The sequence below is a fragment of the Nymphaea colorata genome, chromosome 1, assembly GCF_008831285.2.
Source record: "Nymphaea colorata isolate Beijing-Zhang1983 chromosome 1, ASM883128v2, whole genome shotgun sequence".
In the NCBI taxonomy this organism is placed as follows: domain Eukaryota; kingdom Viridiplantae; phylum Streptophyta; class Magnoliopsida; order Nymphaeales; family Nymphaeaceae; genus Nymphaea; species Nymphaea colorata.
This window is the reverse complement of record NC_045138.2, coordinates 35,503,576-35,639,755: the sequence shown is the minus strand read 5'-3', so window position 1 is coordinate 35,639,755 and position 136,180 is coordinate 35,503,576. Positions and strand designations below refer to the sequence as shown.

Below are 136,180 nucleotides of genomic sequence, written 5' to 3'. Positions count from 1 at the left end.
AGGAAAGATTTATAAACCACAAATTTCAATTAAGAAATAGATGAAAAGGCCCTAGCTAGAAATTACTAGACAGTTGCACATTAGTAACGATGAGAGCAACAAGTTACAACAGTTTTTGGCCGAATCAACCAACCAAAAATATAAAAAGGGACAACTGCTTAAGACAGGAGACATCAAAACTAATCTGCAAACAAATATAAGTAGTAATATTTCTCGCCATCAACAGTTAAATGGAGCAAACTGCTCTTAGTTTTGCTATTGTCAAATAAACAGATAGAAGCGGATCTCACACGACAAGGGAAAGCTTTTTAAAAGATGATAAACTGTCATAATGAAAAATACTTTCCAACATAGCTCAAACTGTGAAAGATACTCAGTACCATGAGCAAAAGAAGAATAACCATATATCATCAAACTACAGGAAGGGAAAACACTGCAACAGTACCTAACGCCCCAGGTATGATGAAAAGCCACCCAACGATCCCACACCAGGTTGTGTCCTAGTTGCTGCCGATTGACCTATCTGACTAGCACCCTGGTAAGGACCGAGCCCCTGAAAAGCTGCTTGCGAACCATAACTACTCATGATATTAGGGCTCGCGTTGTTAACCGATGCCTGGGCTCCGTAAAGCCCGCCCAATGCGGATCCACCGGTCGCAACCGAAGTCGGCAGTGCCGGGTTGACCCGAGGAGAGATGCCAGTTGGATTCACAGTATTCATCACCGGAGAAATCCCGAGTCCTGCAGCACTTGCGCCTGTCAGCATCGGATTCATGTTCTGACCAACCCCTTGACCCAAGGAATTTGGCAACCCCAAAAGAGAACCGCCTGTGTGAGTGAGAGCGAGGTCGTTCGGTGGCAAAGCCGTCGCAGCTCCCACCATCGGCACAACCGCCTGCGGTGTGGTTGCAGCCTTGGCGGCGCCTGGCTTGAAACCGTCAACGGCCTTCTGACAATGAAGCTGGTGTCCTTCCAGAAGCTTGTACGGCTCCTCCAGCGCCCTCCTTGCGCCATCGACAGTCTTGTAGATGAAGATTGCGAATCCCCTCGGCCTCCCGGTAACTCGATCCAGCCCCAGCGGCCCTTCCTCAAGCTCTCCAAATTTCTGGAACAGAATACGAAGCTTGTCGACGTTCACCTCCGGCGGCACATTACTCACGAAAACCTTCCGGTCGGAAGCATCGAACACAGGTTGCGAGGGCACCGGGCCGTCGGAGGCAAGCTGGCATGCGGTCATTCGCGAGCCCACCTTCTTCTGCGGCTGCTTCAGCGCCTTCTGTGCGCCGGCGCGGTGCTTGTAGATGAGGAAAGCATAGCCCTTGGATCGGCCGGTGGCCCGGTCCGTAACGAGTTTGCACTCCTCGATGGGGCCGAATTTCTTGAAGACGGAGAGAACCTGCTCGGTGGTGGCGTCCCAGCCAAGACCGTGGATGAAGATCTTCCGCTGGGAAGGGTCCGTGTCAGCAACGGAGTTGATGCGGTCGACGATCTTAGGGTTCTTCGCACATGCCTGCATCAGGATGTCCACCAGCTGGTCCTTCCCGAAGGGCTCCAGAAGCTTTCTCACCAGATCCTTTCGCTTGTTTCTTTTATTCTTCTTCCCTGAGTTCGAGGCTGCCGCATCTTGCTCCTCCTCCTCCTCTCCATCGCTTTCGTCTTCTTCCCGTCCCTCTTCTTCCTCTTTTGCACGTTCTTTTTTCTCTTTCTCTTCTTCTTCTTCCTCTGCTTCTTCTTCTTCTTCTTCTTCTTCTTCCTCCTCCTCCTCCTCCTCCTCCTCCTCCTCCTCTGCTTCTTCTTCTACTTCTACTTCTTCTTCTTCTACTTCCTCCACCTCCTCCTCCTCCTCCTCCTCTTCTTCCTCTGAGGAAGAGGACTCTTCCGGTGGAGGAGGTTCAACCTTTGGAGGAGCCTTTCGCTTCTTCGCCATCGATGCCGCTCGCCGGTACAGAACAGAAAGAACCGAGGAAAAGCAAGAGGAGGAGAAAAGTGGGGGCAGAACCTAGGGTTTTACGGCAAACGTCGGATACGGGTATTTAGCGTAACACGATCATACCACATCCGTCCTAGAACTCATACCGTAAAACTACACCCAGGTATTTGCTCAGATCTTCAAGTCTGAATAGCATATCAGCATATTGGTTCACCCAAAAGGACCGGTTTAGTGTTACTAATTGATTTGTGGTAATACTAGGGTCGCTCTAAATGACATTTTGAATCGAGTCTCCAATCTAAGCACCTCCCGTTTCATGCAATAATAAACTGCTTTCTAGGGATCATTAGCAGAGGGTTAAGAACCATTTATAAGTTTAATTTTTGTATTAACAAATTAATAATATCTTTATTCATGGCTCGACCAACGTGGAGTCGTTTAGACTGATTCATATTGGTTCGGCCTTACGGGGTCTCGACTCTCGTGACCTCGTCGTTATGTTTTCATCGCCCCTAGGAATGCATTGCCCGACACAAGCGGACGTGATGCGATGCGATGTCCATGGCACTCGTTTCCGGACAGCCCGCCCCGATGACAGCACGAACAGACCCTTTAAGACGCTTCGTAAAGACTCAATGGCCTTCAGCAACAACCCAAAATTTCACTTGAAATTGAAGACGCAAACAACATTGGTTCGGTCATATTTCTCCCACCGTCCCGACTCACTACGTGTACAATACCATGAACCACATATGATCGCTGATGAAAAGTTAAAAATCTATCACACAAACATAGTCGTCACATAAACATTAACAACAATGTATAATGGTGTAACACTTGTGTTTTTAACACAATTGATGACGCATTTAGAGATGAATTTTTGACAACCAAATAGACATCAGCACATAATATTACGACAATATTATATATGTGCGCATCGAAGACTGACTTATGAAATGCTTCATGCCTTCATCTCATGAAGCACAGCGCATGTACGCCTCGTAATTTCCCTTTTATGTTATCAGTCAGAAATTGCTTTCCGCAACATCACCTACCTAAAGTCATATCAAGCAATCTAAGCAGCTAGTATGCCATTTTTTTAACAATAAACCAATTATAACGCGGATGGTCGCCGTCTCTTCCGTTTGAGAAGCACTCTTGGAAACCCTCGTCCACTTAGTATCATTTTCAAGCAGATCTAACATCACCAGAGACTTCATTCCTTGACCAGACTCAGAACCAAAACAAGCCATCGACATCTCTCCTTTGCAAAACGATTAAGACGATCGGGACGTGTTCCAATTAATAACACATATCAACGGATATGAGCCAAACAGGATAATCAGTTAGGATGAAACACCCCAATTGGTAAATTAGATGGAAACTATTGATCGATAATTCATCACTCCCAGCAAGAAAGATAACGAGCGAGACGGGTCGAGATTACGCTGAATTACTTAAAGCAAAACAAATAAGGCCGTCCAGGCGAAACGGCGACATCATATCCAGAAAATAAAAAAAGGAAAATTAAGTGGCGCTTAACCCTTTTAATATAAAACCAACAAAGACCAGACTACCGTTCCTTGCAGGTCAACAACTCAGAGAGAGAGAGAGAGAGAGAGAGAGAGAGAGATGACCACCCAAAACCGCCAAAGTCAATTGTTATCACGTTTTGCAACAACGAAGCCACACGATTTAACGCAAGCGTCGATCAGCATGACAGCAAGCCACATAGCAGTAACACGACGATTGCCAATCGATCCAACCAAAACTGTAAGAAAGCCGCAAGAGATGGCACACATTAACGCACGAATATTAAAATGAAAGGTGACTCAAGGGTACCCTTTACATTTTCATGCAATACTTAATGCTTCCACAGGCAGCAATATAACCCCATGGATACTATTCAACACCGTCAAGGCCAATCAGAAAGAGGATTAACGGACAGGATTTAACACAAAACGCTTTAACGTGGTTTAGATGCCCACAAACAGAGATAACGGCGCTTCAAACAGCCTATGAAGGTTCGAACCTCTAACAAGCTTCATCTTCTTTCACCTGAAGCATTTAAGGATTTGGTAGTTTGACGAGAAGTGCTCAACCAGTTCCGGAAGCCTCAGTTTACAAACTTAAATCTCTCACCAAAATAATTTCGGACTCAATTCGAACTTTCAAGGAACCATAAGAATCATTCTCATACTTGTTAAGATACAGGCAGACTTGTGATGTGACAACAGATCCACGGAGACGCAAACTTCAAGGCCTGGGCAAGTGTGTCAAAATGACCTTGCAACACCCCTCCATTCCCATCACCTATCACATCCTCACACCATCACGTCATACGGAAAAAAAGTCCATCATTAGCTCCTCACCATTCTAATTCGATACTTCAAGTCAAAATTGCAGAATAACGAACCCCTCATTAATCAGATAACCTACAAACAGAAAGAGGATTTCGACAGGACAATGTCGCCCCACGCACACATAAGTAATAAGGTTATAATTTCCTCAAACTAGGTACAGTATAGACAAAAAGAATGTCAACAAGAGCTAAATAAATTCACCGGACAACCGACGGACGAACGCGGAACGACTTGCCTAATTCCCCTCTGCAGTTGAAATGAAATTGCAATGACCTATGATGAGGCCGAGGCTGACGAGGAGAAAGGCTGACGAGGAGAATAAATCCCTGGCGGCCACCAATATTGGACAGGAGTTTAACGGTTAAATGGAAAATTAATACCCCCAACACCTTACCCATTTTGACAGAGCATTCTTCTTATACGGCAGCAAGACACAAGAAAGGCAGAAAATATTAACAAAAATCCGGCGATTAAGTCGGCGAAATTTTTCAGCTAACCGTCCTTCGTGTTAAAAATCAGGGCACCAACCGACTGTTATGGTCGTTTACTTCAAAGTTGAGGCGCTTTCTAGAAAATTCTGAAAACAAAGACAGCACCACCTCCACAAACGCTCTCGACTGAAAATTGAGAATCTGACTTCCCCGGCGAAAATAATCATACTAAAAATAACCAAGAGGAGGAAAATTGGTAAATACCAATTTGATACACGTATCGGTATCACCCTTCAAATACATAACGCTATAAGTCAGAGTAGAACCGATAATACGTACGCCAAATGGACCGAATTTCTAGCCTATCTATCCTACACTGTCAAAGGTCATTTTTGTCGTTCCTTAGACAAAAGTGGCCCAGGCGTTTTGACAGTAAAGTAGATCCTTTATAGAAAATCCAGAATGGATGAGATAGAGGCATAGAGCGTTGAAAACGTCACTCGGGCTTTCTTCCTATGCAAATATAAGACAGCTTAAAACTATAAATCCAATAGAAAATATCAACAACCTACGCCAGCATTCATATGCTAAAAAATCCAATATTTATATCCAGCAAATACTAGTAGCAACAAAAACAAAGGTGGCTTAGAAGTGAGTTGCTGTCTCACCGTTTTCACATGAGAAGCAGAGTTATATAGCATACCTTTCTCCATCCAAAAAGTTCCGATGTCTTGAGCTAGCAGTCGATGAAGCTACAGGGAAGCAGACAAAGTCCAATAAAATGTTCCAAATCCCCTACCAAAGCCCCAAAGTTAAGAACCGCGCGAGAAGGAACTCACCGGCTAACCTAGTCTATAATTTGTAAAGTGAATAATAAAAGCCTCAAAAGATCGTTTTTCTTTCTATCTTTCGAAAATCCTTCGCAAAAACTGCAGTGATGCAACAACGAATCCCAACGGAAAATGCACGCTTATCACTGACGTTTAACCAAAATTCTGTAGTGTGTTGGGTGTGAGATGAAGTTCAGAAGGTTAGGTGTGAGAAAAAGCTCAGAAGGCAATAAAATAAAAGCAAAAATCCCGTCAAACAACATAGCCGGGGTGAAAAACTGCATACTTTACTCCGAACAAGGAGGATAGAACCATCAATTTGAGTACCATGACTTGTCTACCATATATTTTTATGTATCTTTGAAAACAATCCAAAATATCAACATTAGCACATTTTTTGGGCTGCTCGATATGAAATTGGCTGCAAAGACTAACTGATTTTTAAGGCATCCAAAGAATCCTCCTCAGAGCTTGAGGGACAAACCATGCTTAGAATTCATGGAAGTATATGAAAGAACCACTAATTTCATATCACCAAAATCCGTGTTCAGCATAGGGGAGATCGTTAAGAGAAAAAATAATAATTTCTTGCAGTGGCTAGTCTATTTATTCCCAATCAGCAACAAAAACTTCGGGCGACCACACATATAGAATAGAACACAAAAAATCTTGGTGGTTTGAAGTCCACATGTGCCCGACACATTAATTTTCCAGCAAAAACAATTACTCTGATAAAATGTAACCGACGCAGAAGTCTGCGAAGGGTACAGATCTGCAGAAAAACGGACAAAAAGAAACTACTACGCGTGAAAATACTCAATAGAAAAAACTGCAAAAAAGAAACAAAAAAAAGTTGTGATTTGTGAATTTTCGTAGGAGAGATGTTGACTGTTAGGTAAAATTTCAATTTAATATGGGGCTGCTTTAGAAAATGATACTGTTAAGAAACGGATTAGTTGAAAGTCTCCAAAGAAATAACCTGCAATACAGACAAGATAATCAAGCTACTTCATCAATAGCCACACACGATCAACCACATGCAGCACCGATGATGCATAGTGGTCCCTTCATATATAACTATAATAGATAACCTACCAACAACTTACTTCAAAGAGAGAGAGAAGAGGTGGCAGTGGGGAGGAGAGGAGGGGGAAGGTGCACAAGATCAGGCACCAAAGGAAGACATAAATTTTCCTGATAATTTAGCTCCACAGAAAATATCAATGTAAGGAACAGCCACATGCAAAAAAATTTGTACTCTAAATGATAACCCATAAAGCTAAAGACAGTATCGAGTGGAAAAAGCCACTTGCCTTACGAATATTAACCCTAAGATAGCAATAGTTAACAAATCTCAGATCGCAATAATAGACAACCAAAATAAATTTTAAAACGGGAGAAATGAAAGCATTAACCCAGATGTTCCAATTACAAAACCATACTGTATGGTTTTTAACTAGCACAAACAAGTTCAAAAGTTCAAACCCATAGGACTTTTATAAATAAGTAACATGACTAAATTTCAAATCTCTCATTGCACCGGTTACACTTCGCCAGAAGTAATAAAAGCAACATTTTCATGAAGAGGGCCAATATCAGAAATTTGAGGAGAATCAACTGTCCAAAATTTTAGGAACGGGTGCACCGAGGAAACATCTGCAAAAATGAATAGAGAAATATAATGCAGCAGTTTCATAAAGCAGTCTCTTTGTTTTCTAAATACAATAGAAAAAAGAAATCGCATGTTAGCACAATAAATTGTCAAATAAATATCATTTGAAAACAAGAGAACAACTGCTTTTGAAGATTAAAATCTTCAGGTCTTTGAATCATGGAAAAGGTGCAAGATAATAGCATTTTGCAGTAAAAGAAGATGAACAAATGTGCGAAAATTTGATAATATAAGTGAATTTCAAGATTGCTAGAAACTAGTATTCAAAATATTATCAAAGATTTGATTAAGAAACCTTAACCATTAAAAACCAGCAACGATTACTAACTTCTCCGTAGCTACAATAAACACCTAAAAATCCATGATAGTGAATGAAAAATGAAGAACCCAGATGCATTGGTGACAATCATTGCGTACTTCTTGGAGCCTCTGTACAGTGATAAATCAAGCCTTGACAGCAAAAGTAATGGCCTATGCACCAAAAACCATTTAGACCAAGCCATTCTATAAAAGGGTAAAAGCAATTCTACTTCTCTTTAGACAGCATTAACTACCAGTCTATCACACTGATCCATACCTATGCAAATTGCTAAATCTTTATCAATGTCCCACGTGTCATTTTTTTTTCACAAGGATGAATAATGCCTCTAACTGTAACATGATAACAGAATGTGCACCTAATCCAGATCCAACATGAGAGCGCCTAAGGATGGTGTTTCAATGTCAAACATAATGGAACAATATGAATTCTAACATAAGAAAACCTACAACTTCAACCAGTAAGGAGAATTCCGTTCTAGTGATACCTCGAGTGATTTAAGCTAACACCCTTTTAATTTCTCCAATCTGCTGTTCTGAGCAGTAAAATCATCCACGATGCCAAGAACCAGAAGAGACGCAAAACACAGTCACAGAGACATCTAGCTAGCAATATTAGCTAACTTAATCTAAAGTTGTTCAATTGAGATGTATGTAATAAAAAACATGTAGCAAGCATCACAGATGAGCCTAAAGGCCAAAGCTCCTTCGTGCATGAGGGGTGGTCAGAAAAAGGGTAGCTTGATTTAGGAAAATGACAACAATAACAACAACAAATATGGGTCTCGAGAATTGCAATTTAAGGGCCCCAAGATATCAGTGTTACACTGGCTACTGTCCCCCGACATGCCTTCAGTAAGAACAAAAAAAAGGGAAGCAGAAAATCAAGTAGAACGACTGTATCATGAGGTTAGAAAGCCTTCTGCTCGGTCACCAAGCGCACAAAAACACTTTTTAGATGTCTTTTCAAAACATTCCGAATGCAACTGACAATAGCGTTTCTTTACTGTAGTCGATGTCGCCATGGTCTTCGAAAGAAAATGAGAACGCATGCAAGGCCATATGACAAAGTAATGTGATTCAAATTAAATCGTAACTAAAAAGATGCTGCACACAAACCGACCCCCGATTAAGAATAATAATAGAAAAATGTGGAAACGTATAGTTGCTAACTTGAAGAAAACACAATGATGAAGTAACTAATTCAGCTAAAAGATATTTTCAAATTTAGTCGATTCAAAACACCTTGGATCAAAAAATTAAGCGTTCGTAGGTCCATTCTACCGCACAATGTTTCAATTCAAAATCACCGAATCGAAAACCCATCAACCTTATGTGAACAAAGCATGTCTAAAACATGTTTTTGATAACAGAAACTTAACAGGCATGTCCCTGTGCATGTAGGTGTGAACATGAATAATTAAAGATGGCGTGGTGGTTCGTGGGCGGGTAATCTCCAATCCCCTCGGCAACCAAAATACACCCACATAACATGTGCAATTGCTATATATTTGCGTGTGCAAGCATGCGAAAAGTAAAACGGAGCCAGCGCCCCAGTGCATGCGTCAAGGAAACTGTAAAAGATCACATAGATTATTCAAGAAATTTTCAGAGCGGAACAGTATCGTACCTAATGCCCCAAATACGGCGGCACACCACCCATAGGGCCTCCAGCTTGTTGTGACCTTCCACCAGAGTTTTGATACGGTAGAGCAGCCTGATTCCCGTACAGGTTAGCATTACCTCCTGGCTGATTACCAAACCCTCCCACTCCGCCATGTGGAGCACTGCTCGCCAATGGAGACGGGACAGTCTGATTGACAGCGGAAGACAGGTTCGGGTTGAGGGCCGGATTCAACGAAGCTAGAACATTCGTCAAGCCAAGACCAGCACCCTGGGTGGCCAAAAGCGCTGTCAAAGCCTGACCCAGTGCTGGATTGAGAGTCGCGGGAGCAGCAGCCGCCTGATTAAACCCCAACCCACCAGACATCAGAGGGTTACCACCAGAACCACTGCTTCCCAAATTCCCGATTCCGTGACCAAATCCTCCGCCAGCACTCTCGTTCCTGTGAAAACCTTGATGGCTCGGTGGCAGGTTGTGGTGATGCACCTTCGGCGGTTTTGGCCCGTCGATCGCCTTCTGGCAGTGCAGGATATGCCCCTCGAAGTTCTTATGCGGGTCCTCGAGCGCTTTCTTAGCGCTCTCGATCGTTTTGTAAACGAAAAGTGTGAAACCCTTAGGCTTTCCAGTCTGTTTGTCCAAGCCAAGCGGTCCCTCTACGATTTCTCCGTACTTGTTGAAAAACTGTAGCAGCTTCTGCGGATCGATATCCGCCGAGACGTTGCTAACATAGATCTTCCTTTGCGTGTACTCAGAGACCGGTGGCGTCGCCGGCACCGGCCCAGCAGAGGCGAGCTGGCAGGCAGTCATCCGGTTGCCAATCTTCTTCTGCGGTTCCTTCAGCGCCTTCCGAGCGCCGCTACGGTGCTTGAAGAGGATAAACCCATATCCTTTCGACTTGCCGGAGATCTTATCGGTGACGGCGTTGCAGTCCTCGATCTCCCCGTACTTCTTGAACGCGTTCTTCAGGGTCTCGGCGGTGGTATCCCAGCCGAGGCCATGGACGAAGATCTTCCTATGGGCGGGATCAACGTCGGCTACCACGTTTATACGGTCGAGAACGTCGGCGTACTTGAGGGCCGATTCAACGAGTAGCTCGACGAGCTGATCCTTGCCGAAGGGCTCCAGGAGCTTCTGGAGTGCCTCCTCGCCATCCTCCTCGTCGGATTCATCCTCGCCGTCCTCCTCCGCAACGCTGTCCTGGGTGCCCTGGGTGTCCGCGTCACCAGCGCCTGCGTTTTCGACCATCTCGGCATCGGCAGGGGGTGCTTCTTCAACGGGAGTTGGCTCCTCGGGCTCTGGCTCGGGCTTGGGTTCTGCCTTTCGCTTCTTGGCCATGGCGGGAGAGAGAGATGCGGCAGAGAAAGAGAGGGAGAAAAGCGAGGGACGAGAGAGCAAGAGAAATTAGGGTTACGATTTCTCTCGCGGGCGAGGGTACGGCCCTGGGGCTCGATGGCCCTTTATTTGACTAGTTTGCCCTTCAGAATCTTCTGGAACAATAACTTTTTTGTCCCGCTTTTATCGTCGAATGACATATTCGTCCTTCCTTCCATTGTGATGATTGGCAAATCTATCGGCTTTTTTTTTTTTTCGGATCATTTCAAGTTGGGCTTTTCTGTTAAAATTTTATAATAAAAAATGCTTCTTTATGTCCGACCAAATTTTGGTTGTCTTTGCATACAGAACTACAGTTCGATGATGAAGCGACCGTGATAAGCTGCCGTCTCTATGAAAGTATCAAAGGGACAACAAGCACTTATAAACTATATTTCATGGCAATCATATGGGCCATTGAATTTAAATATAAAAAAAGTTCCAATTGCATATACTACTTATACATTTTTATATGATGAAGCGGGGTAATTTGTTTATGCATCCAATTACACGTCTATTGTTGTATCATGTGCAAAATATCTTAAAATTCGATAGCACGTCGATATATAAATTGTTATTAAAAATCATTATATATACAACCATCCCTCTTGGGATAGACGTGTAGAATGATAATTACAGCATTCATATGCAATGGCAGCATTTCCAGCGGTTTTGCTGAGTTGCCGTTGTCTTGTGGAAAAAACTTGATGAGTTACTTGCGTTGGTCGATCATTCGTTAGCCCGTTAAGGGTGATGGGTTTTTGTATACGGTGCACACCACACACACATGCTATTAAATAAAATTTACGGGTGAACGATATTTGTCGACAATGAAATAGTACCACTAATGCGTGTCTTCGATCAGGTGGATTTGCTTTTCACCGACTTTACTATTATAGGGGAGCTCAACTCCTTAAATTAAGTGGTTTCATTTTTTTGTCTTTAACTAAACTCATTCATTAAAGAGTCAAACTAGTTTGAGTTGAGTTTTACCAAGTGAGTTCGAATTGAGCTCGACTCTACATACAATATGACATTAAGGGCCTATAATATATAACCAATTATAAAAAAACACAGCAAAAAACGGAAAATGCATCAAGTGCACGAGGTTTAACAATACGAGTGGAAAAACATATGTATGCAAATAAAATATGCATGGTTCAATAAACCACAAAAAAACGTCAATGATTAAAATTACAATGTTATGCAGCAGATAATTGTGGCTGGTTGAATATTTATGTATTTAATAATCTTTACGGTACAAGAAATACTTGAAGTAGGGGTTGGCATTGGTTGAATTATTTATATATATATATATATATTTAATAAAATAAAATATGTAAAAATAATTTTAAAATTTGGGGCCAACCTGATTTGGTGTGGGGCCTGGCCAACACGAGAAGTAGAACCCATGTTCCACTGCCCGACCAAAGGGACAATTTCAGATATTTACAGCAAACCATTTGTTTAAATGATACGTTTGGGTCAGACTCATCGTGTTCACCAGTTCCACATCGTATCATGTTAGGTGCTCAACAGACAATCTGTTATATTCCACAAATGACCATTTTCATGGCATGGAAAAAACAAGTAAAAAACGTGCATTTTCTCTAATGCTTGGTTATCATTTTTTAAAATTCGTATATTCTTTATTGCATCGCCATCAAAATGGTTTATTTCAATTTAGTTATTCCAAAGATTTATCGAGAAAAGGCATATCGGATGAAGTTTATTTTACAATTATTTGAAGAAAAGATAGATAAAAACGAAATATGTTTTCTCACTTCGTAAAATTTGTAGAAAAAGAAAGCGTGATTTGTATAAACTACCGGCCGACTCATCGAAGAGCATATATTTAATATATGCAAAGTGCAAGCTAGGGCCCACGCGGGATCAAGGAAAAACCCTCAGTCACGCGGGATGATGAGATCGAGAGGCCCTTGCTTTCAAGAGACTCACATTTGTCTTCCCTGTGCCCTTAGTTTTTCGGTCATCCATCAGCTGATTCCATCGTAAACCTAATCTCAGTAGGGACGTGAATATAAAAGCAGCGATTTTTTATCCGCTGCCATTCCAGCCTTCTCGTAGTCGTAGGAGGGAGAGGAGAAGAGGAGAGGAGAAGGGATCGGGTGGAAGAGTAGCGCGGCTCAAGCCGGCTGCTGGTCTGTTTCCTGCTTTTTCCGGCAATGGAGTGCGGCTCCGTTGCCGTTGCTGCGGTTTCGTGCCCTCTGAACCCGCCGGCGGAGGCTGCGAATGCGGCCGGCCTCTCAGAGGAGTTCGAGGCCTCCGTCAGGATCGACGCAAGTGGAGATAGCCGGGTGGATAGCGTTGGCCGTGCGGAGGGCGAGGGCGAGGTCGAGAGGCCGAGCGCGTGGAAAAGGCCGGCGACAAACGGGAACGTAGTTTGTGCTGTAATGGGGGCAGAGTCGTGGCCTCCGCTCGCCGCGAATCATGCAGACGCAGGGCCAGATTGTGGTAGCGGGGGAGAGGTTTGTCCTGCACCTCCGCCTCCGCCACCGCCACCGCAGCAAGAAGAGCAGTTTCAGTCTGTGGAGGTTGGCTTGATCCGTTTTTTTGACTTGTGCACGCTTTCTTCGTCCTGTTTGTTTGTTTATTTAAGAATTTCTTTACAGTTTTCATCTTCAGAAACATAATGTGTAGAGAAACGTATCTTCATCTACGTTGTTGCTTTTCGTGTTCTTTTGGTTTTGCTTCTCTGGTTAGAAAAGCAGGGTCTGTAGCGAGCAACTCATGCCCTGGATCATAAAGAACGTCTCGCGCTATGATTTTTGGAGCAGCTGTTGGAGTGTGTTAAGAATTTCATATGCAAGAAACGTACTTCCCTGCAATTAAAAAGCACACGTAATTTATCTAAAGAAAGTAGGTGGGATCGATGTTCTCGTATTTTTCAAGTGTTTGCGTTCTCCAGACTAATTGGAAGCTCCATTGTGTAACTCATCTATTTCATTGAAACAGTAAAACCCGATAGGCAACTGGTATACCTGGAGCGGACAAATTAAATAAGCTTGGTGTTTCTTTATATAGTTTTGGAAGCTACGTCACAAGGATATGTCGATGGGTTCTTTATACCTGCACTGACGAGAGCACATCAGCGCACTTTTTGGCGTTTTTAGGTGCATTTTCCATGCCATAATTATTTATAGGCGTCCTTTTCTGCCCTTCTTTCTCTTACCTGAAAGTTGGATTCGATAGGATTAAAATGCTGCAATTAAACAAAATTTCATACGGTAGGCTAGGATTTTCTGAAGGGAAACACGAACAAATAGAGATCAATCATGAAAACAAAAAAAGAAGTTTGTCAAGCACTGGCTTTTGTAGCGCTGTGCATCTTGTACGAACGACGAGATCTGCTTTGAATAGGTTATATACTATGAGTGGTTGATCTCTTTAAGTGTATATATATATCGGTGTGCGTGCTTGAGTTTGTACATGCAATCGTGTGACTGTCAAACTTGAGTTCCACAGGGCTTGGATCTATAGGATATGGAATGCCTTGAAGCACATTCCTTTACATTTTGTTTCTCTCCTTTAGGTTGAAAATTGCAATGCAGCCTTTTGCTACAATATACTCTAGCATGTTTACTAATTTTAGCCGGATCGTCATGCTTCTCTATCCTGCTTTTGTATAGTAGCTACTATGACCTGGTTCCCACTGCATGCGTGATCAAATTAGTATAATCTGAGAGAGCCACTTGAGATGAAAAATGTTACTAAGGTGTTCCATGGCTGTTCTTTTGTAATTGTTGTTTTCTTTTGGCTTGAGTTGTCAGTTTATTTAAACTTTAAAGCTGTTGCTGTCTCTTCCTCATTATTTCCAGGGATCAATTCATGAACAAAAATTGAATGGTCATGGAGATGCTACACGTTCTCATAGACAAACTCATATGCACCATAAGTCAGGTCCAAGGCGGTATTATCCTGCAAATGGCATTGCTCCAGTTTATCCTATGCATCGTTCTCCTTCATATATTCTACCATTTCCTCAAATGCCCATGTATCCTCCACATTCAGCAGCTCAAGATTACACATTCCCAGCTAACCCCAGTCAGATGTTTCCTTCAGATGCTACCTTTTGTAGACCTGGATATCGTATGCCCATGAGACCCTTCAATCCACATGCAGCAGGAATTGGTGCTGATATCCACGGTAACATTCAGAGACCAATTCGAGGTAATTCAAACTCTTGCAGGAGCAATTTTTATAACAGAAAGCTTTTATCTCAGAAGCCTATTGGCCGGTATAATCATCCATGGCATCACCAATGGCCATATATTCCCAGTAACATGCCACAGCATGCTGGTCCAACTTTTCCTGGTCAGCATCCCCGCTTTTTTGGTCCACCTCAGGCATTTATGAATACAGCTCCTGGTAAAGGCATTTTCTGTCCTTAATGTTTTATATTTTTATTGTATACCTGGAGTGATGTTTACTATTTTTTTTTATGCTAACAAAGTACTTTTCATAAAATTATTTTTTGCTTTTGTCTCCTTTCTTCTTTACCTGATCTGGTACAGTGACCATTCAATGCAGCTTCAATCTTCCATGTTGCACCACCACCTTATGAACATGCTAGCAGTGCACACCATTTTGCCCAACCGAATCTGCCTTCTCCCCAAATGCCAGTTCCTTTCTCATCACCTCCGCAATCATCTCTTTTGGCATCTGAAGTTATCTCCCAGTCGACTGATTTGCAGGAGTTGAAAACTCGGATAGTCAAACAGATAGAATACTATTTCAGGTTAATTTCTTCCCTGAAATCTCAGTCTTTATGATACTACGTTTAAGTGCTAGACCAGAACCGGTGCTTTGGGTACCTCTCTTTACGAGTGATAGTCTCTGCTGTCTGAGTTGTGAACTAATATGAATTATCTCTTCAGTGCGGAAAATTTGTGTAAAGACAGGTTTATGCGCAGTGTAATTGATGAAGAAGGGTGGATCTCTATAAAATTAATTGCTGGCTTTAGACGGGTTTGTCTCTCATTATTTTACTATTGCATGTTCCTTCTGCCCACAATAAATCCAGACTCACAACCCCATAGTATATGCATTTTTTTTGCTTACTTAAGCATCTTTGTTTAGTTAGCATCAGATAGGGCATTAACATAGACCTTTTACACGTATCAAGCACTTAGTTATTTGGAATTTATCATCTGCTTCAGGTTCTAGCCATGACAGAAGATATTGAAGTAGTCATTGATGCACTCAAGGATTCAAGTCAAGTTGAATTACGAGTGAGACATCTAAAACTTTTGATGCTTTTATTTTGATTATTTGCCTATTTGGCAGTTAAAATTGTATTTCTGAGGTGCCTTTTACTTTTCGTGTTCTCTGTTCTCTTCTGCTTGAATAATTTGGTCTTCTTGATAGGGGAATATGATGAGGAAAAGCAAAGACTGGGACAAATTTCTTGGTCCCTTGCCAGATGATGTGTTTCTGGTCTCTTCACATGCTTCACAAGGTGATGATACTATTAGAAGAGCATCCAGTGGCACGGAAAAATGTCTGGAGGCCATTGAAGAGATTGCAAAACATTATACAGCATCTGATGATTCAAATGGCATGTTTGAGATGGCTGAAGGTGTTCTAAAATGTCATCATGGGATTATTGTTCCTTCCTGCAATCATCATGGCACTTTGATAAGTTCTCAAGAAGAAGGCATCCAATTGGAGCATGCCTCTGAAATTGGTACTGCATCTGCAGGCTCTTCTGAAAATGAGGTTGAAAAAGTAATGCCAGCTGGAAAAAGGACACATATTGAAAACTTGACAAGTGAACCATTGGATTTAGGAGCAAACAATGTCATTGACGTTGTGATTTTTGATGAATCGAGTGACCGTCCAAAGGACAGCGTTCTTTCTGGTTATTCTACAAAGAAAAGCTTTGTCAATTCCTTGGGTCAACCAGAATCAGCGGGTGATGCTTTTGTAGCTGCGCCTTCAATTTCTAATGGGGACTGTGGCCCTCCCCTGCTTGATGAAGAGCTTCCATTAGAGTATACTGATAGAGTGGATCATATTTCATCTACTGGAAGGTAAGTTTGTATTTAGGAAAAGGAAAAAAGGCATCATCAAGTGTCTGCTAAAATCTGTTGAATAAATTGCTTCTTGTTTATGAAGTCCTGCCAATGGAAGTGCAATTGGGTCTCTCCCTCTCTCTCTCTCTCTCACAGAGAGAGAGAGAGACACACACAGATGCACATGTCTAAATGCCTTCAAGATTTTGCAAATCCATACTTTATATGGCAACGGGTTTTGGTAGTTTGTGATGTCGTTGTGGTCAATGCTCCATATTATACGAGTACAATGTATTTGCAACCCCTTCATGCCCAATGGGGGGCATATGAGCTAGTCTCTCTGCATGTACTTGCAGATAAGCAGAATATTTGCTTACTACAGATCCACATTGTATACTGTTTGTTATAAGTGCTCCTGTGCTTAATTACTTATGTATCATCTCCATAATATACATGTGCAAGTTTCACTGCATTACGTAACTCACACATATACCAACATCTACCTACAATTTATTATTATATTTCTGGATTTACTAGCAATCTTGTCTATATATATATATATGTATATATATATATACATTCTTGTATTTATGTGTATGTATGATTGATATCCTTCAAGGTTTGCAGATGTGATTCCATAGTTGAAGATTTGTCTTCGGTGGGAAGGTTTTGATGTGTATAGAGATTTTAAGCACCTTAAAACGCAACCACATGTTGCACAAAATCTTCATGACCAACTTTGCATGAGGCAGTTGGATCTTAAAAGTGTTTCCAATATAATTAACTGGAAAACTACCAGTATAAAGTGTGGTTCACTCAAAGCAAGCCATCGCAAGCTCTAGACATACATGTTTAATATGCACTTTTTCTTATTTTTCTGTAGGTGAGTTCTCTTTCTCTGTCTTTTTAGGCAACAGGATAAGGGGAAGGCAGGTGACAGCACACAGTCATTAAGATTTGTCAATCAAGCTTTGACATACAATTGTGTTACTATGTGTTGGTTGACACCATGCTGGCACTTCAATAAATCCAAAGTAGGTGATTCATGATGGGTATATGGCTAAACATTATTTTTTTAAAAGAGAGATAATGAGTAGATGGCCAAACATTATTTTTTCAAAGTGAGAGATACTTCTATTAAAGATACTTACTTTTATCGACCAGCAAGGACATCGTTGTAATAGATGTTGGCTGGACTAGTATACAGTGCATACTGCATATAGGTTGTGAGTTGCAACTGTATGTTGCTTGTGGCTGAAAATCACTGGAATGAGAGGAATAATGTTGAATAGTGCAGTATTTGGTACTTTATGTTGCAGTCAGGTTGGCTTGAAAAACTAGTTGTACATTTACTGATACTGTGGTTATTACAAATTGCTACACACATTTGTGATTTAACAGTTAGCACCACTGTGATGATATTTTTAAGATTCATTGTATTATCTTGTTTATATTAGTTATTTACAATTTTTTGTTGTTTCTTCCTTTAGGAATAAGGAATTCGATGATCATATGGATGTCAATGACCACGAGATACAAAAACTTGTAGTTGTGTCTCAGGTATGACCATTGAAGTTTGAACCTTCGTTTAGTCCTGCTGGAAAACATGCAAATAGTGATTTTCAATGTCAGAATTCCTTAAACCTTTATTAACATCTAATTTGCTACAATCTCATAATTTTCCATTTTGGCTACTGTCATGTGGTGTTAGTATTTATCTGACTTCGCAGAGTTTTAGAAAAGCAATAGACGGATAAATAGCAAGTTAATTGCTGCTGCTGGTAAGCCAGTTTTTGAGTGATTATTATCTGAATTGTGTTTCTGAACTACTTTATTGTTCTATTGCTTATTCATTCTGGTTATTGGAAATAGAGATCTTTGCTGATTCTGCTTTATTGACATTGTCACACACTTATAGAAACCATGGAGACACGGTAATCACTTGAGTTTTCTCACTAATTTTTCCCTAGATTCTCTACTAAATCCGACAAAGAAATTGCTTGCAGTTATCCAGCTAGTTTTCAGTCCTAGATCGATTAACAAGGGCAACCATGGTTGTGTTTTTTGAACATTTTCTTGGACAAGATCTGTATCTTTTATAGTGTCTCTGACTTTCTGCTGATTAAGGGTTTTACTAATGCCTACCATCCAGAATGTTGGTTTCTGATGTTGCAGTTAATACTGTATTGTGATCTATCTAGTTTATAGGCATGAACCACTCCCAAAATATTGCCATTTTTCTCAAATAAATGCCAAAAAATGAGTAATAGCATCTATTCCTGCGATTAACATTTAAATATCCTTCAAGATGCATCTGCTTGTTTTTTTTCCTATCTACTGTCAACTCATAGGAGGCTGAACAGATTGGAGTGGTTTATTCTGACGTTTTATCGTCTATATGGAATGCGTGCTTATGTGTGTCATAAATCTAGAATCCATCTGCTGAACTTGTTGTATGCAGGAGCGTGCTCATAGTGCTCAAAATTGCATATCTAGTGAAGATGTCAAAGATAGAGATCTGGAAGCTTGTAACGTTGTTCCTGGATTAGTGTCTTCAAGGCCTAATGCAGTTCTCAGTGGAATCAATGTCATTGAAAATAGCCATTTGAATGCTCAAAGGAGGAACAAGGATAGGTGTGATACCCATTTGCAGTATGATCAGCTCCTATTTCCTTCTAATTCTAATAGTTACGGTTCTGACTGTGGTCCACATGGTCTTTTGTGTGAAAGTTCACCAAGCAACTTAGTGGGATTTTTCTTTGGGATGACTCCACCTGAAAGCTGTGGGTGAGTGTTTTTTGTTCCAGTTAACACTGTTTTATGGTCTTTCTAGTTTATAGTTTTGAACCACTGTCACAATATTACCGTTTTTCTCAAATAAATGCCAAAAGTGGGAAAATAGCACAAAACAAATAAAACAGGAAAAGTACGATATTTGAAAAAAATACCAAAATGAAAATATCACATTATATAATATTTTTCTGCTTTCCCCCCTTTTTCAGAAAAACATGTTTTTTAATATATTTTAAAATTCTTGATGCCTTTTCAATATTTTAATAATTATTTTGAACTTTGTTGAAGTTTTTTAGAAAATTATGGAAGACTCGACTTTTCGTAATTTTCATTTATATGTATGTTAAAGTTTTGAATTTATGAAAATTTTCCATGAAAAACAATCTTCTTGATTAATATCTGAGAAAAACCTCAATGACAAAATCCCAAGAACAATATATGTGACAATAGTATGACTAGTTTTAATATTTTACTTGCTAGAAATTTTCACCTGGTTTGACATTTTCAATACAAAATGCTTCTCCTGGTGCTGATCCTGAAACTGGCGTCATTTCTGGATGCAGCCCTTCCGTTGAATCTATGAGAAAGCCCTTTGCTCTCTTTCAGCATCCAAATTCTCAACTTCTTGAAGCAAGTGGTTTCAGGCAACATAAGTAAGTTGAGTTCCAAACTGATATGCTTTGGTTCCACAAGAAGACAGTAGTAGAAGAAGGTTTCCAGATTTGTCAGTGTTATTATCTTATGCACTTGTCTGTTGTTTGGATTAGGTATTTGGAGTACTACAAGTGTTCCTTAAATGATCGTAAGAGAATGGGGATTGGTTGCAGTGAGGTCAGATTCGTTGATTATGCTTATTGTATAAAGGTTACTGTTGTGTTTAAATCCCATGCATTGTCAAAACATGGTAACAGGATGCATGTGCTATTCGCATTTATATGGTGACAAGCTGACACTTGCATTGTCAGATGCATCGCCATATCTTGGTCATGTTTATTGTTAATGGTGTTTCTACAACCAAACCCTTTTTATAGAAGATTGATACCTGACTTGGTTTTCCTTGCACACACTGTAGTTGCAGTAGGCTGTGATCCTTGCTGCTTAGTCTGCACCGTGAATTTTATGTAATACTGAATATAAAACCGTAACATCATCTTATCAACTTGTCATGCTTGACCTGGGTAAATGGTTAACTTTTAGTGGGTTCTTGAACTGTTGTCAGGCTATGTAGGTGAGCTGGATGTTTACACAACTGAGTTCGATGTTCTATTTTTTGGGCGCAAAATTTGAAAAATTTAATGCACTATTGAATAATCAAAGGAGACAGACCATAATAGGACCTCAAACTGATCTATGACACCAATGTACCTGTGTGGCATGACTAAGGATGCAGAACTTCATAGTGGGTCAGTTGAGGTAGTGAAATGAAACTTAGTGCTTAAATGGTTTGAGAGATGTACAGGTCTCAATTGACATTAAGGCAAGTGATATTTTCCAGTTACTAACCTTTTCGTGCAATTTGATTAGGCTTGATGCTAAATTCTTTGATTTGTCTTGTCAAAACAATAGTTGTGGATCTTGTTCTTTCATAAATACGGAAAGGTGCAAGTCTTGTAATAATTTGTCAGGTAATCCCACTGGTGCTAATGAGTTTTAAGGAAGTCAATTTTAAATATGAGTGTAAATGCAAAGAAATAAATAAACAAATAAATACTTAAATACACAATGAAATGAATATATATATATATATATACATATATATAACACAGATACATAGAGGATGTGAAATTTTGGGCACAGCAAGTTTTGGGTACAATGCTATGTTAAAAAAAAAATACAATAACGTTGCAATATGATTCTGGTTGTCCAATAACTGCAGTGTTGCTTGATCTCTGGGTTAAATGAAATTGTCTGTTTCTCACTTGAGCTTTTCATACTCCAGAATGAGTTGCTATTTACTTGATGTTTACTAGTCCCTGTTGGTGTTGAACATATGACTTATGAGAGATTGCATTAGCATTCTTACTATATTTTAGAATATTTTGGTGGATCAATGAAATTTCATAAAGTTGACATGTTAGTTGTAACGCAGGAAATGAACAGCCTCTACAGATTTTGGTCGTTTTTTCTGCAATATCATTTTAATCGCTCTATGTACAATGACTTCCGGAAGTTGGCACTTGAAGATTCAGCAGCTAATTATAGTTATGGATTAGAGTGCCTTTTGAAGTTTTATAGGTATTAAGTTTCTCCTTCTGTTTTCATTTGTTTTTCCCCAAAAAAAAAAGCTTAAATTCATTGCTCCACTACCTCTCATAGGAAGATTATGTGAGGCCTTCTCTCCCTTTTCCATATTCTTGCATCTTTTCCAAGTCCATATTCATCAGTGGTTAGTGCTTTCGTAGTATGATCTCAATGAAATCTGTTTCAGGTCCTTCAATAAAGCTTCTCTACTGGAAATCAGCAATCCACTTTGTCCAATATTTGAGAATTACAGTACTTTGATGTCGACTTCTCTTTCTTGAGAATTTTTTTGGTTGTCTTAATGTGACCTGTTTTACTGGTGGAATGCCCATTTTCAGTGATGGATTGGAGAAGAAGTTCAGAGGAGACTTGTACGATGATTTTGAGCAACTGACCCTTGAGTTATATAGCAAAGGGAATTTGTATGGCCTTGAACAGTATTGGTAATTTACTAACTCAGTCCTTTTAATCTAGTTGATGCATGCCTTTATTTTCTGATCACATAGGGTGTTTGCTTGGTGCTGGCCCATAATGAGGTTGGTAAGAACCGAGTCTTCAATTCTTCATAACCTATTCATGTGAACTCTGCTAGGACCCGCTTCATCTCTGAGTCAAATGTGTTGGTCGAATGACATTGTTATCTTAGTTGCTTGTTGAAATTCAAAGAATAAAACCGTTGTCCAGTAATGTTCCTGTTTGGTTTCTTGTGGTTCCTCAACCAATGGATTGGGTTTGTGCCTTAGACTTGTGTTTTTGGTCTTCTGGTTAGCATCAGTTCACAAGCGTTTGTGCCCATTGTGGCAGGTTGTACAAGTGGAAGCTGTTCACCCCTTTCTCTTCATGCTGCGTCTTTTCTTTCGGTCCTGTCTTTTCTTTCTGTTCAGGTGTTAGCCTGGCTTCATAATGAAACTGCTTGGTTATCTTTCGAAGGGTACTTGAATAACTACATTCTGAACAATTTGCAGGGCATTTCACAACTTGCAAAAGGGAAAGAGGCCCCTAAAGATGCATCCGGAGCTGGCAAAGTTGGTTAGGAGTAAAAGTTTCTCTCTGAATGAGTTCGCCGCCATGTCAAAAATTACACAAGATCGCTTTCTTTACACTAATTGTGCTGCTGATGATCATGCAAATAGCAGAGCGTCTCCAGCTTCAGTTGAAGCTGTGAATCAGTGATGGTTTGGCGGAAGGGATGACTGAGCAGCGCTCCGAGCCGAGTGTGTCATGGAGGCTTAGTCTTGATTTTTTGTATTAATTTTTTAACCAAATTTTTTGGTTTTTTTATTGCCCTCTGATAATGGTGAAGATTGAATTGGGTGGGTGGCTCTGAAATTTTTTTTGCTTTGGAGTCGGTGATTCACCTGGGCTTCATTGTACATATGAATAATTGTTGGAATGGGCAGTGAAATTTATTAATCACAGATTTGATTTTTATTTTTTCCTGAACTAATCGTATTGGGTGTACGTAACTGCTAATTGGCCTTGTTCTTTGTTTTTGGCTAGGGCGCTGTCAGGTTTTCGGTTCCCTTGGTTGGATGGGTTGACTTGAAGCATTCCAGTTGATGGAGACTTAACAAGTCTCATGGCAAGGATTTGCTATCTGTCACAAAGGCTGAAGCAATGAGAGTCCTTGTCTTGATGAAAAAGGGAGAGGTACATAGAGGATTTTATATCTAAGGACTAGAACGGAAATGGGTAAACATTCACATCTTGGGTTGGCAAGGTTTACACATCTAACCAACTTGTCGGCTTCCCATTACTTAAAAGAAGGATGACACAATCTGATAGGCTTAGAGCAGATGATGCCAAAAAGTGTGTCTCAATTAGGGTTTTGGCACCATTGAACTTTTAAGGTCATAAGCCGAACCCTAGGTGGACGAAGCATTTGTTGGCCGGTATCTCCGTCTCACAAATTAGTCTGGCGAAGATTTCAGACGCAAGCTTGCCGTCTCCAATGTAGTACTTTAGAAGGCTTTAGCTGCTGTCCTTTGTGCGAATTTCCACCTTTGGCATGAGTTTGATGGTTAATTTGCAGTCCTCGGGACTTCTGAACGCTGCAATCGAAGAAGCCATTTCAATTTTTTTTTTTTTTTTTTTCTGGCAGTCGGGTCGGGGTTCAGAAGCCATAACTAGATAAACTCTATATAAATCAACCAGAGGTGTTTTCTTGATTTCCTTCAGCTTGAAGGTTTTAGATCTAACCTTTTCATAGGTGGACCAAGCTGTTTGCATCTGAGCCACCATAGTTGTAATTAAGGTTTTCCTGGCACATTTAAAATTGTCTGGTTAGTTTGGTTTCCGGGCTTCGCATGGGCCAGGTTCAGACGTAGATAATAATTTATTTGGTCTCTTTCCCTGGGAACAATTTTTGGTTTGGGAGCCTGGAATCCTTTTCCTTCCTTTCTAATTAGAAATGGTTGATAACTTGATATGGGAGAATGGAGAGAGGTAATTGTCTACTGCTCGTTTATGAGGATGGTCGTAGAAATCTAATCTTCTTTTCATCTTCCGGCTTCATTTTCGTCTTTGTTTCGTTTTCTCATTTTCATCTCTATCTCAATTCAGTGGCGATATGTGGACGAAATTTTGCTGCCAAACAAACTTTTAAGAGGATATTAACGTAACATGACAAAATAATTTCGCTGCAAAACAAGGATGACTGTTTCTCTGCAACTTTTCTTCGCTTTATTTGTTGTGGTTCCTCCATTTTGACGGCAATCCGTGGAACTGCGTGTGAAGATTTACATTGCTTTATTGGTTATATGATACATTCCCAGCAGATTACATGGACGTGCCATCTCCTTTTCTTCTTACCCGTGGTCTTTTTTTCAGTACCTGTTTAATTTACAATGCTTATGATGCTGAAACCGTCAAGTAGGCCGCTCGGCACTGGCTTCTTGGAGTGTTGATAATCCTGCTCCAGCTCCACTGCGTTTCACCCGTTCTCCGCAATTCTCCCAACTGTTACAATAGAAGCTCAGGTTAAGAATTCCCCAAATAGGTAGAGCCAAGAAATAAAAGAGATCACAAGGATACTGTTATTTAGTTGGTCGCTGATTGTTTTCGCTGCTGAGAAAGTACATCACTCACTCTGCCATCCCTCAACTCGAAAATAGCTGCTTCATCAGAAAATGGTATCGGCCGAACTGGTGCTACCTGCAGTAATAAAAAAATTAGTTGACAGTCTGAAATCCCGCGATAGTCGCAACTGCATCGGTTTGAAATTTACCAACATGCTTTTCCTTTCTGTTTTTAGCCTACAAAAATTTCTCAGACAATGCTCAAGGCGAACAAGGCCTCTCCTGACAATCTGAAGAATCTAAGTGCATTGTTTATCAATACGAGTACAGGAGAAACGATGTGGCCTTTCTGTTGTAAACAGAACTGCCGAGATTCCGGCGTGCAGTGTGTGACTTCCACTTACTTCACTGTATCTCTGATTTTGTAATTTCCTTTCCAGGATTTTCTCCTCAAGTCCTAAGGGGAATGTGATTTTGAAGTATGTCTTCCGCTTAACAAAGTTAACTGTTTCCACCACTCAGGTACTAGGTTCCAGTTTCAAAAATGTCATCAAGGTGCCAAGATATCTTTTGCCATCATCTAGCAAGGATGTCTCAAAACGAAACCAGAGACTAGGAGAGGATGATTTTGTCTTTTATATAACTGAAAGTCTGAACCTAATCGGTGATTATAATTTTCTGGTTTATGTTAAATGCAACATGCGTGGACCTCTTCACCATGCAATAATAATACTTGCTACTGACCTTTGGATTGCACTTGCTGTCTTCATCATTGCAATCGTGCATCATATTCTGATTGCTAACCACAGTAGCCTCTGAATTTCCCACTAATACGTCGTCAGATTCTGACTCCAGATTTTCCATGGATGGGAAACCATAATTTTGCCATCTCCATGCGCTGTCTACTAAGTATCTCAGATAAACATGACCATCTGATCCAATGATAAATAACTGGTTCCCTTGAAAGCTAGGGCCTGGTGCAGCGGCAACAATGACATCCTTATGCGGTGTCCCATGTTCCATCCAGTTCCATCCATCTAATGGATTCCAACGATATTCTACAAGGCCACCGTCTTCTGAACGCATGAACAAAGAACCAGATAAAGATGAACTGGATGGCCTCAAAACCGTTCCGGGTAGTCTAGAAAGAGACAAGTGAGGTGATTGATCATGCTCGTGCCATAATTCAGTAACTTTGTTAAACTGATAAAGTCGACCATTATTTCCAACAGCGAATACAATATTAGATCTTAATCCCTCCTGATCAACTATAGAACTGACTTTGATGTTTTGGGGGTTTCGACAGTCCTTCCAGACAAATTTCCTCAACGCAACCTGTAGAAGATAAGACCATCGTTTGTTCAACAATCTTGAACAGAAACATACACCTAAAATTCAAGCCTCTGAAATGATCTATCCTTGTGCTACATGAAATTTTGACTTACTTTAAACTGAAGGAGCCTTCCATTTTTATTGATGAAAAATAATGAATCTTCGGTTGTAGGCACCTGAACTTTACCGGGCACCCCATCCCAAGGGGGGCCTGTAGATACTTTTCTTCCTCTACTCATGGAAGTGCAGTTTATCCATGCTAAGCCATTACTGTTTCTTTCTCTTATCAATAGGCTACCATGCATATCGACCAAAAATAAACTTCCATTATAGATGCCTAAAATACCTTTCATCGGAGTCGGATGTTCATGCCTGAGCCACAACCAGATGCCTTCAGTATAAAGATACTCAAAAGTTATACCGTTATCTGTGACAAGGAAGAATGACTTGTCCGGGTGCATGGATCTCATGCGGAAGATGGGCTGAATTTTTTTTGTCAAAATGTTGTTCTGGTCGGAAACATCTGGTTGGCTGTTGGTGTATTTAATTGGCATTATGTAGCTTTGGTACTCCTGATTTTTTCTTCTTCTGGTTATTTTTCCGGGGTCATCTAGTTCCTGTTCATTAACTAAATCCTTTATCCCAGTGATGCAGTTTGATGGTCCACGTCCTTCTGTGCAATATTCTGCATTCCATCCTTCAGTTTCTGGTGCATCTATTATGCTCCATTCATATCTGGATGATGTTTTCCTCCTTGCATTAGCATGATTATTTGGCCCTACACTATGTCCTCCAATTCCTGACGAATGGAGCTCTCCGACCCTGCCATCATCCAGTGGAAACAGCATCCTGCCAGGTTGAAGCTGCAGTCCTAAAATGCCCCGGGCGACCTTTGCATGTGGTGGGTGCATATGATTGATCCATGCTTCCGAGGTTGGATTATCCTGTCCCTGTCTTGCCACTGTATTTTATAAAAAAGCAAACGTGCATCTTGCTCTTTAGAAATTGAACATGACATTTTTTTCTAAAGAAAGTGATACTCAAGTTAATGTGTGTAAATCTGAAGTAGCAACTGAAGTTTCTATTTCTTCATTTGACCTTTTTATGTAGAATTTCCATGAAACCAGTTATTAACTGCCATTTTTTTGAAAAGAGATATGCGATGGATCACATACTGACGTGCTTTTACGAAGAGGACAACCTACTAAGATGATAACTTATCCCTGATAATTTGCTTTCTGTTCTCGAGCTTCCAGAGGTGTGTCCGTGTTTCACAATATACAAATGAGAACTAGCAAAACAGCTAGCAGCTGTTTTAATATCCTTTTCTTTTTCCTTCGCTTGGGTACATAAGTTAAATATTTTAGACCTCCACACCAATGAGCGATGCTATCAACTCTACCCCAAACTCTGCATGAAATATCGAAAGTGTTGCATTCCTTGAGCTAACAAGGAACCTTAGGCCTCATAGCTGAGGCATGTTTGTTATAGCTTCCTACACCTTATTGACTTTTCCTCCAGGGATTTCTTATTTCTATTTGACATTAAATCTGCATGTAGCTTCTTAGCTTTCTATAGCAACCGTTTGCAATATATTCTCTTTTAGTATGGTTTTTGAGGTTTTCCTATTCAACAGATCCAACTATCCAAGGTCTGTTTTCGCTCATTTGCTGTTCAAGAACATAGAGAAACATTTAAACTAATTGCACTCTGCTCAATCCAGTATCTGCAATAGTTTCTTTCGACCTTCATAAAATGAATTTTGCCATTTTTTTAAAATATGCCTTAATGAAGAACGTATGTTGATGAAGAAAAGCTTGGTGGGTTTCACTTTTTACTTGGAAAGTTCAAAGGCTCACCTGAATTTTTTGAGATCCGATATTCATAGATGGATCCACTTGTTGTAGTAAGGAACAACGAGAAAAATTTTGTGCTCAAGTCATTTGATGTAGCTGGTGTTATGGCACTCAATTTGTGGCCTCTAGGAAGTCCATGAATAATCCACTTCCATTTCCTCTGATGAAACCTCCTCTCTATAAGAACACCATCCTGCAATTTACCATGTCTTTAAGGTTTAGGTGGATTTGAGAAAGACCTTCAGATACGACAGAATCTTAAGATGGGATAATCGAGCAGGAAAAACAGACAGCTCTGTACACCAGTAGAGCATAAATCAGTAGCATCTCCAAGTTACGTCAAGTTTGCAATCAAACCTATTTGTATGATGGAGAAAAAAATCGCTTTCTATGAAACCAAGCCTATCAAAGCTGGGTTATAACAGTGAATTTTAGATTAATATATGCAAAAAATAGTGAAGACCCAAAAGGGCTGGATTCTTTCTCAATGAGCTCCATATTGGTTGTGAAAAACATACGTGTGAAATTTGGCAGATGTATATTCCAGCAGAATAAGAGGCATCGGGAAAAAATTTAATTATTGTCATTGTTCATGTTTGCTCTACGTTAAAATTAATCATTAACATGCAATACCATGAGAAAATTGTTTCTTTCTCTAACCAAGTAAATGATCACTGAAGTGCTGTAGGTTTAGAGGCCTAATTGTTTTGCTGCAGACTGAAACCTTAACTCTTTCAAGTGGTCCTACCTTCCTTTCTCCTACGATATCTCAGTGCAACCCAGAAACCTCCTTTGATGTCATAGGACTGTCGCTTTACTGCAATCTCATAAGAAAGTAAAACATGCTTTACTATTACAATTTTATACTCAACAAGACAGCAATACATAAGGGGCCCTAGAAAGCCATGTGACCGAACAAAAATATAGAAGGGCCACATGCTCAAACAAGAAAATGTTCTTCGGTCTGTGCTTCAGATCATAGTTCCACAAAAAGTGATGGCTAAATTATAGAGACACAACTTTGCAATAAAATTGTCAGAATGAGTTCATAATTTCTTATGTGTGTGAAGATTGAAAGTGGAAATGCTTCGTGATACTAACCAATATTTGTAGGCAATAGGCATACTGCACTCAAAATTTTGGAAATCACAATTTTCAGGTAAAATCTAAAGAGACACCATACTAGACAAAATTTGCTCACCATTAATTGATCAATTAAAATAATGTAGAGAGATGGAAGCATTATCAGATCTGTAGAGACATGTATCTGCTCAGTGTATATTACAAAAGAGACTAGGTTTACCTTCGTTAAAAGAAATATAGACAGTGAATGAACTCCAATCAGTCCATGCATAACATGGCCTCCGCATGGCAAAAGGAAGGTCTCATGACCTAACGGTTCACTCCATATGTGCTTCTTCCATGATGGCTTTGAACTCATGTCAAATTCATAAAGCTCCCCCATGTAACTGAACAAGTGAAATTGAGTGTTCAGACCATAGTTGTCCCACTGCTTGTAAACTACCATTTAGATCACATAAAGATATACAGGATCGAACATACTTGTGAATATTTGGTACATGAGGGGTACTTGAAGGTATAATGACCATGCATGAAGATACACGATTATTTACATATCAGCCAATATAAAAAGTTCCACCTCTACTGAATCATTGCAGTATACCTTACTATAAACACTATGTCCGTTCTTGTAGTTGGAATGCCAGCTATAGCTGCAATACTTCCACCAGGTGGTTGCCCGTGATATATCCACCTGTCAAAATTCAACTTGATCTTAGGTTGTTAGTTATCGCCAAGCAACCAAAGCTTGCATTACTACTGCATAACATGATCCGCATCAAATATGGACAATTTGACAGAATTCTGACAATATACATGTACTATCATAACGATGCAACACTTTCTCACCGTGAAGATTGAAGGTCTCTGATTTCCAAAAGCGAACCTCCCAAGGTAGATAGGTATAGTCTCCTGTCATACAAATATGAAAAGATGAATGTGATTTAATTGAATACTGAACGGTTCCCAGTAATGTCTGAACTTTTTTACTTTCCTCCCCCATAAACTGATACTAATCAAAATTATAAAAAGATTCTACTTCTTTCGGAATAAGATACAAGAGTTATCTTTCATTTACTTACTCGCCATTCTCTGTTACAACACCAGTTTTAATCTGCATTCCAGCGATTGGTTCAACTTCTCTTTCTGGCATGATTGATTCAAATATAGGTTTGAGTTCTCCCCATGTTGGCAGCGAATTCTCATTTAGTTGTAGCTGAAATACATGAAGCAAATTCAGAATATGCCCAAATTCAAAGCTAGGCTTCAAACTAAAGCTCAATGTACTCTGGTATGCTAAAAAACTACAGGACAACATATTATGCACTTAGATGGATGAAGTGATATTTCTCTGTTGAGATAGCTATTCCAATAGGTGTAACTAAGGGTTTCTAAATCAGCTTCACCTGCTTTTTTGGGTAAAATTCAAGGGACCAGTTTCGAGCACTTTGGAAGCGATGTCTGCCTAATCGGCATAATTGTTCTAGTAAACTACTGCAGCTGCCCCTTGGAGTTGAACCCTGAAAAGTAGCCCCTGAACAATTGCTTATTAGAGTTCAATTCTGAACCTTAAAATTTATGTGGGCATACAAAATAGTTTATTATTTACATCCTCACATTGCAGTCTAACGTTAAATCTTTACTTTAACATATGCTTCTTCAACTGTATGAACTATCTTATCACTAAAAAGCTGGTTCTTATGGACCACTTTGGGCATGTGGGGCTGGTACTTAGAGCGGAAGACTTTTGGTATAAAACTCTTCAGTTAAGCAAGTGACCGGCTTCCTGGAAAGAACTGAAAGTGCTAACTGCGATCATAAGCAGATGGATGTCCATCCTTTCAGGAGTGCATAACGGTAAATTGGGTAAGGTTTGCAGTTTTATCCAGATCTTCTCTGATATTTTCTCATCTGCATACAGAGCATTAGAGGAACCACAGTAATAGACAAGTAAATTTTTGCAAAAAGTTACGGAAGAACTCTGTTTTCCTTTCGCTTAACATGGATATGGGAAGTTCCCACATCTTCGGATATTCATAAGCTTGATCTTGGATCTGCGCCTTTGCTTGAAGCAGAGAAATAGATGGGACGAATTTAGCTAATGGACTGATGAAACGAGTGGCCTACAATCAAATTATGTTAAATATAAGGTCGATGAAATTGCTATTGGGCCAGGTACCAGAGGAACCGGCGCGACGGACACATGTTTGCTAAGAACTATCTAGCTTCGACGCCAACCTACAGGCTACAGATGATACTCCAATGAAATGATGACTCCCTCGCAAGATAAGGATGCTAACTTAGATGTTATGCTCGAAAAATTAAACCTTGTTACAGGCACTATTTCTTGGTCATTCTAGAAAACTGTTGGGGATTGGCTGGTGATTCCGCATCAACTGCAAAGTTTTGGTTTTCGTTTATAGCTCATTCCAACATCGTTGATGAAGTCTGCAGTCTTACCAAGCGCCTAACCTTTTCAATTATGAAGCTGATACTTCGATTAGGAAAGGCTGTTAGGCGGAAAGACCGCACTGGGCAGTATTCGTGCATTAGAATGAAGCTTGAAAGTTCCAGTCTCTAGTTTCAGGGGAAGAACCTCAGAGAATAGAGGCGACGACTTACCTTATGCAGGACTCCATCGTCGTCTAGAGCAAGAATGGTTTGGTTGACGATGAAAACAGAAATTGCATGTGCAGATATTGGCAAGTCATGTGGTGTTATCACCCATTGTAAACCATTCCAAAACCTTTCGTAGATTGATCCACTCTCTCCTGTCACCCAAACGGATGAGTCTGACATTTTGGTAATGGATGTCCTTCTCCTGAGCGGCAAAACAGGATCAATATTCTCCTCCGTATGCGGTCCTTCATCAATTTTAGAATTCTCGTCCTTTTTCTTGCTAGAGGCACCACCTTCCCGGCGCTGCTCAATTGACCCAGCCTTGGTACAGTTGCCATTAAGACAGTTATAGAGATCAAAAGGCAACTGAACTTCTTTCCAACTGTTTGATTGCTCTTCAAACACATAAAACTTATCGGCTTTCTGCTGGAATGCTTTTTCATGTCTCTGGATTGGTGGGATGGCACAACATGAACCACCAAGTACAGTAGCACACTTGGGCATCTGGTACATCATCAGAAAGACCCACATGAAGGCTTGCGGACAAAAGCTCATGGTTCCCGCTTTTGTCTGTTGTGACATGGGGAAGAAGCCGGGGCATATCGAAGCTATACCATTTAAACTGTTAATCGCTCCCTTCTGTATAAGCAGCTGCTTTTCTCATCAGGCGTTTGTAATTTGTGCAGGACCATCGAGAAAGAGCGAGCGAGCGAGAGAGAGAGAGAGATTCTAATCTCTGAGCGCATCAGCATAAGGGTCCCATGAAAAAGGGCGTCTTCTGCACCGCAGGGGAAATAGAAGCCACCGCGGATGGTTCTCTAGCCTCCGCTTTTCCTTTTTCAATCGGTTCTTCAATTATTCAATTTATTCTTAAAACTTCCTCCTGCCAACAGTTGGAAAAGTCCAAATTTGCTCGTCCTCTTCTGGCTTGAGTTCCGCAAGGTGAACGGATCACTGTTGTGCAACATCCAATGGTGATGTAAGGGCCGAAGCTATTGGAATAGCTGGGGTAAGCTTTACTGGGAGGTCAATTCATTAGATGGAAGAGGGTGACGCCTTCTTTTCCTCCTTGTGAGAGATGGGTCTCCATCATCTTTTGGTTAGGTTTGAAGTTGCGCCTGATATTATTATTTCATTTATACTCTTCCACTTTTTTCATGGTAGAGATGCCCCAATAACATGAAATTCTTTCCCTTAGAAAGCAGACAGGAGTTTTGGCGTTTTAGCCATCCACTCGGTTTCGAAGATAGGTAGATGGGCGATGTCCGTGGTTGGGAAAGCTACCATGATTACTATCAGAATAAGGACGAGACTGGGACCGGTGAAGCTTTTCCTGGTCAAGCTAGTGTATCGATTGTAACTTTGGAGTAAGAAGATGGAAGATTATTATGTTTTGATTCTGATTCCTCAACCAAATTGATGGGTCCTATTAGATTCCAATCCACAGACTGGTTTGGGGTCCCTTCTGTATCTATCATTTCTTTATGCGTGGCTTCTGATACGTGCACGTCATTTGTATTGATTTGCTCTTTTTCTGTTTGTTTAGCGAAATTGGAGTTCATGTTTGAAATATAGGAGGTAATTTGAATCTCCAATGCTCTGATTGGTGGTGGGACTCATTTTCTAGACAGAGAATGAAGACCCAGAGGCAGCGCCTTTCTCTCTCATGAATCTTGGAACTCAGATAAAGTCATTGTTAGCATCGCGCCATTAAAATAGCCTTGCTTATGAGGTTGGGTTTGTTACTTTGTTTCCATGGCCGCTGATCATCTCCCGGCAGTAAGAGGGCCTCAATAAGGCCTCTTTAGCATTCTTAAAAATGTATTGGCACTACAAGAAACTTTACTTGTAGATTTGTATGGAAAAAAAAAAATGGCTTGCCGTCTTCAGTTTTGCATTCATTTATTTTAACTAATTTGGTTATCTTGCTGAATTCGTCAAGAAGTGGAAAAATTTTCCTATTTTAATCTCCATTTTTTCTCATTCTAAATGAACCCACAATTCTCTTAGATTCATCTTCATGAAATGAAATTTGTCGATTGATAACATGACTGTCAGTGCCACAAAAAAACTTCGAATACTGTTCTTTGTATGATGATTTGAAGCTTGCCTTGCTTGAGTACTATCAAATATAAAAAAATCATGATTCAGTCCTGCTGGAAGCTGGATGTTGTTGGACCACTAAAATTTAAAAGGTTGCCTTCAAAAAAATATAGTCACTACTTTGGCTTAGAGACGGTTTATGGTGACTTTGACAATGATTTACGGTACTGCGACAGACTTTTAAAATTTAGCCATCCATCAAGAGTCTGGCATCCAACAACATTGACTTATATATAAATATTTATATCACACCATTAGGTCAGGGACAAAAACTAAACTATTAAAAATTGATTGTTAAAGTATGTATATTTGACCTTATAAATATAATCTTAATCATGTATTAGTGAAAATCATATATCAAGTTAGTCATTTTTTTGAGTTAAACGTTTTTTTCTGGTAAAAAAAGAAAACGGCTATTGACACCGAAATTTTTATAGTAGAAAAATAAGTGTTTCTATTAAAAACAACTTGAATTAAAACATATTTTATGTTGAATTAGTATTTACAGACATAATAAAATGTTCGTATTTTGTTTAAAATTCTTTTGACAAGATTTTAGAACACCCAAGTGGTCTGAGATATACCAATTTTCATATATATGTATATATAATTAGTTTTGACGTTGCATGTGTCGTTAAAAGTAATCATATCCTGAGCTAATAAGTAATGTCAATAACAAAAAAACTCAGTGTTGGCTGTTGCCTGTAACAGTGGTAAGTTGTCGAAGAATTGCAGATGGATAAATTTTGCCAATTGCAACAGGTCAAGAAGCGAATTTCCAAATTGCTTCAACTTGAGAAATGATTCGGAAAAAAAAAGAAAAAAGGTTCTAAATGGAGTTGACCAATTACTTAAGTTATATTAATTATTTTTCCTAGTTTGGCGCGCCATATGTTTCTTCAATTTGAGAAAAAGTCAAATGACATTAAAAAGCCCGCTAAGAGATTCACATGGCCATACACGTCGTCTACTGGTGGATTTGGAAAGCGAACGATTTAAAAACTTGGTGAACTTTTCTTCTTCTTTGCTCAACCAAGGCGCTGCTCACAGAATCTCTTCCACTCCCTACCGATTCTGCTGCGGAATCAGAGAAAATTTATTGATGTCGAGTCACGGGAGCGTGTCCCCTCTCTCTTGCTTGCTTCTGCCTCTGTTCTTGCAGTTGAGTCAGACGATGAATGCTTCTGCCTCCAAGGGTGTTGGCCCAATTGAACACAGGAAGAAAATGTCTCGAGACTTTTTTTTCTTTTTTCACTCACCCAACAGGAGAAGATGTATTGTTATTACACATTGTATTTTCAGCCCAAAAAAAGAAAGGATATCCTTTGGATAACCTAATTAATCTTTATTGCTTTAGTACAAAAAAGAGAAACCAAGTCTACAACCACTGCCAAGCTGATCCAATGAGAAGGAAAGCAGGTTAGTTACTTGAATAGGACGGGATATCTACCCCCAATTTAGTTAATGAAAAAGAAAGAGAAGCTTTTTCCATGCATCTTGTCATTTTGACCCCAAGCTCTCGTCATTCCCAAGGTTGCTGCCGCATCCTTGCAATAAATCAGTTGCCCTCCTTTGCTTAAGATTGCGTTTGATTTTCATGGATTTCAGATCCAAGGGCATTTGAAATTCATGGTAGCTACTGTCGATTTCCGCATCCATCCGGAATGTGAATCTCAAATCCATGAATTGAGGTTTGGGGGGCAGGGGGGGGGGGGTGGATGGAATGAGGGTTGGACTTCAAAACTGTGGATTTGGTATCTGTAGTAATCAAACACACCTAAAAGAAAACGGATTAATGAAGGAAAAAAAAAAATCTTAAATTGGTCCATTGCGTCTAATCATCTTTCTATCTCTCTCTTATTAATTATTTTCATAAGGCTATAAGCATGATCATATCGTCAAATATTCTTTCACACCTAGCGGTCTCATGGGGACAAGCTAGCGTACATCCAAGTATCATATTTTCTACCCGACAAGGAGAAAGTCTATGTGGTAGGTTTGTCTTGCGTTCAGTTCATGCTTGACATGCTTCTAAACTTTATTGCACCAGAAAATTGGATTCTTCCAACTCCAGAGAAATGTTGTGGCAAAGTGCATGCACATATTGCTCTTCGAAAAGTAGCTATTGTCATTCCTAGAGGTAGGTAAGAGAAGTAGAGCCATCTAAGCTGAAGAAACAAAATGACATGCACTAAAGACAACTAATTAATTAAAATTATGCTAATTAGGTGCCTCTAGGTGGAAATAAGGCGTCAAAACAATTAATATAAATCAGCTACATATATTGAGAGCTAAACTTCTTTACCATATCTAATCCACCTGCAACCTCAATTCTTTGTTTATTTTATGTATTAATGGATCGTCAACATGATAGTTACATGTTGGTAATACCTCTTCTCTTCACCAAGTGCGGCTTCCATTGCTTTAGCCTTGAGACAAAGGCGATCAAGCCTTAGGTTCTGGCTTGCTTCGATGCCACCTAAAGTACATTCTTCAACCCGTATGTTCCGTTTACCATCATTTGCAGCTTTCGACTCCTTGTGTCACGCTCGCCGCCATTTATAGCAGTGAGAGATACACATCAAAGCATGATAGACTCAGAATCTTGAGCCCCTTGAATGTGAACGGTCTTGCTGCCTGGTTGCAGTATGCCCCTTGAGGTAAACCTCCTTCAACTTGAAGCTCTTAAGTAGGAAAACGGAATGCAACTACCCGATTTAAACAAAGTTTTTGCTAAATAATACTTCAATTGCCCAAACTGAATGAGAAGAAAATTTCAATTAATTTGTGCTAAATAAAACGAAAGAGAACATACTACTTCCTTCTGATGGCACTCCGGTTCTTTAATGGCGAACGCGTTTTCCATCTGGAAGCTGCAAATAAAAGTCGAGAGAAAAAAAAGGCGCGTCGGAAGAAGGACGAACACGCCCACTTTATTCCGAAACGAGGAGGGCATTTTGGGGAACTGTGGCAAGTCTGAGCCGTAGCAAACGAGGAAAGAATTTCCGCCTTCGTAACGTACGTTCTCCTTCTGGAGAAGCGCCAACCTTCTTCTGCATTGACCCGTTGAGCGTTTCAAATTTCTACCTATTTTACCCATATCGGAGTTATCCCTTTCCTATTCTTCCTAATCGCAGTGAAAAAACTAGTTGCAAACCTTGTTAGCTCTGTGCAGCAACCAGCATGTTTCACCAAAGTAAATCGTTTTCACCACTCTTATCTATCCCGAATCTCTGGGAAGCCTCGATGTATCTTAGGCCTTCTTCATCTGTCAAAACCATTTGTGGACTCCCCACAAAAAAAATTCCGTAGTTTCAATCTCGGTCCTTTCTTTTCGCTGAAACAGAAAGGAAGCATGGCGGTTTCTGCGTTTAAGTCGACGTCCAAACGAGGGAGCTTCCTGCAAAAGGATGGTGGTGGTGATGGCGATTCAGCTAGGTCGAATCCTGACGAGCTGGGGAAGAAGACGGTCATGAGGAGGTCTCGGAGCGTTAGCGCGTTTCCTCGCGACAGGTCAATTGATCTTTCGCGGCCGAGTCCCTTAGATTTCGCAAATAAGAGGGATAATCCTCTCTTCGGCTCGACCAGTTCGAGTCCGGAGTCGCCCAAGTCGATGGACGTGGTCGGAATCAGGGGAATGGCAGATACCCTGGATAGTGGGATGGGTCGAGCGATTAGTGGGGCGTCTAGTAGTAGACCTGGTTCTAGTTCTGGGCTCGTTGGTGACGGAGAGAGACGCGGACGGTCCGTCTGCAGGAGGGAGCCTTTCCGTGCCGGTTCTGTGAAGGCGCCAAGTCGGAGCGTTTCGAGGGTAGATACAGGGAGAAGACAGCGTTCTGTTTCTCGCGGCCATTACGGAAATCCTGAGGTTGGTCTCAAGTTCCGGAAGTTTGATTGCGCTTCTTTATTTCTGTTGTTTGGAGTCAAAATTGTTCTAGAGAAGGTATAAGTAGGAGAGTGTTTGGTGAAGAAGGGTGCTCATTGGATAAGTGTTTTTCTGCTTCCTCTATGTTTCAAGTTTGAGGCTTCTGGTGTTAAGATGAAGAGTGGAAAAGCTTCTTCTCTTTATGTTTTCTTGGTTGTTGTATATCAGAATTCATGCAAATTACTGAGAAAGATGGTTTTCCTTCAAACATGACAGCGGTCTGCGCAAACATCAGATTCAGAAGAAAGTGTATCCGCAATTCCTTACAGTCATGCAGAAGAGAAGACGATTAAGGCGGTATTCGAACAAATGAAGGTGGGAAAATTGTCTGTAAAATATTGCATTCATGCCTAGGAAGTTTAGTAATTATGAAGAAAATTGGCATTTGAAAGGCTAACATAAATATGTAACCATGTTTTTTCCCTCATTTCTACTGTTACATGGCCAAGAGTCAATAGTCAATATCTTTTATGTGATTTTTATTTTCTTTTCTTTTTTTTCAGACTTTTCAGCATGATCATCCTACCGGCGATGCTGGTGCTCTTGGCATACATGAAACTGTTAGGTCTGAAGTTAGGCGTGCTGTTTTTGAAGTCAGGCAGGACCTTGAAAATGTATGTTGGCGTTACTTTTCTTTGCAGCTTTAAAGGGACTGATTTTTTGTACTTATTGCTGGTTATGTCCTCGTCAAATGATGTGATATTAGGTGCACACGATTAAGGAATGTGCATAATATCATAAAATTCGGTCGCATTTGTGAAAAGATTCTCAATTCAATGTAAATGCTATTCTACTGTTTTCGAGAGAAAATCAACTGTCACGTCTGATGTATTGAATTCTTTTTTGTCCACGAACGTGTTAGGACCACAGGATCATATTGTTATATATATTTTTTTGCTAAATTTCTGCTTCAAAACTTGATATTTGTAAGCTCTGAGTTGCCCCAGTGAATGTGGTGCGGCTGAAATAGTTTTATTCTGTAATTATTGGTTTAGAAGCTTCGAAAGCCTCTGTTGTTTGCTCTGAAAGCAGAAAATTGCACAATTGTCTCACATGTCATAATTATTTTGAGAGCTTTCTGATTCTATAACTTTCCTAAAGATGAGTCCCTTTCATTCTTCGAAACTGTATTAAGGTGTTATCTATTAAAAGACCTATGTATTGTTTAAAACAGAGTGTAGATTTTATCCTTTTTTCATGTTCCTACTTGCTTCCTTTCTTGCCTTCAAATAAAAATCGAAGCTTCATCTTTATATTCTTCTTTTCTGCTACTTCCCCATCAGTTCCATTTTTGCTGCTTTCTTGCTTTTGATTATGCATCCTGAAAGGCCTCATGTTTCTCACATTCAAGGCATATTTTGATGCACATATCTTGCTTTAGCTTTCATCATCTCCATTTGCCTCTACTTTTTGATTTGGTAACTTCATTTTGTGACCCTGCCTAAGTGAATGAACATCACACTATTAGTGCCTCTCTACTGGGGTTAATAAAAGAAACATGTTTGGCCTTGCAAGCTAAAAATTAAGGCATTGAATACCTTGTCAATATTAAGAAATGTTAAATCTTCGGCAAACATGGCTCTATGGCTAAGTATTTTCTTATCTACTGATGAACTAGCAGCCAAGCTCAGATGAATGATGATCCTTGAGCCACAAAAAGATGAAAAATACCATGTAATAGTAGTTTTATCACAGTCAAAACATATTGAAATTGTTGAAAAATATAAACCAAAGAAAATGATACACTATGAAGGGAAGAAGTTATCTGAAAGGTACGGTCCCCTAGCTTGATCATGTGGTAGGAGGCACATGGATGCCTTTTATTCAAATGCAAGCAGGTTTCCTTCTTTCTTCCATCCACATGGAATTAAAATTTTCTATGATGTAATGCTAGCATGGCTTGTTCTATTCATTAGCTAAGTAGATAACATCAATGGACCAGAAAATATATTAAGCAGGAATAAAAAGGAGATATTCAAATAGTTTGCTTGTTTAAATATTTTGTATCTAGTCTAAATAGTAGTTCATTGGGAAGAAATTGAAATTGCTTTCTTAAATCTGCCTTGCCAAAGAAAAGAAGGAAGCCGGGAGTAGATTTCTGATATTGGATTATCTATTTACATCAATAACTGACTCTTAATGGTTCAATATGATACTTTTTTTTAATGATTATGGCTGTTGAAGGTGTTTTAATGATTATGGTGCAAGAAATGAGTGCATTGGCGATAGCTAGTAACTGTGTCACTGCATATGGTTACTAGTGACTCACCGAACCTTAAGTTGTCAAGTGTACCTTCTGTCCTGCTTCAGGTAGCAACATCTGCAGGCCTCATTACGATGTTTTGTGAAATCTAGTCTGAATTGTAGATGTGGTTATTCCTTCCTTCTTTTGCGTTCTGTTTGCTCTTAATTCTTGTCAAATTTAATCTGTTCTTTGCTCCTTCGCCTCCTCAATGTGCCATAAGTTATTGTTAGAGTGGTCTGACTTTTTTTTTGGTGGGTAGAGTAACTAGTTGGTCTTTGTTCCTGTCAGGCTATATGGAGAAATCCCAATTTGTATGCTTCTGATATTGCTAATGCAGCTTCGAAACTGGTCAGCCCAGATGGAGTTGAATTAGTTTCTGATATTAGGAAGGACTATTCTGCAAAGCTTGCTGAGGTAACAAATCTTCTCTTGTTAGTTTTGTCACTGTTCACCAGGATAGTAATCATAACCAAGCATTTAAGTCCAATATAGGCTATATATAATGTTGTGTTCAGAAAAGGTTAATTCAAAATCAGCACCTTAATGATTATAACAAGAAAAACAAATACATGGAGTTGTTTGGGTTACAGAGATGTTTCAATTTTTTGGAAGTTAAGGGGCTACAAATTCTTGTGTCAGCCTGTTAGGTTATGAACCAGATGTATTAGGTGTTGTGGAGTCTAACATGGTGATTTGTTGGTTATTGTACTTGCCTGTAACTGCAATTTCAAAATTTGGTTCTCATTCCTGATTTTGGTCGACATGCTACTACCAATTATCTTCGTAAGTGCTACAATGTCATAACGGGCATTTATATTGCTGTTGATGATACCTGTAGTCCCAGGAGCGTACAAGGAATCTCAAGGCAGACCTTGCCATTGAAGAGCAGCGCAGCCAAGAGCTTAGTAGGATTCTGAAGGAAGTTCTTCCTGAGCCAAAGGCAGCAGGAAGGCAAAAGCCTCAAACTAAAAGAAAGGTAAACCGTAATCCTACTGTTCTTTCTTGTTTGTGTGGCATACATGTCTTTTGTTTGGTTTGATGGTATACTGCAATGAGCAATCCTGATTGCAGACCAGCATGGAACGCAAGAAAATGTCCAGGCGCCTCGAGGAAGATGCCTTGAACTATTTTGATGAATGTGTATCCATTTCAACATTTGACAGCTCAGATTTGTCATGCCCAGAGGAGTCAACACACAGCAGCAGTGCTGTTGTTGCTCTTACTGATGGAAGGAAACAACATCCTTGTGATGGTGCAAGTTCATCAGATGGACCCCTTTTCCTTTACGAGGTATTCTTTCTCAGAATATGTTGTGGATAGTTACAAAACATATGATAGTGTGTGTGTGTGTGTGCGCGCGCGCATGTGTGTGTATAGTCCATGCATTTATGCATGTGCCAACTGGTTTGATGGTGTGATCTTTGTTTTCTTAAAACTACTCAAATTTCCTTTGTATTTTGTTGAAAGTAGCGTCATTGTATCATTCTTCTTATAGCAGAAAAATTGTGTTTGAAAACTTTGAGTGCATAACATGATTAAGATGGATTTGAACGTCATTCGATTGAGCAGATGGAAATGCACATTCCCGAGGGCCGCGTGAAAGGTACTACTTGACAATTGTATTGAAGGGTGATATAGTATTTTTCATGTAATGACAACAGGTGTTGAACGAGCAACCTCAGAATTGGCTGAGTGACCGATGCAATGATGTGGTTGGCCTGACAACAGGACAACCAGGGAATTTTCAGTTCTCTATCGCACGTGATGCATCAGAAAAAGGGGAGAGCACCAATGTCATACGAAGTCTCATCAAGCAGTTTGGAAAAGAAACTGAAGATGAGACAGTTGCTAAATGTGTGCGGACAAGTTATGATGAGGATCACTATCATCTAGTAGAGGTTGCAGAACGTCTGCTATTTGAGAAAGTAATCTTCAGGAACAGAATAAACTCAGGAGGGCTGCTACTTTGCTCTGATAGCATCTTTTAGGACTGCTGCTGCTGCAATTTCGTTACTCTTGTAGTTCATGATGCCAAGGATTGCATTTTCTTTTATGGAAGTGCTTTTTTGATGCCTTGGGTCAGTCAAGTGACGAGGGAAGTAGTTATTTATGTGGGCACGTGCACGCGTATATGTGGATCTATGTGGGATATAAATTGTTTGGAGAAGTGTGTGGAGATAAACAGTTATGAATTGCTGACATCCACCATAGGATAGCGGATGCTTTTCTGGCCTTCCTGATTGCGTTTTCTCTCTTGGCCAAGGCAAATTGAAGCCAGTGATCCAATACATTGATGTTCAGTAAAGAATCCTTCCTGCAGGAAATGCGTTGCCCTTTCTCAGGTCATCTGCGGGGTCTACAATTTGTTTGCATTGGAAGGGTGGGGAAGCTTTTCAAACGCGAGAAAGAACGTGCCTCAAGTTTTTTGGTCAATCATGGATCATCTCTGCTTAGATCTGAAGGATGGTTGTGAATAGCGCTCGCTAACTAAATACATTTGTATTCATCTGCAATCTGCATACATGTCACAAGGATATGCTCTGGAGTGCACATTGTTGTGAATTATCTTTTTCAATTCTATTGGTAGTAAATAGTTTGATACATTGGCGTGCTTATGTACAAGTGTTGTTAAAATTGCATAGTTGCATGGAGCAAAATTTCAGAAGGAAAAGTGTGTGTGTGTATATATATATATATACATATATATATAAGCTGAAATCGTCTGGCCATTTTGAGCTGTGTCTGATCACAGCTACCCAAAAATGTATGTGAGAGGACGGAGGATTTTTCTCTCCAAATTTAAACAGAAAAATCCACAAATCCTATATATGTAATATATGTACCACATATGTGAAAATTTAGCAAAAATCTAATTTCTATGCCTTTTGTGTTGTCAAAACATAATGTCTTCTCAAAGTAAATAATTGAGTTTGATGAAAATTGTATGAAACAAGTGATGTTCGACAGGTACTTGTAGGTTAGGTTATGCGTAAGGGTCAAGACAAATGTGGTACAGGTTTTTTTAAGTTAAAAAGTACTGATTCCTACAGGGAAAGGATATATTGCTTATTCCTTTTTGCTTGATCTTGTCAAAAAGAGGCGGGTTTTCCTTTTAACGTCAAGGATATTTCAGTCATTTCGGCATATTCTTGTGTTAGGGCCAAAGATATATATATATATATATACAGACATACTAGTATCCACAGAGAATCCACTAGACCCTTGACCTGCAAGTCTGAATGGAAATGTCCTGTTAAACTCTAGGTTGTCAAAAAACTGTAAAGGGTCGAGTTGAAAAATTCTAAATCAAGCCTTGGCTACTTTGTTGTATAAACTTTTCAAACGGTATCGTCTCCGAGTTGTTGGAGTTAATCTTCATCCATAAAAAGGAAAAAACTGAAATTTAAAGTCGTCATTCACGGGAATGGCAGTGCACGTGAAGTGTATCAAGAAATGAAAGAAGAAAGAAGCTTATTTTTCATATTAGAACGGAAAAAGGTGGACCATGAACTGAAAACTCGGCCATGAATATCATCACATTCATGGTTTCCCACCAAACAAAGTCCGAATGCAGACAGATACCTTCCATCATTCTCCAACAAAATTCTTTGCATCATTAATAACTTTAGGGTGCCGAACTTTTGGAGTGAGAGCGAGTTGTGGACCGGGCTGGGCCTCTTAGGTCAGACTGCTCATCAACTTGCGTCCGTACAACTAGGTGGCAGTTGGTTGGTTGTACCCATAGATCTGGGTACAATTAAAAAGTATAAAACCTTGTAGCGTTTGTTTGATTACTTCTTATTCACGACATGATGTAGCATGTTTTTGTTGACGTGGTGAAAGATTCATAGTAAAATTCATGGTTTATTAGACCTAAGGGTTATTTGGCAGTGACAACATTAGCAAACTGTTCATTTAATCTGCTTAAATCTCAACTCAAAAAATTAAGGCAAATTTATGTAACACTGCGTGAAATAGTTTGTTTTCTGCTCCGAGAGATTCGAGGAAAAGTCTGATTTGAGACCATAAAGGGGGAAGGTATGGTGCTTTTGAATTCATGAATCCCAAACCTTGAGAATTTTAAACGAGAGAGGATCACATGCTCCCTTATTTTTTTTTTCTTTTCTTGATATTTTCCTTTGACAGTTATTTCTCTACGTCCTCCAAACGAAAAATCTTTTCTGATTGAATAAATTCTGAAAAAACTGGCTGACTGGAAAATTCCTATCTCCGGAAAATTTCTTACCGAAAGTCTCTCGGCATGGCAACACAAGCCCTTTCTCTTAAAACAAAGAGCATTGCAATGTTTCTTCGTTATTTTTCTTTTCCCAATTGAAACTTTTGCTTCAAGAATAAACACAGCCTCTTGTACACGCACTAGTTTGTGTGGCAACAATATATACCTTTCTTGGGCATGTGATCAATCTCTGTCACAAAGACAAAAACAAGAGTGTAGATGGCGAAACAAAAGCATTTACAGAAATAAAGCCCATGTCCTAAATGGAATGGACAGAAACAACAAAAGTCGAAAGTCTGACATTAAGATGAATATAGATCACAGTGGAATCATTCATTTCATATCTTTCAATTAGAAGGAACTCTGAATCCTCGATCGCTTGAAATATATATATAGTATCTTAATCATGTGGATCGGACACGCCCTTCATTCTATTCTTTTCTCGTCCTGCCTTTAGTGCTTATACATACCCTGAAGAGCCGAGCCGTGCCCCACCTTAATTCACTTGCCCATGTGCCTTGCTATCCATTCTTTCTCACCCACCTTTTCTCATCTTTCTTCCCAACTTTTTCTTTCTCCTCCTCTCACTATCATTTGAAAGAAAAAAGAAGAAGAGGAGTTCATATTTTGGGTAGCTAAGATTTATTATATATATATATATATATATATGTATGCATAGAAACTAGAACCTGAGAGCTCAAACAACTGTCTTCTTTTTTTTAATGCGTATAACTGAGCATCCAATATGAGGGAAATAAACTAATTGTCATAACGGTCACAACAAATGGATATATTTGAACTTTTTTGGAATTAGGATCTTGATCTTTCTTTGGGCTGGTCTCAGTTATTTTATGATGTTGAATCTGATTGATAGTTTGATTTCCTTCAGTTGCACATCCAGAGTTTTGGGTTGGCAATTGACATATTATTTTTTCACTGAAAGTCCGTTGACCTTAGTCTTAATCTGGTTCCCGTTGTGTTGCCTGGCAACATTTGTTGTTTATTGAAAGAAAAAGGATTTCATATAAAATCCGTCTCCCTGTGATGTCTTCCCGGGTATGAATTGGATTGAAAATTTATGCAATTACGTCTTTGTAGACAGCATGGTAGTTGTTGACCTTTAATAGTTACGACAGTCGACATGATCCGGTCTGCCGTCATCTTTCTATGTCTATGCCACTTTAAGAATCACTTTCTCATATCGGTGATTACCAACTTATTAACTAAAACCAAAAGTTTAGAAGATGCTGACCCTACGTCCTATTAAAGGTTCAGTATTTATTTAGATAAATTTATATATGCATAGACTACAAACAGAGCTGAGGTAAAAAAAAAAAAAACTGATAAAAGGTATCGGTGCCATTAGAAATTGTAAAAACACCATATTCTTGTTACATGAAACATGATGTCATTATGAATGTCGTTCTTCAATTAAACAACCAAACGCTGATTATAGTTTCGCAATGTTTTTTGAAAACAAAGGTGTTGTTAAAATAATGGCATGCAAGTGTTTAATTTCACTCATAAGAAATATTAATTTTCAATTCACTTGCTTAAGATTGAATGTGTAAATTAACGTCAACAAAGCAAAAACTTATACGCTCATATACATATATGTGAAAAAAACAGAGAGAGAGAGAGAGAAAGCGTGCGCGACGGAGAGAGAGAGAGTGCATGCATCAAGAGGAACTGAACTCTCACGGGGAGCATGGCTTTCTTCTCACCAAGTGTCAGTAAAAGGTGCCGTTTTCCCTTCCAATTTAAACCAAGATGCTTCCAAAACGCCACCCAACCCCTCTCTCTCTCTCTTTCTCTCTCTAGGGGAGCTGGACTCCCATTGGGAGCATGGCGTTCTTCTCACCAAGTGTTCGTTGCATTAAAAAAGTTGCTCTTCTCCCTTCCTATTTAAACTAGGGTGCGTCCAAACCGCCACCCAGGCCTCCTCTCTCTCTCTCTCTCTCTCTCTCTTCCCCTCTCTCTCTGGTGGAACAAGTAGGTGAACCAGCGGAAGAAAAAAGTACCCAGAAAAAGAAAACCAGATCATAGAAGGAAGCTCGGAAGCGGAGGCTGTGGCCTGCATGGTCAAGACTGTTGCATCCATCTCCCACATTAAGCAGGCTTTAGAAGAACGCTCCTTTTGTTTCGTTATTGGCAAAGTGATATATGATCAGGTCACCAAATCAAGGCCCTTAGACTAAGACCACCAAAGAAGATGAAGCGATCAAACTCAAGCACTTCACCAACCTCCATTAATGGAGGTGATCAGAACCATCCTCAGCAGGCTGCAGGGCACACCACCAGAATCAAGCGTGCGAAAAGGACTCATGATGCCACTAGTCCTGAAGAAGGCAGAGGTCCTTCATGCAATAGCACAGGAAGAAGGAGTTCTATCTATAGAGGAGTAACAAGGTATAGGCTGTAGAATCATCTTCGGCAGCATGCACATTGGATCTCTCTGTCTCTCTCGCGGGTGTCGAAACATTTAACTGCATGTGTTTTCCATCCTTCTTTAGGCATAGATGGACAGGAAGGTATGAAGCTCATCTGTGGGACAAGAATGCTTGGAATCTTAAGCAGAACAAGAAGGGGAAACAAGGTAGGACTCCTACAAGGAGAAGTTTTCCCTTATTTTCTTCTCAGAATTTCGTTTTCGTTTTACGCCATTGCTGCTTCCTTTTCACTGACCTTTTCTTCTTCCTTTTTGAATGTTCCATGGTCATTTTTGGCGATCAGTTTACCTGGGTAAGTGGCATGCATGCTTTTGCCTTCAAAGCTACCTTTTTCGGTCAAATTGATCGTTTGCTTTTATGAGTTTTAAATAGCAAAGTGGTTCGAGGAAATTTATCCAAATTGTTTTTTCAATTTGAAAAAGCTTGGAAAATAGGACGTGTTCTACTTCTTTTCCTTGAGAAATGCTGATTTTCTGTAAACCACACGGGGAGCGGTTGCTTTTGACAGTATTAAAAAGTTTACATCAGATTTTTCATATTTTTGCAACTTTTTCACTCTTAAACGCAGTGCCCATGTATTTTTCCAAAGTTCTAATTATGTCTCAAATCGGCCAAGATATTGTCCTCCTAAGACTTGGTAGTCAGGGTAATTTAAAAACATAACTTGCGAAAATCATGCTAAGACCTTTTTCAGAAGGTGAAGTGCTGACCCAGTATATTGCTCAGTTACTGGACACAAGATTTGTACTTGGGAGAAATAAAAATCCCAAGTTCTTTTTCAAATGAAAATGTGTTTTTCAATAATATGAAGAAATAAAATAGTTTTTTCAACCAAAAAAAGTTTGGGCGTGTGTGTGTTTGTGCATGCATGCACATTGGCTTCAAGTACTGATGTGGTTGAAGAATGAGGATGCATGGGGAAATGTACAGGAGCATTCGATGATGAACAGGCTGCTGCTCGAACATACGACTTGGCCGCGCTTAAATACTGGGGAGTCGGCACCACCTTGAATTTTCCTGTAAGCAGATTCTTGGGCCGTTGTTGATGACATAAGTTCGTTGGATCTGATCTGTTTGTTGTTCGTCTTAAACAACGACATAACCTCGTAGATGTGCATTTTTACCGAAGAAATTAAATGAAAATTTGAATAGAAAATGAACTGAACTGTATTGCAGCTAAATGAATACGCAGAGGAGTCAAAGGAGATGCAGAGCATGACGAAGGAAGAGTACTTGGCCTCCCTGAGGAGGAGGAGCAGTGGCTTCTCCAGGGGGGTCTCAAGATACCGCGGCGTAGCCAGGTGAATGGTGAAACCCTCTCCGACTATATAACCAAACGAACAGAAAATGCAACATTAATTAATATTTGTGTTCCACTCAATCTTCAAATAGTTTTCTCATCTCATCTCTAACTTCACCTGCCTATTTATCATCTAGGCATCATCACAATGGACGCTGGGAAGCAAGAATTGGGCGTGTTTCCAGCCACAAATATATTTATTTGGGCACCTTTAGTATGCTCTCTCTCTCTCTCTCTCTCTCTCTCTCTCTCTCTGTATATATATATATATATATATATCCGGAACCTTGAAATGGATTGGGTGCCACCACCGTCGGCGGCACAGTGATTAAAGCAAGTTCTATCAGAATTAATGGCGGAGAGGGACACGAGCAGACGAGGGAGAGGTTCGCAAATGGATGGGGACATTAGGCTAGAGCCGGACTAACAATTGGCAAAATCTTCAAATCAAATTCGAACCACTTGCAGCCGCGAGAGTTGGCCGTCGCAGTTATGGAGCTTTGTCTCAATGAAATACCGCGGAGAGCGACAAGGAAAACGCAGAAAGCGGCCGAAGGATGGTAGTTGCAGTTATTGAGCAGTTAGCCGAAATTATAGAGCTTGTCTTGAAAAGGACGTATTCTTTTTACGGTAACAGATGGGCTTGAAAAGAATCAACAACGGAAGTTAGACCGTTCATTTTTTTTTTTTTTTTAAAAAAAGCGTTTGGTTCCTTTGTCCACCCAGAAACTGCTACTGAGATGCATCCCCGCCCCTTTCTTGGAGAACGATTTTTATGGGACTGATAGGCTGGCAGAAACTTCTTGAACATAATGTGAATCCCACGGAACTGGGTCTCCTCATTTTGCATGAAACAGATGGGCCCTTTGGAGAGAAGTCGGAAGCAGACTCTTTCCTTTGCACTAAAAAAGTTTCCTTTCTGCGTCTTTTTGTCACTAGACAGGCACTTCAAGTATTCATTAAAGGCTTTCTTCAAGCTCTAAGCTTTGAGCCAGTTCTCTAGGCAAGTGCACACCAAGTTCTTATGACCAAGCAAAAGGTCCCTTTAAATGATTCCAGATATAGCGTTGTTTTTCTCTTTTGGAGTAAAGGGAAAAATTTCTTACCTAGGCAGGCAGATTAGATAAGAAAAGAGAAGGTAAACCTTTCATGGATTCTACCAACTATAAGCAACCCTGGCTTGTCTCAGAAAAATTGATGTCTATCGTAACTTTTCGTTCACCCTGTTTTTCCCAAACTAGGTTTGGTTCTCCAGAAAGCTTTTTTTCCTTTTCAGATGTGTCATAACTTAAACTGCTGGCTCAGGGGACTCATCCAGGAAGCTCATATCACAAACTTTGTACAGTCTGACTGATCCATAAGACTGCTTGTCGACTGATTATGCATGTCAATTACGTATATCTTTCCATTTATGTAGGTACTGAAGAAGAAGCTGCCGCTGCTTACGATGTTGCTGCTATCAAATACAGAGGACCAAATGCGGTAACCAACTTCGATATAAGTAATTACAGAGGACATTTGCCTTCAGAATTTGGTGCTACCCATGAATTTTCCCCACCATTGCCCGTTCAACAGGAGGCCACTACGTCCAAATGTTCCCACCGAGAATGCCCTTCCAGCAGTACTGTGAACTCTGCCCTTGATGATGCTCAGTTTGAGATAATGGAGAAAATGAATGAGAGAACGGAAGTTTTAGAAATTCATCATCTGTTTAGTGACACCGATATTCCAGAGAACCTGGACTTCTTATTCGAGAAAACGGATATCAGGGACAGAACTGGAGATAAAGACAGTGGTGTAAATTTCGAGGACATTTTCCAGAGCCCGAGTGGTGCGTGTGACAGTGAGTTCCTCCTTGGTACTGATAAGGATGTGGAGTATGCATTGGTGGATCCCATGGCTGCTCCTAGTTCTGTCCTCATTCCTTGTCCCATCAGCATCTGCTCTTAGAATTGGACTGCAACCGGTAGCAATTTTCATTTATGTTCTTTTTGTACTTGACAAATTTCGTCAAATCTCGTTGCGTTGAACTTGATATCATAAATGGGGATTGGTTGTTGGTCGTCAGTTTTATTGTGTTAATCTGTTGAATGGACGAATACAGTGGTATGGTCGATGCATTCAGTTCCTGTAAATCAAGCCATATATTTTTGAGCGATTGATCAAGGCATAATGAGGAAGAAAACTGTCGGAGCCAATTTGTTTTACTTTTTTATTGCACTAATATCACAATATCATGATTCATGACACTTTTAAAATGTTTTCTGAAAAACCACCTTGGTCATTATTGCCCTGAGATACCTTCGCATCAAGAAATTTACTCCACCAGACTGGTTTATCGTAGGCCCTCTGCCCATTCTATACGAAGGTCCATACTTTTCGTGTTCAAGTTACCGTTCTTTGTAAATGGCTTCGTTTTGTTTCCTTTCTGACCACTTTATTAAACAAGTAACTCTTAACGTTATTCCAGTGGCACTCAGATGGCGGACAACATATGAGTGGACCCGGACATTAATTTCTCTGCACATGGTTCAGGACCAAGATGGGTAGTGCCCACCCTACACCTAGACACCAGCTGGGGGCTTGTGCAGCCCTCCTCCAACCTAAACCGTCGAACGGATAGGCAGTTCAAAAATACAAATAACAGGTGGTTCATGCTGGACATTCCAACAGTGTGGTGCTATGGATTGCGATTAACCACAAGGACCAAGATTTGTTGGAAGACTTGCTGTCCCGGTCAGACCTTTTTCGGGTGAGCGAGTTTAACAACCCACGTTTAAAAAAAGAGGCCCAAAGCCTTCTCACCTCTGCCGACATCAATGATGGCAGCAGTTAGCTATGATGAGACCTTGTCCTTGAAATGTGAACAAAGGCAGCCAAGTGTTGGAAGAAGAAAAAGAGTAGCCTTGAAGTACTTGTTGTTCATAACTCAAATCTCTTCTAGAATAGATGGAGACTTCCTCTTAGCTCTTGGTTCCCACACTGACTGCCAGGTACATCGGCAGAAGGTGTTTATATACCCATTTTCGACAAGCAAATCCAGCACGATGAACGCATCAGGCTAACTTTGGAAGTAAAGCTATAATCACGAAAGATCAGGGAGATGAACTTAGTTGGAAAATATTATGCAAAAGGGGCATCTTTTAGTTGAACTAGACTTATTCCAGAATTTTTTTGTATTTAATGAACATAAGAAAAGAATACATTTGCATAACATTACAGGTAACGAACTCTAATCTCATAGATCATGTCTGGCTATCGACGTAAGAGATTGTATGCAGGCAGATCCCTTACGCTGTAAACGTCATCTAGAGAAAGCTCACGTTCTAACTGCGTCCTTGTTGATTTTAGCACCTCCTAGAAAAGTTAAAAAACAAGTCCAGGTTATTCAGGAAAAGGAAAAGGAGATAAATTCATGACGAAGGAACGAGGACCATTAATTTTACATTGAACTCCATATATGAAGCACGTTTAGCAAGCCATTGGGCATCCAGCATCATAAACGCTACACAAAAGAGGTTGTCAAATGCCATCTCATCTTCTGCAAGTAGGCGTGCAAAGTTGGCCGCCACTATAGAAGTCGGTGGTCCTACAAGAAATTTTACGACACAATGTAACTAAAGAAAATTAAGATTTAAATTTCAAACCAACATCTCAAATAATACATCTCCAAATCAAAAGCATGATATTTCCTTGGCAGGAAGAATTTCCTTTGCTGTCCAAAACTGGCTCAAGAGGTCAAAAGTTTCACAAAACGTTTTTCTCCATGTTAGCAACGAAATATCAGTAGCCAGCCGACTTTTATCAATATTACATAACCTAACGTTTCATGTTTTAGGTCCAACAACCACCGATTTTTGTTAACTTACCTGAATTTACTTCATTCCCTAGGTCAATCAAATACTTGGGTATTTTCACTCACTCTGAAGTGAAATCCATGAGAAAAAAGACGGCGATGTCTAAACTCGTTGCATTGCTGCACTTATTCATCTCTTCAATTCAGCAGGACTAGAAGCTAAATCATACTAATAACTTATAGAAATAAACAATGACTTATCTTTTCAAGGAGAAAAAAGCTTCATAGTAAACAACTAATTCATAGGGGCGCTCATGGTTCTTTCCAAGAAAGCTTAATTACTTGCTGGCTGTCTGTTGTTAGGCTTTGATTGACTCAAAGAGAAGAAAAGCAGCCATTTGACAGAAAGCTGACACTTAGATCAACACAAACTAGGTGGGCAAGGGGTAATGAATAGCCAGTTGTTTGAGAGATGAATGCATGGAAGAAGTAGATGAGCAGGGACTTGATGGGTGTCAGGAGGACAGGTGGATGTTGATTGATCATGGAAAAGGATAAATAAATGGGTAAACTGAACACAATTAGAAAAGAAAAATGCTGAAGCTAACACTGGCATTTTATCAAGTCAAACCACTGGTTGATTTTATCAAAGGGAACAGGCTGACGCACGTGTTTGTGATTACTTCCAAAATTTAAGGTGTTGATGTACTATTGCCAGGGTCAGTGTTGTATGCAATATGGTCAAAAGTTGAACGACATAAAACAACGTCATCTATAACTCTTATCACACGATTACAAGTTATCAGTTCAAGGCAACAACATGGTCATATAAATGGTAAACCAAGGAAACAAAGTAACTTTTGAAATAAAAAACTAGAACATAAAATAAGCCTAAGTTGGAAAAGTTATTAGTTCATGGCAAGACCATAATACTTACAAATGCAAAGGAAAAAAAATCTTTGAAATAAAAAAACTAGAAAGTAAAATAAACCTAAGTTGGAATGACATTAGCAACTTAGATGCAGTTTTAACTATGCTCATCAAACATAGTTAGAAAACCCAGAGGATTGACTTGGAAATCACATTAGTCAACCAGAAGTGCCAAGGGACTGTGGGTCACGAGTCTACTGACCAAGTGCAGCCAAATCATAGAGGACTCAGTTTCGGATTGGCTAAATTGGTTCACAATCACCCAATTCGGGAGTGTTTCATTCAGCACCCATTCTAACTGTTATCCACTGTCACTAAGAAATAAACTATAATAGTTTGCTAAAAATAAATAAATCTTATCTGTGTCGTTTATTAGTTATCATTTGTAGTTGCATTTGTAAACTATAGTTGTTTGAGTGTATTTGCTAAATGGTCACTTATTATTTCAACTTTTTCACCATTTTGCAGCAAAAGCACACTATAAAAATTTACGACCCAACCCAGATAAATTGCTGTTGCTGGTCAACTTGCTGATTCCTGATCCATTAAGCAGCCAGTTTTAGTCCCATTCACAGGTTTACCATGTCATCAAGCATCATGTGACTTGTGGATGTCAGAAGTCTGTCTTGAGCTCTTGCAGTTGCAGTGATTTAGGAAAAGGAGATGAAAAACTGTGTAAAATAGCATACATTTCATAGGGACATCTGCAGCAGAACATACCCTATGAATATATTTTGTTCATACAGAATAACTTGGGAATTTTTCTGGGTCTCCTAAATTATAAATTGCAAGTTGCAGGCCATTGATCCAACTCTATACAGGATAGCAATATTTTACTTTTTCATTGCTCATTCCAAGTCTATTCTGGTCATAAACAGCAGCAGAGATCAGTTGCTGTAAGCTCCTGAAGGAACAGTTTACAACAAACAATTTACCAAATGAAAACCATGCAACAAATAGCCAATAAGCATCATTAGATCATCAATAGATACTATACCTGACTGCAGGTCCAACATTTGCACCAACATAAAAGATACATTTACCCCTGCCACAGCAAATGGATACTCCCAGTCAGACCTTCTTCCTTCTTTTTTATGCAACAGATTCTGGAACGAGTCCTTGAAACAGGAAAAATAAAGCATGAGCTTCCTTATCAGCTTATATACACATCATATTTTCCTGTTACCTGTTGGTCATACCATTATTGCAGATGAAAAATCTGAAATCAGAAACCTTCAAAAGATTGCCAAACATACCGGATACTTCTGTGCAAAGAAAATCAAGTTCTCCAGTGATATATAGCCTCCACCCCTAGAAATGTCAACAAAATTATAAATTGAACTCACTAACAAGAGGTACTTAAAGGTCATTTGCTTTTACTTCATAACTATTATACCTGAAGTCAGTTGATGGATCAGAGCCTTGCCAACCCATCTCTTTCCACACTTCTGATTTAAGTGATGGAAGTTCTCTGCTGGGGTAAGCCAGCCTCCAAAGCTGCTTGAGGGCATCCTAGTAAAAAGGCACGTATTTCATCAGGCATATATTAGGAAAAGAAAAACCAGAACGAGTTTGATGGGAACTTATATTTTGAAGGGTTTAAATGTAAAATCCAGTAAACAAGCATATTTTTGAAATTAAGGAGACACTTGGTACGCCAGAAAGGAAAAAGAAGAAAAAAATTGTAGGGAGTTGTTCCTTGCATTATAAGGAAATCTTACGTTCTGAAATTCACAAATAAAACACATCTGGAAATTTTGAGCACTCCCATTAGAATTTTCAAGGAAAAGGAAAAAAAGAAAGAACCAACTAGCAATTTCCAATCTAAACTATAAAAGAAGAAGGGAAGCCAAACAAATTGATAAAATAAAGGCAGGAAAAGACAGCCGGAACAGACAAACACATCCCCATATTAAACAGAAGCAAAGTTAGCTAACCAGGTGACGTGATAGAGTAAATGAACACTTGCAGGTTAAGCCATACTTGGTGATCTAGACGAGAACCATCAAAAGGAACTCCCATCCTCTGCTGCAATAATCTCAGCCTCTCTTCCTGCAAGATTGTGGAACAAAAGATGCAATAATCTCAATTTCACAGAAAAAGACCATATATATGCATGAGAACTAAAAAATTTAATAGAAACCATGAGAATAAATGCAGAAACCTGGAACAAGAGCTTTAGAGGGATCATTCTTCCTATATTAAATGATAATAACCAAATGACAAAAAGGAAAGTGGAACACATAAATACAAAAATTAGGTGAGCAAGATTTATGGTTTGCAAGTAAACAGATTGCTCATAAATGAACGTATAGTAGTGAAATGCTAACAGATAATTTATTCTAAAGCCTTACAATGCACACTTAAGATGAAAAAGAATTAAGACCTAGGGCATGTTAACTGGTTAGCATTACAGTTACAGCAGGGATGAAAAAACTCATATTCGTATAGACTACTATCATTTCAAAGGTAGAAAACTTCCAACTTAAGTGCTGAATTAAGTATAGTGCATACATGTAGAAGCATTACTTTTTTTTTGCAGATATGTGTTTCTATCTTACAGAAGATGAAGCAGTGGTGATCACCTGCAAAGGACTCACAAAAACTGGACGGTTTTTCTTCTCACTTCCAAAGCTATTGATAAGGGGAAGAGGTAGGAGCCGCCCAATGATAGTTCCAGAGCCTATAACAATATTTGCTGCAAATAAGAGGTTGTCCATCAGCAATTACAACCGACCGCAATTTAGAATAAACAGATACACCTATTTTACAAGCAGAACTAATGGCAGCGCATCCATAACAACTTTGAGAAGGAGGAATGACTAGCAGACCCTCATTTAAGCTCAGTTTACTTAAACGAGATTTCTATATTTGCGTTTGCACAAGCGTCGGTATACGTTGTTGAGTCACCGGTAATCGGACAGAAACATTCTTCTTTTCCGTTCATTTTCGCAAAGTTAACCCCCAGAGGCAGAAGAATTTCAAGTACCACTCTGCCAATAACAAATTATCAAATGAATAAATCATTACCCAAAAACTGAGCCCAGTGGGTTATCAACTGTGAGAATAGGTGCGCCCAATGCAGTTTTTCCTTTCTTTTCTTCTCATCCAAAGTATCCTCGTCGCTTTCGTAATCATCTTTCTGAAAGTGAGAAACCACGCCAAAAACCAGGTTTCCTCAATTTGGGCCCAATGCAGCCAATTGAACAAAGACATCAAGTTGTTCAGAAGCAATTATTACAAGGCTAGCGACTTCGCGTGCACTCCCAAGCAACGGCTCACTTAGGAAGTCTAGTGCATCTGCCTCAACATGTTCGCGTTTCTTTCCATCGACATCACCATGGTGCAGTCGCCTCCTTAAAGTTCCTGGAGTCATGGCACAGGACCAGCAGGGGCACTCAATCACTTCTGAACTGCAATATCCGCTCACCGGTTGCACCTGAAAAAGGAGAAAGCAAGCCATTCTTTCTCATGAGAACATAGGAATTCCATGTGTAACCATTGGCAAATTCCACAATAACCACAGAACAACTTATAAATCTCTTCAGATAAATTAGAAGGTCCTCTCATTATTTTCATGAAAGGCCCCTTCAGTTTCCGTCCAAAACCTAGATCCCACCCCGGTTCAATCTCCACTACAGCTCATATAACGATCAGCATTGAACTTCATTCACTGCCCAATTCCCACGATCCAACTCCAACTATTCCCGGAAAAAACTAACCAAATTCTGAGGGGCGTTCCGACTTCTGATGGTGAACTTTTACCCAAAAAGCCGACACGAACATAAGCAAAAAGACAATCAAAAGAAGGAAAAAAAATACTAAAACCAAATCGAACAATTGCAGATAAAATCTTACTAATGTATTGGATGTATCACTTGCACCCAAGACTCCGAAATCAAAAACCAATTTCACTCACAAATGCTTGAGCAAGATTTCTTCCACGCAAGTGAACCTTCCCAAGATCACCAAGGGAAGAAGATGAACGAAACAGCGGAGAGGCATATGCAGGCCTGACCGAAGACCTTTGATCGCTTCTACCTAAAGTGGAGATAAAAATTTCTTTGACTCGTGAATTTTCCCGGGAAAACACGTTATTGGAGAGTTTCCCCCTTCCTTCTTCCTTCTTTTGGTACTTGACTTCGCTGGCAAGGGATGTCGGCGTAGGACGGCGAGAATCGGCAACGCACCATCCTTCGCAAACCAAGACTTCGAATCTGGTAGTGTTCCCGTAAGGCCCGGTCGGTTCGGCTCAAATACATGTTTAGGCCGACATTTTACTTAAAAACAAACCGTTTTTGTGATGTAGTTAGCTTTTCATGAGAACTGTATTGTACATACTTAAAAGTAAACTTTTATTGGCTTCAAAAGGTAGTGTAAAATTTTTTTCCATATTATCTTCCATCTATTATTACTCTTCCTCCTCCTTTTTAGCTAAAACATTTTGTTTTCTAGTTTAACGGAATTAATTTTATGGACTATCTATACGGTTCTTATTTAAAAAATAAAAATAAAAATACGGGTTAAAACCATGAATTCGTTAAACTGAGTTGAGTCCCCCTGGGGTCGTCTCAGTCGATCGGTGGCGAGCTGTGCCTTCCTTCTTTATCTTGGGCTACTCCTCCTGTTTTTGTTTTATTGGGCTGCGGAAATTTAACATGTTTTAACACCTATATTATAAATAATAAATATTATAAAAGTAAAAGCAAGGGCAATCTTGATCAGAACCAGCTTTCTTACTAAGGTCTTTTGGACATTTATAATAATAATAGCTTGTAAATAACTTTACAAAATAAGGATAGCTACCCTTTCTCTCTCTCTCCTCCCCTTCTTCACTGATGAGAACTTAAAACGTAAATTAATTAATTATAAGTTTTAATGAATTTACCCAAAAAACCAAACATTTTAATTTATATAAAATATATCTTGAAAGTCTTAATAAAAGATCAGCTTGTTTTAATGAGGAAATAAGAAACAGACCGTTTAAAAGCAATTTAACATGAGAGAGTAGTGCTCTGGTCGAAATATTTGATTTGGGGTCCTCACTTTGATCTCTGTCTACATTCTCTCCCTCCTGAAGCTTATGATGATATTGTTTGTCCTATTTAAACATTTGATTGGGGTCCTTTCTCTCTCTAACTCTTTGTGTTAGCCCAATTCGTTGGTGCCTGTAGATTTAAGACATATTTTTCTTTGCCTATTGTCTGTCACATATGCAACAGACTAGGTTCAATGTGTCGCATTTTAAACAATTTATGAATCGTTCTCACATGTGGTAAAAAGTGTTAATTAGATTATATAAGACCTCTAAATGGCATATGAGAATAGGGCTCAAGTAAAGGAGTCGACAATTTATGGTTTACTAGTGATCCTTGCTTTAGCGTACAGTTTTCTGTTGCATTTTTACTTTCCTAGTGATCTTATAGATCATAATAAAAAATTTAGATATCTAATATTTGTTAGTTTAAGAAGCATCGATGTCTGAATTTATACATAGATATTCTGTTATTGTGACTGTTTTTTTTTAAACTGTAACTTGAAGTTTTATACAATTGAAAGTACGCATGTTGGCAACTTCTTTCTGTTGTTTTTAATGAATGATTGGTCAGCAAACATAGTGAAGAACAAGTTTAAATTGCAAGTTGCTCACAATTTTTTTTGGGTAATATTAGTAATTCTGCAATAAGAGCTTTTAAGTTTTTGTCATATTTTTTGTGGATATTTATATTTCATAATTTTGATCATGAAGCTTATGCTTTTACACCTTGGGGCCTATGGCTCGCCTCGTGATAAGAGGTCATCGCATTTAACAATATTGGTCAGGGTGCGGTAGAAAAAATTACAACACCTTGGTAATCAGATATTTATTCAGAGAGGGCATGAATTTTACAACTTTAAATCTAAATTTGATTACGAAATGGATGTGAAACCCCATTGCATTTCAAGCTTGAGGGAATGCAATTATCCGGTTTTAAGAGCTAGTCGTACTTAAAATTTGATCTCAGAAAATATAAATCCTGAGTTCGGTTGAAGCCCTTTGGGACCTCGATGTTCAATGCTTTTACATTAAAATTCGATCAGATAGCACCGATCTGTATGATCGATTGGAGAACCAACCGGACTTGACAGTCAGGAGAACGATCCGTTGCTCGAACGCTTTTGAAAATAATACACGAAGCTCCAGCAGGAAATCTAATCTTAAGATTATGAATCGAAAAGAGCGAGGCGGAATTTTAAGGGAAGAACGCGAGCTCTCTTGTAACTGTGAGTATTAATTTTTGCCGATTGGGCGAAGCTCAGACAGATTTTGGTTAGGGTTTTAAGAAGACGGAGAACCCTGCGTCCAGAATACCACCTTCTCTAGTTTAACCCATTTCCAATTCGGCCGCCTTGGGCACTCCTTTCTTGAGCTACAATTGACAATTCTGCTGCCATCTTCGTTAAATTTCGTTATTCTCTTTTCTACAGTCCACTTTTGGGATCTTCTTGATCTGTCACTGCCTCCTGATCTTCAACAGGCTTCGGGTCAAACTATCCTTTCGTCTTCCATCTTGAGCAAAGCATATTGATTTGCCATTTCTCCGGTCGCCCCATATTTCTGAAATGCGAGATGCCGTTGCCGCCAATAGTGAAATCCGAACTTTCGAGCTTCCGAAGGATCTCTCTCTCGAACCCTTCTGGCTTCAATCAATGCCGTCTCATTTCCAGCCTCAAGGTCGTGTGGCGCAAGGACACCCATATAGACGAGGCCATTGAGAAAGATAAGAGATGGCGCCTCTGCTCCAGAGTCGTCAAGGAGGTGCTCAACGAACCTGGCCAGGTAATCCCCATAAAGTACTTGGAGAAGAGAAGAGAAAGGTTGCGGCTCACCGTTAAAGTGAAAACCTTCCTCAACCGCTACCCTGGGCTATTCGAGATCTACCCAGATCGAATAAAGCCTAAATCTGAGCTCGTCCCCTTTCTCAGAGTTGGCCCCCGTCTTCGTCAGTTTATCGACGACGAGAAAAGGATCAGAGCGGAGAACGAACCGCTCGTTGTCGCGAAATTGAGCAAATTATTAATGATGTCGAAGCACAAAGTGGTCAGTGCCGATAAGCTGGTTCATGTCAAGAGGGAATTCGGATTCCCGGACGATTTCTTGTGCAGTTTGATCCCCAAGTACCCTGAGTTGTTCAGATTGGTAGGTTGTCCGGGCGAAGGGAAATCGTTTCTGGAGCTGGTTTCTTGGAGGCCGGAGTTTGCCAAGTCTGTGATCGAATTAAGGGCGGAGGAGGAATCCCGGCTTACGGGCATTCGAATGAGGCCGGCTTTCAATGTACATCTCCCTCCAGGGTTCTTTCTTAAGAAGGAGATGCGAGAATGGGTGAGGGATTGGATGGAGCTTCCTTATATATCCCCTTATTCTGATGCTACCCATTTGGATCAAGCTTCACCAGAGATGGAGAAGAGGACGGTTGGTGTGTTCCATGAACTTCTTTCTCTTTCACTGCTGCGAAGGGTTCCGGTTCCAATCTTGGGGAAATTCTGTGAAGAGTACAGATTTTCCAATGCCTTTCCTAATATCTTTACTAGGCACTCGGGAATTTTCTACATGTCGCTCAAGGAAGGTATCAAGACTGCTGTGCTGAGGGAAGCATATAAGAACAGTGAATTGATCGACAAGGATCCTTTGCACGAGATAAAGGATAAGTTTATGGAAATGCTGGACGAAGGGCATCGCGAATCGTTGGAAACAGAAAGACTAAGACGAGAATCAGTCCAACGGGAAATGGAACAGGCAGCCAATAGTAATGCAGGTGGCCAGGATTGGGAGGAGGGATCTGCAGAGGATGGTTTCCAAGAATGCCAATGAAGTGATTCTATGTCCACGACTATGAAGTTGGCTATAATATGGTTGTATAAGCAGTATGTCCAAAATGAAAATGGGCACTTCCATGTGCTATAACAGGAATCCATTGGACAGTCTCGGATGTAAAGCCATTAGCTTTGGTTGTATGTGCCCCTTCTTCTTCTTCTTCTCTCCACCACCAAAAGCAAAAGAGTAATGCGGCTGTATAGAAGGACAATGGCTATAAGGTTAGTGATTTGATACAAGTATATATCTCACAGTTCTAGTAATTTTTTCGTGATTCAGCATCCAGGTCTGCTACTGCTGCTGACATCTACCTGTTCTCGCTGTTCTCGGTTCTTGCCTATAGATATCTTATATATTCTAGATGATTTTACCTATTGATTAGAAGTTCATAAATTTCTTCTAATATTCTTCTGTTAGTTATGATTTTTTGTATTGATATCTTCTAGCCCTGGTAAATCTGTTATCTTGATTTGGAAGCTTGCAGTGTCGTTCTCGGTGTCGGTGTTGCTGGTTGCTTTGCTGTGGGCTCTGTTAGTGGCATCGCACGAGATTGGATTTTGGATGGTCTATGTGAAATGTAGTGAGGATATGAGAGATTGATCACTTGACTTGGAAGCATGCAGGTCCTTAATGTTCACATTGCCACTGGCGAGTCAAGGCTGTTTATTAGTATAGACCTGCGAGTGGCGCAGCAGTGAGTAAGGGGCTAAGTTTATATTGATGCTAGTTATTTGAAGATTGCCTGTCTTGGAACCTGCTATTTGTAGAAAACCTTCAATGAAAGCAGTAAGATGGCTAACTGTTCTTGAGTGCTTCTGGTACTTGTGACTTGTGAGATGAAAACTTAAATCACAGTTTGATGCTTGCCCTCTGCAAGTAACAAACGGCCGTATGATTGATGGTGTCTTCACGAGTGTCATGGCCACCAATTTTGGAAGACATATCTGGCAATGATACATTTAGACTAGAGGATCCAACATCCATTTTGATAGAAAAATATAGTTGATTGTTCTTAAAACCTTGAAAAGTCACTTTAAGTTCGAAACTACAACGCTTATTGACAAATCTGCTTCTTTATCCCTTTCCCTCCAACCAAACAGGGTGAGAGTGGAAACGTCTTGAAAGAGAACGGCTTGCCTCACCCATCTCAGATGACTAGTAACAATGTATGAAATAATATGTCAAGTTATTGAGATTAGTCGTGAAACAAGATTAGTTGTGATGTTTCTTAACCCATTCCGAGGATCTCCTGTAGCACTATGCGACCGCTCAAATTTTCGAAGGAATCGTGTAAGAGTTTAATTTTGAAGTGTTCTCCTCAAGAATGTTCCTTGATATGAACAACAAAATTTTGTGTTCAAAATTTCGGAACGAATGTTCTCTCCTGCTGTCTTTTTGTTGAGTGAGACACTTTTCTTGACGACAGAAGAAAAAAAATTCCGTCTTTAATAAGAAGGCTTGAATGGTATCTCTTGTCATTTCAAATCTGCTTTCGTGTTGCTTCTTACTCCTCGGCGCTTAGGTAAGCTCCCCAACATCCCTCCAGAAAGTTTCCCGGCACACATCCCTAAGGAAGCTATGATCCTGCATTGGGTGCCTGTTGGTCTGTTGTGGATGATTTAACACATGTTTTTGGTAGGCAAGGGAAAGAGCATCTCACCGTAACAGGGCAATGGTAAACGTGCATCTATTCAGATGTGTTGGAATGGTGGAGGAAATGGCCCCGACTGACCTTCTGTCTCCACCATTGCTAGAGAAGGTCGTTGCACCAACTGCTTCCCCAACATCCATGGCGGCCCTTTGAGTCTGCAGGAATGTGGCAAATCGGAAGAAAAAAAGCGTAATGATTTCTCATGTCATCCTGAAAATGCTGCATATTAGGCTCTTTGAATAATTTAGAAAAATGTGCATATTAGGCTGCAGTAGCATAACGAGCCCCCACTAATCCAGCAAGGCATCCATCGTTCCAAAACTCGAAAGAGAGATATGGAAGACGAATCCAGACTCGTACCTGGCTCATCGCATCCGCCTAGTAACCCTCAGAACGAAGAGTTTCTCTCTCTTCTCGATCCCTTTGAACCTCATTCCTGCCCCCACACTCCTGCATTTTCGTTCCCTGGATCTGAAGTGCCCATTTTCATTTCCATTCTCATCCTAATTCTGTATTATTTTCACCTCTAGTTCTTGCAAGCAAAGGTAAGATGCATCCATTTTAGCGGGACATATTTTTCTCTACATGTCATCTGATTACTCTGTGGACACTTGACAGGGATCTTCACACGATCTTAGTCGCCTTAGAGATCATTGCACGATCGGAAATGAGAACAGCTCGGCCTTACGAGGAGGAGCTTCCTTAGCTCTATCATCTATGACTCGGGTCAACACATACACAGGTGTTTGTAGCAGAGCATGTGAAGCACCGGAATGAACACACCATGGGGCAGGGCAATCTGGGGATCTCTTTGTCAATTGGGAAAAAGAAGACGTCTTTCTTGGGGAGAATTTTTACATGTAACAAAGGGCAGAACACCTGATAAAAGAGTTTTAAACTGGCCGAAGCGTGGGCAGCGGGAGTATTTCCCGGAGAAAGAAATGTCCGCGTGCCAAGAAAACCTTTCACCGCAATCAAGAATTCCAACCTCCCTTCTCTTCTTCCTTGCAGTCTCCTTCCTCGACGTGTACCCCGTCGCCAGCGGTTCGGCGGTCACCGGCCTCTTCATCATCGGGGACTCGTCCGTGAATTGCGGGGATAACGTCTTCCTCTTGCCGTTCCTACAGACCAACGCCACCTCCTCCCTTTGTGCGAATGCTGACACGCCGCTCGTCCCGGATATCCTCTGTAAGTAGTCGTCGTCTTCTTTTCTGTGGATCGATTTTCATCATATGGTCGAATTAGAAAAGCGAACAGAGTCTTTATAAAGATTGAACTGTACGTGCCGTGAGATCATCATTGCGAATATCCTATCCGGCCATCACCGAGAAAACCTGTCTTGTTTGAAAGAATAATTTTCCGCATAATGGATTTCTCTTGTCCCATTTCCCTGCGCCGCCCCTTGAAGCAAGGATTCAGAGGGTCGCCGCTCCGGCCATTCCGGTTGAAATTACCACAATAGCAGGGGCGAAACCAAAAGAAAATTTTCGTGGAACACTAACTATACCAATAACTACACGGTTAACACATTTTTGACAAATTTTCAATTAATAACCCTGATCTCGTAGGGCTATTTTTATTATATTGGACACAAGTTAATCATAATTTCAATTTTAACAAACGTAGGTTCCGTGGGCATATATGCCCCACGGAGACTGCACCTCCGCCTCGCGTCTTAAGTACATCACCATGCCCTGTTTATGTATTTTTTTTTGTTTGTAATGCAGCCGAGAAGCTCGGGTTGCCACGTGTACCGCCTTTTTACGGCATGAACAGGACAACCGAGGGCGTCATCAGCGGCCTGAACTTCGGGTCGTTGACGGCGGGGCTGCTGTACTCTGAGAGGTTTAGTCTCCAGGGAGTGAACACGCAGCTGCGCCAGGCGTTGGAGGCGATGCAGCTGCTGCAGATAAGCTACGGGCAGGATCGCGCAAGGGAGCTGGCCTCGCGGTCGCTCTTCTACATCTCCGCCGGCGCCAACGACTACCTCCGCCTCTTTCTGCCCAACGTCTCTGGCGTGCAGCGAAAATTCGCAAGCACGGCCTTCGCCCGCTTTCTCGTCCGTCAGATGTCCCGCGTCATCAAGGTAATCTCTCTCTCACGTATGAAATTCGGAGCGATGTAGGCTCAGGCCCGGGTTCTAGCAGAGCAGCAATTCTGATACTCAACTCTTCTAACAAGCACGAAAAATGGACGCCATTGTTGTAGGATCTGTATGGCGCAGATGTAAGGAAGATTATATGTGCGGGGATCCCGCCACTTGGTTGCACCCCGAGGCTTCTGTGGGAGCGCTACAATTCTTCGGGTGGTATCAGCAGCAGCCTCATGGAAGGAGCCTGTGTTGACGACGTGAACAAACAGGTCCTCGAGTTCAACGTGCTGCTTTCATCAGAGATCGCCAAGTTGCAGGACGAGCTGCCTGGATCGAAGATTCTTTTCTGCGATGTCTACCAAGGCATCATGAACATCATTCGCGAGCCCCGAAGGTTCGGTAGGTGACTGCATTTGCTTACCAGAACACCGTCACGAACTTAAATATAAGGAGCACCGGATCGTGACTTCGTTCACGTTCCGGACCTTGGTTTTGATAGTCCAAGCACTGTCGATGCCAAACTTTCTGCCGCGTTTCTCAATGCTCATCATCATCGCTGTTTGTGTTTCAGGATTCTCGAACGTCAAAAACGCGTGCTGTGGGGTGGGGCCGTATGGAGGCAGGCTGGGGTGCAGGAGAGATGGGACGGTGTGCAGCGACCGCGAAACACGAGTTTGGTGGGACTTATACAACCCAACTGCAGCAACAAACTCGCTCCTCGCGGAGTGGATGTGGGCCGACGGACCCCTGAGCATCTGTGCCCCTGTCAGCATCCACCACTTGACATTCACGTAAGCATCTCGGCCAATTCATGTGGACACTTGGAAGTGTAAGGAACTCCGTGTGTGGGTGTGTGTGTGCGGGCGCAGGGGAGCGGCGTTCTAATGGAGCAACTTAAAAAGCGTGATGGAACAGAACCAGCAAATATTTTGTGCTTCTGAATTCCAGAACAAGTCATGTTGATCCTGTAACTTTCATTTGTAAAAGCAATGACCGAGTAAAAATAGCTCATATCAGGTGAAATATATTGGTCACAATTGTGGGAGAGACAATTACAGGTGTGGGCAGATTAAACCAGCACAACCAAGTATTACCCCGAGTATGGTTCCTCGGAAACAAACATATTTCCACAAAAGAATGGAATGGAAACCAAAATATTTCCACAAAATATGAAATATATACTAAATCGGGTGCTGTGGAGACGGTCAGAAAATGAAGGTGGCTAGTGTGCCTCTGTTGATGAAACCCAAGAACAGGACGAGAAGAGGAGGATTCAAGAGGTCGAGTCACTTGGAGAACAACTTGGCTCTGTCAAGGCTGCAAGAGGAAGTGGTGGCGTCGATGCAGCTGCACACTTGGTCTTCGTCCAGAGGAAACGTTGCTGGGAGGGGGTGATCGGGGATCACGCCAACCTTAAAAAAAAGGAGAAACCATTACATCTTACTAGGAACCCAAAATAGAGGGCTTTTAGTGAATAGCGGCAACGAACCTTGTCAATATCAATATGAGAAGGGGTCTCGTAACGAGCAACAGTAACAGCCAACCCAGATCCATCAGATAGTTCGAAGACTGATTGGATTTTTCTGTAAAGCATACATACTCAGTAACCAAACTTAGCAAATTGATCAGGGCTCAGCATTTCAAGGAGCTGGATCCTGAGGTCTAACTCTCATGTGTCAAGTATGGACTAAAGGACTTTTCAGTTGGTTGATGCATTAAGGGTAGGCTATTAACATATATGAAAGAGAGGAACATACCCCTTCCCAAACGTCGGTTCTCCGTACAATACTGCACGGTTGTTGTCCTTTAGGGCTCCAGCAAGTATCTCACTCGCACTTGCAGTTCCTCTGTTCACCTGAACAAGCGAAGACAGTAAGAGAAAAATTTCTTTGCACATGTGCATACACACACATTCGTTATATGAGTTTGGAAATGCTTTACCAACACCGCTAAGGGCTCTGATGTTGCTATCGCATTGTTTGCATCAGCTTCGTACATGTCCCTCACACCTCGGCTATCACAGATATAGACAATGACACCTTTTTGCATCCTAAAAGAAAACGACACAACAAAAAACCTTTTAGAAGCACGTTATAAAGAAAACAGCGAAGTAGGGCAAAATGTCAGGAAAGAGAAGAATGTATCGAAAGAAGGCTTTTGCAGGCATAAATGTCTCAAGGAGACGTGATATTATTTTGGAGTCTGAAAGCATGCAACATGTGCAACAAGTGTATGGATAAGCATAACTTTCTTTCTTGTGGGAGGCTTCTCCGATTTGTTTCTAGCTAACGCGCAATTTACAAACTCATCCTTCCTAATTGTCACTGATGAATTTATCTCTAACATTTGCACATGAACCATCATTTTCACTTCTCAGCTAACCGTGATTCCATTGGCAGCAAAATAGGTTTATCTTGTCTGAAAATTGCCAGTATTAAATCCCAGCTAAGTTACTCCCTTCGGACTTTCAAAGGAAATCTCTACCATTTATTGTAAAAAAGACAGATTGTGTCGCCAAATCTAACCACGTCTACAAAAGAACGACTAGGTGTAACACAGGGATGAATATGTTGGAACAGGTACAGATAACATCGGGAAGGAAGACTCTTGTCCCTTTTCTTTTTCCTTTTTTCTGGCATATGGGGGTAGGGGTGTGATCGTTCTGCTGAGTGGGGTTGTTGGAACTGGAAGGGCAAAGGAAATGGGCTTTAGCATACACCGGCATATTTATGAAAGCTAAACCATGAAAAAAGTCGGTACACAAGTGTACTTTTTAAGTGGCGTACCAGATCTTTGCAACCTCAATTCCTTCAGGGAATAGACCACCACTGCATGAAATTTGAACATGACGTAAGACCAGAACTTACACAGAGACAAACAACTGCACTTAATATATTTCCATTCACCTATTATTTCGAAGGTCAAGGACAAAGGCATCTACGTTATTTTTTCTCAAACTTTCAATAGCGTCCTTCACAGCTCCTGCAAGCCAAACATCCAACTCAATGAACAAACAAAGAAAATAAGAAAATTTTATTTCAAACTTCTCAAAAAAATAAATAATCCCATGCACTTGCAGATTCATGCATTTAACATTTTATAAACAGGAGAAAAATGCACCACTCACTCAATCAGAACTGGCAGCTGCCAACCTACTTGCTTACCGGAGGCATTTTGGTTAAATGATGTAAGCTTGATATATCCAATTTTCTTGCGCTCCTTTCCCAAACTTGAAACTTCACACATCCTTGACGTTACTGGGCTAAACTTAACCTTCTCTCGCCTTCAGAACAGAAAAAGTACGTGATTGTTGTTCAGAGCACAAACCAATATAGTGTTAGCACGAAGCACGAAATATAGAAAATGATGGTAGTGGGACTTACTTAAGTGATATATTCTTTTCTTCAGATGGACTACTACGAATTGTTAATTCCACTAGACTTCCCTCTGGCCCTCTAAACATTTAAGACATCAGTCAGGAAAAGAGGAAACCCAAATGGGTTGGAAAAAACATGTGCTAATAATGATCAAAATTGCCCCTGGTATTATAGCATTGAACAGCAAAGAGTTAAATTTTTTGTCTTGCATGTCAAAAGAATTTTCAGTAGCTCTTTACATGCATTGCTTTGGCCAGATGTAACCCATAGAAATTTCATAACTACCATCATTCAGAGGTTCAAATATGCATAATTTCTGTAGTTTCCGTCTTCAGTCTTCATAGAAAGAGTCGTCCAGGAAACATTAAGCAACACTTATAAGCAAACAAGAAGTATATCAACAAGTTTGAAGTATCATCATCAATCATCATCACATAACCCAACAAACAGGACGAAATCACAAACGTCCAAGGAAATTTGACACGAATGTATTCCTCATCAATTGATCGGAGAACAGATTAGAAGAATTTCCCTTTATACTGAAGGGATACTAATTGTTAAAAGACATACAAGATGTTAAAGATGAACTCCTTGCTGTAACTGCAAGTTTGCAGTGTGAATCCAGCTATGAGAACCAAATGTGTATAGTTAATTGAAAACTTACTGAAGGTGATCAGCCGCATCATATAATCCCATGCTGGTGGTGCTTTTATTATCAATTGCTAGAATAATATCTCCAGGCAGAATACCTGCTCTATTTGCAGGTCCACCAGGTGTAGCTGAGATAACCACAAGTCCAGTAGATGGTTCCTTTGTTTCTTTAGGGTAGCCAATGGACAAACCCACGCCTGTAAGAGCTCCTTGAGTGCCAGACTGCCTTCAAGGTAAACAAGTCAGTCAGTCCTGTAGAAAAAAGTTGACACGCTATTGCATGACAAAGTGGTTGCATGAAAAATAGGATAACCTTGAGTACATTCTTGTGAAAAAGTTAATGCACAAACAAAAAATTACTGGACATAAACAGGGAGAAGGAATAGGCTCATACCCGCAAGCTCTTGAACTTTTCAGGTTCTAGGAATCGAGTGAAGGGATCATCCAATTCTCTAATCATCTTCTTTATTGCAGTATCTGCAAGGAACTCATTCTTCAGTCATGTGCATTAGAAGAACTGATACTCATTAATGACGTAAGTAAATAGACTAAACCAGTTAGGGAATTCACAAGATGAATTATTTGTTTCATCTGGGAGACTAAATTGACAGTCAATTAAGCAAAGGTTAGTGACATTACTCCTCAATTGCCAGACAGAAAGATGGAGTAAACTCGCTTGGAGGATTGTTACTCATCTGACAGCCATGACCTCACCCACACTAGACATTAGCTTTTATTCCTAATATTGTAGAAAAGAAAAGAGAGAAAAAGAGAAGAAGAAGATACAACTAAGAGGACGCAACAAGCATAAACTATAGTTTCAATTGCTTGACATTATGCATCAACAGGTAGACAGATGAATCACCCCAATCCCATCCTACCAACATAAAAAGTGTATTTGTACATATGGAAATGTGTACATGTCTCTTCTCGTGTATTCATTGGCTCTTCTCGAAGTGCTTTTTCACGGTACCGAAACCATCCAGTTCCATTGAAAGTTTTGTCATAATAGGCACGATCAATAGTCCTCCATGCCTCCAAAAACAACAGATTCTCCTCAGTCACTGCGTCTGTATTAAATTACAAAAATCACGTAAAAGATCAAACTAGATTATACATATCACACATGGCTCAAGAGTCAAGACAAATTAAAAAGCAATACACATTTGAGAGCTTCTGTTTATATGGTGCTCAAACAACTGAAGGGAATTTGGCATATGATTATAGAAGTAGAAAGTTCTGCAAACAAAAGATATATAGATGAAAAGGAATACTTCCCATGGATATGTCGGAGTCAGACACAACCATGAGAAGTGTTATCAAAGTTGCAATCCAACACATCAGCAGTCAAAATCAAATCCAAAGAAAGGGGAACGCACATGATGGATTGTTACTGACAGCAACCGAAACAGATAAAATAATGAGCACTCCAACAAATGACCGAACCATAAGGTAGTGCATGTGGTATCTGAAATTCTTCCATCTCTTTAGTTCTGGGAAACCAGCCACACGCTCTTGGAACTTCAAAATGTGATGGTAAAATGAGGGTTTGCAGTACATCAACAAAGTCCTTTGTATCTTCTTCAAATACTGAAACATTGAACTGTTTACTAAAGACTTCTTAGTATACATAATCAGCTCTGCAGTTTTCCATCTAGAAGCCCTGTCACTACTTAGACACAGAAAATGGCTCCACTCATGACAGGTTTTCCTGATCCTCATCGACTGAAATGCCTACATTGGGAGAAAAAAAAAAGTGAGGCACTAGTAGAGAAACTAGTTGTTTTCAGGAAAGTACAGAAACATCTCATGATCCAAATTGAATTATAACTGCAGGAAAAGCTAAAACGCGCAATATTTCTGATTGGTCACAAAATGATTAGCTTTATACATAGTTCAATGAAACAAATTAAGGTAATAAGGCATTACCATGCATTTGGCAGGCAGAGAAAAATTATTGAAAGAACTAAACTGTGTTCTGTCGAACATAAATAGCATCCACCTAAAGTTGGAAATGGTACAAATTCTTTCTCATCGAAAAAGAATTTATGAGGGATGAATGTCAAAAATGAGACCACCTATTCATGAACGAGAAACACATGGATTCTCGTACAAAAACTTTTTAACACCTTAACAACAATACAACCAGCTGTTCACTAAGCACTTGTGGCATCCCTCTCCTGATTAGATAAAAGAAACAAAGACTTTCTACCATAGGTGTTTCAATCATGGAAAAGAGAAAAAAAAATTCCATGGAGAAGGTAAGGACCACCAAAGTTACTGACTTTTTGTTAGCATACTTAACCACCAAAATGCTCCCAACCTGGGGTCGGAGTTCTTCCTTATCCATTTACATCTTATATAAAGTGACTTGCCGGTTCCACAATATTACTTGATCATAAATTTTCTGCCTCCTGCAAAGGCCAAAGCGGGGCATACCTCCTGGGGTTGGGGAGGGCCTCTAGGGTCTTTCGCTACTTCCACAAGGACTTAGGACTGGTGTGTCCCTATTCCTCTTCAAAACGTTTTATACTGCGCATTAGTAAATCGGTCCTTCAAAGGTCTACTTAATCAGTGCCATCATCTCATTGAACCATATCCTCAGTAGTATGTGATGCATTATATGTAAAGGGCAGAATGGGCGACATGTATTGCTGACACAGAATCATGAGAACTGGAATTTTCAACATCCTATGAATTAAATTAAAATCATCTTTTCTTTGGTTTGACAAGTAGGTGGATAAATATTTCCACACGCTTCGAGCCTTGGTTCTTCCTTATGTCCAATACCAAAATAACAGAACGTCATCTCCAAATTCAATTCCCATTTTTTCAGACCGAAAATTCAGAAAGCCACACTAACACATCAAATGTCCTTAGTGGTTCGCAGTCTTTTTATGTCAAAGTCAGGTTCAGAAAGCAAAGCAAAGTACCAATCATCCCCCAACACAATAAAACGAGAACGATCTGCTGGCAAATTGTAACGTCCGCACAAACGCCTTTTGTGGGTCTTAGTTACCAACTCTAGGACAGAACGTCAACAGAGTGATAAAATAAGAGGCATGCAATTATGTATGAGAACCAGAGGGCCAGACCTGCGTTTTCTTCAGAGAAAGCGGTCGATGAAGACACGCACATGGATGATAAGAGGGCGCATCAATTAAAGACCACACGGACAAGGAGTGCACAGTGGCCATCTCTCTTTGGGTTCAATTAGCAATGCACTTCCACCGTATAAATATAAGGACATAATCCACGCTACCCAGGTGCCGGAAATAAGCGTTTCTACTAAAGTTGCATCTCAAGAAAGCAGGTGTCGGGATGCCGAAAGAGACTCGTTGGTGTTAGAAACTACTCATCCCTTAGGAAAATGGTTGTCAGTTTTCCCCCAAAACGTTCAAGCGTAAAGTGGCCACAGCGCCTGTGCTGGAGGAGGATCGCTCATACTGGTGGCACTGTCGGCGACGACTCTGTCGACGGCGTCGTTCGTGGCTGCGGGTGCAGGGGAGAGAACCGCTCAACGCAAGGGAGCGAGGAAAATCAGCATCAAACACGACACTAGAAAAGAAAAACCATGGTTTTTAAGGTGCTCGGATCTGAGATCGGAAACGGGATACGGATGACGGTAAAGATGAGGACATCTCCAGGATAGGGAAGACTTGGCTGTGATTTGAAACGATTATGAATCTAACAAGTTCTCAGAGTAAAACTCATTACCGACCCAAGCATTAATTAAGATTGTAGAATTGTAAGATTAAATTGAGCAAATAAAAACTCAAGGTTCATCTTCCAATTTTTTTCTTTTCTAATAACAAAAAACACAGATACGGGTCGTTGCATAATGATAAAAAAACACCAAGCCAGGTGGATCTCTGAGACGGTACCAAACACTGGATGATGTTAATTTATCAATATGAGAAAGGTTTTCGCCGATGACTAGTGGATATGACGTGAGGCGGATGTGTGGCCCTTCAAGAATCGTCCTATTCGAAGTCGATTGGGTCTTCATTTTTTTCTAAGAGTGGGTTTGTAAAAAGTATTGAACCTTAACTTGCAACTGAACACCTTGTCTTCCCATTCGTATGCATTTCGTACATTGTCACAAGAAGACCATAAACACTGAAAAGGGAAAAGAAAAAGAAAAAGAAAGGTCTCCTTTCATTTGCAAGTCACACATTTGAAAAATTTAAGACGTACTTCTCATGGATCTAATAGGAGATAAACTAGGCTTAATTGATGGGTACATGTTTAACTTAATCTTTTTATTTTGCCAGGAGTTCTACCGCCATAGTGTCTCATGCTGCATCCATCCTTTATTCTCATTATTTCGAAAACAATTTATTCACTAGAGCCAAAACTTTTAGCATTTTAATGTTTGACAAAAAGGACAGAATAAGTTGGTTGATTCACTTGAGAGAATTAAGTCGTCATTTCTGAGCCAACCACAAAGTTGGAGTACAACACACATTACACCGAATGAACGCTCGATTTAGTACAAAATTCAGGGACGGAGCCATATGTGGGCACTGTGGGGCTTACGGTTCCACAAAAATATTCTTATTCATATATTAGTTAGCTTCATCTATTTGACTTTGTTATATTTTAGTGCCCTTTAATCATTAAATTAATGGGGCCCCTCGATGATTTTACCATATATTTGAGCGATCTAAGAATTTTTGAATCAGTTCTCCTTAGCCAAATTTTTTTTGGTCCACCATCAAAACTGATAGTTTACTGACTGCAAGCACATTGCGTAGCTTGATAAAAGGATCCTGTAGTTGGGGAACAAGAGATGTAATCTGATCTCCGTTTTATTCTTACGTCCCATGAAATTTCTCGTCGACCATTTCAGTACTGCAAGCATTTATAGAGTGCACAAGCCCTCTCTGCTCTGCAGAATGTTGCCTCAAGAAGAGGTGGCTTTTACCATTTGAGAGTATGGAAGCTACTTGCATTGGATGATCGAACACCTCGCATGAGTGTCGATCCTAGGGAATTGGGGGGAGGGTCGATCTGAAGGCTTTACATTGAAAAGTTTAGTTTTGTATGTAAGATTGTAAAAAATCTTAAGGGACTTATAAAGAGATTAATAAGTGAATGGCGTTAATTTTTAGTAGTTTAGAGTTGGAATCAAATTCGTTGCGGAACGAGTTGAGATCCACCAAACAAAAAGCTCAAACTTTGTGTAGTAGTAGGCCGAGTTGTTACAATCGTATTAGAGTTAGGTCTACACTTAAATCTATTGTCTCACATGTGGGAACGCATGTCCCCTAAGAGGTTTAGATTGTAACGTTTCTTTTTAAAAAGTTCAATCTTGAATTTAAAATTGTAAAGAATATTGAAGAACTTATAAGTAGGTTGATTAAGTGGCTGGTTGTTCCCGTTTATGATTTTTAATGTTGAAACTGATACTAGGAAAGGGTGGGTTGACATCTGCCAAACCGGAGGGCCAAGACCGTCATGAATTTTCGTGTTCAATATAGTTAATGATTAAAGTACTTTACATGAAAATAAAAAAAAAACATTAAAAAAAACTATAAAAGATTTTTTTTAATTACAAAAATATCCCATGCTCCTTTACACGCAACTTTGTCTTTGTAGGATCTCCTCCCGCTGACGTAAGGAAAAACAAACAACATCCTTTACGGCATTTTACTATACAAAGTGCACGCATGAATCGTCGCACCCTCAAAAGAAAAACAAAGTCCGGGGTTTGCCCCTTGTTCCATTATCGTTGAACAGTGATGTATCTATCAGCCATAAATACGAGTGGTTCTTATGCCAATTCACAGTAAAAAGTGAAAGCATAGATTCTGCACATCCAAACATAAAACAAAACTGTCTCTCAATCGTTTCGTGGAGTATCACAAAAATCTTGTACGGCATATTTGTTCACACGTTCCTTAGACTTTAAAACCTGCACAAGACAGAAGTAGAAGTAGCACCAAATCAAGGATGCAAAAACAATAAGAATATATGTATTAAGAGCGCATTTGATGAGGACATTGTGTACTTAGGACTCAATTTTTTCATGAAACAGATGTTTTCATGGACAATATTTTGTTGTTTGAAAAAAAAAAAAAATGTCCTTATGAATGTTAATTGCATATTTAACAAACAAATACTAATTATTCTCATTGCGAAAGAAAATTAACCGAAAGCCAATAGATCGATGTCAGTTTGGATGGAAACATATGCGTCCTACCGTTACGAAAAAGTAAAGGCATCATACCTGCTCGTCCCAGTCAGTTCTCCTTGTAAAATAAACTAGTACAACTGTTTGGCAGGCAACGCCAATAACCATTCCTACCCATACTCCCTGCAAAACAGTAATAACCGGTGCGAAATGAAGAATCAAACTGAAAACAAAGACAGATAGAATTGACATTAAGAGACATACATAGAGAAAATCCCAGTGACTGTTAGCAACTCAACACTGGATGGGGATATTGAACCTTGAACCTGTTTTTCTTTCTAAAGATGTTGATTTAAAAATGGTTCTGACTCGGATTGTGTACAATTGGTAATTGTATATATATCAGATATATTTAGTCAAATTTGGGAGCTGATCAGACATGCGATTGGTACCCAGACTCGGGCTTCTTTGCATCCAAATCCAAAGAGTAGTCGAGATGGAGAAGTGTAGGCATACTCACTTCAACTTGGAGGCCTACAACGTATCCCAATACTAGTCCCAAGGGAACGCCCACCACATAGTAACACGCGATGTTGACGTACCCCACCGCGGCTTGCCATCCACCGCCGACAGCGACACCTACAGCCAACTCACGAGTTATGACATGCAAACAGTATCTACTACGTTTTGGTGAACAAATGAACAAACACGTTCAAAAAGCAAAGATTTTATTCTTTGCAAGATCCAACAGTCGGTCCTTTCTTTTTTCAGAGAACAAAACAATGTTATTGAACTTTTTGATCGAGTTGTATTATGTGTACTGTAGAGTTGGCGATGGAAGAGACATGAGACCTGAGAGAACGGGCTGTACACTGTTGAGCAAGATGGTGATGGCAAGCAGAGGAGACAGGAGATAAACGGCGTCCACGACCTCCTGGTCATCCGTGAAGACGTACGCGACAGATCCGCGGAATACCATGAACAACACAAAAAGTAAAATGCCTAGGACGGCTGAAGTTGCAACGACGACCAGGATTGAGAACTTCGCGGCGCTGGCGCTTCCTCCTCCGAGTTCATTCGACACCCTCACACTGCAATACGTTCATTAATTACGTTCAGCAATCATCACACACACCTACTCTCTCTCTCTCTCTCTCTTCCCCTATGTGATGTTACCGAGGCGTTCCATGTTTAATGCATGCCTTTGCTCCTGCACTTGCTGAAAAACTCTGCAGTACCGACTCAAGGTTACGTTTTTATATTAAAGGACGATTTTAAATTTCACTGTTTATTTCTTTACAATTTTCGAAAACCGAATGGCACTCTTCATCTGCCACATAAACAAAAAATAATAGTCACACACAGAGCAAGTGGTCCAAAAGCTCTGCACCACCTCTCAGAACTGTCTACATGTGGATGGTGCTGAGAAAATAAATGCGTTGATGGTGGTCGGTAAGAACTCAAGGCGACGAGTATTCTGCTATTAAATGTTGGGCCGACAGGAAGCAGTAGATAAGCTTATAAAGAGGGTAGAGAAATTGAAACGAACTGACGAAAGGGTAGATCTGTAAGTTTAGTGCAGGAGTGGAGATTTGTATGGTAAAAAATTTTGGAAAGCAGATTTCTGAAGCCTAACGATTTTCGTGCAATTGTACAATTGGAAAACTATATAAAAATATGTAAAGTCCATTCGGCCGAACAGTATGTGGAATCGTTCGGCTTTGAAATCAAGCATTTCAAGCGCCAGTCCTACTGTTAAATCTCATCATTTGAGAGCCTAATATTTATTTATTTCCCAGCGTTATTTTCTAAAGAGAAAAAGGACACTTATATTATCGTTTATCTGATGATGGCAATTCTCTCTCCCCCTCTCTCATAACGGCTATGCTATGTAAGCATGGGGAAACGGGGAGACGAACAAACGGAAGAAAAACGGTGCATGCGCTCGCACACACAAATTTACTGTACCTGGCTGCAGCAAAGAATCCAAGAGAAATCATCATTGCCCACCCACTTATATTGAGGCTGCACAATACATGAGAAAAGTATTTGAGGTAATGGAACTATATAATTAACAGGCGAGGCTGCGAAGGTTAAGATTACCGAACCAGATAGCCAGAGCATCAAGGGCAATTGTAGCATTCTTCAAATTTCCAGTCAGTAGGATGAGAACTGAATTATACCACAACTCCAAACTGCACTTTCAGGCCAATTTCAATCAATTCGACCAAGTAATCTCCAGAACATTTAATGTCTCTAGCTCATATGGGTAAAAAGAAATTCATATCAAGAACTTCTACTACTTAAACATTTTAAATACGTTCTTCTTTCTCAGTATTACTTTGTCATTTTACATTTTCATTTTTCCAAAAAGAGTACAGGAATTTATGATAGATTTGATGCTAAAACCAGGGTTACCTAAATCGGTCGGTTTCGGCTCATGGGAGGGGTGCATAACTACATAAGCTGATGGAAGCAGAAGAAGGGAGAGAGAGAGAGAGGGGCCTCACCAGAGCATTACACCGGAAGAGGCCGATAGCTTAATCACAGGCCACAGATCAAAAAATGCAGTTGTGGAGAAACCAGACCAAGTCATCGGGCAGCCACCGCAGAGAACAAACAGAAGCTGCCCAATATCTGGAATCCAGTAGGCGAGGTTCATGGAAATCAGGACGCCTTCCACTCCCATCCCCAGCTTGTATGCAAGAAGCCATGAGAGAGACACATGAAGCAATAAGCTGACACCTGCCAAGTAGCCAATGATCTTGTTCTTTCTTTGTGCCTGCAGATACATTTGCAGAGAAAAGGAGAAGACAAAGGAATACAAGACAGGAATGAACCACAAGGACATGGAGGCAGCGGTCTCTGATACGCTCTCGGTTTGTCCGAGCAGTACAAGGATGGGTTTGGCGAAGATGAAGAGAGGGAGAAGGCAGGTGGCGGTGCAGAGAAGCACGATCCATGATCGTTGGAGATGGATGCCCAGCATGGCGTACTGTCCTGCTCCAAACGCCTGACCACACAAAGTTTCCAACGCACTGGCCATGCCCAGCTGCAGATCACAGCATTATGAGCCTTACTTACGGGACTAATATTGCCAAGACGTGTAGGTAAGGATACTCTCGATCGTGAGAGGAATCGTGTGAAAACCTTAATATTACCAAGACTACATTTCATTTTCAGGCAGGAGATTCAAGAGAAACTTCAAAATGACTTTGCGGAACTACAATATTACTATATTAGTTTCCGGGACTCCATTTACTTACCAGGACTCCATTGCCGAAGCGACACAGGAGAGTCAACACCAGCGCATATGCGGCAAGCTCAGTCTGGCCGAAATGGCCGATGTAAGCTTGGCTGATAACTGCGACACCATACGTTGAGAACCTTGTGAAGATGGCTGGACCTGCTACCACCCACAGCTTTTTGGACTCTTCCCACACCTTCTTGGTCAAGCGAGGGTGTTGCTTCTCTGTGTCATCATCGTCGGCAGGGCAGCTGATTGAAGAAGAAGAAGCCTTGTCTCTAAGCTGCTTCCCATTATTTCGAAATGTAAGCACGTACAGAACCTTGGATGCAAGGGAAGACCAAAGTAGCAAAAAGCACAAGACCGTGGGTTGATGATAAATTAATATTTCTTTTCTTTCTTTTGCCCTTGTGCCTTTTGAGCTAACTTAAATAATACCCATTCGGTTCGGCCTCCTTCAACTAAGAAGCTTTTATCTGACTCAAATTAAATTTCATAGCGTTAGCTGTGGCACAGGGCAATAATACCTGCTGGTCAAACGGATAAATGATGGAGGCAAAGAATTTTTGTGCCTACCAGTCGTCCACCGATTTTGATTTGGCAATGGCAATGGCATTACCCGAGAGTGTTAGTTGGTGTCTGCCTCCTGTAATACGAATAAAGTAGCTGTTAATCGAGGTTCCTGTGAAAAACGAAAATCGTTTTAACTAAAATTAAAGAAAGAAAGGAAGAAATGGTGCGTCCGTCACTAGTTCATTTCAAACATCTTCGGCTAGGAATGTTGTCCCCCCACGTCCCTTTATATCGAAGGAGGGATAGACCAACCATGGATCTGGACCTATCTGAACAAGACTTGGATAGCTTTAGATCCAAATACACACTATTTGATTTTGGATACAAATAAATTTCAAAAAAGAAGTAATCAACGTTCCAAAATACATCAAGCAGGAGATTTCATGCGTGCATGTACAGGAACGTATAATCTTGATAAAATGAAAAATCAAAAGTTTTTTGGGAGGACGAGAAGAAATTGTAAAAATGTTAAAAGTCTAAAAAGTACACCTTATTATCGAAAATACCCAAACCTACCCCCTTGTTTGTTTTCTTTTTTTTTTATCACTAAAACCTTCCGAAGGCTATAATGCTTAGTTATTGCTAGTCAATTAGAGGCGTAAAAAGTTCGAAAAGGAAACATCAAGAAACGAAACGAAGGAGTAGCAACGACGCGGTTTGTATGACTTTTTTTTTATTATTATTATTCTGAGTCAAGGGGACAGGTATCATGCAATGCAAGGAGGGATCATATCTGTTTGTGATGTTTCCACAAATCTCATATCTGTTTGTTCATATATATATAGTATTTTCAAATGATAAGATGAACACCATGTGCATATTCACTTTCTGGTTATCTCCTACACAAGGATTTGAACGAGACCAATTAGGCCAAAAGTTACTGAAGGCAGCAGTGGTTCTCCTAATTGACTGGCAAGTATTTGCAGTTTTTAAGCAAAAACCAATCAATTGTCCTGCAATTGCGAACACGTGCAACATTCTTCACTATCCTATAAAGCAAGTAAAAGCACGAAACAGCAGCCAAATTTTTCATCATGAAATTTAAAGTGCAGAAAAAGAAGGCAGAGCACATCTACATCACATAGGAAGCATGGGGGAGCGTAAGTTGCTTTAACTCTTAGGCCTTAAGATCCTGAGAGCGGCTTTAACGAACTAGAACATGATTTTGTGCACCGCAGGATAAGGAACCTCAAAGCCACAAAGAAGCAGCCAACAAGATTCTAAATGAACCAACTAAAATAAAAGATGCAGAAAGCATAGAGGATACATACAAGTGAGAAGAGATGGAGAAGTACCATAATCTGTCGCTTCTCAAGGGAGATTGGTGGTCTTAAAAATATACAATGGAACGGAAAGCAATAAAGAATTGGGGCGAGAGAGAGATGGTGAAACGAGGGTTCAATTGCAGGCAGGGGGAAGAAGAGTCCTTAGTCCGTTCAGCTGAATCAGTTACGACTTAAGAATATTGGAAAAAAATATTACTTTATTTATTTACAAATAAAAATATAAATTATAATGGAGAATTACACAAACTTTCAATATTTAAAAAAAAAAAAAAAACCTGACATGATGAATAGTGTACGCGACGTGTGCCAACCTTGTATCTATCAATGAATCGAATGGATTGGCCATATATAATTTAGGACGTTCGATTCAAATTGAACGATTCATTCGGATTAACTCAACTCGATCCTTCCAATATCTAATTGAAACCGTTTAAGCAGCTCCAGTCGTGTTCATCTCACTAAACATTCATGGAAAAAAATAAGAAGAAAAGAAAGTGAGAAGTCAGGTGTGAGATGCGAGTGTAAGTAAAGATGTTAGAAAGTTTTGGCTGAGTGGCACTAATTTAAAAATCGAGGAGTAATAGCCAATGAACGATGAGGGGTGCCACTACATGAATAAGCAAATGGATAAATAGATCCCATGGGCAATTAATTTATACAAGGCCATACATAGCACTTGGGAAAACATCGTTTTGGACTTAATTTTTGCCAAATTTGGCTTCTAGTTCGCCATTATTGATGTTTCTTTATTTAAAGAACATGATCTAATTAGGTGAGGGGGTTTTGGGCAGCACGGCAATCGCATGTCTCGGCGGTCGGCGGGCGAGACAGGTAGTATTTGCTCACACGTTCCACAGCCATAGAGACCTGCACAAGATGCAAAGTCGCGTCAGCGGCAACTTCTTCTGCTTAATTAATTTTCAGATCCATCTGCCCTCTTGCTTTGTTCTTGAGAGGGAGAGGGAGAATATTGAAATCATAAATTTCGAAGTCAGGTGAATCCCCTGAGTCGACCGATATTTCAACTGAATCGACAAGGTCTAATTTCTGTAACCCTGGTTTTCTCCGGATGCCAGAGGAGACAGCTCAATTACTGAACGCTATACTCGATGCCGGTGCACGCCTGCAATTTCGTGTAGCCATGAAAGGTAGGAATGCCGGAAATGCTTGGAATTAAATTTCAAGGCCTTCATGAATCCCCAAAATAAATGGAAACTCTAACTTCAAAAGGAATTCCATTGAAGACCGACTTTTGTTAGACACCGAATTCGCCTTAATTTTTTCTTCTGCAAATGTCATTTTTTTCTTTCTTCTTAGTAAACGGGAAGGGGACCCTACTCCCCAGCAGCGTTGCATTGGACTGCACCTTAATTGGCTGAAGACCTACTATTAACATTGTTTTTGGCCATAAAGTAAAACATTATTCGTTTTTATTCTATTTTTTGGCGTCAAATTGGTGATCGAAATACTGCTGATTGATGTAAGGCTGTTTACCTGTTTGTCCCAATCGGTTCTCCACGTTAAGTAGACTAATACAAATGTTTGAAGAGCAGTGCCGAAAATCATTCCAATCCACACTCCCTGCGAGACAAACAAACATGTACTATGCAAATATAAGTGAGGATGATTTTGTTTTCCTTGCAAGTATAAGCTTCTATTAGTTATGAGTATTGATTCAGGTCAGACGCCCGAATTAAAGAGTTCCAGAACTTGAGTTGGATTCGCTAAAAACGAGCAGACAATAAGCTAAGCTACACAATGCTTACTTCAACTTGAAGCCCCCAAACGTACCCCAGCACAGCTCCCAAGGGAAGACCAATGAGGTAGTAACAAGCAAGATTCACGTAGCCCACCAAGCTTTGCCAACCTGCACCAGTAGCAACACCTGTGCGCGTGCAGCTAATTTTAGATGCATCAGTAGTTGACACATACAAATAATTGAACAGCAATTAAGTTTCCAACGCATGGGTTGCATTAAGAATGAAATTATATTGTTTCAAATTAATTAAGGACATTGTTGCTTGTGGTTTATCAGAGGATTCTCTCTATGATCTCCCAGAGGTACTCAATCACTCTGCTGTGGCATATATTTGCAAGCTACCTGTAGCAAAACATTTAAACAATTGCTACATGGCAGCACTTTTCACAAGCTTTCGAGCAGTATCTTTAAATAAGATCGTGGAGCATACGTTCGGCTTCTAAGAGGGAAAAGCACCTGAGAGCACTGGTTGAACACTGTTGAGTAAGATGGAGAGAGCCAACCAAGAAGAGAGGCGTGAAACCGCTTCCACCACCTTTCCGTCGTCCGTGAACACATAGGCAACACGTCCTCCAACTGCCATGAAGATCAGGAACAGTAGGAAGCCAATGGCAAATGAAGTCCCCACCACGACCAGGATAGAGAACTTCACTGCACTTGCACTTCCTCTTCCCAACTCGTTAGAGACCCTCACACTGCAATTTCATATATGAATATGTCATGAATATTTTTTCTCCAGCACTCTCTAACTTATGAAATGCCCACATGCATGCGTACATTAAATTTACACAAGGAATAGCATTTTGCATAGATAGGCAACATAAATTAAGCGCTTGACAGCATAAAAGCTGGACCCAAGATCCGCTAGCTTGGGCCATGAACATGGCAAAGAAGAGGTCTTAAACATTGGTCAATTTGGCATTTCGCATTAAAAATAGATCAAGGCATTACACTGTGAACAACTAAAATATCATCTACCCGCATGTTTAATATGAGTGCTACAAATAAATCGCGCTCTATAAAGTGAGTGCTACAAACAAATTGCCCTCTACGAACGATGTCGCTCTGTCTGTTTCTTTGAGATTTCCATACCTTCCTATTACTTCCCTTTGCTGCATCAAATAAATCCTCATTGGGTTCACAATTCACGCAGGGTTACAACTTGACGACCCAATACTGAGAAATTGACTTTTCAATCTCTGTATTAATTATATATATATATATATACACAGAGAGAAAGAGAGAGAGAGAGAGAGAGAGAGAGAGGAAGCATTTAGTTAATTAACTTCAAAATTTTCAGATCTTAATGTTATACATTAAGAATTAGCAAAGCGACAAAGTTGCCGTACCTGGCTGCAGCAAGGAATCCCAGGGATATCATCATCTCCTACCCGTTTATGTTGAGGCTGTGAACAAACCGACGAGGATTATACTGAAACGACGTTGTTGTGAGGTACGTACTGTCTTAGACAAATTATGGTTCAAACAACCCAAGTTTAAGAACTAATTAGATACGATGACGTACCAGATAGAAAGAGCATCAGTGGCAATCTTAGAGTCTCTCATGTTTCCCGTCAGTAAGACAAGTGCCGAATTGTACCAGAGCTCCAAACTGTTCACACAACCAGCGTGGCGATCGAGATCGTCACAAAATTGACTATCTATGCTGTAAGCATCAACCAATTAATGGGGTTCAGATAAAGCGTTGAACACATGGCATGAGGCTTCTTCGCCCTCTACCCCGAGGTTCGTCAGTTTTATGACGTGCTAGACATTTTTCTGATCAGTCGTCGAACCAGGAGGATGAATTCATCGTTGATGCATTAACTATAGCTATTTCTCTCACCACCCTAAAGTTGGAAGGCCCCAGTAGGGAGGGGAGAGGAGGCCTGAGAAGCCATATATATATATATATATGCATTTAATTTTGTCAACCATGTGTCGGGGTTCGAGTTATTGTATCAAAATGTACCAAGCTAGCATACCCAGTTTCCTGTAGTAAATGGCCTCATGAATGCTACCAGTACTCTTAACCAGAACCCTTCTCCATGAACTCCAAATCCAGATCTTTTCAGAATTGGTGTACACAGTAACACGGGGATAAATTAATTAAACATAACAGTGAGCAATCTTGTGAACTAAGTTTACACTGATGGATTACTGAAAAGTGAGGTGAAGGACCTTACCAGATCATTACACCTGACGAAGCGGAGAGCTTAACCACTGGCCAAAGGTTGGCGAATGAACGAGTGGAGAAGCCTGTCCATGTTCTCGGGCAGCCACCACAGAAAACAAAGAGAAACTGTCCAACGTTTGGTATCCAATAGGCAAGGTTCATGGAGAACATGACCCCATGAACCCCCCAACCCGGCTTTGATGAAATAAGCCATGAAAGGGATACGTGAAGCAATATGGAGAGAGCTGCCAAGTAGCTAATAATCAAGTTCTTGCTCTGTGACTGAAGATACATCTGGAGCGTGTAGGAGAAGAGGAAAGCGTATAGGACGGGAATGAACCAGAGAGATATGGAGGCAGAGGCTTGTGCTATCTCCTCCGCCTGACCAACCAGCGCTAGGATGGTCGGTGCAAAGATGAAAAGAGGGAGTAGCAAGGTGGCGGTGCAGAGGAGCACGATCCATGACTGCTGAAGATAGATGCCCAGCATGTGGTGCCGTCCTGCCCCATATGCCTGCCCGCAGAGCGTCTCCAATGCACTCGACATCCCCAACTTCATGCAACCATTAACCAAACAATGTTATCAGAAAATGCTTAAAATCTACGAACACACACATCCCTTTTTATCTTTTTTATTTGTATTTATCATAGTTATGCTCATGACTTTGATGTTTCAGAACATGAAAATTTTAATGCTTATAGTTTTAGTCGGGTTGTCAGATTGAATTTTATAAGCTACCAATTTTGAGAAATTTCTTTTGATCATTGAATTGTGTCAACCGTCGCGGAATCCCATTTTCAGATCTAAATAAATCAATTGCTTTGGGCTGCATGTCCGGCTGAGCTGAGATGGTCAATGATTAAAGCGCTAATTAACAAAAGCCTATTGATTCCCATTTTGTCGGACGTCTCCAAACCGACAATAAAAATCTATTGATTACTTCGTCTTTATTAAGAGTCGAATGGAACTTATTTTTTCTTTAAAAAGAAAATTGTTATCCGATGGCAAAAGTTCCCTCCATACCGATACCAAGGGCGTTTGGTGGCCTTGAGTTTCATATCCAAGATGATCTAGATCCAAACTGCTGTAAAGCCCAGTTTCCATATCCACGGTTAAAGGAAAACCATGGATTTACGGTCCAATTATACACAGCAGTCGTAGCGGATGACCCTGTTTGTACTAGTGTAACGGGGAGGGGCGAATAAACACATCCATGGAATTTGAGATGAGTCCACTTTGGATTTGAGACCCGATTGCGGCGACAAGGGGTAACTTCCCCTAATCTGCGGTCCGCCCTTTATATTAATATTAATAGAAAAGAAGTGGCCGCGGGTCGAAGAAAAGACATGTTGGTGATATCATCCTTTTGCCATCTTACCCTATGGTTAGAACCAAGCCATTTGATCAGATGCACATGTGAATTATCATGTTTCTTTGAGGCCATGATCTGATTTGAATTGGTTCACCATTTAGACATCCAAGTAAAAGGTTCATTCCCTTCGATATTATTAAGAGCCAAAAATATGGTGCTTAACTACTTATTTTGAAATTAAAAGAAAAAAAAATAAAGTAGTTTGAGATGCCTCATATAAGTGTAATAAATAAATCCAGACGCCTCAAAAAAGACCTGATAATTAACCATATCCAACCGATCAAGTGCGTGCCTTGAAGCCAACCGCTCAAATCTGTGGTTGATAGATTCCGATTCGAGGTGATTTGAGATCCAAGAAGATTCACATCCATCAAAAACTCATAGTAGCTCACGATTTCAAGCAAGTTGAAATGCATTCGTGGATTCGTCATGGTTGATTTCCTTGTAAGTCTATCTAGCTTTTTAAGTCATATTTTCTAGCAAATCAATGACATGGCGTCATGTCTTGAAATGTTAGAGCGGCCTGCCTTTCACATATACGTAAATGAATGTATAGGTCAGACTGCGATCGTCTGAAATTTTAGATACAGAAACCAACTGAACGGAGAGCTCCGAATCTGTACAGTATGAGACTGCAAACTAACTCAAAGGTAAGAATTACCAGGACTCCACTGCTGAAGCGGGCAAGAACTGTAAAGATCAGTGCGAAGGCGGCGAGGTCTGTTGTGCCGCCGATGTGGCCGACGTAAGCTTGGCCGATGACGGGGATACCGAACGTTGTAAACCTTGTGAAGATGGCAGGTGCAGCAACCACCCACAGCTTCTTGGACTCCTCCCACACCCTTTGGCGCAGAGGACCTCCCTCCTCCTCACAGCCTGAGGTACTAATTAGAAGCCGTGTTCCAAGATCGTTCTCCATTCCTTCGCCCCTGGGAGGGAGGTGTGCAGTGAGACGCTGGAGGGAGATCTCCGGAGGAGGAGGATTAACCCTGCCTAATCCAGGCTGGCTGTAATGAATTGGATCATCCTGGAGGTTGGTGTATCATATATAAGCCTACGTACGGTTCATTTACTATTTGAATGGGACACAGTAATGGGTTAATTACCCTGAACTGATACCTATGGAGTGAAGTTTGAATGACTGAGGTTTGGAGGTGGTCCAGAGTTCCATACTCTTTGGTAGGAGTCGATTCAACATCCTCTCAGCTGCGCAGAAACAAACAGAAAACGATCGATCGCAGCAATAAAACTAAAGATGGAAGAGCATCTCGCGTTTACACGGGACGATACCTTTCCATGCATCTTTACGCTGCAGAGGCCCATCAATTAAAATTCTGACCCCATGAATGTGGTCGGCAAGATCCACCAAATTGTCTGGAGGTCATTCCTTTTATTCAACAGTGAAAACTTGTTCCGGACACCTTTTTCCAAGTCAAGTCCACGTAAAAGAAGGGAAACACGTTCATCTCTCACACACGAAAGCGTCGGCCATGTCCATCTGACGGTTGATCAGATATGACTTCTGCGTTCGGTCCAACTGGTCGTGACCGTCCAGCAGCAAATGGATTGGACCTTTAAGCTAAAGCTTATTTCTGTCACTGCGTTCTTATACACAGTAAACGTGGTAGTCTCATCGAGGTCCAAATCCAATCGTATCTCTTTTTGCAGGACCTTTTGTTTGCATCTTTGCATTTTTTGGTTTTTGCGGCAGACATAGACCGTCATTGTCGGAAATAATTCTGGCCTGCTCTTACCTGTGTACACCTCGAAAATGCTACGTTTCACTGACATCCATAGATCTGATATTTAAGATCTTAGGTTCCTGTGAATTTCAGATCCACGGTCAAACAGTTTTCTATAAAGGTTGGGTCCTTGAGTGGGTTAGCGAAAAAAAAAATGATGGGGTTTGGTAAGTAGTCAACTTTCGTTTAGAATCTTGAAAACATTAACCATGTACGGCAGAAAAAAAAAAAAAAAAGACACCAATATATAAATCTAAAACAGTACCTTAGAACAGTACCTTGTTGCACCAAAAGCATTAAAAAGATGTCAAAGTGAGAGCTCCGACCTGGACCCCACCCACTCACCAAAAAAATGACTGCAGCAGGGCCTGCATATCTCCAGTACTTTTTTAAAAAAGAAAAAAAAGAATAAGCCTCAGCTACAGTTGCAAATATGAGCATGCTTACGTCATTGTTCTGTGTCACCCCATTTCAAACTTTTTTGAACTCGACAACTATAAACCCACATAGGTCCCATACCTTATCGGCAAGATGTCAGCTGATGCGCTCAACGCTCAATATGGAGCGACATTAACGTTGCCTCATCTCATGAATTCCCTCGAATAATCAATAAAAAAAATTAGGGCAACCTTTCTCAAGTATGAACCTCGGATACAGTTTAAAAGTAGACCAGAAGTGGAACACCTTTGTGCCATTTATTACCAATCAACTCTGTTACGCACACAAAGGACCAATTTACCATATCAACAAAAGAAAGAATCAAGGGAAAAAACAACAACAATATATACAATCGTCTGCAACAACGCACAGGACCTTTCCCGCTACATCAGCTAAGCAGCGAGTGTAACCCAATGCAGGGATGGATAATCAATAGGCAATCTCATGGTTAGTCGATCACTTCTGCGTTAAAACGGAAGAAATGCCACTTCAGCTGAAAGTACGGCATCTATCATTGTGATGATGACGGCGATGAGTTTGCAGCATCAGAAAACATGCCCAATTCTTAACGGGATCCAAATTCCTTGTTCCAACGTTCAAGTTCTTCCCACTTGTGCTTCACCGTGCTCGGTCTAATGACAGCCATGGCTTGCTGAAAATCTTCATATCTCAGAGGCCGCACCTGTAGAAAATTATGAAACAAGTGTCACAAAATGCACAGAAGGCAGGACGAAGGGGCCAGAAGACCGTCACAAATTGCAAATTCAATCTTAGTTTAGCATAAACGTTGCAACCTGCATATTGAACAGGATGGTTAATTCTGAAGGATGAGTAAGAACATGCTAAAATTTCACTGTTGTCTCGAGAGAATTACATTTATGGCACTCAACAACCCAGAAACAAACAATCAGGCCTCAAGAACCTCAATCATGCTAACAAAGAGAAGACATTGAAATGAGCAGTTGACGATACTTCCTGGCAGCATGGATTTGGCAATTTAAATGACTAAGGTATGACAACATGAAAATACAATTGACCATCTTGTTAACTGTTTGCAAAACACCAGCACAAGTACTACTGTGGAACATGTTATCGAGAAAAACCAAGCATGTCAGCAACAACTGCAGAAGCATTCGGAATGTCTTCGCTTGGGACGGATTCCACAACTGTAATGATGACCATGTGAAAGTGCATAATTGACCTCATCATAAGAAGAACCAGAAAGCACTCCAGGAGATGGAAAAAACATCAGCAAAAACTTAGCTGGAAATTTTATACAAAACCTCATACAGTACATGAAAGAAGACATACTTTTCCTTGAAGATTTCTGGGTGAGAGAATATTTCCAACTCCAGAAATGGGAGTCAAAGCCCCCACTTTTCCCCTTGTCCCTATGGTACAAGGCTGCGTTGGGGCCTTCAGTGTCAACTTGGTACTGTGCTCCACCTCATATGGGCCATGGGCACAGTGCCCACAAGAATCAAGCTGGTGAAATGGGAATTACATGACCCCAGCCTGACCAGCTACTTTACGCCCCATGAGGTCATCCGCTCAAAGATTTCAAAACAAAAAGGGCACAACTAAAAATAGATGGACATCCACCATGGATCAGATTTAACAAATAACATGATTTATATGAGGATGCAGTGCAACAAAAGTTATGTAACTTATGTTGCAAAAGACATTAAAACAATGAAAGAGTTTCTCTGTGCAATTATGGCAAAGAAAGAGCACCAAATCGCCTACCTGATTTGCCTTAATATGGAGAATCTGTGGACCAAGTTCTCTGATTGGCATCAGCGCAGCTTCTTCACATAAAGCTTGCAAATCACTACCAGAATATCCTGCATGTTTTGAAGACCAATATTCTAAAAAATAAACAGAAATAAGAGCCACAGACACAATGTTTGCAAAAATGGCATACCTGCGGTTTCTCTCACAAGTCTTTCAATTTCATGATCTATCACCAAAGACATACCACAAACAAAACTAACTCAAATTAGTTTCATATTAAAATAATAATGTTTTCAATAGTGCATAATTTCAGTTCTTTTGCTTTTTTGTTTCTTTGATGCCATCCCACAGTTTTTATGTTCATACAAGTACAATTATTTTAACAGAAGCTATAAAAGACCATCTTGTACACAATCTAGATGCGAAACAAAAACTATGACATGTAACCCAGAAACAGAGATACTTACCAGGTAAAGAGAAAGCTTGACCTTTTAGCTGATGCTTCAGAAGAAGCCTTCTTACTCTTTCATCAGGCAAGGGAACATATATTCTCTTCACCTGGCCACAGTATGCAATAAGGTCATGATCTAATGTTGATCCAAAATTCATCATACATATTACTATGTGAAACAAATGATATCATCTGTCCCCTGAAGTGTTCTTTTTCTGGTTTCTCAATATGTACAACTGCAATATGACAAGAAATAAACATATCTGAGATATTCATAGTATATCAAACTTTAATGACAGCCATCCTTAGAACATGAATATTTTTCTCTGCAATATGCATATAAAAGTGAAATCCAGACAATGACATGCACAGAATCTCTCTCTGAACGAAGGCCTTCGGGTAATGATTAAACTCACTCTAAATGCATGGGTCGGTGACTCAGTATTCATAAACAAAGATGGAATGTTTCTCTAAGACCAGCAGTAGAGATTTCCCTGCCACAGTAAACATACAGGTAGAAAACCCCATCTATTTTAAGGAAAAGGAAGACAAAGTAACAGATAGTACATACTTGACCATTCACCACTGCACAACTGTAACTACCTAAAGACACCAATGCAGGCAATGTAGTAATAGCCAGCTCTTACCAATCTCCTAAGAACAGCATCATCCAATTCCTGAGGCTTATTAGTTGCACCTGAGCAACAATACAAGTATTCAACAATTAACCAAAGTGATGAATTAGGTTACGGAATATGACAGCCAACAATTGAATCACACAAAAAAGTAAGTATAAAGTTACATCTAAAAATAGCTATCAATTTTTTAAAACAATAGACCAAATTCTGAGCATTGTTCTTGTGAAAATCAGAATAATACATCTAGACCAAAAAAATTTCCCTGCAAATCCAAGTTATTTCACTATTTTATCAGTTTCAACAACATAACAACTTGTAATCTATTTCAATTTTTTTCACATATAAAAAATAGGACGTATCTGTGAACTATGGAAGCATAAGCTCCAGATGGTCAGAATCTAACCATTTGTTCCTGTTAGTTATGCATAATGGCAATGATGCTAATCTCTGAACTTTTGAACTAATGATTGCAATTAAGCAAAAAGCAAGAGAGCATTACAGCCTTGAATTCATATCACAAAGAGTTAAATTAGATATCTTGCCTATCACAATCACCAGATCATTCGAGTTAGATGCCACACCATCAATTTGAACTAAGAATTCTGATTTCAGCCTTCTGCTTGCCTCATTTTCATTTGCCTCCCTTGCAGACATAATACTATCAATCTGCAAGATTAGCATACAATCAAAATATAAGTTAGAGCCACAGTATAAGAGAACTTTGATAGGTAAGAAGGTCAAATGAATTCAATGGTGTTTGTTTGAGAGATATTAAAGTATTGATGCCTGTAAATTGGTCCCTGTATAACACCTGTTTTGTGATGATAGAATAGGGGAAGCAGATTTGAAAAAAATAGCACATTAGTTTAATAGCTCAATTGTTTCAGAGGAAAGAAAATTGCTTCAACATTTAAACAAAATGATGCTAGTACAGTATGTCAAACTACCTCATCAATAAAAATAACTGATGGTTGTCTAGCAACGGCAACAGAGAAAAGAGTCTTCATAAGTTTCTCAGCCTCTCCCACCTGTTCCATCACCGTGTATCCAGTAAAATATTTTTTACATAATAAATAACACTCTATAGTCTATACATCAACATTGAGTAAGTTTTTACCCATTTTGAAGTCAAGGAAGATGCTGAAATATTGAAAAATGTTGCCTCTGATTCCGAAGCAACAGCTTTTGCAAGCATAGTCTTTCCATTGCCAGGTGGACCAAAAAGAAGCAATCCTGCATGTGGAAAGGGCATATTAAGAACAATCCAGAACAGACAAGTTTGCAAATACACATACACACACACACACACACACACACACATGTATATATATATATATATATATATCACTAGTACCTCTAGCTGGTCTTCGAAGGCCAGTGAATAAATCTCTCCTCTTTGTTGGAAGGATAACCATTTCTAGCAATGCTTGTTTTGCTTGATCAAGACCGGCTGCACAGAAATAGACAAACGAGATGTAACCGGCGTATGAAATAGTTTGTCATAGCAGTCAACTTTATGGTTCACTTACCAACATCATCCCATTTAACGGCAGGACTTCGGTCAATTATTGCACTGTTTATCATTTCAACAAGTTTGGCATCATAGCTACTTATCTGCTCTTGATTAGATAGCGATCTCCCTATAGGAATCATTTTTGAGCTTCTCGTGGTATTAACTGCTTTTGGAGGAGCAACACTTGATGCAGCATAAACTGGTTTTTCCAATCCTGTGCTCTTAGGGATAGATTTCATCCGTGGGGATGTATAACCAGAGGCATTCTGTAGTAGAAAGGTTGGAACAACTAAATCTTCTAGGCCATGCAAGACAAAATTAATAGAAGACCATCGTGACTTGATTTGTCATTCCATTTCTTGTTTTTTTGGTCATTTCCATGTTCATTGGCAAACAAAATTTACAATGCTTAAATCATTCCAAATCACATAAGTTATCAAATGGAAAAGAAAATAGTTTATGTTGTAAATAAACCAGATTTGGTTCATTCATATGCGCACATGGCAATCCTGTCAATGAGAATCATATTTCACACCTTCAGAATCTCAGATGTAGAAATTACATTGTTTCACATTTGAATTCATCTATAAACAAGAAAGTGCAGGAAGATATGGGCAAATTTTCTGTAGAACAGCAGGAAACAAAATACATGAGGAAATAGTGTACATGACCATAGACCACCAATAAATTTTAAGTGTAAAGAAAAGAAATTTGCTGCATACCTTATCCATCAATGTGTTGCCATGAACTACAGCCCATCGTTTGGAAGCCAGAGGAAGAAAAAGGAAAAAAGGAAGAAAGAGATCAGAGTGACCAGATAATTAGAACAAAAAATAATGAAATCACCCAGAATATGAATATGTATGTTATCTTCCAATGCAATGTGCAATGAAGAAATGAAGAAACAAAACAATGATATAATCATTAAATATTCCTCCAATACCTGAACGTCGTCTAAGAACTTGTAGCCTATCTAAAACTTGCCCTTCCCACTTCAATATCTTTTGATAATACGAGTTCACTTTCTCCTGTTCACTTCATCAAAACCCCATCAATGGACTCAGTGACATGACATGCTACAGACGAAATACTATGTTGCTTCTCAAAATATCTCAAGCTATTTTCAAATTACTTTATCCACCAAGAACATATTTATTCACAATTTTAAGTTACAGAGCAAGAAGTAATGCAAAGATAAAAAGGCTAATCAGGTCAAAACTAGAACACATATAAAGTAGCAATTTTACCTATATAATATAAGCAATAACAAGACTATCAAAATACACTAAATAGCAAATGTTCAAGTTGTACTTGTTAGGCAGACAAGCACACAAACATGGACACATACGGCTCCACATACACATACATATATATGAGTATATTCATTCGTATACATACATGTGTGTGTATAAATTTTCTTTCTATAACACTTTCCAATACAAAATTGTGTACTTAATTAAAGCTTAGTAATGCCATACATCTTAATTTTCTATTAACAGAAAAAGGTTCCTCCTTGTAGGTCATGTGTCTCACATTCTAATAGGGGGTATGCTTTCCCCGGCAAGGAAGGTCGTACAATTTTCTAGAATTGTTTCGATACTGCGGCTCAGAATTCCCATGAAGGTGGATTTATCTATAAATTGACTTTCTATGAAGTGATTTGATTGATTCTGGAATATTGACATAGCTACTCCGGCGTTTTGAGTATTCGCATGTTTGCAATTTAATTCCCAAACAAATTCCTGAAAATATTTATGTTTAGAATAGCATATGTTCTGAATTGAATGTCGGTAATAGAATTGAGACTTTGAGAACTGGAAGGCCTAATTTGTAACATTGCTATCACACCTAAACACTGGCCATGCACGCCCAGTTCATTGTTATATACCTAAAAGAAAACACCAAACCTTCGACATGTTTTTAGAGTACGCACTAACATTCTTCAAAATAATCCCTCTCTCCAAACAAAATTGATCAGCAAAACAATTCTATTACCGACTTTCTATGAAGTGATTTGATTGATTCTGGAATACTGACATAGCTACTCCGGCGTTTTGAGTATTCGCATGTTTGCAATTTAATTCCCAAACAAATTCCTGAAAATATTTATGTTTAGAATAGCATATGTTCTGAATTGAATGTCGGTAATAGAATTGAGACTTTGAGAACTGGAAGGCCTAATTTGTAACATTGCTATCACACCTAAACACTGGCCATGCACGCCCAGTTCATTGTTATATACCTAAAAGAAAACACCAAACCTTCGACATGTTTTTAGAGTACGCACTAACATTCTTCAAAATAATCCCTCTCTCCAAACAAAATTGATCAGCAAAACTAAACCAGCAATTCAGATTTCTTAATCGTTTTGGAACAAGAAAAGAAAACATAAACAACCTAAATATAACAAATAACATCTGAATCACCCAAAAGAAAATATATATATGTGTGGGGAAAGCCAAAATGTTCATTGTCTTCGTGGTTTTGTCTTAGAACGATCAGAATCTAGTCGCATAAAGTAATCTTCCATCACAAACGCGGCAAGAAGATGAATTCAGTGGACCTGGCGTCTCACTTCCGCGAACCTAGACACAAAACCAGAAAGTCAGCTTACCTGGAGGAGACGAAGGAGGAAGCCCGCGCAGACTTGGCTTCGGACAGGATCGATCGGGCGTTGTTATAGTGAACGACCGCGTCGTCGGCCAAACCCCATTCCTCGGCGCGGACGGCCTTGTCTATCTCCTCCTTCGCCAGGTCGAAGTATCCCTTGAGCTTGTTCGCGACCCGTTCATTGGGGACGGCTGGCAGAACGCCTTCCATCTTCTGATCAAGCGGCGGCGGTTGCTCCTGCCGCTCCACCGAAGCTGCCGGATTTGGTCGACCAGAAAAGTAAGAAGTCAGGGAGTCGACGAGGCCCCGGAGATGAAAGCTCATCCTGGAGACCAAAAGGGAACAGAACGGGCTGAAAGAATCCGCATATGTGTCTTCCCTCGCTGAAGGGCACGCTTCTTCTTCTTCTTCTTCTTTCTTCTCGCAGACGAAAGGCAACGGGAAGAGAGCGAGTTAAACGGAGTTCACTTGCATCCGTTTTTTCCTCTTTTATCACTACAGAGGGAAATCTGTTGGCTGAATCGGCCGACTCGAATCGAGTCAGTGGAAAACAGATTCGATTCGGTTGCCAATTCAAAAGTACCAAGCGTCAGCAACTATTTATTTAAAATTATTTTGTGATTTCTTCTAAATTAAATTAGCGACCGTTTAAATTTTTATTTTTCAACAATTATTTTCTCAATACCGTAAAGCGATTCAAGCTCATTCAGCTGAGTTGGTGAACAAGCCGCCGCCGGTTCGGTTCCAGAATCAACTTTTTCTACACCTGGTGAGGCGAAAATGAAGTAACTAAACCGTATGCAAGACATTTTTAATATAAACTTATTGTATAGTTGCCTTGGAACTTCCGAGGTCTCCGGTCGATTTGTTCGTCCCGACCAGGAAGAGAGCAGGACTTCGGTTGGGGTCGGGTCGGAGACGGCCTAAGGGCCAAAACTACTCGTAGCTACGATCGCCTGGTGGCCCATCTGGTCCGACCTTTTTCCCTGCTCCCACGACTTGGCGTCCTCTCCCTCCCTCTCTCGGGTCCTTTCCGTCACACCCTTTTCTCTTGTGTTGCTCTGCTTATCGGAGGTTAGTTTCTTCCTCTCTTCTCCGATTATGCGCATGGGTTTCGTAATAGAAGCTATGTTTGCTGTGTTTGAGAAGAGAGATTTCTGGGTCTTTTAAATCGTTTTCTCTTTGATTCTCTGTTGGCCCGCTGATTGGTTGTGATTTTCTTTCTATGTTTTGGTTTGGTTTGGATAATTTTGCGTGTTTTATGTGACAGTTTACCTGGATTACTGATTTGGAGGAGTAAGCAGTAATAAGTAGGACCATCTGACGAGGTTCGGGTGGGAATGGAGGTGGATGGGAAGGAGATAATCTCAACGTCCACTCAGCTGATTGATTTGCTTCGTCGATTCCTTGGCGTCCAGCAGCGCAGGGCTGCTGCATATGAAAGACTGCGGAGGTATTCGAAGCACAACCAATTTCTGAATTATTCATAGTTATCGTGGGCGTTTGGAAGCGTCTCCTTAATCGGAAAGAAAACAAAATGCGCATGATTGAGAATTGCATCTCGAGTATATCAGAGTTTGTTTTTTAAGGAGAAGCGAATGCATGGAAAGACACCCTTCGGAAGTCGCCTCTTGTTGAGTGAGAACACGACGTTTCATTTTTTCAGCTTCAAGTTGGTATTTCGTAGAGTAATTTCCTAATGCAGTCATCCTGCGTTGTTGTTTACTGATGGTTACATATGCACACGATATGGACTAAGTTGATATTGGCTCATGGTTTAGAATCTCTGATGTTGTATTCTCGTGCGTCTGCATCCTAACTCAAAAGAATGGCCCTGAATAATTCATTTGGGTATTCTTCATATTAGCTCTGCTTGCTGCTGCGCCAGTACGACTAATAGCTTTGATGTTTTGACAGCCAAACCACCAAAATTAAGAAAGTAAGGTCAAGTGATGTAAAAATGCAAGTTGGTACGCCATGGCTTAAGAGAGTTCAGGATTCGCAACCTTTCTCCTTGGTTTTTGTATTTTTATGCACTTGTAATAAACAAAACTTCTGCGGAGTTCGTTAAAGGGTCTCCACCTATCAAGAAGGTTACTGGTTTCGCCACTGCAGAATGCATTTTATGGTTTTGGTTGTCTTATTTATTAGCTCCTACTGTGCATTAGGATATACTTATGTGCTGCAAACAGTATATTCATAACAAGCAAACAATCAATTCCTCTTATTGCTAGATATGATACAGGAGCAATGCGTTTAGTTAATGAGACTTTCCAGCTCAAGCAACAATACCATTATTGGCATCAGTACTTTGTAAACATGAGAATATCTCCTGATAAGTTTTGCCTGTGAGAAAATAAAAGAAAAGGATCAAGCATGCAAGGGTTTAAGGTATTCAGATACCAGAAGCCCACCCAAAGAGAAAAAAAGAAAAACAGAAGATATGCTTTTTGACAATTGAAAACTGAAGTAGTGAAGTATGATGATGTTGCCATGTTTATAGACTGCTGACTGTTTGAATTTTGAAGCGATTCTGTTGCTACGAGAGTTGTTTTTTACCCTCTGGCCACTGTCATAATATCATGATCTGTCGAAGTACTGCTGAATCGCTGATGCTCATGGCTATTACATCCAGAACTTAATTGGCAACTATGTTCGGAACCTTGACAGGGGCTTTGCAGAATATATGGTGACAGGAGGTGATGCAATCTATCAACAGCTTTGCAGTGAGATCACACTGGAGTTTAACGATTGTTCCAAACAAGTGGGTGATTATATTTCTGTCAAAATATTTAATTTGTCTGAAATCTCCATCCTCCTAATGCCTGCAAGGCCTTGTAATGATTTTTTTTTTAAGGTATATTAGGAGCTTGGTATTCACCGTGCAGGTTTCAACTCCTCAACCAATTGCTCATCAGTATCTTGCACTTAATTTTCATATAATCAATAGGGACACACACTACATTTTATTTCTCACTCTGTATGTAACTATGTATGCATATCCACGAACAATGCTTCTGCTTATGCATTCCTGTAAAGATACTGCTGTGTGAAAATAAAAAGCTACGTTTTGAAGGCTCGTATCATCCTTCTTGATGACAATATTTAATTGCCCCAATTGATTTTCTTTTATATTCTGGATAATTGGGTGGGCATGTTGGTGGCAGGCGGATGGCAAGAATAAGATTTTTTTTGTTTTTTTTGGTATCATTCTTCATACTATGTCGTGCAGCCATTTTTGTTCACGTATACTGAGAAATAATTTGACATCCACATCTTCAGGTCCTTGAAATGGAATCCGTGCTCTCAAATCCTGTGTTCCACCGAAATGATCTTGCTGACCTGCTGAAATCAGTTCAGGCACATGAAAAACAGAAGTTGCACCTGGTATGCACCTCACAATGGAGTGGCCTTTTAGCTGTTTGAATATCTCAGTGGGATTACTAACTCAAATTTGTGGATATAGTATGGTTTATGAAATGCTATTATATTCCCTGCATTTCATAGCGGGTTAAATTTTTGGTACCAGGCTTCTGTGCTTTGTTTCCTAATTTCAGATGCCAATCGAACTTGTTTCGTTTTTGGATCTATAAACTGCTTTTGCTTCAGATTCACTTCCAAAAATATTGGTGTCTTCTTTCTGCCCTAAAATAAGTTAACAGAAATTTTGTTCAAGGAAGAATTAATTAGTAAAGTATTTTTTTTACTGGCATAAGCAGTATGATGTGTTCTTGAAGCATTTTACTGAGCATAATTCTCTAGTTTTTATCGTAGGTTTGATGCCTTTATAAGATCCATGCCTTTAATCATTTTTTGAGTGTCTGGATGTGCAATGCTTTTTTTCTCTCTGTAGACACTGTTTGCTGTTTCTTGAAGATTCACTTTCGTGAACTTCCACTTTGTGATCAATTTCTTGTATTCCATCCAAAGACAGCAAGAATACAAGTGCTGAAGAAAGCTGGCAGGCCATCGGAGCGGCTCATAAGCCATGAAAAGTGCACGTTCACCAAGCCTACCGAGCATCAGTGCATACATGTATGCGAGATCACAGAAGCCACTGGAACGGAAGATGCTGAGGCAGACGCCGAGTATGACAATTCTTTGAATGAAGCCATAAGGGGAGTGCAGGATGCGGTAACGTGTATCAATGAACATTTGGAGGAAGTCAGATATGAAATTGACGCGCTAGAGGCCGTGTGATTACTCTTCTGTCTCCAGCATGTAAAGCGACTGTCAGTGAATGTCGGTTAATAAGAATTGCATGGTACATATTCCTAAGATTTCAGTCCACCGTGCATTTTAACCTCTTTGGGAGCTGGTGAGATGCCTGATCCTCGTCCCGGAGATGGTCGCCAATGGACTTCCCAGACCAGGAGTAGATTTTAGTCAGGCTAGTCACCTGACCCAGTCTCGGATATTACAACGGGTGCATTCATTGTAAGAAAAAATGAGAACTTTTCTTTTTTCAGCTTTTTTTTTTTTAGGGCGACATGGGTGTTACGGGGAGGCTCCTTTCGCGCCTCCCTATAACACATAACCTGTTCCATATTTCTTTTGCCTCTAATTTTAAACTTAATGGCTTCTGCAGTCTTCTTTAGTAAGAGCTATAGTTAAAAGGAAACCATGGAATGAGAGCTTTAAATAAACTTAGTTGTAGAAAAGCGTAGAGTAGCGATTCAGACTTTTTATTTGAGGTGTGGCTTTTATTAAAAACATCACAAAAGGTGGTCTCTCTTTAAGCATATGAAAATAGAAGCTAGAAGTGGAATTTTCACTATGAGAAAAATATTTCTCAAGAAAGTGAGAAACTACGATAAGAAGGATGAAGAGTCTAGTAACAGGAATAAACAGTACGTGCTTTTGTTTTGGAACTCTTGAGAGCCGCCTGCGGAAGTCTAACCTTGGACCTCCATTTGACGTTGAAGATAGAAACCTGCGACTGATTAAGGGGAATCGACCAAGTGAAACTTCATTCCTTTTTTGAATCTAATCACGCATCTTTACGTCTATGAACCAGGACGTTAGAGTAGCCACCTTTCGGTACTTTATATCTATGAAATCAATCCTATATGCGTTGTCTTAAATGGTGATGGGACGCGGCAGATAAAATGACTGCCAGCAGATCGCGTTTCACCGGGTTCTTAGCCACCTGAATCTCCTGCCTTTGCCAACCTTCTTCTGGATCGAGCAAACGAGGACGGTGGCAGGTCCCCGGGGAATGGCACTACTCTAGGTTACTGGTACTGTATCGTCTACAAGAGATCCCCACATTGAACTGTAACAAGAATAGAAACATCAATAAGTAGCTATATACATAAGAAGGCGACCATCTTATTTGTCGGCGTGGCGAACTAGTTTGCTAATTTAAGACTGCCACAAGTGCTTGTTTTATTCTTAGTTTGTTTATATCTCAAATAAGTCTTTAACTGGGCTCTTTAATTAATACTTTTTGCCGATTCAATAAGGATTCAACCGAATGATCAAGCGACTCTTTCACCAAATCGACACCTTTGCAAATTTGACGAACCGATTGTTAAAGCACTCTTCATAGCTTATTCCATGTTATACTTTTTTTTTACATGTGAAAACTACAATTTTTATAGCACCTCTCGAGTCTTGATGGAAATGACGGACCTGAGGACATACTATATGTTCGAAAATGACAAAAACACAAACTCAATGGTACAACAGTTTCTAAGTAAATTGCTCAGCTGTAAAATTGGTTTGTGTCAAAGACAATATTTGCTTTCGACTGCTTTTTTGACGTTATTAACTTTCTAGCAAATTGTCAGTCGCATAGGCACTATATAAGAAACCAAGTATTATTTGCGAAAGTCCTGCACCATATTATTTAATCAATTTGAGAAAAACTCGGCGGTATCAGCTCTGGTGCACAGTCGGCGTTAGCCATTCCTTCTGTGTTCGGACCGTGGAACCATTACCGCTGTGTCCAAACCTTTCCCTACGTGTCTGATTCGTATCTGAACCGCAGAACTCCTGACCTTCGTGTCCGAACCGCGGCACCGTAACTAACCGCGAGACCTTTCTCTTCGTGTCTGAACCGTGTCCAAACCGGGGAACCCGAACTGCCTTCTCTATCCTCTATAAGACGGCCAAGATGATGAGAGCCAAAATCTTCGCGCCCTTTTGCAAAATCTACCGCGCTAGGGTTTTAGCTTCTCCAGGAAGAAGAGGAAATGCATTATCTTCTCTGAAATCCTTCCGTTAAGAAAAGGAAGCGGAGGAGGAAGAAGGAGTTATATCAGGTTTGAGTTATCTTCACTTATCGACGCTTCCATGGCATTCTCTGCGAGCTTTCGCTTCACCTCCGCCTCGATCGTTCGATTCCGGCGTTGCAACCTCTGCGCTCATTACCCGTCCATTCTGCTTTCTGGCTGCGATCCTGGCTCCAAGGTTCGCTTTTTGTCATCGGTCCGGCCGCGGCGGGCTACACGGTTTATCCGAGCGCGGCGAAGGGATACCGACGGAGCGCCCGCAGTGAAGGAGGAGGCCGGTGAAGGGAAGGAGCAGAGGGACGAGGGTGCTGGGGGAGGGAACGGAAGCTTGGCTATTAAGGATAGGAGAGTCGTCACGACGGAGCTTCATAAAGAGGCGACGGAATCGTATCTTGCTTACGCGATGTCGGTTCTGGTTGGACGGGCTTTGCCGGACGTGCGCGATGGTTTGAAGCCGGTTCATCGGCGGATACTGTTAAGTCCTCATTCTTTGGCTCTTGCGGTCTATCCGCTTTTGTTTGCTTGTAGCATGGATGGGCGGTCTGTTTTCTTAGCTGTTCATATCCGATACGACCGTCTTTGCTTAGCGCGTGTTACAGTTCAACGACGTTTGCAAGTTTGTTACTTATTGTACTTCCTTTCTTATGCTGATTTATTTACATTACGACTTCCGATCATCAGTTTCCGATAGGATATGTCTAGAATTTTGATTCTACGTAGTGCACATGCTCATCAGGCCTGGTTGGTTTATTGAATATGAACTCATTTGATAATCTTATTGGTATCTTCCATGCTTTCTCAAGTTTAACGTAGTGGCCTAACGGTGCGATTTGCTCTAGTGGGTTTGACTTGTACTGGTCAATTAAGATTTACATTTATTTTCCGTTGCCAATCTTTCTGCTTGCCAGTTGAGGAAGTTTATTATATGCTTCACGAGTCCATATATGAAATTATATATTGCTTGAGTACAAAATATTTGTCATTTTGCTGATTGATTTCATAGTATTTTGTTTCAGATTTGCTATGCATGAACTTGGCCTTTCATCTCGAAGGCCATTCAAGAAATGTGCCAGGGTTGTGGGAGAGGTAAAATTGTCATGCATCCTTTAATTCTTTGGGTGCATGAAGTTGTGGAGTTGTTTCTTGGGTGTGGATTCACGGTCATAATGTTTGGAAATGAACTGCCTTACTGTAACTCTGTATTCATGTACTTCTTGAATTTTACATGAATTTCGTTTTACTGCTGACAGTCTTGCCACAGGTACTGGGAAAATATCATCCACATGGTGATACAGCTGTCTATGATTCGCTAGTCAGGATGGCACAGGTAATATAGATAATGAGGTTCTTACATTATTGGAATGTTGCTTATTAATTAATTGTTACTTAACTTCTGCTTTTCAACTTTTTAGTGTACAATGGTTGCAGTGAACCTAAGTAAATTGCATTGCATCAGTGATTAGTTGATGAGATTGTAACAAATATGGGGGCCTCCACTGTATAAGTCTGCAAGATATTCCTCTTGCATGTCTGCAAGCCTTCCATCTTATGGATTTTTATTTGACTGTTGCCTCTAAGTTCTCCATGTAATCTTTACAAAGCACAACTTTGCTCATCCCACAGTTGTTGTGCTGGATTTTTTGTTTGACTGTTTCTAAGATCTCCATGTCATCTTTACAAAGCACAACTTTGGTCATCCCACAGTTGTTGCACTGTTAATCATCCACAAGTTGCTCATATATCTATGTTGCCATTGGTAGTAGATGGATCATGTTCAACATTTCTTATTCACTTGTGAATCACTTTCAATTATCATGAACCACATATAAACAAGTCAAATTGTACCCACAAGCTTTATTTTTGGGTTTGTCTATGTAAAGATTTTATAATATTTGGGGTTTGTATTTGTCTTTGGGTATGTGATTCTTTTTTGTTGTTTTCCATTGTAAAAGATTCTTAAGTTTGTCTTAGAAATTTTTAAAATCTTATCTAGTCTTGAACTAAGCTTTTTGGACCCTTGCCACCTAGGCAGTGATTATCTTCTTTCGCTAATTAGCTGCATTTCCATGTCTGCAGCAGTACAAATATGTATACTGATACGTGTGTGTGTAACATATAGAGCTTGCTTGCCCTAAGATATTGAAGGTTTAGGTGATCTAGCCATACATATTTAAATTGGAAAAGACATATCTGGTGTCCTCAGGCGAGGTTAATTTGAAGGGCAGGTTCTCAGGGGAATTTCATCTGTTCCTTTGCTTCATGTTGGAACTTGTATCTCACTTGAGGCATTTTTTCTCAGTTCTTTTTATAACCCAAAGATGTCCTTTTGTCAAGGCAACTGTGTGCCGACAAATGAATAGCCTATTTGGTCTGTATGTAGACGCAAGTGCCTTTTTTCTATATTGATAAATTGTGCTAAGCTAGTAGACTAACCAATTAATGTGATTGCCTAAGGCAGCTGGGTTTGTCAGGAACAACTATTATATTTTTTGGCAGTTTTTTTTCCAATTATGCCAGGATGTTTTAGAACTATGGAATGTTCAGTTGAGCTGATAATCCTTGTGTAAAAGATCAGCGGGCCCGTGTATTAATAGTTTGGATGAAATTGATTGATTTAGTTGCTTGTCTGATAGGCACATGATGAACTAACCATTATACTTATCTTCTTTTTATTTGAAAAATGGTTTACAAATCCTTTCGCTGCCTGAAAATTGTAAATGCATTTTTTCTTCAATGTTGTCACAATAGTAACAACATTTAAATGTTCAGGATTTTTCAATGCGCTCGCCACTTGTTCAAGGCCATGGAAATTTTGGTTCAATTGATGCAGATCCTCCTGCTGCAATGCGATATACAGAGTGCAGATTGGAGGTATGATTCATTGCTAATGATACATGGACGTTTTAAATGGTTTATTTTTGACAATATTTCTATGCTATGTTGAGTTCTGCTGTAACATGTTGTTTTACTTCCAGTTTCCTGTTGGGTGTTTAGGCCAATATTCAGTTATTTGAGAATATCAAATTGTAATCATTTGATTTACCCATCAACTGAAAGTTTAGCAGTCTCCTGAAGTTTTCATAAATTGGAAAGTTTTATGTCGTATTTGTGAGGTTTTCACTTTTCAGTAAAAGAGAGAGAAAGTGAAAACATTGATCTAGAATCCTTGGGAAATGGGAAGTAGAAAAAGTGCATTAACGTTGACAGAAATTGCAAAGACGATAGCTGTTGGCAACAAGGGAAATGGCAGCAAGAGAGGACATGAAAAGCGACAAGCCTCTTCTGTATAATCCTTCATATGTCAGACCTGAATGTTAGAAGAATGTTCCTTGGTGTCACTCCTGGTCAAGAATCAGGGGTTTGCTAACAGCTCTTGATAAATCCATTTCCTGTACACAAGTTCTAGTCCAGCAACTTTAGACTTCAAATGCCAGGTATTTTGTGGTCCATGCTGGCATTTATGGTTCCAAGAGTTATTGGTGGTTGAATTGATGTAGATTGGCAAGAGTTGATTATTTTTCTTACCTGTATATTTCCATGGTGTCAAGGATTCATTTCTTTCTTAGTCGAGTCCCGAATTCATTTGAGCATGAGATACATCATGTGGATATCTTTCTTAACTTGCATCTTTTGTAGGATTTTATTCACATAATGGCGATCAGTGCACCACTGAGATTTAAGAACTGAATGCTTGCTGTGTTTATTTAATTTTTCTTAATTCCCAATTTCCTCTAAAAATGTCTTATAGCGCTTTTAGGTAATGACAGACAGGCAATGCTTGGATGATTATTTATTTTTGAATTGTTAAAAGTTTTCATTGGATCCAGTTTTCTTCTCACCTTATGGAAAGGTTCCCCACCATCTGGTATGTGTTGAGAAATGTCTTATGGGATGATTATTGGCTTGAAATTGCAGGCACTTACTGAAGTCGTGCTTTTATCTGATCTTGAAGAAAACACAGTGAGTTGAATTAACAGATGATCTATGTCATGTTTTTTGTTTGTCTATATGACAGTTTCTGTTTGCTTGCTTGTATGCAGACGTTCTCTTTTAGGTCTTGCTTCCTTGCATATGAACTTTGATTTTCTCTCTCTTTTTTGGAAGATGAGATGAACTTTTGTTCGTACTTGCAATTTACTTGCAATTGTAAACATATCCATGCATATGTATATGATTGTACTCTTAGATTGTTATTTAGTATGTGACTACAAATCTCTCAATTCTGTTCTGTATCACATTGTAGCTAGGTCCTTGGGTAAATATTTGTGTGTCAATGCATGAACTTGTTAAAGGACCTTGTCTCTTTTGACGACTCACTTTAGAGTTTAGAGAAGACAGCTCTTCCTTAATTTGCAAGCATTTTCTTTAGTATCATGCGGAACGCCTGTTGCATATGCTGAACAGAAATTTTGCCCATCTGGCGAGGTTAAGTATTATTTTCTTTGACCAACATCTGTAGGTAACTGCATTCTTTCCTAGTGGCTAATGTGATGGTGCATACACATGGAATTAGCTAGTCAAATCTGCTGTCTTCTTTTAGATGCAGTCTATAATTTTTGGTCCAATACTTATTTTTGAATCCAATGAAGAATGAATCCTCTTGGTATTTATTTATGGGAAAAGAAAAAGAAGGAAACAGCTTGAGGTTCATGACATGAGGCTTTTTTTGTAATCTATTCTGCCTATGGGCTGTGGTTTGAAAGTAACATTATGTCTGGATGTTGAGAAAAGAGAGGCCAGTAAAGAGTAGAAATGAAAGGGAAAAAGGGATGGATTGATGATGAAGTAAAGGGAAAAAGCTATTTCAAGTGGTTATTTGTATAAGAAGGAAAGTAAAAAGAAAAGAAATTGTCAAATAACATGTTTGTTCAGCTATATAAATGAAAGGAAAGAGTTTAAGTGTGTTTGCATGGGCTCTTAACCAATGTTGTAAAAAGCGTATCGTAAGCCGTATCAGTCAGGCCAATAGATACATTGTATCATAATGTATCGTATGTGTACGTAAATTTATTTTTTTAATTAAAAAATAAGAAATAGAAAAAATAGAGAAAAATCAGAAAAATAAAGAAAAATAAAATGTTTTTTTAATGGAAAAACATGTTATACATAATGGCAGGCTTATTATAGGTATGAAGTTACTTCACAAACATTAAAGTGGTCATAATATCATATAGCAACACAACATGAACTAAGACATCAAGAAACATAATTTATAAGATGATCTACATAATAACTCATAAGTAAGTCAGAAGATCCATAACACGTCAAAAACCAAGTTTTATGTACACTATACATCACATCACAAGACAAAATTGTTCAATGCTAATGCGAATAACAAATGAAAACAACTTCATTGATAATCTTTGTCATCTCATTCTCATTTTCATCTTTCGTAGAAAATATAAACCCTCTTTATCTAAAGTTCAATGGTAACAAGGTTCTTAAATGTGGAAAGAAGTTTGTTTGCTAATTGCAACAAAAAAGTGATTGCTTGGAAGGAGCAAACCATAACCGCAATGACTAATTTTTTTGTTGTATTGAGATTTTATTTGCATACTTTTTGACTTTTTCTTGTATCTGTAACCGCTCTATGGCAGGTAGACTTTGTCCCCAATTTTGATGCATCTCAACAAGAGCCATCTCTTTTGCCTGCTCGTGTTCCATCTCTTTTGTTGAATGGTTCATCTGGTATTGCGGTAATGTCAACCACCATATTCTGAAGTGGATGGTTATTTTTCCTTTTTTTTAGCTAAATTTCCATGCTCATCATCTCATTCTTATCTCTTACTTTTGTTTGGTCAGGTTGGAATGGCAACTAACATACCTCCACACAATCTTGGGGAACTTGTAGATGCTCTTTCTGTATTGATTCATAATCCTGAAGCCACGGTTAGGCCTTTTTCATCTCTTTTAGTCCCTTTTCTGGTGATTTCAAAATTATACAACTTTTTTTCCACTAGAAATGCATAGAAGTTCTTGTGATCTTGTCTTTGAGTGCTTCCTGTTGTCTTCTGCAATTTTAGAGTGGGCTGCCAGCTTGGTTGTCAAACCACCTACTAGTCAATGGTTTGGTGACAAGCCTCGGATCTAAAAGTCTCAGGCACTAGTTGGGTTACTACTGCATCAATTCTCTCTGGCCTCATGACCTGAAAGTCATCAAGCCCGCACCAACTAGTCTCTGGCCTGAAAGTCGACAAGGACACCATTTAGGTAACTAGTGCATCAACTAGGTTGTCTAGTCGCTGACCAGCTGTTAGCATGCAGATTACCTTAAGTTAGTTTTGTTGTTTTACCCTTTTTCTAGAGTAACAGTAGAAATTAAAAAATTGTTATGAGAGTCAGATATGCCATATGTTTCCTTATTGTTTGGATTCAGATTTGGACTCTCTTTCTCTCTCTGTTCCTTAAACTGTATGTGCGTTAGTGTGTATATGCACATGGTCCTTTGATATGTATCTGCTCAGTGCACAGTCACACATAAATATGTAGTATAATGGCATTAGACACTTAAATTTCAAATTGTCATCCCACAAACTTGTGTGCAATGGGATGAACTATGTGGATTACTTGACCCATAGTGATGTTTTATATCTTTTACTATTATCACTTTCAAATATTCTGTTTTTAGAGTTGATGGTTTGAATATTAGTCAAATGACTTGGGAAGTTGGGATAATGCAGATGACTATTCTTTTTAGGGCGTTGACCAATCTGCTTTTGACTACTGAATTTTAACAACTTAGGCTGTGAATTAATGTCATGCACTGGGTAGTAGTTTTTGTTCAACCCTTTTTTTGTCTAACTAATCTTTATATTTGGTAGGTTATTTGATGAATTTCTTGTTTTCAAAGAAATTTTGCTGTGACATGTCATTGTGTTTTAGCCTTCTAGGCATTATTGGTTTGTGGTTTTTGTTAGTAGTTGGTCTGAGCCAACTTGTTAGGCGTCTGTTAAGCTTAGTAATTTGCTTTAGTCTGAGCTTTCATCTGTTTTAGTGTGTGGTTAATGGACCCAGTACTTTGGGTCGGGGAAGGAATTAGAAAGCCTAACCCAACCCACTTAATGCTTGTATATAACTGAGCAGGGGATTACAACCCTAATGTTAATGAAATTTTAGCTGTTACGAAGTGGAGGCTGGGCTTTCACCAAGAGTTGGTGTGCGTGAGTGCTCTTTAGCCTGAAGTCCTAGTCCTCACATTTTCTTTCATACTTATCACCAGCAATGAGCTTGTCGTATACCTTCATTGATATGAAAATTTTGTTACTGTCAGGCACTCATTTAGGAAATCATCACTATGTTCTTGTTCTATGACTTACAAAATGCTTGTTTCTTGGTTTTGTTGAATAAGCTTCAAGAGTTGCTTGAGTATATGCCAGGGCCTGACTTTCCAACTGGAGGGCAAATAATGGGAAATGCTGGGTATGTAACTAACGTTTTTGTCATTGTGTCCATTTGGCAGTTGCCACAATAGAAGCATATGAATCCTCAGTGTAAGCATAATCCCATGTTAACTGCTTACTGTTTGTTCCCGCTGTAGGATACTGCAAGCATATAGGACTGGACGTGGTAGTGTCATACTTAGAGGGAAAGCAGACATAGAATTGATTGAAGAAAAGGCTAAGCGGAGTGCAATTATTATTACAGAGGTAACCTTTTGGAGTTTCACAATATCAGAGGATTAGTTATGCGTCAGCTGTGGCCAGCTGAATCTTTTGTTCTTTGTTGCACTACTGGCAGGATATCCCAGATTTTGATACATTTCTTTTAACAATCTTGCAGTTTGCATGATGGCATGTTTGTAGTTTTATTTGCTTATGCATTTTTTTCCTCGGAATTATTGCAGATTCCATATCAAACCAATAAAGCTTCTCTAATTGAGAAAATTGCTGAGCTTGTGGAAAGTAAGGTATTGCTTTGCTAGACTGAAGAATTTTCATTTGATCCAATATGGTCATGGTCTGTTTGTGAACAATGTTGTTGGTTGGAGATATTGGTAATTTCATTAAATGACAGTCAAGTTATATGTGTTTTGCTCTAGTTGCCAAAGTACAAGTTTTTTACTTGTTTTAGTATGGCATAAAACCAATTTAATAAGCCTTTGTCGCTGGATGAAGTTGAGATTGGTGACTATCATTTACCTCTGAATCACGTTGGCCCCTTTTCAGTTCATTTCTTTTCAAGTTTTGCGAATCACAATATAGCGAGTCATTTTCATTTAATTTGACCTTTGCACTTCTTACGCACACATGTGCATGGATATGTGTCTGTGTCTTTGTGTTTATTGATTATTTTCAAACCCTTAACTTGTCTGCAAAAGCTCTTTAGGCTCAAGCGTAGCTTTCAGTACTGATTAGGAGTCTAGGAGCTTTGGTAAGACTGCTAAGTGAAGGGCTTCCAGTTTTTATCTTTTATTGTTACAAAACTAAAATAATGGTCTATCGATTGGATTTAATCATTTGGATTTCTTTGGATTGATTTCTATTGATTTTTTGAAGTCTTGTGACTATGTGAGCTATTATTTTTAGGAACTGGCCAAGCGATTTAAAGGTCTTCTCTCTAGGAACCAACTTGTGATGTTCACAACTTGCATATGTGCATGCATATGTGCGCAACCATGTGCTATGATTTCCAAATCCATTGTTTATCTAAGGGTTGCTCAAATAGTGTGCAGTAGGAACGTCATTGCTTATTAGATCTTTTACCTCATGGGTCTTTAAAATCTACTTGTCAAAATACAAATAATTCAGAGCGTGAAGGCTGGAGTGAAGGGCAGTTCTGGTTTTCATCAATTCTATTGTGCTAAAGGAAAGCAAAAGGCAATCTTGATTAAGAGGAGAGGAGAATTTTGAGTACCTTTTCATTCTAGAGCACACGCTAGACACATAAAATATATCATATAAAAAGGATAAAAAACTCACTATGCATTTCTGGAGAAGTCAATGCAAGGAGTTCATCACCAAATAACCGAGGGTCTCTTAGGCTGTCTGCATTTGCAGTCGGCAAAGGCGGTTGAGAAAATATTCTCAATGATGTAATCTAAAATAGATATAAAGCACCTTCAGCCCTTCTTATGTTGTAGTTACAAGTACGCAATACCAATGTTATCTGTATTGTATGATACACACGTGTATCATACGATACGTACCATTTTTGCCAATTTTCATGAAAATCACTAAGGATTCATTGATTTGGAAGGGCCTACTAGTAAGTGAAGAAGCTTTCTCGTAGTGGAAACAATGGGAAGCTTGGAGAAAGAGGGTTTTTTGGTTTCTAACACCAAGAAGGTAAAAATTATTCATTTTCACTTTTGAATCGTTGATTTCTTACATTTAATCATAGGTTTTTATTTGTTTTATGAAGATATAATGTCGGACCCTGCATGGCAGTGATGTACAAGGGTGAATCCCAAAGATAGGTTAAAAGTTACATGTAATTTTTTGTAAGCAAATCATATCAAGAGGATCTCTTGCTTTAAACACCATATAGCTGGTACACACAACGATGTGGCTTAATGCACTGGCTCCCAAGAGAACCCATTGCCACCCTATGTCAAGCACCAATGTTTGGAGTTTATTATTGCCGTGAAAGCAATAGGATTGAAAAGGAAATGCATGATGCAGATGTAGGATCTAGGGACCCACATGAAGAGGAAGGAAGCGAAGGTGAAGATGTTAAGCTCGAAGAAGAAGATGTTGGTGTTAGTTTGGGAATAGACAAAGTGGAAGACATCATGCAATAGAGGTAGTTCTTCAGTTGCAACCAGAAAAAGAAGAAGTGCAAGTACAATTTCACAAGGATGTGGTAGGAGTCATGGTCGTACTATTGGAACTGGTGGTTGTAGAGTACCTACTATGAGGTTGAGTATTGGATTCGGTTCGATCAAGAAATTTCCCCCCACTTATATTGCTGTAAGTGTTCGGCCTGAGATTCGTACAACCATGTGTTCAAAGGATATTATTGCCACAACAGATGATACCATAGGGAGGTGGTTCTATTACACATCCATTCCCTTTAATGCAACAAACTATTTATTTTCATCTTATAGCAGATGTGATCGCTTCTGTAGGCCGAGGGTATAAAATGCCCTCTTATCATAAATTGCGAGGTAAAATTCTTAATAATGCAGTTAGAGATGTTAAGGCATATTGTGATTAACTAAAATTAAGCTAGAATGACACATGCTGTAGTTTAATGGCAGACAAGTGAACGGACTTCAAGAACAAAACATTGGTAAACTTTCTTGCATATTGCCCCTTCGCTACAATGTTCTTAAGATCTATTGATTTGTCTGATACTCTTAAGATTGCTTATGTTTTGTGTGAGATTTTTTATAAAGTTATACAAAAATTTGGGCTTGAGAATGTCATACAATTTATCACTGATAATGCAACAAATTATGAAGTTGCAGATGAAATGTTACCAGCACGATACATGACATTTTATTGGAGCCCATGTGCTGCTCATTGTTTAAATCTAATGCTTCAGGATCTTGGCGAAAGAGATCATATGAAGTGGACAGTTAAAAAATGCCAAGAAATCACGAAGTTTATTTATAATATATCTTGAACTTGATGAGAAAATTCATGGGGCTGAATTTATTCGACCTGCACAAACACTGCCACAAATATTTTGATTGTGCAAGGTATAGTCAAACAAAAAAATCTTTCCAGGCAGATGTTTCAAGTGGTGATTGGGCTGCACATCCACATGCCTATAAAAAAAAGGCCACAACAATTGTGATACCATATTCAACAATGAATTTTGGGAATCATGTGAGAACTTATTGAAGGTTTGTGTACCTCTAGTGAAAGTCCTCAGATTGGTTGACAATGAAGATAGACCTTCTATTGGATATTTATACGAGGCTATGAACAAAGCAAAAGAGGCTATTAGAGATAATTTGAAGGGAAAAAAGAAGTTGTACATGCCTATATGGAAGATTATAGATGAAAGGTGGTCTGGACAACTTTATCGCCCACTTCATGCCGCAGCATAGTACCTAAATCCTGCTATTAAATATCTTCCCACTTTTAGGACAAAGCGGTCGAGTATGACATGTTGGATTGATTGTATTGAGATATTGTAATGTAAGTGATTATAGAAAATAAGAAGCTGTCCATGTGTCGATCAACAAATATGATACTTGTTATGGTAACATGGGGGGAGACACAACAATTTGATGCAAGACATCCTTGCGTCTGGTATTAGAAAAAGGGACTTTATCTTATCTACTTTTTGATTGTCATTTTATTTGTTGTTTCTATTTTCTACCTTCTCATATATTTACTATTTCGTATTTACTTTCCATCTATTATTAGATTTGTGGTGGAGCAGGTTTGGGCTTGGCTACCCAGAATTAAAGAAGCTTGCAATTTGAATCTTCAGCCAAACATGTAGTGCAACTGGATGTGAAAGAAATTGGAGTGTATTTCAGCACATCCATAGTAAGAAGAGAAATAGGCTGGAACATAAAAGGTGGAATGACCTTCTTTTCGTTCGTTATAATATGAAGTTGAGACAAAGAAATTATTAAATGCATTTGTTATGCTTTTGAACATTGAAGGAGCAACAAAGCTTTTTGAAGAAGGAGAGGCTGGATAGCAATGGAATGTTGGTGACATTCCAACAAAAGGGATAGAAGCAATCAATGAAGAAAATGAAGATGATGATGCAAATGACGAGGATTATTGATTTATCGTTGAATCATGAAAGATGATAACTATATGTTTTGAACTTATGACTTGTGGTGTAATTTAAGTCCTAAGAGACTAAGACTCCAAGTCCTAAAATTCTATAAAAGTTTCAAGTTTAAAATTGTGATGGATGCTTATTATGTTAATTTAAATCTCTGATTTCTTATTTTGAATGTGTTGTTGATATACATGAATGTCTCTTGTCTTATGATTTTTTTTTTATATTGAGTACAATTTTCTTTTATTTTTTCTGATTTTTGTTTATTTTCTGGATTTTTTGACGTTTAAATGATTTTTCTCTAATTTTGCGATACACTATGCTACTTTGGCGATATGTTACAATATGGCATATAAGTCGCTCCGACCGAACACGTTACGCTACACCTTTTACAACATTGAGCAATACATTATGGTGTGTTTGCAACTTTGCATTAGTTGTGTATAGGTTGCGTCGCAGGTGCAGCTGTTGATAATTGATGCTTATATTCTTATTCTCTAATTTAAATAGATATATTTCATTTGTACCCACATGAATGCATGAACGTGGGTGAACGTGCACCATTTTTCAAAGGACTTGGGTGCAGGGATATATATATATATATATATATATATATATATATATATATTCCTGCACAAATGTTTCTGAGAAATGGTGCACCTTCAGCCACATTAATGTGATGTAGCTCAAGAGTAAAATTATCAACTTTGGTCTTCTAAGTAATGGCTTGTAATACTTGCTTTGTCCATTATTTTAATTTGCAAATTTTGCTTACTGGAAGCATCTACATGGCTTGACTTGTTCTCTCTCATTGTGTTGTCAATCTTCGTACCATTTTATTTGGGTTAATGATGGTATTTTCATGGCAGTTAAAACTATGAACTGTATTTTCAGGTGAGAATGCTTTCTTGATTTGTGTTGCATAGCCATCATGGTCGTACTTAGCACTTGTTTGTGTGGTGCAGATGTTAGAGGGTATAAGTGATATAAGGGATGAGAGTGATCGGTCTGGTATGAGAATAGTGATTGAGGTACTGAGAAAGCTGCACTTTTTATTCATTTAAAAGCAATACGGATGGCCAAACTTCGATGGTCTTCGGTCTTCCACTTTTTACTCTTTTACCCTTCTGCCATTTGAAAGAGTTTCCTTCTATGGCAGGTGAAAAGAAGCTCGGATCCATCTGTTGTCTTAAACAATTTGTACAGGCTTACTTCCCTGCAATCTAGTTTCAGCTGCAACATGGTAGGGTGAGTTTCTCATTATGTAATTGACATGATTGTTGTTTGCTTCGTCTCTCATGTAAGTGAATAAATGGGCTCCATTGAGATCCTGTGACGTTAGATTAGGCAATGTAGATTGACTATAAAACTAATGGGAAAATCATGTGCCTTTTTCTGATACATTTTTTAGTTTCAACTTTCAAGTCAACAGTCTTGCTTTATTTTTTGGGCTTACTTGTGAATGAACATCTCCTTATTCTGTAATGAAAAAGTTTCATCTTTTCTTAATCTTTTCAGCATTCTTGATGGACAACCGAAACTGATGGGTCTCAAAGAGTTGCTTCAGGTGATGTTTATTTCCTTGTGGCTTGTGGATTGCTGCCATTCATGCAATGGCATAACTGATTTAGAGCTCTCTAATACAAACACACACAGAGTTGGACTGTATTGCTTTATGATTAGCTGAGCATGGATACATCTTGTGTAATCAATATTTGCATCTTATTTGTCATTTTTGGTCATCTTAATATGATGGAGTATTGTTAGTGTGATAGTTCCTTTTTTTTTTTTTTTGTGGCTACTGTAGCATATTGTACCTCCTTGAATCTTCACTGACTGCTTACATAATTTTGTCCCTTCATCAAACCTTGGCTTGCACGTTTTGATATACCATCTAGGTCACTTTCCTTGGTTTGTCCTTGTGAAAATTGTGCTTGATTTTGATTTTATATGACAGAATGCAACCTTGCAGGAGTCAATATTCATGGCCTCCTTTGTTTATTGATTCTTATGTTGCTACAAGCATGAAGCATGTTAGATATGGTTTTTTTAAAGACATTATAATGGTCCTTTAGAGTTGAAAGATGTAGAGTTCATGATTATGGTAGAAAATGAGATTTTTGCAACTGTGCAAGTAAAGTCAAAGTTCAAACTGCGGTACATTAACTAATATGATTCCAAGATTATGGTGAAAAATGAGATTTGCAACTTTGCAAGTAAAGGTTTGAACTAAGGAAGATTAACAAATACGATCGCAACATACTTATAATGAATAAGTAGGTCTGTTTATGAGCCACGTTCGAGCCAAGCTGGGCCAGCTCGAACTCAGGTTGGGTGCCTTAAGGCTTAAGCCACCACTCCAGTTCGGCTCAAGCTCGAGGTAGCTAGCTCAAGCTGATGAAGCTTGAACTCGGCTCGGTTAAGCTCAAGTTACGCTTTGGTTAGAGCTTAGCTGAGATGTTTTATTTAAAAAAAAAAAAATCAATATGAATAGCACAAAGGAAATTTGAACACAGAACCTCATGCTTGCTACCCGCATGCAAGCCCATCGGAACTACCCGTCTTTTGTGATAATATAGTGAAACGTTCTATACATATTCTCTTTTTGCTAGCTGAACCAAGTTTAAGGAAGTTGAGGCTGCGTAGCTTGAGATTGACTCATTTACTTGATCAAGTTCATTTTTTAACTCGAAGTCAACTCTTTTAATAAATGTGTAGTACTCGAGTCGAGCCCAAGTTGGCTTGACTCATTCAACATCCCTAACTGTAAGCAGTTGGGATTTGATTGACCAAACTGGCAGACCAGACCTTTTTGACCTATCTCATCTGTCTTTTTTTTTACCCACAGTTTTGTGGATCAGGTCTAAGATTCATGCCTATTTAAAGAACAGATTGACTCTTCCCATGTACATGCTGTGGATTCATTCCTGATCGGACTCAACTGGTATTGGGTTCCAAACTTTGTAATGGAGCCAGCTATCATGCATTTTGCTGTGTCTAGAATATTTTTGGTCTTTAAGAGGCATATGCTGTACAAGTTTGTGATGATTATGCGGAATGATTTCTGAGTACTGTTTTTACCTTTTTTCAGGCTTTTTTAGATTTTAGATGTTCTGTTGTTGAAAGACGTGCCAAGTTTAGGCTTGCTCAAGCTCAAGAACGAGAGCATGTCATAGAGGTACTATATAAGAACTCCATTTGGTTCCATGTTCACCATACTGGATGTTAAATAGCTTGCTTCTTTAGGGTATTATTGTAGGTATTGAAAATTTAGATGCTGTCATCCGTACAATTAAAGAAACCCAGAACAACAAGGTGGCTTCGACTGCATTGCAAAATGGTAATGCACAATAACTTTGTCAGATTTTTACAGAATGTGTGGTGGTTGTTGGAGCATCATTTGTCACATGTTCATTTATTTATGTAGTTTGCTTTATACATGACACGATTTGGTGTGTTCGTATGTGTCAGTGTAATCTAGTTAAAGTGCAGTCCTAAAGAAGTTGCAGAAATGTTTGCTGATGCTTGTGAAACTTGCATTGTTCTGTCCCGCAAGAGTTTGCAAATGCATAAGATAGCTGTTTTTTTAAGAACCCATAATCTGTGAACTTCCAACAGAAGAAAAGACTTGTGGGAAATCACTTATTTTTTCAATAGCTTGTTAATATTGCTCCTTTGTTGAAGGAAATCATGTGATATCTTAGATATTTTTTTTAATGTCATGTGGCTTTTCCTGATTTAGTTGTGAAAATTTATGAAGATCCAGTGCATTCTTTGTTTTTTTCAGATTTTAATTTAACTCAAAAGCAGGCTGAAGCTCTACTGGACATAACCTTGCGGAGGCTCTCCCTTTTTGAGGTCTGGATATAGTACTTACATGCTTTTACTTCCATATTTTGATGAATCATTTTGATTGACAATATGGACAATTTTTGCAGAGGGAGAAGCTTGTAGATGAAAGAAAATCTTTAAAGGAGCAAATTCGTAAATTAACTGAACTTCTTTCTAGCAGAAAAAGTATACTACAGGTCCGCCATGCCAAATATTTCCTTGTTCTTGTTTATTCATGGTTAAATATGTGCTAATATTTATTTGTATATTTGCTTAGTTAGTAATCAGAAGGAAGGATGTTTGTTCATATTCTACTTGGCTCTTGGTATTGCATGATGTGCTAAATGAAATCAGCTTGCACTTATATGATGTACAAAATTGATGTTTGATTCTTGCTTAGGCAAGATATATCCTGCACCTCTTGGATCATCTAATTAATTGGGATACCCTTTGCTGATTTTGGTTGTTGCTTTTAGATCATGGTCACTACTTTCTCTCTGTTTCAAGTCTTCTGCTGAATCGCTGATGTTTAATTGTGTCATTCAAGTACTGAATTCTTGTAAATACTGGTTTCCTAGTCCGTGTTCAGGAATTGATATGTCTTTAAACTTTTAGTTGGTAGAACAAGAAGCCATTGAAGTGAAGAACAAATTTAAAACTCCAAGGCGCTCAGTGTTGGAGGATGCAGAAGGTAGTCAATTAGAAGAAATAGATGTTATCCCTAACGAAGAGATTATATTGGTATGGTTTTAATATTCCAGTTTAAGGACTTGTCAATTTATCTTCCATGCTGCATTTTAAGTGTTTTTTTTTTTGCTGATTCAACTATTTTAATAATAATGGGTTGCTTGTTTAACTTATTTTCGTCCTTTCAGGCTCTCAGTGAGAAAGGATATGTCAAAAGGATGAAACCTAGCACATTTAATCTGCAAAATCGTGGAACAATTGGAAAATCTGTTGGGAAAATGCGGGTTAATGACCTGATGTCTGACTTCCTTGTCTGCCACACACACGATCATGTTCTTTATTTCAGGTAGTAAGCATGCTTTATGCTTGAAAATTATAATATCATGCCTAAAAGTTGTGCATGGCTGGCTTTTTTCTGAAAAATATAAACTTTTTAGTTCTGAAAATTAGGGAAACCAACCAGTGGCCTTTTTTCTTTGCCTTGTACTTTTCTGTTTTCTCAAAACTTGGGAGACCGAAGGGACTCGCCATGAAAGTTAATCGAACTTATGTTATTTTTTCGCTTGGTGGAACTTTGCAATGGCACATTGTGAAAATCCGGTGTTCCTTTTGGGGTTAATTTCACGTGAACTAAAAATATGATTTTGGTTGTTTTTTTCCGTTATTTATGAGACAGACATCTAGTCTGCTTTCAAACAGTTAAACCCTTGTCTGAAACTGGCACGTCTGAATCTTTTCATATGAAGCTGCAGGTGTGGTTGATGTGAAAAGATGACTTTTGTAAAAAGCTAGGCATCATAAATGTACTATGTATGGTGAGGGACGTCAATTTAGGATTCGCTTTCTGCATTAAATTATCAAACCTTGCGTGTGCTGTTGATGAAAGCAAATGATAATATAGAGTTTATTGGGTGAAGTTCTTAATAATGGTCGATCAAGTGGTATGTTTTAGCTGCAGTAATGTGTCAAAAAACTTAAAAATAAATTCCGTTTTGACATTATCAAAAGGTTTCAATATTTCAAATTGCTCATCATAACTTCTATTATTAGCCAAAGGCACCTGGTTCTATGGTTAGTTCACAAATGGGCATGCCCTTTTCCTCTACCAAGTTCATGTCTCACCTTAGAAGAAAAAAAATCAAAATTCTCCATCTTACTCATTCCAACGTCGTGCATAAGGGGAAGAAAACATAAATTAATGACATTAGTTGGTGCTTGAAATAAGTAAAGGAAGGCATACTAATGAAACTAGAATTGAGTAAACGTTTTTTTTTTTTGAAAAAACATTAAAAATGCAAAAAATAAGAACATAAAAAAAAATGCCGTTTTGTTTTGAAAAAAAATGCCAAAACGAAAAAAGAGAAAAAGATTTTTTTTTGCGGTTTTTTCTCGTTTTTTTCATCTTTCGCATTTTTTCTAATGCTAGACTGTTTCCATTTTCTAATTTTTATTTGTTGTCTACCTACTTATTTTTTTATGTTATCTTATTATTTTCTCATTTATTTTTTCCCTAATTCATAAGATTTTTTAAGTTTTTAAAAATTTACTGTACTTTTTCTGTTTTTTCCAACTCTCCGTATTATACCTGAGAAAAACCTCACCGTTCAAAACCCAAAAAAGATGTTTGTGGGCTTCCTGAAAATCAGACTTGATTAGCTAGGTTGTTTTGTTACCTATTTGTTTATCACCCCACATTTTACCTGGTTTATGTGAACATATCCAATCAGTATGTAACAAGTGGCTTCATTGTATTGGGTTCAGGATTATTAATTGGTCTTATGTTCTCAATCTTGCTGATTTACTAAGTGGGCCAAGCTTCTATGCCTAATGGACCATGTGCAAGTGCGCATCTGCATTGCATGTATAATTATTGGCCTGCTAATGTTTTTTTCCATTATTATGGATATGTATTTTTCGCCTTGAGCAGAATCGTGTGTTAAGAACTTAAGATGACTTGCATGCAAGTTCATACGTATGTCTGTTGGTTTATTTATTTACTTACACAATGGTTTGGATGTCAGTAAAAATTAATATAAGGCCACTCTGATTGCAAGCTGTAGTTTGCTAATACAACAAAATGCAGTTTTTTTTCTTCAAACTGTAAAACCATCCAGACTTATAGTAATTAATCAAATCAAATGTCAAGAAATGGTCATACTTCTAGGAATTAATCGTGGCATTCAGCTACTTGATGGTGAACAATCTGATCTTTATGTCCAGACAGTTACGGAGACTGCAATTTTGTTTCTAATCACAGCATAAATGTCGCAATCAGCATATATTGACATCTGTCCAATGTTGTAGGAGTTGTCAAGTAGAAGCAAATCTTGGTTGAACGTAAAACATATATTTGGTCATTTTAACTTAATTTTCTTCAGGCACACATAGAAAAGATAGTCTATATCATGCTATCCTACTGTATTTACATGATGGTTGGAATGGAATTACATAGAAAAGGTTGTCTATATCATCCTATTTGTACAGATTTCTGTAATGGCGATGTGCAAAATCCACTCATCTGGGAATTGCAAGAAAGATCTTTATTTTATAATGTTAATAATATGCTGTGTACTGTAGAGAAAGCAGGTACACGGGTAATGTGGAGTTTGATCATCTAATGCGGTCTAAGATTTTCATCAAGTTGTAAACTGATCCCATTTTATATGTCTGAAATGCTGTTATATTTGGTGTTATTTTTACCATTTTCTTGCAAATCTGTTGTATAACTTGCTCTTTTACGTGAAAATCTGTTGCATAACTTGATTTTGATACTGTAATTGAAGGACTTCCTGAACTAAGTTACCTAAACCATTTTGGGATGAGTTGTGTGGATAAGGTAGATGTACTTATAATGTTGCACAAGGATCTCTTTCTGTTTCTTGTATAATTTGGATGTCACTCTTAGCCTGATGGCTCCAGACAAATGCTCAAATGGAACTTCCACAAGATCAAGCTACATGTGTTTCTTTTGAGTTTTGGACTTCAAGCTTTCTATTTTTCAATTCATTTTTTCTTTTGAATGCTATAAGATAACTGTGTATGGTTGATAGTCTTAAAATTCCTTTTTCACTTGTTCCTTTTCCAATTGACAATGAAATGTGTTAAATTGTCTTTGCAGTGATAGGGGAATAGTTTACTCTTCTCGTGCATACCGGATACCTGAATGTTCTCGAACAGCTGCTGGCACACCATTGGTCCAGGTACCGAGTATAGTCTTCTAATTTCATTTACTAGTCAGCTGTATCAGTTTCATTACAGTGTGTCTTCGTTTATGATGCACATGACAGATACTATCTTTATCTGAAGGAGAAAGAATAACCTCAATAATTCCAGTGAGCGAGTTTGCTGAAGATCAATATCTTGTTATGTTGACAGCAAATGGATTTATCAAGAAAACATCTTTGAACTTCTACTCAGCAATTAGATCAACGGGGATAATTGCAATTCAGCTTGTGAGTCCTGTCATCTTTTCCTCATTGCTTGTATTATTTTCATAAAAATTTCTTAATTCCCATTCCCAAACTTTTGGTATGCTTTGCATTAACAGGTCCCTGGTGATGAATTAAAGTGGGTGCGTTGCTGCACAAATGACGACATTGTTGCAATGGCTTCCCAGAGTGGGATGGTCCTTCTAAGTTCTTGTAATAGTGTAAGTAAGATTTTGTAATGTGGTATGATAATTGATTGTCTAGCATCTTGAATCGTAGCATTGTAATTTTTGGTTTCAAAATTCAATATTTTCTAGATTCTTTGAAATGAATAATGTCACTAACAATTGTAGTAATTTTATGCAGTGAAAAACATTAACTTCCCTTGGAATCCCTTCTTTGTTAAATGACAGTGCCATATTTCTTTGCTTCTAACTGATTTTGTGGTTATGAGTCCTCCCCTCTTTTTTTTTTTTGGGGGTGGGGGGGGGGGGGGGGGGGGCTTTCCAAAGGGTCTGGAAACTGTGTTTTTGAAAGTACAGGAACTTTTATTCTGTGGAGAATTTGACAAGTTCCCTCTTTTGCATTCCTTTTTGTTCAGCTTCGGGCACTTTCAAGAAACACACGTGGTGTGGTTTCAATGAAACTTAAGGACTCGGACCGCATGGCATGTATGGACATTATTCCAGCATCAATGCAGAAAGACTTGCAGAGAGAGTAAGAATACCGTAAATCAGCATTCAGCTGCTAAAGTTGTGTTTCGTGTTCTACTTTTAGTTTCTTGATGTCATTGTTTGGATTTATGGTCATGTTTGGTTGATGTTTTCTAGCTGGTTGTTTTGAGTTTTTGTTTGTGGGAAGCTTAAGCAGCATTTGCCTGTTTTTCATGGACATGAGAGTTCCTTTTGAGTTTTTTGCTTAATTGACAAATATCACATTTTGGAAGAACCAGTCAGATCAGAGTTTTTCAAGTTTGTAGTTATCTCATTAACTGGCGGTCCTTATTCTTCTGTACCATGGTCTTTCTTTCTTTATTGTTTTATTTGGTTTCGTAATAGAGTTAATCACATTATTTCCTGAACTTTTCACTGCAGGCATAAAGATGCAGGTCCATGGCTGCTCTTCATATCAGAAGGTGGTTATGGGAAGCGTGTATCACTAAGACAATTCCGACTGTCACCTCTAAGGAGAGTTGGCTTGGTTGGTTATAAGGTAAGTCCGATGTCTCTTTCCTTGTCATAACCTCCTTGAAGCTGCAACTTAGGTAGCATTGTGCTTCATCCATCAGTATTCATAGTTTGTAATAGTCAGTTAATACGTGTACTTGACTTCTGCATCTTCGATGTAATTTCTTTTTTTATGTCCCATGGATGCAGCTGGAGGGTACAAAAGGTGTCCATTGTCAGCTTTCACACGTAGAATTTAGTATAATGTAGTTTGAAAGCAATAAATACGATGTGTTTGATGTGCGCAAGCCGCAAGGCTATGTTAATTTGCCCATAAATAGGTTAGTCTGGTTGATAAGGGAAGTCTCATACTAGCCATTTTTCGTGCATTTCTGGAGCAGTCATAGTGTTGCGGCTAGGAGATGGTTATCTATGGCTATGCTGTTGATTAAATTTTTGATGTACGTGGGTCTAAGTTGCTAATGAAATGCTGATTTACCCTTCATCTTTGTTTTGGTTTTTTTGTTTGACAGCTTAACCCAGATGACCATATTGCTGCTGTCTTTGTCGTTGGGTTTTCATTATCTGGTACTCTGTTTTCTTTCTTGATTATGGCTTTACATGTCTTACCTTATGTTTTATTTTATTGCTAAGGGTGTGTATAACTTATATCAGTGGTTACTTTGTGCTAGATGATGGTGAAAGTGATGAACAAGTTGTTTTAGTAAGTCAAAGTGGAACAGTCAATAGAATCAAGGTTAGAGATGTTTCAATCCAGTCACGTTTTGCAAGGTAAGATTGATGAAGTCATCTTGTTCTTCTCATTTACAATTGATAATTATTTCCCAAGTGCCTATCTAGCTGGTTTTATTATACCAAAGCAAACTTTGTCTTCATCTTTAACGATGTAGCAGTTGCAACTTTTTGTAGACTTAAGCTGACCAAATGGCAATGCGTGAAACGAAGTGAACATGATGTTGCATTGTGTGCCTTTTTTAGTTGATTTGCCAAACCGGGTGGATGAATTATTATGTCATACTGTGATCAAGGAACTCACAAATGTTCATATATTTAAAACAGTCCTCATTCGAGCATCCTCAAGGTTTCATATTGCATTCTAAGACTTCATTCCAGAAACTAGTAGTTCTTTCCATGCTGGGTGGTTATTTGTTGGTCAAACTGAACAGACATCTCATGAATTTGGTGCCTTGAAATATTGCATGAACATCCATGCTCTTCATGTGGTATCACATTCTGCTGGCCTTGAGTGCAAACTAGCAATCTTTTATATATATATGGAATCAGTTTCTGTTTTTTTATCAAACCAATATGGCATTTGGGCTAGTACCCATCAGTGTCTTTCAGCCCGTAGTGGCCATCTAAAATGATTTTCTATATTAAAATTCAGAAAAAAAACATTTAATAGCTGCTTCTGTGTATCAGTCAATACAAAACCAATTTTGCAGATAGGGCCCCTATATTGACTGATAGTGGAAGGGGGCAGTTTTGCACTCCTTGTCAATTTTGATTTATTGGCAATATGCAACTTATTGGCTGATGCGATGTGTTAGCAATACTTCCGAGTGTTTGTCTGGATTTGAGTAGGGTCCTATACCATAATTTTTTCTTTGTGAAAATAATTCGGAATTTCTTTCATTTCATGCTTCTGCAACAAATAAAAGCAGGATTTGAGTGCTCAATGTTTGTTTGTGGTGTTCCAGGGGTGTTATTCTTATGAGACTGGAGCTTGCGGGGAAGATTCAATCTGCGTCACTGATATCTGCAACAGATCATGATGCTGAGTTCAAAGAATGATATCTACTGTGGAAGTGTCCCATTGGGTAGTTTACAGGTTAGAAGACCAAAGTGGTAAGCCTTCTGTACGTGCAGGTTCATTCTGAATCACAAGCTTGAAAAATATTTTTTCTTTTTTCCTTTTTGCAATAATCTGCAAGCTGCATCAGTTGAACCTCCTCTGATGGTTTATTTTCCCTATATATTTATACAGGGATTAAGCATAGGTGCAGGCTGCTGGATAACATCTACAGTTATGTAACTACATAGGACAACCATGGTTTGAAATGCAGCGATTTGTGCAGCTCTGCCTCGAGGCTTTTGAGTGATGAATGGTAGTTATACGTTGGTGTGGAAGGTGAGGATCATGGAGCTGTTATGATCCATGGACAGGATCGACTTCTATGAAGGACTGATGATAGGGATTTAAAGACAATGCCATAGTGGGCCCATCAAGTTATTGGGCTCTGGCACATGCTGGTTCCTGTTGCACTCGGAGTATGTCTGCAATGAACATGGCGTAATGGCATTTCGGTGCATTCATCGGTATGCATCCTCAGAAGTTAACGAATGAGCTCAGTTGGCATTGCATGATTTGCATTGTTGTGCTGTATACAGATGAAGACTTCGAGGGGTTTTTGTTGGGTCCTATTCTTTTGCCCCTTTCAGAAGTTCGATTCAATTTCAAGTTTTTATATTTCAAATTGAGGCTATATTTTCTTGACTGCAGCTAATGCCCTATAAGGTGAGATCCTAATTTTCCAAAAATATTGTGCTTATACTCCAAACAAATTGGTCTTGCTGAATTGAAGCGGATGATGGAACACTCGTGTCGCTTTTGTTTCAAGCCATGTTAAGCCTGAATTGGCTTACTCGAGTTGAAAATACGGGGAAATTGTTTTGTTTCATCTTATTTGAACGAGCGTTTCAAAGCGTCATTTACAGGGGTTCCGTTTGACCAGTTTGTGTGGAGTAGTGGAAACAATGAGTAGTCAGATCAGAGGCAGAAAGGGAGCTTTTGTTATCTTTGAACATCTACCTGTCAAACTGCAAGTACAGCGATGATTTTGAGTAGAAGATTCTTTCAAATTAAGGTCATAAGGAAGGCACGTCCGTAAACATGTGTAAATCTGAACGGCGGGCATCCAGAAAGGTCGACTTCCCTGGATAAACCAGTTTACATCTGCACTTCAGAAAAAAAAATCCCCTACATCGGTTCTGGGGAAACAAAAGAAATTGCCACAGCTTGACACCACTGACTGGGGAACCGATTCCTGATTCGAGCTTCTTTCATGTACGGCAACTACGATGGCCAGAACATGCTGCCCACCTTCGACCTCTAGCTGGGAGATGAACAATGGGACACGGTGATGCTGGACAATGCAAGTCACAGTCTGTGGACTGGGATTATAGCAACAGCACAATCGTCAAGCATAAGTGTGTCTTGTAAAACCTGCCGAAGCCAACCTTCATCTCCGGTTTGGAGCAACGTCCTGTTGGTGATACCTACAATAATGTCCACTGTTCCTTTGGGCGTAAAACTTACAGGAGGATTAATGCTTGGTTCAAGGAGGCCATCCAGGTTCGGTGTTTTCCGATGATGTTTTCTTCTGTTCGGGAGTATGTGTGGAGAGAGTGTTGCAGCATAACAACATGATTGTGTTCGTGCAGATTGAAGAAGACATGTCTCATGATGTTACATGCACGCCATATTACAACGGCTACGCATCTCACGTTACCACCACTATTAGAATAGAGTATATTGGCATGTTCTTGGTATCATCCATGGTCCTGCAAACTGTTGAATACTTGAGGACTACTATAAATATCCGTTGGACCCCGGCAGCAAAAGGCGATGAGTACCTATTCCTCATATATTTTGCAGGGATAGTGCTACACCGAGATTACTACATGCCCAGGAATTTTTCCTCCTATCCCTCCGCCAAGTTTCTTATATATATACAGCCTGTTGCCATTCCTACATTTTCCAAAATTACTTCTTTCAAAATTCCGCTCTCTTTGCAAATAAATTTTGACATTGAGATAATATAACAATTTTCAGGAAACAGATCTGATCATGAATTTTACATAGACAGGATTGTCATCAACCTGTCGTGTAATATTATTTTGAATTTTTGTCTATAATTCTCAGCCATAGAGACGGGTTTTATATATATGTCAAGCAAATGTATTAATAGGAAAAGGTCATGATTACTTCAACGCATGCGTTCGATTCCATAAGCACCATAAAATTCGATGGTTTTATTTGCTTATTAGCTCATTTTAAACTTGTTTTCAACAAATTCAGTTGTATAGACGAGTGTGAAATCTCCTTTATGTTTACTTTGCAGGGATAGTGGGTTAAGAGTGCTCAGGAGCCTCAATGAGTAGGGAAAGGTCGTGCATGGGCGAACTAGCTAGGTTTGTGATGATAAAAGATGAGTGGGAGCGTCCAATCCGACCGAATGGAATGCCTCAACTCCGCCGGCAAAAACACCACCGATTGTCCTGTTGCTTTAGGGAGGCACGTAATCAATTAGGCAAGGTGAGCGGTCAAAAGCAAAGCGCATCACATTGACCTTTTTGCGCACTAAAGTAATATCCCACCACGCCACTCCAAGAAATTGATCGCGTCCGCACCCACATCATGAACAAGGAAACTCTATTTGGGGGCGTCGACCCATACCCCTCCACGTCCTTTCCCTTTCTCCCTCCAACAGCCAGCTACAACTTCATATCTCTTCCGGTTTTGCTACCGTGACCCTCCGCCAAGTTTCTTGCCCGTATATATGTGGCCTGTTGCCATCCCTGCATTTTCCAATGGGTGCAGACCCGTACAGTTGATACGAGCTTGGGCGTTGCAAATCACCGTTCAACTCAAGCCAGGCTTTCGGCAATCGCTAGCCGGCCCCACTTCCAAACCTCTCCGCGTCTTGTGCGTGCGGCGAGATCCCTCGCGCGTGCAAGGACTCCCCAGTCCCTCACCACACCCCGCCTCAGTCGATTGAACGGTTCCTCTGGACGCGGTGAGTATTAAAGCGCGGGAGGACCGGCCGTTCCCTCACCACCCATTGCCCCTCGCACGCAGCAGCGGCTCCTCACGTCCGTCCATCCTTGTGTCTTTCCGACCGATCCCTCACGATCCGACTCGCCGGCATCCCCGAGTTTGCCGGGTAAGGCACCCGATCTCCCTATCTTGGGTTCTCTTTTCTCCTGCTCGTCTCCATTCCCTTCCACACCCGAAGAGGTCGGCCAATTTTAGTATCTAAAAAGTCTCCTGACTCGTGAGCAATGCGGATCTCGATGGATCTGTCATAGTTTCTCCATTTCCCGGAATTTGTCTACGTAACTACCGTCATCGAGGAAGATGAGGGACGGAATCAGTTTTTGCATGATTTTTCTGTCTACATTCTGCGACGTTGAAGAGATCTGACGATTTTTGTGATCGATCTGCGTTTTTCTTTGTTGTAGCTGCCAAGAAAATGGGGCTCACGTTCACGAAGCTCTTCAGCCGCCTCTTTGCGAAGAAGGAAATGAGGATTCTGATGGTCGGTCTCGACGCTGCCGGTAAAACCACGATCTTGTATAAGCTGAAGCTCGGAGAGATTGTCACCACGATCCCGACTATTGGTGAGCCATTCTTGCTTGTTATCTTCTCGTTCCTTTCTTCCTTTTCTTGCGCTTTACGTTTTTTAGAGCTTCTTCGAGCCAACAGCTTGTTCTATGCGTGTCTAAACTTATCAAATTCAGATCGTCCACCAGAAACTTTTTAGTCGAGTCTTTTCTAGGAAATTAGAGTTGCTTTATGGATCTACCATCCCCCCTTTTTTTGCCTTCTGCTAAAAAGAAAATTGTATCTAAACATATCGGGAACTCTTATCAGGTTAACGGTGATCCCTACATTCACGATCTAATTAGACTGTCTTGTATGTCTCCTAACCAACTCTTGGATTTTCCAAATTAATGACAATTTTATTGAAAGATTCTATATTTCATCGATCTGTCATATTCTAACATTTGAATGATACTGCTTGTTGATCGAGTGAATTAAGCTGTAGGAGAACTTCTATTGTATTCGTGATTTTTATGCTACTCGTTGGTAATTGCAGTTCAGAACATGTAGGAGTCTTGCTGTTTGCGGTCTTTCTTTAGTTGCTTAGTTTTAGATTTATGGTCTCATAGATCTTGCCTGCTGTTTTTCCTTTCATAGTTCGTCTATCTGCTTTTCTGAAATGCAATTTTTCATGTTTCCCTAGAAAAAAGTGGTCCATAATTAACCGCCGTTTGAGTAATTGACTTTCTTCTTTTAAGTTCGTTTTTTTTTCCTAGGATTAAGTGGGGTGCTGAGTGCCTGCATCCGTCATGTATTATAGTAGAAATTAAACTACTTGCAGTTCTTATTGGACATTGTCCATTCTTGCTTACGTGAGAACTATTTTCCTCTTTTCTGTATTTATGTTTAGTTCTCTCATGAAGCCACTACTTACTATCCATTGAATTTTGTTTGCAGGTTTCAATGTAGAGACCGTTGAATACAAAAACATTAGCTTCACTGTTTGGGATGTGGGTGGCCAGGACAAGGTTTGCAATAACTCTACATAAGGACCGTGTCTATGTTATTGTTATTCTGTAACTGAAGGGCCATCTGTTTACCGTGGGTCTTAGATCACTGAGGATCTTGGGTCGAAGGATTTGAGATCAGAACCCCTCTCCCTTCCTGTCTGAAGTTTTGACCGCATATTGAGGATCTTAAATTCTCATTTCACAAAGTGGTCCGTTTGGTTACTTTGTGCTCCCACATAAAGGGGAGATCATCTGAGGATCGAGGCTATCAACTGTGCCCTTGTGGTTCTGGTATTTCTTGCGATTAGCATACTGACTGATGTATCCTGTGACTGGTGGCCTTTTTCTAATTTTGTCAATACAATAAAACTGAGCGAAGGTCTTCGTTCCTTGGGTCATGAGAGTGATACAAGATTTATGCCTGGAGATGGAATTGTTGAAGAAGCAAATTTCTTCTTTCAAATTTCTGAAAAAGTAGAACAAGGATTGAATATGACCTTTTTGGGGTAGTGGAAGTCTGACAAATTCAACGCTGTTTGCTTTTTCATTTTTTAAATTCTTGTTCCAGGCCAAAGCAGGAAATTATGTTATATTTATATATAATAGCCCAGGGATGCATTTCTTAGTCTCTTTTCTGCTTATAAGGATGGAGTTGCCAAATTTTTATATTCTATTTCATTCCATGTTCAAGCCACTGAGGAATTGTTACGTTAACTTTACCTTGTTAACTATGCTATTTGAGGTTTCTAATTCAATAAAGAAGCTTGAACTATGTAGACTTCTCTGTTAGACACCATCATGTGTGCTGCATTTTTCTGCTAGTATGTTGGGCAGCCAGATCTAAGTGGACTGTATAGTGTTTTGGAGTATCTGGTTGGAAGCTCACCTTCTTAATATTTTACTGATGTGTTTGTATGATATTTTCCACTGCAACAGATTAGACCTCTGTGGAGGCACTATTTCCAGAATACGCAGGGCCTTATTTTTGTTGTGGACAGCAATGATAGAGACCGTGTTGTTGAAGCTCGCGATGAGCTTCACAGGATGCTAAACGAGGTAATTCTTCCTTGAAATCTATTTGACTTGATGATTGTGTTTCGAAAATGTTTTCTGTTTATAATGCTTTATACATCTAGAGTGACTAATTTACGTTGGGAAAAATCCAATTTCCTGTGTGTCTGATAACCCTGAAAACGGTTCAGGATGCAGTGCGAAATTCCACTCATTCTACATCCTGAAATCAAACAGGATACAATTATTTCCATATTGTAAAGGCAAAAAAAAAAAAAAAAACAAAGGAACAGAAGTTTTCCTTAGAAGGGACTAAATAGCTGGTCCTTTTCTTAGTTTTCTTTGTTCCTCTGCCTGCGCCAGGATGTTCCTATTTTTCACAAGAGCTCAGTTAGCTTACCCTTGTTGCAGGATGAATTACGTGATGCTGTTTTACTTGTGTTCGCAAATAAGCAAGATCTTCCAAACGCCATGAATGCTGCTGAGATAACTGATAAGCTTGGGTTGCATTCCCTTCGTCAGCGTCACTGGTATGAAAATCTGACCTTTCTTTTGAGATGATCCCTGACTTCGTTTTATACCATCAGTAGAAGCAATGGATGCACAGATTTCAGCATTTATTAGATGTCACTAACGTGAAGAAACTCGCCAGTAATCTATGTCAAGAAAAGGAAACTCACAAAGGAAATTTGAGGTGAAATTTCGTAAAAAATTGGTGAAAGAACACTGATAAATACAAATGTTTTACGTGTACGAGTCATCCGTGCGAAGCTGGTTGGTGTGAGGCCCTGGATAAATAGATAAAAATTGAGTTACTTTTATTTTCAGGTATATTCAGAGCACGTGTGCTACTTCTGGAGAGGGCCTGTACGAAGGGCTGGATTGGCTGTCCAACAACATTGCCAGCAAGGTACACAATTTAAAACAATATTTTGACTGACTGGTCATATTTCAAGAAAAGTATTTTCTTTCATTGTACTTCAATGTAATTAAGGTGGTTTTGTGGCACTTAATGTTGCCTCATTTGTCGGAGACAGGCTGCGTGTGTTGTCAAAATTGGAAATTGAATCATATTGCCGTGTCGGTGAATTGGAATCAGTAGTTCTGCTGAATTCAACAAAATTTATTATTTTATATAAAAAATAAGGGAAAACATAAAAATAATTAAAATAATTGTCATGTTGTTCCGTTGTATGGACCAATGAATTTATAACCGATTTGCCACTAATTGTTCAAGTTGAGCAATTCAGGCAGATTTTGACGATATTGGTCTGTGCACCCAGACCTACAAGTGATCGGGTTTAATCACGTTGTGACTGTTCATCCATCCAGACGAGCTATAATGTGCTGTCTGTTCGTGTCAGAATGTTATGTACCAGTCTGATTGAAGCTGTATTTAAAACAAATTAATCATTGTCATATTTTATGTGAGTGGGTCACAAGGGCATTGCTCATCTGATAAGGATGTCGTGTGCGTCATTTCGCTGATTGTTTGGTATGGGCAAGAGCAAACCCATCAGACCATTTTGGATTTCTGTTGTACGTCCATATGGTGGGTTTTAACTAATCAGAGCCCTCCCAGTATCTGTCTAGTGTCTACGATGGGAGGGGTGTTCTGCGAACCGAAGGGCTGCCACCATTAGCTCCTAGTATTGTCTTTTGCTTTTGTTCTTCAGATACCGTAGAGATGTGAATTGTCAGCTCTTTTGATGGTAGACCTAAAGCACTTTTAACATGCTTTCGTAGTACGTAGATTGGGATTTGATTAAAATTAATATTTAACAAAGCGCCTTTGTGACATGTTTTCCTAGTACGTACATTGGGATTCGATCAAAATTAATATTTAACGGTTTGAACTGTTGCAACTCATAGTATCTTATTATACCTTGACAAAGTTTATGCTTCAGGAGCTGGTGTCTCGGTTTTTGGATATGAATAATATCTGACTGATTTTTTTATTTTATTTTTTCAGGTATAACAGGAAGCATTATAGATGACAGCCTTCAGACGATTTTTTCTGGCATCCGTAGCATATCATTTCATGTTCCCCTTTCCATTCTGTTATTTGCTGGTTTTGTTCAGAAAGAAACTCAATTATATTAATGAAATTGATCTGTGTGGATTGTATGATTTCTCTTGATCTATTTGCGGGAATTCCTTCAGTTGCTGTCGGTAATATTATATAGGCTATAACCTGTTCCTCAAATATGTTGTCCCACATCACAAGTCCACTGTACTGGTGATGTCGTTTGTTTGAAATGTTGCTGTCTAGCTACTGGCTGATGGTCAGAGGCTGTTGCTACCGGCGTGAGAAGCAAGGAAGGCAGCCAACCCAGTTGCTCTCCCTACTTGGTGCGATTTGGTTGGTCTTCTCCCAGGACTATCTTAGTCCCGATGGAAATCGTCAAGCGAAATGTTGTTTGTCCACTGGGTAGATGGCACCCAACCGTGTGTCGCCGTGGCACCCAACCGTGTGGCTGTGCCATCCAGGGGCAGGGCTATCCTTCCATGCTCTTTTGGTTGCCATTTCTCAAGAGCATCAACGTCTCGCAAATTTGTGGCGCCTGCTTTTCTACAAAAAGCCTTCCCGCAATGGTGACTTGATGCCGCCTTGACGATTTTTATATCGTTATAGCCAGTTCACCAAATTATATGGGTTGAACGAGAATCCTGGGCTCCTAATGACAAGCAACAAAGTCGCCTCGATTTTTCCCTTCCCTCTTTTACTGTCTACTTTCTTGATGGCTTTTCTCACCGGATGTTTTTGCTGACTGTTAATTAAAATTAATTGTGGTAATAACAATATCTATATTAAAAGCACGTGGCCCAGCCAGTATTCGGTAGTCCCCCCAACTCTCTGGCCCTCTCACTTTATCTTCGTAGGCATCCTTCTCCGCACCACCAACTGCTCCGGTTTCTGTTCGGTTTTCAAAGGACGGCCTTCACTCTTTAGCTTCCAAATCGTCGTTTATGCACAACCGCAGCAGTAACATCTGTCACTTGAACGCCACAAGCTTTCAATCACAAGTACACAGTTTCTGAATGTTTTATAGAAAGCAAGTTAAAGAATACAAGAGAGGGAAAGGAACTCTACGCTGCTATAGCATTCGCAAAGAAAGGTACGACCTCCAGTGCCCTTTCTTAAGTGGGCCATGGGATGGAGGCATTGCCTGCTGGCAGGATGGTGATTCATTCTTCATTTTCTCACCTCTCTCACCCTGAAGTTGCTTCCTATTTCATCTTTACAGTCCTCGGTTATGACTATCATTAGAAACTTTGTGAAACAAAATGTCACGTTTTTATGTAATATAAATAAGACAGCCAAACAATTCAGGCTGTTGATTTCAAAACCTTGCATATTTTAGACGACTGAAAAAGTATTATGTATACCTCAACGACTAAGGTTCTAAATATAGTGAGGTCATCCATAATTTTGTGAAGAGCATCCAAAAGTCAAAAAGTACGGTTTACAAGGGGCAAGCGTCAGACAGGCGATATAAAATAGATCGGTCCCAGTGATTTCAATTATAACAAAAGCATTTCAAACAAGAAATTCATTTAAAAAACAACGCTTGGATGCTTTCTGCGTACCATTAATCTCTGTCTCTCTCTTTCTCAACAGGAAGCAATTGGGACATGCATCAGTATATATATATATATTCAGTATTACAATGCTCATCGTGCAGCACTAGGTCGAGGAAGCAAAGTCCACAGAAGGGAGAAGATGAAAGTTGAATCATAAACCAGAAACAAATCAATTCACATCTTCACCTTAAGTTACCAATAACTTGTTTGCTCTAAGAAGAAAATGTCAGGACTACAAAATTGAGTAGCAGAACACAAGCCAAAGCATACTAGCCAGACGTAGGTTCTGCAGCATCACCAGCATCGTCCCTCTCGTCTTGATCGGTGCTTTGAGCCTCACCTGACGACCTGATTTCTTCAGCAGGCTTTGCAGGGCCTGGACCAGCAGAAACTTTCACCATGGATGGCCGCAACAGTGTGTCACCCAACTTAAATCCTTTGCGGAATTCGTCAATGATGATTCCTTCTTCAAATTCTGATGAGTCTTCACGCATGATGGCCTCATGCAGCTGTCAACAAAGTCACGTCAGAAATACAATGACTTACGAAGACACCACCAATAGGTATACTGTACACAAATGCACTCAGGCAGCTTGCTGCATGGATGATCAGATCACCCCATCTCATCAGTCTAAGCACATGCCAATCTCAGTGGCTTAGCTACAGAAAGTTTGTTATTGGACCACAACTATGAACTAGCAAAAGGATTGCTGGGTCCACAGTCAGACAATGAAAGTACAACCAGATGAAAATACAGCCAGACATTTCTAAAAAAGACACCAAGGAGCAACAGGAAAAAAAAACAGATGCCCAGATAAAGCAACCTTGTATGATCAAATAGTTTCGAAACTTACCAATGGATCGAAAGGAGTCCCCACTGTCTCTACAACTGCAACGCCCAAGGATCCCAGGACCTCCACAAACTGCTTATAGATGTTCTGGTAGCTGTTATTTATTTTGTCTTCACCTTCTGTTGTAACTTTAATTTGAGCCCTCGCTCTCTCAAAATTATCCAATACAGGCAGAAGTTTCTCAATCACTTCTCCTTGCACATTTGACACAAATGAGAGCCTCTCCCTCTCTGTTCTTTTCCTGAAGTTATCAAAATCAGCACTGATCCTAAGAACCCTATCCCTCTCTGTTGACAATTCCACAGAAAGTGCAGCTATTTTTGTCGCAAGGGAAGCCTTTTCATCCTCAATCGATTGAAGAAAAGCCTCTACTTCAGTAATTTTAGATTGATCACCATTTGCTAGTGCTTCTCTGTATAACTGGAGAGCCATCTTCACCTTCGAAGCTGAGGTTTCTTCTTCTACATCAACAGAACCACTGTCCTCTGCCACAGTCTCTCTTGGTGCCCCATCTTCTGTTTCCTGCAAACTTCCTCAAACACTTCAAAAAAGTGCAGAAAGGTATGAAATAGAAGTAGAAATATTGCAGAAGCCCAAAAGGGTACAGTGTGAACAGAAGTTCCAAGAGGCATTTTTTTTGGGGGAGGGGGGGGGGTGGGGGAAGATCAATGAAAAATGAAGCATCACTTCAACAATGAAGTAGCAAACATGACCATGACAAGGTTGGCAGCCTAATTTGTGGCGTGATAGTGGGACATCTGCTAGTTGAAGAGAATGACATAATACCATGTGAAAGCCATCCTGACAGAGGACACCCCCATAGACATAGAATAAACAACTACATATCACTAGACAGACTTAACTTCCCAAAAAATGTTTAAAAGTGAGGTTATAAATTAGACAACAAAAAGATCCACAACCCTTTCTGCAGCAGGTGATTTCTCTTCTTTTCATTTGTAGTCGAATAAATACTTTTAACCTGTCCCCAATCACCCATACATGTCAGCAGTTCTATATGTTACTGATGTCGTTCACCAGCACACTACCAAAGAAAACTTTACTAAATGACCAAAGTTTGCAGGAAAAAGTTGAAATGTCATCATAGAAGTTAAGAGAGATGGTTAGATTGGGGGTCCCCGTATGGTTGAAACCCAAAGTAGGCATTCATTTGGTCGTGTCAACTGTATTCCTATTCCTTGTTTATCATTGGTCTGCGAAATGGGTTTTACTTGATTAAATACAGAAGATATGAGATAACATCCACTGAAATGGGATATTGCTATATTATTGAACACCCAGAGCATCTTGACTTGAATTTTCAACGTCTGCCTTGATCTTTGGCCACTAACCATGAATCATCGCACTGGTCTGGCATGCAAAAGGCTTTTCCGACAGTCGTTCTACAAGCTTCTCGTTATCCCAATGCAATACACGGTTACTTAATTAGGTATCTAGTCGACTGCTAAACCATACTACTCAGGAATCTGCATTGGATCTGGCATGCATCTCTCCTCAAACCAATATGAAATTTAAATCTAATATCTAAGATGTTTGTTTTAGCTGGATTGTTACTTACTAGCGAGAAAATGGTCATGACTAGAACCTAATATTCTATGGTTCCACTTGCCTCATCAGCACTTCTCATCCTGAGATTGTGAAACACCTAAACCAACAACCTATCATCCTTCCATTTTGTGCAATCCGGAAGTTGTGGCACAAATTTTCAATGTTGATCGCCTTGTGGAGCCCAATTTAGCACATTTGTAAACGAATCTAGAGGGCTAATTTTAATACTAACTACCGAGTACCGATATTTACAGAAAATGGAAGTACTCTGCTCATAGTCAACCCCCACATCCACCTCCAGATTAAATAAGCTGCATCATACCGCAAAGAGAATACATCTTCACAGAACTGATACCAATTGGTTCTAAATGTGAATCGTATACTGAACCTTCAATAGCATGTGTGAGAAAGACATGCTAGGGTTTGTCCATCCCTCACGACAAAACGAGAATCGCTAATTCCTGGCTAAATCATTTAGTTGCACCGGCATCTAACACTGACACAACGGAGCAACAGAATTACGACGTCCATGTTTTTAACAAATAATACTTGAAATTATATCTTTACCATACAGAAAACATCGAGCCGCCACCAAGGCATGTTCATGTAACCAAGATTTGTATTTACAAACCGAAAATCCAGTCTTCATTTTGGCTTTGTCAAGAAAATGGAGCCGTTTGTGAAGTAAAACAATCTACCCACTTGTTAAATCCTTCGCCCTTATAGATTACTCACCATAAGCACATTCGCGCGCAAAAGCATAAGTATGGTACTCATCCATCTTGCTCCAACAAAGAGGGAAACATGAAAGGACAAATAAACCAGCATGAATGAAAAACTACCCGTAACGCAACTCCCTAGTCCCTACATAAATCTACGGCACTCAAATGGTTCCCAGCATTAGCGACCGGACATCAAGCGAAACGACTAATTTGCACAGAAAAAATAAAGAAAATGCCGACTATTCTCTCTCTCTCTCTCTCTCAAAAACAAAACGAGTTGGGGTTTACCAGAACTTCGGTTCCGTCGACATTTTCCGTTTCTGTGGTCTCACCTTGAGCAGCAAACGGGCAGAAGAAGGAAGCTCGATGCCTTGCGTTGCCGACAGCGAACGAATTGAACGATGGGGAGACATAAGGCAAAGACAAATAAACCGGCTTTACGTGTTTCTGCCTCAGAGGAACGACTAAGCGCCTCGCTGCTGGCTCGGCGGTTCCGTTGGTATGCCGAGGGAGAAGCACCGGCACGTAGCCAGAAATCGCGGCCATGGGAGGGGAGGAGGCGTTTGGTTCGGGCGGAGGTCGAAGGATAGCCCGCACACACCACAGAGGATATAAGGAGCAAAGCAAAAGCGGATTGGAAGCTTCTTGAACAAAAACGGGCCTTCTTCTTAGTGCACGACCCCGTAGGCCTCAGCCTCACTCCCTGACCCTGTGGGCAGAGCTGCCAATGGGCTGGAGCCAGATGAACTTTACGTGATCCAGGCTCGGGTCCAGTTAAGACGCACAAGAATCGGTCACCGACTCACCATAGAGGGTTTGCCAATTTGATGTTAAATACATACATTGTGCAAGCGTTAGGATTAACTTGATCGATCCTTACGGCAAAATCACCAGGGTGTTGGATGAAGGGAGTGCTAAGCCATAAGCAGGGGCAGAAACATAAGGGTCGGATTGACTTTGTACCTGCCATCTTCATTGTGCACTAGAATGAACATTCATTCATGTGCCTTGTACGCCACCAAAAGAATCATAACTGATTGCATTAATTGACACTGAAGAATAGGAGAGGATCGTTTTCTTGTTTCATATTGCTCCAAGGAAGCTGGTGTGGTAGGTTGGTTTTAGCTATGAGGGAAGCACTTAAGTAGTCATGGATTGAAATTCATGGTCAAATGCCTTTTTTTTTTTTTTTTTGCAAGCCTAGGTGTGAGCGGTTTTCGGATGAGTGGGAGGAGAATTCTACCACCCAA

The 136,180-nt window shown here is 39.7% G+C and overlaps 17 protein-coding genes across 44 annotated transcripts in view; 8 read left to right on the top strand and 9 right to left on the bottom strand.

The window, feature by feature from the left end:
- Positions 1–2,027, bottom strand: part of LOC116253692 (UBP1-associated protein 2A-like) — a 6,014-nt gene extending 3,987 nt beyond the window's left edge. For 8 of the 13 annotated variants that reach the window (XM_031628686.2, XM_031628633.2, XM_031628661.2 and 5 more), the window contains exon 1: positions 446–2,027. In XM_031628686.2, coding sequence (XP_031484546.1) covers positions 446–1,927 — 1,482 coding nt within the window. In that variant the 5' untranslated portion in view covers positions 1,928–2,027. The remainder of the gene's footprint in view (positions 1–445) is intronic. The other 5 variants (XM_050078314.1, XM_050078317.1, XM_050078321.1 and 2 more) reach the window with 5 other exon arrangements.
- A 1,695-nt stretch (positions 2,028–3,722) lies between these two features.
- Positions 3,723–10,603, bottom strand: LOC116253718 (UBP1-associated protein 2A-like). Of its 2 annotated transcripts, none has more exons than XM_031628703.2 (2): positions 9,175–10,603; positions 3,723–4,243 (listed from the first exon to the last, which is right to left on the bottom strand). In XM_031628703.2, the coding sequence occupies exon 1, from the start codon at positions 10,501–10,503 to the stop codon at positions 9,175–9,177; it is 1,329 nt and encodes a 442-aa protein (XP_031484563.1). In that variant the 5' UTR covers positions 10,504–10,603; the 3' UTR covers positions 3,723–4,243. The 2 variants fall into 2 exon arrangements, with proteins under 2 accessions (XP_031484563.1, XP_031484557.1); XM_031628697.2 differs by lacking the exon at positions 3,723–4,243 and adding an exon at positions 6,936–7,210.
- Positions 10,604–12,480: 1,877 nt separating this feature from the next.
- LOC116257368 (la-related protein 1A-like) lies at positions 12,481–23,051 on the top strand. Of its 4 annotated transcripts, XM_031634034.2 has the most exons (14): positions 12,484–13,094; positions 14,379–14,928; positions 15,091–15,298; positions 15,438–15,528; positions 15,720–15,791; positions 15,928–16,592; positions 18,065–18,134; positions 19,036–19,208; positions 19,305–19,361; positions 19,931–20,020; positions 20,135–20,198; positions 21,457–21,602; positions 21,947–22,051; positions 22,574–23,051. In XM_031634034.2, the coding sequence occupies exons 1-14, from the start codon at positions 12,726–12,728 to the stop codon at positions 22,779–22,781; spliced, it is 2,868 nt and encodes a 955-aa protein (XP_031489894.1). In that variant the 5' UTR covers positions 12,484–12,725; the 3' UTR covers positions 22,782–23,051. The 4 variants fall into 4 exon arrangements, 3 of the variants coding, with proteins under 3 accessions (XP_031489894.1, XP_031489884.1, XP_049934424.1); XR_004173381.2 differs by having other exon boundaries at positions 12,481–13,094; positions 19,036–19,361; positions 21,796–22,051; positions 22,574–22,617; XM_031634024.2 differs by having other exon boundaries at positions 19,036–19,361.
- Positions 23,052–24,267: 1,216 nt separating this feature from the next.
- LOC116265791 (uncharacterized) lies at positions 24,268–32,480 on the bottom strand. 2 transcript variants are annotated; one of them, XM_031646726.2, is made up of 10 exons: positions 31,516–32,480; positions 29,976–30,109; positions 29,743–29,805; positions 29,498–29,587; positions 29,117–29,282; positions 27,817–28,006; positions 26,071–26,918; positions 25,370–25,960; positions 24,642–24,761; positions 24,268–24,566 (listed from the first exon to the last, which is right to left on the bottom strand). In XM_031646726.2, the coding sequence occupies exons 1-9, from the start codon at positions 32,092–32,094 to the stop codon at positions 24,648–24,650; spliced, it is 2,775 nt and encodes a 924-aa protein (XP_031502586.1). In that variant the 5' UTR covers positions 32,095–32,480; the 3' UTR covers positions 24,268–24,566; positions 24,642–24,647. The 2 variants fall into 2 exon arrangements, with proteins under 2 accessions (XP_031502586.1, XP_031502576.1); XM_031646716.2 differs by having other exon boundaries at positions 24,696–24,761; positions 31,516–32,478.
- Positions 32,481–36,594: 4,114 nt separating this feature from the next.
- On the top strand, positions 36,595–42,422 carry LOC116246459 (uncharacterized). Its single transcript, XM_031618350.2, has 7 exons — positions 36,595–37,483; positions 37,757–37,855; positions 38,044–38,154; positions 40,074–40,199; positions 40,624–40,761; positions 40,857–41,075; positions 41,447–42,422. Exons 1-7 carry the CDS (start codon positions 36,971–36,973, stop codon positions 41,771–41,773), a joined length of 1,533 nt encoding a protein of 510 aa, XP_031474210.1. The 5' UTR covers positions 36,595–36,970; the 3' UTR covers positions 41,774–42,422.
- Positions 42,423–45,889: 3,467 nt separating this feature from the next.
- Positions 45,890–49,852, top strand: LOC116246460 (AP2-like ethylene-responsive transcription factor At1g16060). Of its 2 annotated transcripts, XM_031618351.2 has the most exons (7): positions 45,890–46,431; positions 46,536–46,618; positions 46,756–46,764; positions 47,403–47,491; positions 47,649–47,773; positions 47,910–47,986; positions 49,190–49,852. In XM_031618351.2, the coding sequence occupies exons 1-7, from the start codon at positions 46,235–46,237 to the stop codon at positions 49,720–49,722; spliced, it is 1,113 nt and encodes a 370-aa protein (XP_031474211.1). In that variant the 5' UTR covers positions 45,890–46,234; the 3' UTR covers positions 49,723–49,852. The 2 variants fall into 2 exon arrangements, with proteins under 2 accessions (XP_031474211.1, XP_049932995.1); XM_050077038.1 differs by lacking the exon at positions 46,756–46,764 and having other exon boundaries at positions 45,899–46,431.
- A 1,061-nt stretch (positions 49,853–50,913) lies between these two features.
- On the bottom strand, positions 50,914–56,727 carry LOC116246461 (uncharacterized). 2 transcript variants are annotated; one of them, XM_031618352.2, is made up of 10 exons: positions 56,357–56,727; positions 55,740–55,937; positions 55,529–55,640; positions 55,084–55,196; positions 54,482–54,550; positions 53,895–54,010; positions 53,755–53,809; positions 53,496–53,616; positions 51,219–51,361; positions 50,914–51,129 (listed from the first exon to the last, which is right to left on the bottom strand). In XM_031618352.2, the coding sequence occupies exons 2-10, from the start codon at positions 55,872–55,874 to the stop codon at positions 51,028–51,030; spliced, it is 966 nt and encodes a 321-aa protein (XP_031474212.1). In that variant the 5' UTR covers positions 55,875–55,937; positions 56,357–56,727; the 3' UTR covers positions 50,914–51,027. The 2 variants fall into 2 exon arrangements, with proteins under 2 accessions (XP_031474212.1, XP_031474213.1); XM_031618353.2 differs by having other exon boundaries at positions 56,418–56,727.
- A 1,851-nt stretch (positions 56,728–58,578) lies between these two features.
- On the top strand, positions 58,579–61,174 carry LOC116250449 (protein WHAT'S THIS FACTOR 1 homolog, chloroplastic). Its single transcript, XM_031624074.2, has 2 exons — positions 58,579–60,574; positions 60,831–61,174. Exon 1 carries the CDS (start codon positions 59,109–59,111, stop codon positions 60,348–60,350), a length of 1,242 nt encoding a protein of 413 aa, XP_031479934.1. The 5' UTR covers positions 58,579–59,108; the 3' UTR covers positions 60,351–60,574; positions 60,831–61,174.
- On the top strand, positions 60,564–65,107 carry LOC116246443 (uncharacterized). The gene is made up of 8 exons (XM_031618321.2): positions 60,564–60,574; positions 60,800–60,917; positions 61,993–62,112; positions 62,623–62,746; positions 63,016–63,192; positions 63,531–64,090; positions 64,213–64,490; positions 64,668–65,107. Exons 1-8 carry the CDS (start codon positions 60,564–60,566, stop codon positions 64,927–64,929), a joined length of 1,650 nt encoding a protein of 549 aa, XP_031474181.1. The 3' UTR covers positions 64,930–65,107.
- LOC116250440 (carboxyl-terminal-processing peptidase 2, chloroplastic-like) lies at positions 65,087–71,823 on the bottom strand. Of its 2 annotated transcripts, none has more exons than XM_031624060.2 (13): positions 71,220–71,823; positions 69,504–69,858; positions 69,006–69,194; positions 68,519–68,601; positions 68,138–68,346; positions 67,480–67,551; positions 67,261–67,379; positions 67,003–67,078; positions 66,883–66,924; positions 66,038–66,146; positions 65,854–65,951; positions 65,586–65,679; positions 65,087–65,508 (listed from the first exon to the last, which is right to left on the bottom strand). In XM_031624060.2, exons 1-13 carry the CDS (start codon positions 71,319–71,321, stop codon positions 65,383–65,385), a joined length of 1,674 nt encoding a protein of 557 aa, XP_031479920.1. In that variant the 5' UTR covers positions 71,322–71,823; the 3' UTR covers positions 65,087–65,382. The 2 variants fall into 2 exon arrangements, with proteins under 2 accessions (XP_031479920.1, XP_031479923.1); XM_031624063.2 differs by having other exon boundaries at positions 69,045–69,194; positions 71,220–71,821.
- A 1,832-nt stretch (positions 71,824–73,655) lies between these two features.
- On the bottom strand, positions 73,656–77,914 carry LOC116267145 (protein DETOXIFICATION 21-like). Of its 3 annotated transcripts, XM_031648733.2 has the most exons (9): positions 77,527–77,664; positions 77,101–77,312; positions 76,771–77,005; positions 76,369–76,455; positions 76,229–76,285; positions 75,113–75,351; positions 74,781–74,899; positions 74,357–74,443; positions 73,656–74,041 (listed from the first exon to the last, which is right to left on the bottom strand). In XM_031648733.2, the coding sequence occupies exons 1-9, from the start codon at positions 77,535–77,537 to the stop codon at positions 73,970–73,972; spliced, it is 1,119 nt and encodes a 372-aa protein (XP_031504593.1). In that variant the 5' UTR covers positions 77,538–77,664; the 3' UTR covers positions 73,656–73,969. The 3 variants fall into 3 exon arrangements, with proteins under 3 accessions (XP_031504593.1, XP_031504602.1, XP_049932735.1); XM_031648742.2 differs by having other exon boundaries at positions 76,771–77,312; positions 77,527–77,914; XM_050076778.1 differs by lacking the exon at positions 77,527–77,664 and having other exon boundaries at positions 77,101–77,515.
- Positions 77,915–79,978: 2,064 nt separating this feature from the next.
- LOC116251637 (protein DETOXIFICATION 21-like) lies at positions 79,979–85,700 on the bottom strand. 4 transcript variants are annotated; one of them, XR_007572835.1, is made up of 6 exons: positions 85,335–85,700; positions 83,312–83,853; positions 81,582–81,820; positions 81,158–81,251; positions 80,861–80,947; positions 79,979–80,233 (listed from the first exon to the last, which is right to left on the bottom strand). XR_007572835.1 is itself a non-coding variant. In XM_031626017.2 (6 exons), the coding sequence occupies exons 1-6, from the start codon at positions 85,590–85,592 to the stop codon at positions 80,135–80,137; spliced, it is 1,344 nt and encodes a 447-aa protein (XP_031481877.1). In that variant the 5' UTR covers positions 85,593–85,700; the 3' UTR covers positions 79,979–80,134. The 4 variants fall into 4 exon arrangements, 2 of the variants coding, with proteins under 2 accessions (XP_031481877.1, XP_049932824.1); XM_031626017.2 differs by having other exon boundaries at positions 81,133–81,251; XM_050076867.1 differs by lacking the exon at positions 79,979–80,233 and having other exon boundaries at positions 80,859–80,947; positions 81,158–81,265.
- Positions 85,701–87,080: 1,380 nt separating this feature from the next.
- Positions 87,081–94,280, bottom strand: LOC116251630 (uncharacterized). Its single transcript, XM_031626005.2, has 13 exons — positions 93,804–94,280; positions 92,133–92,224; positions 91,912–91,937; positions 91,206–91,455; positions 91,031–91,126; positions 90,794–90,909; positions 90,624–90,704; positions 90,219–90,342; positions 89,686–89,735; positions 89,055–89,145; positions 88,778–88,813; positions 88,600–88,697; positions 87,081–87,535 (listed from the first exon to the last, which is right to left on the bottom strand). The coding sequence occupies exons 1-13, from the start codon at positions 94,121–94,123 to the stop codon at positions 87,419–87,421; spliced, it is 1,497 nt and encodes a 498-aa protein (XP_031481865.1). The 5' UTR covers positions 94,124–94,280; the 3' UTR covers positions 87,081–87,418.
- Positions 94,281–94,627: 347 nt separating this feature from the next.
- Positions 94,628–98,400, top strand: LOC116251644 (uncharacterized). The gene is made up of 5 exons (XM_031626028.2): positions 94,628–94,873; positions 95,070–95,252; positions 96,470–96,563; positions 97,082–97,186; positions 97,730–98,400. Exons 2-5 carry the CDS (start codon positions 95,140–95,142, stop codon positions 97,997–97,999), a joined length of 582 nt encoding a protein of 193 aa, XP_031481888.1. The 5' UTR covers positions 94,628–94,873; positions 95,070–95,139; the 3' UTR covers positions 98,000–98,400.
- Positions 98,401–99,916: 1,516 nt separating this feature from the next.
- On the top strand, positions 99,917–123,413 carry LOC116255054 (DNA gyrase subunit A, chloroplastic/mitochondrial). 3 transcript variants are annotated; one of them, XM_031630800.2, is made up of 28 exons: positions 99,917–100,509; positions 101,052–101,121; positions 101,297–101,362; positions 102,805–102,906; positions 103,951–103,995; positions 105,633–105,731; positions 105,838–105,924; positions 107,384–107,454; positions 107,573–107,681; positions 107,879–107,941; positions 112,692–112,757; positions 112,886–112,974; positions 113,245–113,293; positions 114,818–114,904; positions 114,973–115,066; positions 115,514–115,584; positions 115,665–115,754; positions 116,173–116,298; positions 116,433–116,590; positions 119,363–119,444; positions 119,532–119,696; positions 119,792–119,893; positions 120,274–120,389; positions 120,767–120,884; positions 121,372–121,426; positions 121,531–121,630; positions 122,560–122,690; positions 122,847–123,413. In XM_031630800.2, exons 1-27 carry the CDS (start codon positions 100,097–100,099, stop codon positions 122,651–122,653), a joined length of 2,787 nt encoding a protein of 928 aa, XP_031486660.1. In that variant the 5' UTR covers positions 99,917–100,096; the 3' UTR covers positions 122,654–122,690; positions 122,847–123,413. The 3 variants fall into 3 exon arrangements, 1 of the variants encoding a protein (XP_031486660.1); XR_004172807.2 differs by having other exon boundaries at positions 99,918–100,509; positions 122,560–122,707; XR_004172813.2 differs by having other exon boundaries at positions 100,370–100,509; positions 101,286–101,362; positions 122,560–122,707.
- Positions 123,414–125,490: 2,077 nt separating this feature from the next.
- On the top strand, positions 125,491–130,333 carry LOC116255080 (ADP-ribosylation factor 1-like). The gene is made up of 7 exons (XM_031630828.2): positions 125,491–125,805; positions 126,104–126,262; positions 127,143–127,213; positions 128,132–128,251; positions 128,618–128,736; positions 129,035–129,116; positions 130,179–130,333. The coding sequence occupies exons 2-7, from the start codon at positions 126,115–126,117 to the stop codon at positions 130,182–130,184; spliced, it is 546 nt and encodes a 181-aa protein (XP_031486688.1). The 5' UTR covers positions 125,491–125,805; positions 126,104–126,114; the 3' UTR covers positions 130,185–130,333.
- A 1,604-nt stretch (positions 130,334–131,937) lies between these two features.
- Positions 131,938–135,575, bottom strand: LOC116255071 (uncharacterized). Its single transcript, XM_031630817.2, has 3 exons — positions 135,219–135,575; positions 132,646–133,164; positions 131,938–132,300 (listed from the first exon to the last, which is right to left on the bottom strand). The coding sequence occupies exons 1-3, from the start codon at positions 135,474–135,476 to the stop codon at positions 132,061–132,063; spliced, it is 1,017 nt and encodes a 338-aa protein (XP_031486677.1). The 5' UTR covers positions 135,477–135,575; the 3' UTR covers positions 131,938–132,060.
- Positions 135,576–136,180: the final 605 nt, after the last annotated feature.

Excerpts from the sequence above, each read along its gene's own strand:
- LOC116253718 (XM_031628703.2), bottom strand. The coding sequence starts at position 10,503 with ATGGCCAAGAAGCGAAAGGCAGAACCCAAGCCCGAGCCAGAGCCCGAG.
- LOC116257368 (XM_031634024.2), top strand. The coding sequence starts at position 12,726 with ATGGAGTGCGGCTCCGTTGCCGTTGCTGCGGTTTCGTGCCCTCTGAAC. Across the intron at positions 15,792-15,927 it reads CAAGTCAAGTTGAATTACGA|GGGAATATGATGAGGAAAAG; the intron begins GTGAGACATCTA and ends TCTTCTTGATAG. Across the intron at positions 20,021-20,134 it reads AGTGGTTTCAGGCAACATAA|GTATTTGGAGTACTACAAGT; the intron begins GTAAGTTGAGTT and ends TGTTTGGATTAG.
- LOC116265791 (XM_031646716.2), bottom strand. The coding sequence starts at position 32,094 with ATGTCACAACAGACAAAAGCGGGAACCATGAGCTTTTGTCCGCAAGCC. Across the intron at positions 29,588-29,742 it reads AGAGACCTTCAATCTTCACG|GTGGATATATCACGGGCAAC; the intron begins GTGAGAAAGTGT and ends GAATTTTGACAG. Across the intron at positions 28,007-29,116 it reads CTATATTTCTTTTAACGAAG|GATGGTGTTCTTATAGAGAG; the intron begins GTAAACCTAGTC and ends GGTAAATTGCAG.
- LOC116246459 (XM_031618350.2), top strand. The coding sequence starts at position 36,971 with ATGGCGGTTTCTGCGTTTAAGTCGACGTCCAAACGAGGGAGCTTCCTG. Across the intron at positions 37,856-38,043 it reads CGGTATTCGAACAAATGAAG|ACTTTTCAGCATGATCATCC; the intron begins GTGGGAAAATTG and ends CTTTTTTTTCAG. Across the intron at positions 38,155-40,073 it reads TCAGGCAGGACCTTGAAAAT|GCTATATGGAGAAATCCCAA; the intron begins GTATGTTGGCGT and ends TGTTCCTGTCAG.
- LOC116246460 (XM_031618351.2), top strand. The coding sequence starts at position 46,235 with ATGAAGCGATCAAACTCAAGCACTTCACCAACCTCCATTAATGGAGGT. Across the intron at positions 47,774-47,909 it reads AGATACCGCGGCGTAGCCAG|GCATCATCACAATGGACGCT; the intron begins GTGAATGGTGAA and ends TTTATCATCTAG. Across the intron at positions 47,987-49,189 it reads TATTTATTTGGGCACCTTTA|GTACTGAAGAAGAAGCTGCC; the intron begins GTATGCTCTCTC and ends CCATTTATGTAG.
- LOC116246461 (XM_031618352.2), bottom strand. The coding sequence starts at position 55,874 with ATGACTCCAGGAACTTTAAGGAGGCGACTGCACCATGGTGATGTCGAT. Across the intron at positions 55,641-55,739 it reads CACGCGAAGTCGCTAGCCTT|AAAGATGATTACGAAAGCGA; the intron begins GTAATAATTGCT and ends TCTCACTTTCAG. Across the intron at positions 53,810-53,894 it reads GATCCATCAACTGACTTCAG|GGGTGGAGGCTATATATCAC; the intron begins GTATAATAGTTA and ends TGACATTTCTAG.
- LOC116250449 (XM_031624074.2), top strand. The coding sequence starts at position 59,109 with ATGCCGTTGCCGCCAATAGTGAAATCCGAACTTTCGAGCTTCCGAAGG.
- LOC116246443 (XM_031618321.2), top strand. Across the intron at positions 62,747-63,015 it reads TCGGGTCAACACATACACAG|TCTCCTTCCTCGACGTGTAC; the intron begins GTGTTTGTAGCA and ends TCTTCCTTGCAG. Across the intron at positions 63,193-63,530 it reads GCTCGTCCCGGATATCCTCT|ACATTTTTGACAAATTTTCA; the intron begins GTAAGTAGTCGT and ends TACACGGTTAAC.
- LOC116250440 (XM_031624060.2), bottom strand. The coding sequence starts at position 71,321 with ATGGCCACTGTGCACTCCTTGTCCGTGTGGTCTTTAATTGATGCGCCC. Across the intron at positions 67,079-67,260 it reads ATTTAACCAAAATGCCTCCG|GAGCTGTGAAGGACGCTATT; the intron begins GTAAGCAAGTAG and ends TTTGGCTTGCAG. Across the intron at positions 66,147-66,882 it reads ATTGAGGTTGCAAAGATCTG|GATGCAAAAAGGTGTCATTG; the intron begins GTACGCCACTTA and ends GTTTTCTTTTAG.
- LOC116267145 (XM_050076778.1), bottom strand. The coding sequence starts at position 77,437 with ATGAAATGTAGTCTTGGTAATATTAAGGTTTTCACACGATTCCTCTCA. Across the intron at positions 76,456-76,770 it reads TCTTCCGGTGTAATGCTCTG|TTTGGAGTTGTGGTATAATT; the intron begins GTGAGGCCCCTC and ends CTGAAAGTGCAG. Across the intron at positions 74,444-74,780 it reads TTGTAGGCCTCCAAGTTGAA|GGAGTATGGGTAGGAATGGT; the intron begins GTGAGTATGCCT and ends ACTGTTTTGCAG.
- LOC116251637 (XM_031626017.2), bottom strand. The coding sequence starts at position 85,592 with ATGGAGAACGATCTTGGAACACGGCTTCTAATTAGTACCTCAGGCTGT. Across the intron at positions 81,252-81,581 it reads TGTTCAACCAGTGCTCTCAG|GTGTTGCTACTGGTGCAGGT; the intron begins GTGCTTTTCCCT and ends GCACGCGCACAG. Across the intron at positions 80,948-81,132 it reads TTTGGGGGCTTCAAGTTGAA|GGAGTGTGGATTGGAATGAT; the intron begins GTAAGCATTGTG and ends TTTGTCTCGCAG.
- LOC116251630 (XM_031626005.2), bottom strand. The coding sequence starts at position 94,123 with ATGAGCTTTCATCTCCGGGGCCTCGTCGACTCCCTGACTTCTTACTTT. Across the intron at positions 90,910-91,030 it reads CCTTCGAAGACCAGCTAGAG|GATTGCTTCTTTTTGGTCCA; the intron begins GTACTAGTGATA and ends TTCCACATGCAG. Across the intron at positions 89,736-90,218 it reads TGATCTGGTGATTGTGATAG|GTGCAACTAATAAGCCTCAG; the intron begins GCAAGATATCTA and ends ATTGTTGCTCAG.
- LOC116251644 (XM_031626028.2), top strand. The coding sequence starts at position 95,140 with ATGGAGGTGGATGGGAAGGAGATAATCTCAACGTCCACTCAGCTGATT. Across the intron at positions 95,253-96,469 it reads GCATATGAAAGACTGCGGAG|GGGCTTTGCAGAATATATGG; the intron begins GTATTCGAAGCA and ends GAACCTTGACAG. Across the intron at positions 97,187-97,729 it reads AAAAACAGAAGTTGCACCTG|ACAGCAAGAATACAAGTGCT; the intron begins GTATGCACCTCA and ends TTCCATCCAAAG.
- LOC116255054 (XM_031630800.2), top strand. The coding sequence starts at position 100,097 with ATGGCATTCTCTGCGAGCTTTCGCTTCACCTCCGCCTCGATCGTTCGA. Across the intron at positions 107,682-107,878 it reads GTGCAATTATTATTACAGAG|ATTCCATATCAAACCAATAA; the intron begins GTAACCTTTTGG and ends GAATTATTGCAG. Across the intron at positions 115,755-116,172 it reads GCAGAAAAAGTATACTACAG|TTGGTAGAACAAGAAGCCAT; the intron begins GTCCGCCATGCC and ends TTAAACTTTTAG.
- LOC116255080 (XM_031630828.2), top strand. The coding sequence starts at position 126,115 with ATGGGGCTCACGTTCACGAAGCTCTTCAGCCGCCTCTTTGCGAAGAAG. Across the intron at positions 126,263-127,142 it reads CACCACGATCCCGACTATTG|GTTTCAATGTAGAGACCGTT; the intron begins GTGAGCCATTCT and ends TTTTGTTTGCAG. Across the intron at positions 127,214-128,131 it reads ATGTGGGTGGCCAGGACAAG|ATTAGACCTCTGTGGAGGCA; the intron begins GTTTGCAATAAC and ends CCACTGCAACAG.
- LOC116255071 (XM_031630817.2), bottom strand. The coding sequence starts at position 135,476 with ATGGCCGCGATTTCTGGCTACGTGCCGGTGCTTCTCCCTCGGCATACC. Across the intron at positions 133,165-135,218 it reads TCGACGGAACCGAAGTTCTG|GAAACAGAAGATGGGGCACC; the intron begins GTAAACCCCAAC and ends GGAAGTTTGCAG. Across the intron at positions 132,301-132,645 it reads GGACTCCTTTCGATCCATTG|CTGCATGAGGCCATCATGCG; the intron begins GTAAGTTTCGAA and ends CTTTGTTGACAG.